Genomic DNA, 144,179 nt, shown 5'->3' on the forward strand with positions numbered 1-144,179 from the left:
GTGATATTCCCTTGGCACAGTGAAAGGGAGCAGATACAGAATTTCCAGTTCCCTCAAACCAAGATCACATAAGATAAATCTAGCATATCTTTAGAAAATATAAATCATACAAAATATGGCTGATTCGTCTCTTGCCATATAAGCAGATTGCAAAATGTGTCACCTGCTGTGGTGATTTTACCCTGCTGGGCAACTATACCACAACCTCTGTGATTCCACCTCTTCAAAGAAAAAGGGCAAGAAAATAAGAAGGAAAGAGCTCAAGGGTTGAGATAAGGACAGGGAGATCACTCAACAGTTATCATCACAGGCAAAACAGACTCAGCATAAGGGATATTAATGTAATTTATTGCCTATCACTAGCAGACTAGAGCAGTGAAGACTAAACACAAATGAAAAAACCTGCCCCCATCCACCCTCTTCTACCTCCCCCTAAGTGGTGCAGGGGAACAGGGAATGGAGGCTGTGGTCAGTCCCTAACACTTGATCTCCACCACTCCTTCACGGTCACTCCTTGCCCCTGCTCCCCATGGGGTCCCTCCCACAGGATGCCATCCTTCCCAAACTGATGCTGACGCGGGGGCTGCCCACATTCAGCAGCTCTTCAAGCACTGCTCCCACACAGCTCCGTACCACTGGGTCCATCCCCCAGGAGCAAACTGCTCCAGCACGGGTCCCCCACGGGTGGGCGGCAGCTCCCCCCAGAGCCCTGCTCCTGCGTGGGCTCCTCTCCATGGGCTGCAGCTCCGGCCTGGGGCCTGCTCCTGCTCTCCATGGGCCGCAGCCTCCTCCAGGCCACATCCACCTGCTCCACCGGGGGCTCCTCCACCCATGGGGGGGCTGCAGCGTGGAGATCTGCTCCATGTGGGACCCATGGGCTGCAGGGGGACAGCCTGCTCCACCAGGGGCCTCTCCCTGCACAGCTCGCAGGGGAACTGCTGCTGCCTGCCTGCAGCACCTCCTGCCCTCCTGCTGCACTCACCTGGGGGGCTGCAGGGCTGCTTCTCACCCCTGTTTTCCAGCTGCTGTCACACAGAAGTTTTTTCCCTTTCTTAAATCTGCCCTCACAGAGGCCCAACCACCGTTGCTCCCTGGCCAGCAAGAGGTCCCTTTTGGAGCTGTCTGGAGCTGTCTCTTATCTAACATGGGGCAGCTGCTGGACTCTGCTCACAGAGGCCACCCCTGAAGCCCCCTGTTACCAAGCCCTTGCCATGTAACCCAGTACACCTGTACAATACGAAATTGAACAAAATTCTGTTTGTTTGTTTTTGTTTGTTTGTTTGTTGTGTGTTGGCTTCTTTGTGGAGAAAACTTGTTTGTTTGTTTGTTTTTTAAACAAAATGATAAATTAAATACTTACACAATTTTTTTGCAATAGGAGTATTCCATGATGTGTCTGAAGACACTCACTGGTCACCATTCCTTAATGCAAGCATTCACTACATCAGAAGGAATTATCCTCAGCCTTGGGAAGAGGTAAGATTTTTTTTTTTTTTTTTAAACTTTTTAATTTGGTTTCTACTGATTCACTTGCCAGCACTTTTTGCTGCCTTCTTCACCTTCACTTGTTGCAGCTTCATTCTTGGGGAAATACAGAAAAAATACATAATATTTTTGAATTAAAATGTCTGCTGATACAGGAAGACTTGAAATCCTGTTTCCATCTTTACCAGACAAAAAAAAAAAAAAAAAGGTTACAGTTTCCATATATAATCTATTTATCTTCAATGTGTTCTGGTGCTTATGATATAATTCATAGGTCCAAATTTTCAAATGCAGTTGGTGGTTTTGGGTCCTTGCATTGTTGCCAGATCCAATTGAATGTTTGCCATTTGAAAACCAGGCCTGGTTTAGAATTCACGCTTATGAAATCTTGGAATTTGTCCTGATCTGCTCTTGTTTATGGTATATGAGCTACTTAGAAGGAGAGGAAGAACAGATTGTCAGAAGTGAGAATGATTTTAAAGGTCATATTGTTTTCTTTCCCTTATTGGAGAATTTGCCGTTCTCCCCGTGCACAGGAAAATCATACCGTTGGAGCAGCATTTGTGAGCATGCACTCCTTAAAATGTAATGAAGTCTGCCTGCCTTTTGATTGGCCCTTAGTGATACTAAAATGTAAACTATTAACCTTCGGGAAGTATAAATTCATCAAAAACTGTGATTCAATTACAGATTTTTAAAAGGTCTCTGGAACTGATAATGATTCAATGCAGATAAATCTTTTCTGAGGAAATGAATTTTCTGTTGCTTATAAGTTTATTCCAGATAACTTTTCAGTTTGTAGGAATAAAATGAGTATCTTCATATCTGGGCTTTAATCAGGTGCTTTTACAGTGAAAAGCACTTGCACAGGAATGTCTTTCTCTCCTACATGTGTCTTTGCTCTGTGCTCATGGCAGCAGAGGAGGTTCATTCCTTGAAAGTGTCAGAGTTTGTCTCCAATGCCAAAAAACACATTTAACTTGAGGTAGACAAGTTGTCCTGACATCAGCCATGTAATTCTATGTTCTTGGACTGTATATGTTGCATAAAGGTTGTCAAGTCACAAAAAAGTTCTCCAGTATCAAGAAATGAGTGCTCAATGCTTTGTTGTGATAATCTGTTGGACAGTAAGAGACTTCATTATATTTTTGTATAACACACTGACGTAAAATGCTCACCTAAAATGCTCATCTTCTTAAAGACAGGAGTAAAATTATTGATGTTATGACATGTATGTTGTTGTTGTATAGGCTACAGAGAAGCTGGTGGCTTTCCTGTTTGGAATTGCCTCACATATGGTGGCAGATGTTAGCTGGCATAGCCTGGGCATTGACCAAGGATTTCTAAAAGCCATGGGAGAGGTAAGCTTGCATTATTTTATTGATGCAACTGGAATTATTGGAGTTGATAGCCCAGCTTTGGAGTCTGGTGCGGAAAGGAGACAAAAGCTGGAACCCTGATTCAGGGAAATTTTCAGAGACATGTAATGAATGAAGTAGGTCAGGTTTGGGACCTGCACGCTTTAGAGTTGTTTGGACAATTTGATTCTGCTCTCATGTTTGTATGGAAGGATGAGTAAAATGAACAGAAAGTTCTTTTTTTTTCTTCCTCCAGATTGATTTTCATGGTTCATATTCAGAAGCTCACAGTGTTGGTGATTTTGGTAATGTTTCTGTTTGTTGATCATAGATCCTTCTGTTGGGATAACTAGTCCTCTTCAAAACCACAGTGGGTGATTCTGGCTCTTACCCTGTGCAATGGAGGAGCCAAGAATTAGTCATATGGACACTGGATTCTCACTCTGTCCCATAGTTTGTAAGACCCTCCTATCCCTGTCTGTGTGTTCCGTGTTTCAGGAGATGCAATAGGGCATATGTACACCTGTACTGAAAGCCAAAAACACAGGGTGAAGGATGCTAAAAGTTAAATGGAGTCACTTCTCTAATTTTAAATTTGACACCTTTTTTCTTATTCTCTGGAAGTACAAAATATATAGTACACTTTCAGGTGAACCATTCATGTATTCTAAATGACAAAGCATTATACAGCTGGATACCATATAACATAGATAGCATAGCCATAGATAGATCCATTCATACTGTCATCTATGTTAGATACTCTTGTGTTTGGTTTCTTGACTTTTTATTTTTATTCCTCCATCTGCAGGAGGAGATGTACTAAGTCAGTTTGAGCTGGACTTTGGTTATCTGGCATCAAATTGGTAAGAAAATAAGCTTCAGTAGATGTTAATTTCTTTAATGATTACTTCTGCTTATTCTATATTGTCACTATGCTTTAATAAAATGCTGTCCTTCTATATCTTTCATTCCAACCCCTTGCAACTGTTGGAATTTTCCTCAGTTTGGTATTCTTCATATACGTATTTGCTATTCCCTGACATAAAAAACTGGGAGGACAGAAGAAAAAATAGTTTTACATGTAGAAACACAGCAAGAGAGACTGATTTGTTTATTTCTGAAGGAAGTTATAGGTAATTATAGGTAAAATAATCAATGAAAAAAGTTTTCTGGAATGTCCTAGCAATTATTTAAATAACTCAGTGGTAATACCTCAATCAGATTTCCATTTTAATTTTTGGACATTGAGGATGTTTATGGCTACAGATGCTGAGGAATTCAGACAGATTATAAAAGCATAAAAAACAAGCAACAGTTTTAGATATAGATGGTGTTTTTCTTATAGTTTTTAACCAAAATAAAAAAATTATTATTTTTTTTTTTTTTCTGCTGACAAAGTAGGTCATTTCAGTCTTGTTTTGTCTAGGTAGGATGTAGCTCATCTATGTGCAGAAGGCGTAGACAGTTAACTCATCAACTTTATCAGCTCTGACACATTTCTGAGAAATGTTGAGATAGGAAGAATCAGCAATGTCTGTTTGGCTAGGATTAGATTTGGATGGGAATAGGTTTGGCAACAGAGGAGAGTTGGAGAACATCCACCAAGATTATGTGATCACCAAGCCAGGTGATCAGTGGAGGGAGTGTGGAAACTCACGAGCAATAGCCAGGTTTCTGACTGACCCAAATAGCAGGAGAGTGTTCCTGCAGAGTGCAATTCTATGTGCAATCCTGATCTTTCTGGCATTTGTAAATCTTGATCACCTTACGGAGTCTTCTGAAATACAGAATATTTTAAAACTGGCTGTTATTATAGAAGCTGAATTACCTTTTGCCAGATGATGTGAAAAAAAATCTGGTTACAATACCTCAGTCTTGTTTTTAGGTACGTGCCTGTCAAAGACCTAGCCTCTATCTATGAGGAATTTTATGGAAGAGAGATCATAACCGAAAGCACAATTACTGACTGTACTTACCTGCTGTTTCTTGAACTGTAAGTTGGATAGCTTTGTGTGGGTTTTCATAAGTGAAACTTATGTAGGAAAATTACGATAATCCTGTTTGAAACGCTAGCTTACAAATTTATACATTGAGGCCAGCAATACAGCCTTCCTCCTAGACCCCCAAAATCATAAGATACCTGATTTTTTCTAAAGGTTAGAATACAAATTTGGACTGCTTAAATTAATCATTACACCATAGCATCTGTGTCTTAGCTATTTAAAACGTTTATACGTTTAACATATTTAGGCCTGTTTATTTAAGAACAACTATGTCTTCAAGTATTCTTGCATTGTGGCATGTTAGCAATATAATTTTCATGTATTGAAGGAGTAGCATGCCTACCTAAATTGACATTTTTACTATACTTTATGTAGATCCTTTCAAATCCAAGAATAATACATGGAGATAAGAACTAACGTATTTTTTTAATATCTGTCGGTGTATGCTTTTGAAGATCCTAAACAGCCTAGTTCTATTCTTTATTTCAGTTAATAACTAATAGCCAAGCAGTATTTAAAAACACTGTGAATCCCTCCAAACTGAGAGCTGCATTAAAGATAAGATTATCACTTCTCATGTTGCAGCTTTTAAAAATGTATTGATAACCAACAAGAAGATGTAATGACTTGCATAGTATTTACTATACTTGGGAGTATAGAAGCCTCAAAAAGAACCTTTTAAATAATGAAATATCATTAAATGAAACTTGCTTGTTTCTGAAGAATTGTTATTTATTTTCTCAGACATGGAGAAAGGCTTGCTGTTGCAAAGGTTGGTTTTCTTTTCTTTTTTTCTTTTTTAATAAAAATGAACATACAACATGAAGACAGTGCAATCCATCTTACTTAGTATGTTGCTTGTCTTTTAGCTTTTTCCAAGATATGCTAGTAAGTCTCCATTTCTTGTGGAGAAGTTCCATGAGTATTTCCTTGGAGGAGTGGATGACATGGCATTCTGGACAAACAATATTTTTGAGCTCACAAGCCAAATGCTAGAGAATGGAACCAGGTATAATTGTGTTTCCTGCAATATGAAATGTAGTACTCAAGTTCAACACATTTAATTCTTCTGAAGGCAGGTACTTTCCTAGAATAGGTGATGAACTTTAAATCCTCATGTGGGCAAAGGGATTTCTTTCTCTCTTTTAACCAGGTGCATAGGAAGACATAGGCCTTGAGTTTGCACTTGTGACATGTACACATTCCTTTCCCCAGGCAAGGCTCTGGCATGCCAGCTGATACTAGACAGGGAAAATCTGGGACATTCTTTAAGACATACCCAGGGGCATGTTAAAATGCTGCATGGCAGCATAGTTTTTTTTCCTGGACTGGTGATCTGAGCTGTGCCTGCACCCTGTGACTGCACTCATCAGCCAGCAAAGATGGCCCATCCCAAGAGAGGTCAGATAATGCCTTCAGACACTGCAGGCAGATAGGATTAGAAGGAGTAAGAATACATGTTCCAGTGTTGGATGTTCAGGTTTGCACTCAGAATGTATTTTTTATAGGAGTTCTGGCCCTTTACTGCATTTGTACAAGTGTAACTTTACAGTAAATAACTTTATGAGAGCAGTAGTGGGAATTAATACATACGTTTATATGGATAATGTCACCACACATATTTTGGGAAATAATGTTTGAAATATGATATGGCATAATCTGTTGAGTTCTTTGTTCCAAAATGTCACTTTCTTTAAAAGATCATCAGAATTAATTAATTCTATTCTATAAATTCTATTAATAACATTAATAGAATTGTCAGGGCATGCTCAAGGAAGTTTCATTTAAGAATTATATAGAGACATGCAAGATTCATATAGAACCTAAGAAATTAATTAAGGTCACTTAGATAAATATCGGAGTTTCTAAGGATTATAATGTTGCACTGAATTTGATTACTCGGGGTTTTATGAGAGAGGTAGTGCCTTCTAAAAGAGGAATCAGTAAGGATAAAAGTTGAATTTTTAGTTCCACTTGTACTGCAAGAAGATCTTCAAAACACATTCTGAATATTTCTTTAGTGGCTGCTTCCTGCCTGAGAATCCTCTGTTTATAAACTGCACAAGGGAGCACAAGGACAGCTACATGTAAGTATAGCTCTGAAGGTTCAAAGACTTACTGCTGGTGAAAGGAGAGTTTTCCACTGATGGTGGATGGTGAGCTATTGAAAAGTAGAGATGTTCTGATTTATTTATTTTTCCTTTTTATGTATGAATTTGCGATTGTCTTAACATGGATAAACAGGCTTCATAACAGGAACTGTGTAGAACCTGGGATAGGCTTTTACCTTCCAGCCTAACAACAAGAATGCTTACCTAGTACCTGAAGCGCAAAATCTTCACATTTTATTTGGCAATATAGAAATCACCTGTTCAGAGCACAAGGAGTGTATGTATTCCTCTAGCAAACATCTTCCATGACTATGTTCTTCCCTTGAGAAAGCACCTCTTGTGCTGATACTGGTGAATTTAATTTTCATTGAACTACAACTGCAGAGTTCTGTGAGGTTGTATGGGGATGCTAGATTGTAATTTGTTTACAAGGATCACTTTCCTCCCCTTGAAGACTACAATTTAAGGAGCATGTTTGTTTGACAAGGTTTTTTTAGTGCATAATAATAAAACCATAGGACTAACATGAACTCTTCTGAATTTTATTTTGGTAACAGAAATCAGAATTTTCTTAGCTTTCCTGCGATAAGCATTAATGGCTCAATTTACAATTTCTATTTCAGTTGGATTGGGACAGTGGAATCAGTTAGTTAGATCCACAGGGAGAGAATGATAGGGAAGGAAATTAAGAACAAAAAGAAGAGATAAAAATCACATTGTCAGAGACAGCACTGTATGCTTGTAAATTGCCATGCTGAGAAAGAGAGGGCACGGGAGTGGAGAGATAACCATTAAAGTCTGTATTTTATTTTATGATAAATATTTTCACTCAAAAGAAATAAAAATAATGCCTAGACATAGGTGAAAAGAGCAGCAGTGACTGGAGCTCAATTAGTAAATGGGTTGTGAAATGTAATATTATGTGGAAGCCTCATGGGTTGAGAGCTTAATGACCTTCATTCTATTGTTTTCTTATTGTGAGAAATTAGTTTTTAGCTTCAAGTTTTTACTATAGCTGTGCAAAGAGTTCTTGCCCTCAGATACTGTCTTCAACTAACACTGTTATATATGAAAATATTTTGTACGAACAAAGTGAAGTCAATAGGACTGGAAGGACCATAAACTGGAGCAGAATTCTGGTCAGTGGACAGATGGTAATAGACTCATGTGTTGGGAAAGAATAATTCTAGGGAAATACAGGAAATAGTTGAAATGAGTGCAAATGACTGGTAGAATGTTAGTATACCAACAAATTAAATTTAATAATTTATGTGTGTGAAGTTAAGAAACAGCCACATAGCTTGAGTAATTTTGTATTCAGAAGGTTAAATTGTTTTTTCTTGCCCATTTTTCAGTGCCTCGAGAATATTACTGATAAGTGGAACGTTACAAATAAATGATGACAATGAAGTTAAAATATATAAATGTCTCAATACTTAGCCAGTATTAGCTACACATAAAACCCATGACTTTACTTGAGCTTAACTGCTATCTCTTGAGACCTCTCTATCAATGGGAGAAATGGCCATCCGATTTCATGCAATATGATTGCTTCTCCTACCTTTGTCATAACATATGCATGTCATTAATTCAGTTGCTTTGTTATTACTACCTTCTTTATTTTAACAGAAACAAGCAATCAAAAAATGAACATCGCAAGAACACAACCTCTTTGCTTCCAAATACCCTTGAAAAGAAAATAAAGTATACAGAGAGAGGAGTTCACTTCGATATACAATCTTGGGCAACAGTAAGTGAGAAGTGACACATGTCAGGTAAAATTCAGCTCTGTATAAAACTGTTTTAATTTCTGTCTGAGATGCTGTGTGATGGAGCAGGGTCTCTGAATGTAAACAGAAGCCTCTGACTTCACTTCATGGAAATTCCATCTGCCATTGTTAATCTGTATATAATGTATCTAATAAGTACATCATAAATACTATTTTTTTTACACTTTCCTCATTTTATAGCAAAGTTACGGTGCCAAAAATGACAAAATATATCTTTAATTTTTAGTTTTTATGGAATCATGGTAACTTTTGGGGGCTAAGAAATCCCAACAAAGAATAGCAGTGAGTAGTTAGGAATGTTCCAATTAGGGCATACAGATTTTTGTCTCTATCTAAAATACTGCTTATGACCCGAGTCAGAGTATACTTTGATCACTGTGATAATTTCCACTGATGGTGACATGGGTTTTGATGTGGTATGTACTGTTATGGAGTTTCAGCCTATGTTTTAAGAATTCTTGTGTCTCTTTATTATTTTTATTTCAGAATTCCCTTCAATACATAAACCGTGCTTTTGCAAAAAATGTCTGGAGAGTGTTAGCATCTACACATCAAGAATCCTCTAAGTACATCTCCAAGCCAGCAGCTTCATATTTTCTTACTTCACCATATGCTAGACTTGGATGGTTGGTACTTTTTTTCTTCCTCACATCCCACTCCTAATTTCTGAAAATGTTGAGTACTGACCAAAATACTGTTTTTTATTCTTTGGATGCTCTTTAAAGATGAAAATCCAAATCAGTTGGTGGCACAAATCTGTCAGAGTGGCTTATGTTGACTAGACAGAGCTACAAGTGAACAGACAGGGCCCTTTTTTCTTTCTAATGTTAGCATAAGCCTCTTTGTGTCAGTACTGAATAAAACTGTAAAGAGCAAAAGTTCCATTCAGATGTAAACTCTAGTCAAATAAGTTCTTTCTTTGAAAGGAGGGTTTTCTTGTCATTTTATTCAGAATGAAAAGAAGCAAAATTAGGACCATCATCAGCTCTAGTTCTGAACAGTATAGGAAGGTTGTTACCCTTTTTTGGTTATTGGTTGGTCATTACACCAAATTAGTCGTCTGTCCTGAATCGTGCCTAACTGAGTGTTTTGGAAACTCCAGAAGACTAATAACGAGTTCAACGGTGCCACAGAAAGAGGCATGTTCTCTCTTCTTTCCAGAGAGGTTCTATCTTTACATGCAGCAGAGAAGAGGAACTAAATAAATGTGTTTGTGCTGCTCATCTTGCTCTTTTTTTTCTGACTCAAACATTGAAGACTTTATTCTTGAGGTTACTTCAAACCATCCAAATGAATGGTAGTTACTTATTTTCTCTACGCTTTCCCTGTCTAACCTCCACCACATTACCGAGACCCATCTTCCATTTGCTTATCTACTGTAATGTCCACTGATTAAATCCAAGGTTCAGCTAAAATGGTAGTTCATTTCACCTTTTGTATTCTGTCGTATGCAAGCAGCCCTTTTTCATGCTTCTTGTTCTGATTGCTCTTAGGTGCCTTGTGTCAGTAAGTAAAAAAGCAGTCCATACAAATGTGAGGTGCGTTAACGGAAGATTAACCTCTGTTTTTATTTAGTTCAAGAAAACAAAAACAAACTACGCAACAGGAAAAATGCTATGTAGATTCTTACAAATATGTAAGACACATCTCAGTTTACCTGGAAGTAAAAATATTTATTTCCTGATAATTTTAGTGGTAGTCTGGCAGCTAATCTTATGATTTTGTTGACTCTCTTGGTGTACAGGGCAGTGATTTCAGCTGACCTAAACCAGGATGGATATGAAGATCTGGTGGCTGGAGCACCAGGGTACAGCACCCTGGGCCATATTCAGATAGGACGGGTGTATATAGTCTATGGCAATCACTCAGGTTTGCCACCAGAGGACATGGATCTAGATGGGAAAGCAGATGAAGTACTGGAGGGTCATCAGGTGAGGGGTCAAGTCAGATACTTGACACCTTTTTTTTGTTTTTGACTGAATGTGGTAAATTCTGGTAAAAGGATATATTATACATTTCAAGAAAAATGTAACTTCAGTCACAGGAACAATTAAAGCGATATTGATCTGTACTTTCAGTTATTTTACTCTGCCAGATAAATGCGTATGAGAACAAAATAGGCCATTGATTAAGAGTGAGATAGATTCTCTGTAAGACACCATATAGCTTGTTCAGTTTCCTGCATATAAGCAAGTAGTGTGAATTTCTTTTTTCATCTAAAACTATTAGTTTAATATGAGTCTCAATTCCTTTGAAGCTGCATTTTTTTGTGAATTGTTAACTTCTCACAAAACCACTATTTATCTTTAGTAAGACTATATGATACATAAGAAAACAGAGAAAACTACGATTTGGCAGGCTGGTGACTGACTTGTAACTGAGAAGCAGGATCAAAAGATCTTTTTGAGTAATAAAGTTGATCCTCTGTTGAAAATATAGTTATTTGAACAGAAGAGATTAGAGAGAGGTGAGATAAATTTCCTTGTAATCTGTTTCTGTGGTTATAAACTGTGGTGTAACAGCTGATGTCTTCTTACGGCATTGCAGTGGTTCACAGTTGTAATACTATTAGCAGCAAAGATTGCAAGCATAAAGTCAGTGGTGCACTAGGCTCAGAAGAGGAAATACCACAGCAGTCCCTCATTGTGTGAGTTAGCTTATATTCTAACACCCCCATAACCACAAAGAGAACAGCCCATTCCCAATTAATGTATTGGTATGGTGGTTATTATTTGAGAGAACAGTGATACTAAGAAAATCTTAAGAATTTTGGGGATGGGTTTTTATTATCTCTGTTTCCATTTTTTTCTTGCACTGTGATTGTAAATGTGCATTATACTTTGATGGTTTTGTCTTTAAAGCATGTTATTTTCATGAGAGCAATTCCTCTTCTTTTAGCCTTCAGGCAGATTTGGGTCTGCCTTGGCAGTCCTGGACTTTAATGAGGATGGAGTGCTAGATCTGGCAATTGGAGCACCTTCTGTGGGATCTCAGTTTCTCACTTACAAAGTAAGTCATGCACATGCTTTATAGTGAAATGACTGAAAGAATTTCTATTGTGTCTCAAGGTGTAATATAAAAACAAAGGTTTGTAGCCTTTGTGGTACTGTTGAGTAGATCAAGAAAAGTCTATCTCCCTTTCAGTGGTCTTTTGGCACAAATCAGATTGCAGTTTTGAAGCACTGATGTGCTGGAAACATAAGGAGCCATTCATGGCATCTGAGTGTACTATTTGCGTTCTAAGAACAAAGAGTCTGGAAGGGACCTCATGTCAGTGAGCCTTGTCATTCACTGTCACAGGTCAACAGTTGATATCTAACATATGATATGGACACAGACACATCCTAAAGTAACGAAATTAGAGAGTTTTAGTGACTTGCAGCCAAATTAGCCCATGTAATGGCTTGAGTGTTTTCAGCCCACCTGAATTGAGAGGCAAAATACATTACATTCATTACATTAAACCACTCCACTTCCATTAAGTTTAAAACTCTTCAGAATTTCAGATACTGACTTAGCTTCGTATTCCTAAGTAGGAATTTAAATGCTTGTATGTAGGCCCACTAGCATGGAAAATTACATACATCTGTTGTGGCTGGCAGTGCCTCTGATTACATTAACTAATTGTCAACAAAATTAGAGCCACATGAACATGCGTGTAATGAACATAGTATATACAGTATACTGACCTTGCTCCTAAATTACAGTATGATGAAAATGTACTTCTCTGTACTTAGTTTTTTGCCTGGTTATAGCAGTGTTAATTACAACATGAATATTTTTAGGTTTGGGGTGGAAAAGACAAATTTATGAGAAGGCTCTAATAGAAAAATGCAGTTGTATTAATAGTCCTTGCAGACTGTTTTGTTTTGTATTTCATACTTGGTGCTGCCTTACAATTCCTCTCATATTGTGTTTGCTTTTCCTGCTGTTTAGGGTGCTGTGTATGTCTATTTTGGAACTAAGGGAAGAGGCTTGCCATCTCAACCAAATGTTACCATAACTTGTCAGGTACATTAATCAGGCTAAAACAGGGCTACAAAAGCAGGAGGTGAGGTAAAGAGGAAAGGAGCCTGTGAGCTTAAAGAATGAATGTTAAAATCAAACTTCTAATTGCAAGGGAATATGGACATGTAATTGGGGATGGTGAAGCAGGTGTTTGCATAGGTTGGTTGTATGTGGGAAAGACATCTGTACTTCAGTGTAGGGGAGGGTGCTGGGTGAACAAAAGGATGCACAGCCCTCTGGGGAAAAAAAAAGTTAGTGGAGGGTAATTTGATCAGAAGCAGACAAAGTTACCCCTTTAGTAGTAAACCCCTCTGTTTTGTTACAGAATTGATGGTTTAAGTTCCATTTCTGTGTTAAACTAACTGTTTATTACAGTATTCCTACTGTAACCTTGGTTGGTCCCTCCTGGCAGCTGACGTTGATGGGGACGGAAATGCTGATCTGGTTGTTGGCTCTCCATATGCACCTGGTAGTGGGCAGCAGAGAGGATTTGTGGCGGCATTTCATTCTCATTTCAACAGGAGTGACCAAGGTAGTATTTACTGAGTAAATTAATCCTCTTATGTTATATGACTTCATTTTATCAAGTTGTGCATCACCCCTGGTTAGCTTATCCAGTGCCTATAATGAGAAGTTACTCCTGACACCTTCTAGAAATGATGTCTGTGTGCATCCTGCCATATTTTCAGCACATGTGAGGGAGGATCAAATCTTTCATAAGAACTGGAGTCTGCTGCAGAGAGAATTCTGTAGTGCTTTTTCAATTTCAGTTCTCTGTCTTGAAGAATTTAGCAGTTGTCTCACATTCTTGAGTGCTTCAGTAGTTCTTCTCATGGAGTTTATTTCAAGAAATTTCACTAAAAGGTTAGTCTTTAATTAAATGTCTGGTGATTCAAATGAAGAAAACATAAAATTAAACTTAACTGTTTCTGAGGAATTTAGTTTGATGCCTAACTGATAAAGGTAATCAAAAATGCTGAAGTTCTTTGTGTAGTAAGCATCCACTTTTTCCTATACTACTGTCAGTATCCTATAGTGCTCAGCATATGCTGATTGTCTGATCAGTGAAAATTTATGTATATGTACATCATAGGAAGGTGAATTCTTCCTTCTAGGAGTGCAGTCCTGGATTTTAGTATCTGAGGTGGATAGGCCTGCTAAAGTCATTAGTTTGGCACATGGATAAAACTACAAACTAGTGAGACAAGTGTAAATGAATGACTATGTGAAAGCAAAGAAGCAATGGATTCAATTGCATCTTGGTGATACCAAGGAGAACTTGAAAGATCTTCCTTAGAAATTTGCATATGTACCTTGAGAGATGAATTTTTACTATTGTGTGCTCCTTCATGTGGACAAAAGGGAATGCTACAGGTGAATGCAGTTAGTGAGTACAGGTGATGGAGATTGTTGTGAATGAGGAAGGCCACATAAAGAGGTAAATACAGTTAGCAGTGGTGAGGCAGGACATGCAGATATTGAAAGCTTCATCAGAATCACATAAATGAGTTTTCCAATAACTCCTACTAAATTTTTAGTGTATTTTACTTCATGTAAAATTAGAAACCATAACCATTTTGGTTACATTTCAATTTTACATTTCAAAACACCCCTGGCATTTTTTTAATAACTAAAACACAGAATGAATGACTTGAATTAAAGCCATAATTATTGATGCTCCCTCCCCACCCGGGAAGAATTACAAATTCTGATAAACAGTTTTAATTTTGCCCGATCCCTAAGAAGGACCCATCAGTTCATGGCAGACTTGACTGATAGCCTTTTTGTAGGCTATTGCAATGCTTTAGAAGCAGGCTATACTGAGTGAAGGCTTTCACCAGAGAGTACAATTGCAGACTGAGTGTTGCTGTGCAGTGAAGTTAGCAGTAACTGGTGCCATATCACAGGTGGTAGAACTACTTGTAGAAACTTCTCATTGTAGGGTGAAACACTGAATGATTGCTAATAGAATTTTGTATGCCAGGTTACACCAAGATTTCATTAATATTTTTCTGGTCTGTCAGGACTTCTGTCTGTAGAGGATGCTGACTGGATGGTGAAGGGGGAAGAAAACTATGCTTGGTTTGGATTTTCACTTGACAGCTGCCAACTGGAGAATGTAACATTACTGCTGATTGGTAGCCCTACATGGAAGAGCTGTGTTGGGTGTGTTGTAAATGATTGCTTTATTTCTCCTCTATCCCGCCCTACATTGGTAAAGATTTGTACTAGATTAGACTTCTTGCTTTTCAGGAACTTTCCTCTTTGTCCTTCTTAGACTACTTTTATTCGTATTTTTATGCCTTTACCCTTCCTTGTGTATTTACAGAGGGGGTCTTTGCTTTTAGAGACACTTAGGAACTTTTGGGGTTTTCTTGGCGGGAGGGGTCACAAAAACGCCAAGTAGGAATGCCTAAAATAATCCTACAAATAGCACTGATGTTTTTAAAAGCAAGCCAAATGCAAAAATGTATTGGATGTTAAGGAAGTGGATGGACAGACAAAGTCTGTGCCCAAAATGTCTGGTAACTCGTTAAAACAAGCATGGGATTACTAAAATAGATGTCTAGGATTTAGCTGACACTGTTATTCCAAAGTAAAAGGGGAAAATATTTTAAGATGAACGATCGTGGCTGAATCTACAGAAATCTGAATGTTACTATATACAAATATATTTTACATTCTAATTCAAGCTGCGATCTCTTCTCATCGGATGTCAGGCAGAGTGTTGGGAAGGTGTATGGATACAACCCACCAAGCACAAAGTATCGGTTTGCAGTAGCTGGAGACAAGGTAGGGCTCCCTATATAGTATAGTGCTTTATACACAATTTGAAATAAAGTGACATTCTGTGAAAATTACATAAGTGTTCTAAAAATCTAACAGGCAATGGGCAGAATGGGTTTGTCTCTGGCCAGTGGTGTGATGTCTGTGGCTGGAATCAACAGAAAAGTTTTGGTGGTGGGTGCACCTACTACAGGTATGTCTTTCTGAAAACTGGAAACTGTTTCTGCTTTGGGATATTCCTTTCTGTATGAGCGGAGAATAGAAACAAAGTTAAAACTTGGAAAAGAGACATTTTAGCTGCCGTAGAATTTTTAAATATTTAGAAAATTTAGAAATAATTAATGTAATCACCTACAGGTGACTTGCATTTTTTTTCAGAGACTTCTATACTGTGCCAAACTTTAATTTATTTCTTTTTCCTTTAAAAACAGCTTCTATTAAAAGCATCTGTTATCTTGCATTATTTATGTAGCAGTGATTTGCTAGTAGACTGCATATTTCTTGGAAGTAAAACATAGTATTTTGCACTTACTCTAGGAGTAGGCAGTAAGGAAATGCATGTCAAAATGTAGAACTCTAATATCTGTCCTTTCAAATGAATGCCTATTTTCCCTGCTCATATTGCTAAGAGATTGTTTCTGTGCAAACTGGCATTACTGTCCTGTAACATTTGATGCTTGGTTCTTAAATGATACTATTTGTCCATGTTGCATAATGCCAATATTACCTTCTTGCAAGGTATTTCAAGTACTAAGCCTGAGTTCTTATGTCTGATGGTCAACTTCTGTTACTTTTTTTTTTCTTTTTTTTCCCTAGACAGCGTGTCTAGGATTTCATTTCTATCTCCTGTGCTGCACCAAGCTGGACTAGCTCTGGTATATGATCTGACAGACGGCACCAAGCCTTCTTTGCTCAGCACATTCAGTGGGGACAGGAGGTTTTCTCGCTTTGGAGGAGATATATGCCTAAGTGACCTGGATAATGACGGACTGGGTAAAGTTAAATGAATCTAGATTACAGAGGTGAAATGTTTTATTCATTGCAACAGGAAGACCAGTCACCTGCGTATTTGTACAAGTGCTAAGCCCAGTCTTCTGCCTCAGTTAACTTGCACAAATATTCTACTCTATCTTCGGAGGAGGCATCTCTAAAACCCCAAACAATGTAGACAGAAATTGAAACATTTTAACTGGAATTTTTGCATTTAGAGATACGCAAATGTAAACTCTCATGTTTTGGCTTAGCATTATTTCACTTCTGATGTCCTGTATCATCCTTGTACTATTTGCAGATGAAATGATTGTGACATCCCCACTGCGAACTAATGATATCACCACGGTACTGTTTGGTGGGGCAGCTGGCCGTGTTTATATTTACAACGGAAAGCAGGCATCCTCAGGGAACGTAACAGACCACTGCAAATCATGGATATCTCCCTGTCCTGAGGACTGGGTAAGAAATGATAAAAGTGAAATCATGGCCTAATCATGAAATGTGAAATCATGTATTGACAGGTAAATTAATACCTCCCATGCAGATAACCAGCATGCTGTGCTTGGTTTCAGAAAACTGAAGGTTACTTGTGTTTCCGAACCTGTGTAATTTGGTTCCTCCTGTTTGTTGTCAAGTTTCTTTCCTGTTTAGGATCCAGGGTTATTGCACTGAGCTTTTACTCTCCTAGTGCGGTTCTCTCCACTCACTTTTTTTTTTCTTCTCTTCAGGCACAGTATGTGCTAATTTCTCCTGAGGTGAGTAAATGGAAAACAATTTGCTGCAAGAAATTAAAAAATTCCACTTTAAAAACAGCATTATAACAAGCAGCATTATCTTACAGGAACAGTCAAGATTTGGGAGTTCTGTCATCACTGTGAAATCTGAAAGAAAAGTAAGAAAAACAATTGCTGCTGTTGCTTCATTATGTCTATCTCATCTGCATATACTGGTCAGCACCTCACATCTTACTCATTTGCAGAAGTCCAAAGTGCTTTTACATCATGAGTTAAGTTCTCCTTTAAGTCACTCTCTGCTGATAATTAAAACCATTTTATAGGTGCACGAACTGCGGAGTTGTCAAAATTTTGGCACCTGAATTGAAAGGGTGCCAAATTTGAAATTACCTGAAATCTGGCTACTTGGGAGTTTCCTGAAAGGTTGCCCTAGCACAATGAGCACAAATGCTAGTTAGCTTTACTGTTCAAACGAACCTGTATGCAAAGTGGCTGCTGAGCTGTACTGTAAACAAGGCACCCGCTTTCTTAGTGCTTGTTCAGCTCAGGGGAGTCCAATGTTCTTCTTAGTCTGATGCAACCTGTGTAAGAACACCTCAGCAGCAGGCTGAGATGTGCAATTGGTCTTCAAGAAATGGTGTTTGACTTCTTCCTCTTAAATCATACACTGGAGAAACACCTAGAAACGCAAATGCATCTAAGCTAGGTTAGGGTGTGTAATCCAACACTCACAACACACATCGCTGCTGGTTGTTGTGTGAATGCATGTGAGGAAGTTTTCCAATCAATTGTGTTCCTTTGCTATGGCACCAATCCAGTCCACACTCCAGCTTTATCAGTATTGATCTTGCTCCTGAGAAAGTTTGTGCTGGCAAAACATTTGACTAGTTCTAGTTTTTTCCAGTTCTCCAGGTAGAAGAGGTCTGTTTGCCAAATTGTTTTGTTAACTGTTATTCTGATGAGGTGGTTTGCTCTCCCGTTTCTCCTCATCACATTTCTATACGACACTAACAATAAATAGACAAAATCCAGTTTCTATGAGGGAGGCTTAGAGCAATCATGAACCAGTATTTGCATTTTGCTAACTGTTCTCCCATATCCATTTCTACAGAAAGAAGTTGTAGTGGCAGCAGAGAGAAGTTCAGCGAAAGCTCGACTTGGTGGAAGGCTTTTTGTCTACTCACTCTGAACGGTCATGGTAATCTTTAAGACCAGGGCAAAAATGGTGTTTTAGTGAAGAATCTCTATAGTATCTGTGATACTTTCCCTTAACCCATACAAACCAACAAGACCACAACAGCAAACTTCAGTAGATACACAGCCTAGATAGCTAGGTAGGGTCCCAGATAGTATGGAGTGAGGGATGGTCACTGTTTTTAAGTGATGGTGAATCATTGAAGCTGAATTACTGAAATGAATTCTTGTTGTGAAGTTAAACAAAAGATCTATTAATCAATGTTTAGCAGCACTGAAGCGCTCTACTACTTAGTACACACCTAATAATTAAAGTAGCTTGATGTATATATTGAACGCATATAGAAATGTTGCTTACCTCACCATAAACATCAACTACCAGGCAAGTGATCTCTCCTAACCTCTGGGAGTAACTTTGAGAGGCATCCCTGCCGAAGGGGAGATCACTGCTGCAGCCCACTGCTATGCAGGAGAGCACAATGGGCTGTAGTGGCTGCAAATATTCACAGCGTAAAGTTGTTGACTTGTAGTCAAAATTCTTCCTTTTACTGTCACAGGCAGTTTTTTCTCTTTCATATTCGTAGTTTCTCAACTATACTGGCTCTGCATAGGAGTTCAGGTCTTTGACTGTACGATTTTACACTTGCATCCAATTAGGCCTGTTTACTAGCAATGCCTGAGCCAGAGTGCCACCAGCATGAGATGGAGGGAGTGCAACCATCACAGGGCTGTAACCGTCACAGTGGTTTGACTTACAAAACAACCAGAGCTAAGTCAGTCATGCAAGTGGATAAATTAACTCTGTTGTGAGTGGTAGCAACACTCAACCTAGTAAGCAAGCTGGTCTGAAGCCTTTTTGGAGACTTGAAATGAGCAGAAGGCTAGATTCTGGTGGCTATATTTGGCTCTATAAATTATATTGAGGGGCTGTGTCAGCTTCAGCTCTAATTATCATGTCACCTCCTTGACTGATCAGGTGTGAATATTTTCTTGACAAAATCAAGATGGAATCACACATAATTTACATTCCTAGTACACTGTGATACTGACCGGGGTTCTAAGACATTAAAAGTTGCTGTCAAAAGAGTAAGTATAGAGGAAGGGCAGCCACCCAGAACAGGTAGATGCCAATAAGGATCATCTCTGTCACTACCAAGTCTCAAGGCCCACATTGAGGACGTAGAACAGCTGGGGTCTCCCAGGGAGAAGAGCGCAAGCAAAAGTGATTAAGTTGTAGGAAATACTTTTGCTTTTCCACTCATGGCTGAGACTACTCTGATACCCTTTTTAAGTTTTTATGTGAAATTCCATGACCGTAGTAACTTAGAATTGTGCTTTTATTGCTAACAGTATTGGATTCAGCTAACTCACACTAATATTGTATGATACATGTTAACAGTGTGCATCAGTATCTATTAAAAAACTTGAGCAGCAAAATGTGATGCTCTTATTATCGACGCTAATACACAGACGTGTATGTATCTGCATTTCATCTTTCTTGCCTCTGTCACAAACATAAGGCATTACTTTTATTTTAAGTAACACAAGTCAGTGGAATAACACAGATTTCTAAATGCCATACTCCAAGGATAACACATCTCAACTTACCTTGTTAAGAACTCTCTCAGGAAGGTTGTCTTTAAAAAAAGATGACAAGGTAAACATTAGCTTGATGTGTTCTGCCATCTATTTTGGGGACCTAACTTGCTCAGATAATAGAAAAAATAACCACACAGCTGTTACTTAGAAAACTGAACTTTACGAAAGCAGTAACCAGATGGAACTGGGAGCACTGAGCACAGTACTTACCTTGCAAATCTATAAATAGTGGTATGAGGCAAAACAAGCAGTGCATTTATAAGGGCAGAAAAAAAATGTTTTTTTTTTTTTAAACTAAAATTGTTGATACCAGTATGTTCTGGAACAATTCTGTTCTTAACATATGGTCTCCACTGGCTTTATTTTTTCTATATATGATCTCTGGGTAATTTTGTTGCACATTAACTCATTTCGTTACTCGAATTGCATGAAAACCGTTAAAAGTTTGTATAGGTCTGTAAAATGAAAGGCAGTCTTGTAACAGAACTGTCTTTCTCTCAGTGCTTTTATTCTGCTTTAAGTCACTTATGTACAGGAAAAGGAGGCAATATGCTATGCAGAGGTCTCACTGTACAGAGGAAAGAGCTTGGAAAGCATACGTGAAAGACTCCCAAACAGCTGTATCAACACATTTGAGTTCTGGCCTAATGCAACTATTACTTGCTTGAAAACATCACATCCGTATCCCTTCTCTCACTGCACTTTCTTGGAGTTTATCAGCAATGGTATGAGAGCCACTGTTTTTTCCGCTACATTGCTCGGTTTAGGACCTGTGCTCTTTCTTTTTAAACAGATCTATCTGTTACAACTAAAGGCTGCAAAATGTTCACCTATAATCTTAAAAGCATTACAAAGCCCATTAATTTTTTCGCCTTTTCATGCCTTTTGTATCTGTAGTTGAAGTCTCATACAGAGCAAGAGCAACCATTTGAAAATAATTTAGTACAACAGATTTAAACCATACAAAGACCATGGGCCTGCATAATCCTGATTTTTGTACTCTTTATTTCTATTCTGGACTTGTTTTGAGTTCACAGCTATGGTTGTCTTTTCAATCCCTGCAAGTACAGTGATCTGTCTGGTGGCACCCAAGAAGCAACTCACTGTATGTTACTGAGGTTAAAAAATCCCAAACAAAAAACTAGACAGTGACCTGATTTGGAAGACTTTCACACTCCCTTTACGGACTGAGAGAAGCCAGTAGAGAACTATGCCCTGAGAGTTCAGAGGTAAAGTAATTGTTACAGAATACCCAAAATAAGTAGTCATGTTTCAAAGCTCACTAAAAGAAGAAGAAAAAGTATTATTTTTGGTTACTGTCAATTTTGAAGTAGTGCTTCACAAGGGATGCAGGTATACTTTTTGCTTAGGAAAATTAATTCTCTCCAATTAAGTAGGGCTTTAAAAAAAGAAAAAGAAAAAAAAAAAGGGCACTTTTGGGGTAGATTTTTTCTTAGATAATTGAAGGCAAGTTGCTAAACCTGCAGTTCAGAACGAGAATTACTGATTAATTAGCTGACTGCTGTCATCCTTTAAGCTTATGCTTAATGCTGCTCTTTAGAAAGACCATTACCTGAGTTTAGTGTTTGACAGAAACACTTAAAATGAGTATGTATATGTGATACTGAAATCTAATGGAACATACATGGAGTGGAGGTGAAACTATTGTGGAAAACATGTCGCTCTTTCCCTCTTTTTGTGTGTAAGTATTGAAATCTCACCATAGGTTTTTGGCACAAAATATATATTAAATTAAAGGTTTAGAAATTCTTAAGGTTTTCAGTAAGGAAGAACAAATATAAGTGTCCAAAGTCTGCCCCGTTAAAGTAAAAGTCTCTTTCTTCCTGCTGTTCTTATTGGTTTGTCAGCGTGCTTCTGCTCAACCCAAATGTTTCTGCTTTAAGGTCATTCTTTATCTCCACTCTTTGAGCTGCTGGCTGTGATTTTCTCAAAACTGCAGGAACCTAGGCAAGATACAAAATAGCCTTTAGTTACAGGAGAAGCTGCTCTATATATAGGAGAAGGAAATCAAGATTTAGAGAGGTCCGAATCCTGCTTTTTCTCTTATGTTCAAGGACAGTCTCTGGCTCCTCCCTCCTATCCCTTTCAGTACATTTCTCCAAGCCAGAGTCAGTATGTCTTAGTCTTGAGCAACACTTGAGAATAATCAGTCAATTGTAGCCATAGTCAACAATTAACAAACTACTTCCTTCTGCCTCTTAACAAGCAAGAGAGTGGAGGGAAAAAGGGGAGTTTATCTTGGTCTCTCTTTCTTTGGTCACTTGTAGGAACTTAACTTTTGAATCCACTGATACTTCTCTGTTATAATTATTCAGAACATAAGCAGACAATACACTCCTGTATGTTTTGGTAGCAAAAGGTAGTGAACATGGCAAATGACTCATACAAAATTTTGCTAATCTGAAGACTGCCTCCTTAGAAATTTTCATACAGCTTGGTGACATGGCTCTACAATGCCATCAGCATCAGTGGCAAAGATGGCTATTGCAAACTTCTGATTGGGAGTCAGGACATCACAACCATGGCACCATTCTTCAGAGAGATGTTGCAGCTAGTACCTGTCCTCATCTTCCTTTCATTTTCATCTTCTCTTTTATGAAAGGGACCACAGATACAGAGTTAGTATGCACATGGAAGGAGGAGGACAGCATCCCTTATGTCCCTCACCACAAAGGGACTTCTGCAGGAGCTCAGAGGACAAATTAGGGCTGCTTCTACCATTAGTCTCAGCTTCCCTTGGGCTGCTAGGTGAAAGTGAATATGACATCTCTCAGAGAGCCTGCAGCTTCACTTTAGCAACAGCACACAGTATCTTACTGCTCAAATACATCTTTGCCAGAGTTGGACTTCCTGCCTCCTTCAGTCCAGGTAGGGAGAACCTTCTCCTTTGTCAAGTCAAGAAACACTGACTTAGCTTAACTCCCTGCAAGCTCTATGACGCACCCCTCTACAACTGTTTATTTGCTGCTTTAGAGATGAATTGTACATACAGAGTATGAAGCAGAAATCCTAGCCAGCCATACGTACATGAGGAGGTAGTGAAGGTTCTAGGTGCCGCCCAAGGAAGGAAAGCAAGCGCCGCCATATCAGGCCACTTCCCAGAAACATAATCCCAGTCACCAGCCAAAATATTCTCGGGTCCTAAAAACAGAACATCCCCATTAGTTAGGCAACTCTCACTTCAGGGATTTATCCAAACATCATCTGTCACTCCCCACCAGTTTTCTTGTCCTTTATGGCAGGGAAGTGGTAAACCCTCCACTATCAACAGACAAACCCTACCAGGGAAAAGGACTGTTTTATAGCAAAACGTTTTATTTAGGAATCACCTTAATGTATTCTGTTACTGTCCCATGCAGTTTTCCATCCTTCACCAGGAGTTTGGAAATTCAAGCCTTCTATTTAAAGGACTTCTATTTAATAGACTTTAAAGGAAGAGGTCTTTCTGTGTTTTTATTTATTTAGTCATTTTAAGACAGCACGTCCAATTATGAATACTACCCTTGATATAGGAATAACCATGTCATCAACAGTAGAGTATCTCCTCTGGTGTGTAGGGAACACCCTCTGGCTGCTTGCCAGATAGCTTTATATTTGGAAGACAAAGCTTGTTTTTTCAGAAGCACTGATGATTATTAAAGAAACACGACCACTGTTGTACAGTTAGTCCTCTTTCAACTATACTGTTGTCTTCTCATTTCTTTCCCTTGGACATTACATAGACAAAAAAGCCTCTTATACTGTGCAATTAGCCGTGAAGTAATTTGCTCTCAAAAAGGTGACACATACATCCCCATGCTACATTATCTTGCTTCACACATTAATGCAAGTCTGGAATGGAGTTGTATTGAACGTAAAATGCACTATAAGAGTGCCCATGTTTTATGTCACTGATAAAAGCAGCACTCATTCCTTACCTCTTCAAGAGATGACTCCAAGTTCATACCAAATGCAACTCCTATGAGTCCAAAGAGAGAGAGAGAGAAAGTCCCCATAGTCAGCTGCAAGTTCAGTCTCATCATCACATTACGGTGGCTAAAGAAGGGAGAAACATCTGTAAGGGGAACCCAAAAATTGTTCTGCTGCATAAATTCTCAAATTCCATCCAGTATGCATTAAAACCAAACAATTAAATAGAGGAAGTCATGACAGAATTAGTAAGCACACGAAACAACAGTATAAAAGAGACTTGCTTTGAAATTGCTGCATGAGTGTACATTTAAGGCAGTAGGTTCTGCATAATCATCAGCTGACAGGAGTTACTCACTTTTTAGAGGTATATGCACATACTAAAAGTTAAATTCCACGGAAATTTCTCTCTCTCACTACTAATTTACTGAAAGTTATGTCAATAGTCACAGCCAACAAAAATTTACTGTTACCTTGCAAATGAATATACTTACAAAGCAAAGTCAGTAAAGACTGAAGACTATAAACTTAAGCCTGTTTTGTAGAATTCTATATTTCTGGGAAGAGCTGAATAATTTCTGTGGCTTCCTGATACAGCATTCACCAATTGCTTATACAGATAATTCCTCAGTAAAGAGCAGAAAGAATATTAAATATTCACCTCAAAGGCAAGGTGGCATGTGCTTGCAAATGCAAGCTACAATTACTTTTCAGTTAAAAAGACAACTTGTGGTGAAAACTGCAGCACACATAAATAAAATACTTGCTCCAAAATTCTTTGTTTTTGAATCATGGCATAGGGTGATAATGCAACTTGTACTGAACAGCTGAGAAGCCTAGCCAGACTCTTATTTAAATAAACACTTTTACTAAATTAAAATTATACTCAGAAAAGTTTGCTCTTATTTTGGCCCTAAATTTGCAGACATTTTCTTTAGTGAGTAGTTCCCCAAAAGGATCTCAGAGTGGCTTAGTTTCACCTGCTGGTGAAAACCATTACCTAGGCTACAGAGGTTTTTACATATTACTAATTAGGGTGTTTTGTTGCTTTGCTTTATCTGGTTCAGTGATAAAAAAGTGCAATGCAGCTTCTTCTGCTGTGACTGCAAGTCCATTCAAACCCTCATGAAAATGGAAATCCCCAGCCTTCCTTTATTGGCAGTGATTTGAGAAAGAACAGGCAGCATTACATTCTGCTCAGCTTTTGACACTACAACAGACAGCATAGCTTACCTGTCCAGGTTGATAAAGATTATGCTTTCCGAGTCATCAATCAATACCCTGAGTTCACGAGCTTCGTTTGCAAGATCTTCTGCTTGTCGGTAATAGTTCTCCAGCAGCAGTTCCATTTCTTCTGCATGGTCAATCCCAGATGTGCTCTCCTCACTGCGTGCAACAATTTGTATTTTTTTGGTTATATACGTGTTGTATTAACATGCATTGCTGATGCGTTAAAGACAAGGCACATAGAAGAGTTGCAGCTGACAGCCAATAGAGTACTGACACTAAATCTCAAAATCCAATCTTTTAAGTTACAAAGGAGTCCTCCATCAATACCGATGGCATAAAATAAAAGGCATATATTTTTAAATTAGCTGATCAGTACAGGCAGTCAGTTATTTTGAGTTAGCATTTGATGTGCTCAAGGCATGCATAGCAACACGAATTCTACTTTTTCAGCTATTAAAACATTATCAAGTAAGTGCTGACATTTGGGGAAAGATAAAACTTAATTTTTTGGTGCCCTCAAGTGGTGGAAGTTGATAATGGCGCAGTCAAAAACCACAAGAATAAAACAGAACCAAAAGTCAACACATATATAATCACATGGTTAGGGATGTGTCTTAGGCATATATTAAAAAAGTTTAGTTGTAAGGTGCTTCAGCTATACACAGTAATTACTGCAAAACTTTTTGGGAGCATGAAGCTGCTTAAGAGTGAGTGTCAAGTGGAAGATGCTGCTCTCCTAAGTAAAGTATGTCTGAGACTTCCATCTTACTGCATTGTCCAGAATGCTGGATCACCAGCCTTCTCTAGAACAGATAGGTAATTTTTTAGGGGTGTGCCGGATTCTTCATTATGTAGACAAAAGGTACCCAAGATCCAGGAGAACACTGAAACTAGCAGCAAAGCCAGGATGATTCTTCAACCATTTTACTTTTGTGGTATGATCTCAATTTCTCTAGACAGACTGAACTTTCTACAGAATCTCCTTGGGGCATTGCTGACTGTTAATGGAACCTCTCTGAAATGGTTTCTCATGGAAGTTAGTGCTGTATCTTAAGAATCAACCCACTTAAGGTCCCCAGGGACATTTAACAGTGATCCTAGTTTCTCTCTTACGGGGCTGAAACTGAGTTAGCCAGCCTGATTTCAAAGCCCTTCAAACCTAGAGGTTTTTACTTCATTCAGAGGAGCAGGGTTGGGGATTTGAAAACTTTGAACACTATCTATTGTATTACAGATTCAGCTCAAGATCCTATTTGATAAGTATCTTTATACTGGCTCTTCAGTAGGTACTAAAAGGGAAACAACAGGCATAAGAGCTTAAAAACACCTGCCATCTGATTTGTTTTCATTAATTGGCCTCCATCTGTCTCCTGAGTCTTTGATTCTCTGCTGTTCCTTCACACAAAGATAGAATGCTTGCCTCATCTTTTCTTTCTGGTCTCAGCTCACCATTCCTGCATCAATGTGCCTCCTATCTGGGTTCTTCCAGATAGGCTTCTTGAATTCATCACTTGTATCCTGGGGTCAAGAGAAATGCCCACACTGCCAGCCTGTCTGCAAACACGCTGCCATGGCTAGCATTTGCCAGTATGCCTCATGCATGGACTGCCTCGCAACATCCTGTTGTATGGCTCCAGCAGTCTTCACAACCTCCCATCACCTCTTGCACCTTTGTGCAATGGTGGCAGCTTGAAGAGGTGACTCCAGGCTTGTCCTGATGTGAGAATTCAAGAGCCCTCCCAATACTGCTCCAGTAGATGCACTAGAAATGCAAACTGCATCCCAATTACGGAGTACAGAGTTTATATCGTACATTTAGACTAAACTCTGCAGGGCAAGAAACTTATTTCCTGACTTCAAACACACTACTGCGTGAACAGTATTAATATACCCACACATAATGTGGCTAGGCATAAGTATTATGCCTCACAAAGGACCTAAAAGGTATTTTTTGTTCTCTGCTTAAAAAGAGAACACATTTTTATGCCCAAGATCTAAACACGGCTCATCCTAAAGCACTAGGATATGACATACATTATATTTTTGCTTTTTAGTTTTTGTTTAAAGTGACCAGCGCTTCTAATGATGTGTGTGATCCTTCATCAGGACTATTTCTTTGTGTATGTTTTTACTTAAATGCCACTCTTACAGGTGCACTTACATTGCCCCAAAGCTTCCTTCCTACGGCTTCTGCTGGTGAGCAAAAAGCTGGAAACAAGGCATTCAGATCACTTCTTACAAAAGGAAGTGTGTACACTTTTCTTACAAAAGGAAGTCTGACTCATTCAAGACAAATTTTAAAAACTGCTGCTTTGTTTTGTTGGTGAAACTGAAGAAAATTCTCCCAGGAAGCGTTAATTTGTACTGGAATTTACTGCATTTGCTTTTTTTCCTGCTGCCATCCTGCTCCCACCCCAATGCATACTAGATGAACTGGTCTACTACGCCAAGAACTATTTGTAACTGTATACATGACTAGTGCTACTGAACCTCCTCTCCAGAACGGTGGATACAACCATTTGTGAAGTGACTAACATTGGGGCTTTAAAAATTTTAAGTCTTTTTCATTCTGCCTTTTAGAGGGGAACATCCAGATTAGTGTTCAAGTTCTCCTTAAATAAAACACGCTTTTAAAAAAGTATATGGTTTCATAATATACATACAATACTTGTGGATCAGTCCATTTAGATAGACAGAGCTCTTCTATCAATTCTTCTTCATCTAGAATCTCCAGAATTGTTTCTTTGAAAACTTTAAGATCTGTTTCCAGTTCTGACAAGCTGAAGAAAGAACAGGCAAGAAGTCAAGTAATCCCACTGGCACCAATGCATAAAGGTAATCTTTAGATGATTTTGCCAGCACCCTTGCCAGACTGACTGCCAGGGAAGAGTTCTTTGAAGGGTTCTGAGAGGTGCTTTAAATAAAACTCTCTAGAGGCCACACATTCAGCAGTGGTGGTAATATATCCATGAACCAGCAAGCAATGCACAAACACTGAAAGGGATTCAGCTGTGTTTTCTGGATATATTTACAAGAAACTCAGAAAAAAAGTAAGCACTCATGCAGGGAGTGCATTTTTGCACTGTCCTTTGAGACAGGATAATACATGAAGTAAACTTAAAGGACAGAACCAATGGCTAACCTTTTTTGATATTATAAGGAACGTTTTGTTCTATCAGATCTTAATGTTATCTCTTTGATGTTATTTTGTTCTATTAAGTGCTATTTAAGAAACCTGATTGTATTTCTGACAAATCACGACAGATTTTCTGTTTTTTTCCCATATCACTAGGTATTTCACACACTGATTTTAACATTCATCAATAAGATACACAACCCAGCATGACAGTAATCTATGAAATCCATACCAGATACCATTTTTCTAACTTTTCATTGCGTATAATTTTCTATGGTCATCTTGTAGTCTCTTCACAGCTTACTCTTTATTTACCTCTTGCCATTTTGAAGGAGAATGTGTAGTTTACTCCTATCCACAGACAAAAGCTTGGGGTCCACTAGAGCTTCCAGTGTCTCAAGGATCTGAGGCTGCAAAGTGTTAAGTCTCCCCTGCAGTTTGCTGATCTAGATAACAACATGATCCTTCATAAGAATTAAAGCAATACCTTTAGAATGGCCAGGGCAACTGGTTCCTGTCTCCAAACACAGAATTCATAGTAACAGGCAGTTAACAGTTTCCTTTCAAGTACCCTGAAAATATGGTGCCACTTACAAACAGATAATGCCAGTGTGAAATACAGTATTTTATAATAGTGATTTGCACTGAACTGAAAATCATTCATAATCACACTAACAAAAGACAAAATATTATTTATCTAGAAATGTCATATCACCATTAGCTAGCACAGATTAGCTGTAACTCGCTATCTGACTCCTACCCAAGAGCCAAAAAAACCTCAGTGCTTCTGCATATCATTCTATTTCAGTCTTTAGAAAGGTAGGATAATTTGGTTTTGTATCTCCAAACAATGGTGAAGCCACCACATCCTTATGTAAGTTGTTGCAATAATGAATTTTCCAGTTAGCATTTTTTTGGGGAGGGGATGAAAACACAAACACACAAAAACTTTAAAAAATTAAACCAACAAAACCCCAAACCAATAAAGAGCTTCTATAATAAGCGTGGAATACATATAAAACATGTATGTATACATATTAACATAAGAATAAAATCATACTATATTTTCTATGAAGCAACAACTTTGAAAACAACGTAAAAGCCAGACAGCTCACCCGGTACTGCAGGATTGCTTCTATGGCTCGGAATTCAAAGGGCAGGGAATATGTAACTAGCTGACCTTCTCCGGCGAGCTGAGATGCTAGTTCGTTGAAGAGCCAGTGTTCCAGATTTAAATTACGATAATCTAGTATCAGAAGAAACTCTGGTGTTATGACAGCCTTCAAGAACTGAAAGAGACAGCATACATGTGGTAGTCTGAAATAAAACCTCTGAAGATTTCTCTCTGTTCCTGACTATGTAGTACATTAAGTAATTTAGGCATTGATAAAAGCCACTCTTCAAATGTCTTTTCAGGCACAAAAACTCTAGAGTATTCAGAGGTAGCCTTGTGATAATGGGGGTAAGGTCAAGAAGTGGCTCCTGGTCATTTTTTAGTCTTTACTTCTATGATCAAGTTCATACTGTTTCTCCTGTGCCCAACTAGCAAAATGCTCATTAATAAGTATTTCTCGTAAACCCATTCCTCTGATTGCTAGCCACAGCTTCAAAGACACATTTATTGTTAGGTTACATGTCATAGAAAGTTGCTCTTAAAGTTTATAGGGAAACCATTACCTCCATTCGCATGATGATCCTGTTGTTCCTAGTTGCAATGCTCATGAGGTGTTGAAATCTTAGATCTCGAGCTTGAAGACCCAATTCCTGGTACAATTCTGTTTTCTTTTTTTCTATCATAAAAATATTATTAGATGAAGACATCTAGGGGACAAGCATGTATGTCCTGAAATTACATTTTAGTCTTTTACTCAGTCTCACAAAACAAAAAAAGCTATACTGTCTTTAAAACTGTTAGTCTTTTACTCAGTCTCACAAAACAAAAAGAGCTATACTGTCTTTAAAACTGTTTTTCTCGCATTCATTCCTCAATTCATTCCTTATTTGTTATGAAGTTTAAAAGTTTGTATCTTGAGCAGAAAGAGAAAAATTCTAGATGGAAGTGAAGAAGTTGGCCATGGTAATTAATTTAATGTCAGAAGCCAAGTGGCTGATTTGAGCAAGTACACATAACTCTACAGGAGGGTAAATAGCAGGGTGGGAAAATGATATTAATTAAAATTATACAAATACCGTAATGATGAAGATGCTATGAAGGCCTACAGAAGGCAGCAAAACAGAGGAGACATTGCAACATGGCAAATTAATAAGCACAGTGAAGTAGACTTAAAACAATCTTCTACCCCATGTAGATACTCAACTGGGCTTTTCCGTATTGGACAAGAGAAAAAAAAAAAAAAAGGAAAATACAATGGAAACTCACCAAAAAAGGTAGTATTCCCCTCTTTGTCGAGCTTCATCTAGAAAAGTGAAAAAAATATATTTTTTTTCCCCCACATGATTACTATTAAATAAGCACAAACCATCTGAAATTGCTTGCACTTGCCCAGGGGTCAAATGGAAAATATATGATGAGGAAATAGTAATTTTTTATACCCTCTCTTCACTGTTCATCCGAACTATGAAAAAGTTTGCCCCAAACTGCCATATATTTCACTGTGTTTGTCCATACACCAACCCAAAACTAGTGTCATCTGCACGATGATGTTCCCATGTAAGCCTTGGAAAGGAGGTGATTTCCAGAGGATCAGATGTGTTTTGGCACAAAAGGGTACCCTACATTCTGGATTACCCATTTTGCCATTTCCTCTGGTGTTGTCAGAAAAAAATATATGTAAAATTTTAAAAGAGTAACACAAGTGGGGTAGTTAGGCCCTGTGTCCATGTCAAGTATTATTAGAACAGCATTCAGATGGTAACTGGCATCCTTCTTTTCTTAGCATTTGCCATCCTGATTAATTGTAATGCTTATCTCCTGGCAAAATTAATTCACTGGAAAAACTGCAAGGTCTGGTTTAATCAAAGTTTGCCCTTTTGCTTATGAACCATGCAGCTTAATTCTGTATCGCTGGCTTTAGAAATAACCTTCCATGAACAAAACATACCTCGGCATGCACTGCAGTGGAGCTGCAACACGAATTGCATGCCCACACACGCCCAGCTGCATGCATTGTGCTCGTCATTGCCAACAGGAGGCCTTGCATCCCCTTGTGGCATTGACACAGTCAAACAAGCAGCCTGCAAACAGCCTCCAGGCTCATTTGATAAGGGATATGTGGACAATCTGTCCCTAGGTCCTACATACATGTATGTTCAGGAGTTGCTGTTGCTGTGACCCAGGAATAACAACTGCGGGAGCCACTAGCAAGCCTGCAGCAAGAAAACTTCCGTCACATGCTTTAACTTAGAAAAACACCTTGATGAAACGCCTGCTCCACAGCCGGCCCTTAAGTCTTGAGGTGACAACTCAGAGCCAGAAACACCCCCCGGGGAGGTAGGGGGGGAACCGCAGGGAAGCCGCCCCTGACGGACCCGTCACCCCGCACAAGCCTGCGCGGCGCTTACCACGGCGAAGACGGGCGACACGCTGGCCAGGGTGGCTTGGGAAGCCTCGGCGGCGGGGTGCTGGTAGAACGTACCTGGGAGAGGAGGAGGAGGAAGAGGAGGAGGCCGGTCACCCACACGGGTGTCACCGACCCGGGTGTCGCCCTCCCCTGCCCCCTTCCCCTTCCCCCGCCCGCCCCGCCGCTCACCGGCCCCCCGCAGGCGGCGGTCGCAGGGCGGCAGCCGCAGGGCCGCGGGCCGGGCCAGCGCCGGGAGCAGCCCCCGGGGGTCCCGCGGGCGGGTCCCGCCGTCCGGCCAGCCCCGGGGGCCGCAGCTGCAGCTCCAGCCCCGCACGGCCCCGCGGCGGCGGCACAGCGCCACGGGCAGCAGCGCGCTGCGGAGCATGGGCACGGCGCGGCCCCGAGGAGCCCGGCCCGGAGCGCCCTCAGCGCCTCGCAGCGCGCAGCCGCGGCGGAGGAGGAGCGAGGCCGTCACCCGGTGTGTTTACACGGCGGCTTTCCCTGCAGAGGGGCAGTGCGGGCAGTAGGGGCATCTGCCGTGGTTGGGCCTGCTGAAGCATGGGGATGGGCGTGAATCTGAATCCTGGGTTCAAAGCCCTGCGTCGGTGTCGCGTGTCAAAATAAAGCGCTCGTCACTACTCAGCCTGGAAATAAAACTAGTGATTGTGCTGCTCGTGAAGGGATTCGTGCAGTGTGGCAGCCCCAGCTGGACTGCACGCATCCAAACGCTGTCCTGAACTCTGGTCTCGGTCTCAAAGACAGGCGTCGGGGCCAAATTGTCCCTCAGCTGCACTGTACGTTAAGGGAATTGGATGGAGGTGACCAGAGGACAAACACTGGTCCCTCATCTATCTATCTATCTATCTATCTATCTATCTATCTATCTATCTATCTATCTATCTATTTTCTGCAGGTCCTGATTTCACCAATGTGCATACATGAGTATGCACGTGTGGAGTCAGAAGGATGTCTTACACACGCTTTGCACAAAGACAGATGACTTAGTGAGGAAGTAATTAAATAAAAATGTTCCTTAGTAATCATATACAGTATACATGCACAGGCTCCAGCCAACATAGTTTTCCAGTTTTAAGGGTAAGCCTGGCTCAGTGCAAACGCTTGCCCCCTGTTTGCTTGCTAAAAAAATGAAATCCACTGAAATGAATAGTAGTGCTTCAGATGTGGTTAACCACAGCAGGTGGCAGTATGTACATGACTCATTTAATGCTCTTGGATATGATAGATACTTGAACAAAACAAAATCTGGAAATACCGGACAGCACAGAAAACACTGCAGGAGAGCAAGAAGCTAAGATGTATGATTGCTGGCAACTACTTGCAGCTTCTGTTGACTGTATGTTTAGAATGCAAAAGCTAGGGAAGCATCCGAAGGATATCTGCCAGAAATTTACATTTAATGAATTTGCAGCAAGTCTTACACAGCTGATGCTTCACTCTCCTCAGTAAAAAAGAGAAAAAAAGATACTGGTTTGATCTATTTGTTTTCCTTTGTCCATCTGTTATCCTGGCTGCTGACACAACACAAGTGTTAGAAATAAGATGACATAACTCCACATCAAATATATATTGGTGTGAAACCTGAAATGTATGCAGTAATAGGCCAACATACCACTAAGTACTGGTATTCTGTCTCATTATATCTGCATTATAGAGTCATCATTGTAATTGTCTGGAAGGGTAGACAATAGCTCTTATTTTTAGAAGTGAAGGTAACGCATTGGTGTGAACTAGCAGCCAGGGGTAAATTATGAAGCACAGATACAATGCCTAATAGCATACTGCTGCTGACAAAAGATAACTGGAGATTTAGAATCACCATCTATTTATTTCAGTTCTAAATAGCAATGAGCTGCTTGTTGCTTCTGTTGTAGTCACATTTCAGGTATCTGGTGTCTCCTGCTAACCTTTAGGAAGAATACCCTGTATTTCATCAGAAAAAATAATGGCTCATCTGCTGTTTGTTGGGAATTGAAGAAGCTCATTGACACAAATAGGCGTGATGGCTATTTTCAATTTATCTAAAGCGAGTGGATAGCTCCGGCACAGCTTTCTTTAGCCATAAAATTGCCATCCGAAACACTTGTCATTTATGAGGATGAATTCTGTGAGCAACTAGTTCCTCTGACAGCCTAATGTCAATGCAGACATGAGGGGTTGATCTGATTGCAGATGGGGTATGTGGAAGAGAAAGAGCAGAAACACCAAAGAAACACAGACACCAAAAACAAACAAACAAACAAACAAACAAACAAACAAAAAAAACATGGAGAAGAACATCAAGTATCATCAGAAAAGTCCTGAAAATTCTGTACTGAGAACTTTTGGGTAAAATTATGGTAGAAAAAGATATCTCCCATTGTTTTATTTGTTCCATGTTCAAGGAAGATGGGATTTGTACATGTAATCAATTTGGAGATTTAGATTTATTTACAAAGATGTGCCTGAACCTGTTACCTGTTTCTTCTCCTGAAAGAAATACTTAAAGGAGCCCCATTTTGTTCATGTTAAGATAAAAATAACAGATGAATCAAAAAATATAAATTCCTACCAGACAGTAGATTTGTGTCTGGTAGGTTATAAGCGTAGCTAAATCATAATATGATTACAGAGAGAGAAAAGAAGACCCCATGGAAAAATAAATACATAATAATCATATTTGAGTATTTTATTATTATTATTATTGTGTGTATGAAAGAATCAGGAGTATTCAGCTGATAATCTCAGGTGCCTGTACCAGAGTTAGCTACTAAGATACTGAGAGGTCTTTGCCTAGAAGGCATGACTTCACTTTCATTACTTTAAAAAAGACCTGATGAAAAATATTTTTCACCTTTTTCTCAACTTAAGATAGCCACCTGGAATTTGTTTCTCTATGGAGAAACTATTTCCTCATGGGTCTCTAAAGGTTTCCCAAAGCCTTTTCCCAGGGCAACCCCTTAACATCTGAGCTGTCTCAAGAATACTTTTTAAAGAGACTTGTATCATAAAAACGAGTTGCTTAAACTGTGATCTTTTAATCTTCTTTAGCAAAAATATTTGATCATAATATGCTAAACCTTTTTTGATCTAGCAATTGTATAATATAAGCAGGTAAAATTGCTCTGACACAGGTTTTAAAATTCACATCTGCATCAGTACTTTATTTCTTCCGGTCAGAGTGTATGCATGAAAGCTGAACCACGTGGTATTTAGGTATTTAAAACTGTAAGTGCAAACAGTCCAATTACTCTTGAGTTACAACTTGAAATGCAGTGGCTGCTGTTGCTTAGTCTGATTTTTAGATAAGCTGCACAAAGGTCTAGTTATTATATGTGATTCCCAGCTTGGTATGCAACAGAACAAGATAAATTTAATTCTCTGTGTTTAGAAACTTAATCCTTACCATTTCTGTACATTGTCAGTCCTTTCTTCTGGACTAGGACACTATGTTTTCAAGACACATAGTGTCTTGACATAATGTTTTCAAGACATAATGTCTTGAAAACATAGTGTCACTGAGCCTTGTTGTCAGGGTCATGCAACAAGCTGCAAATTCTTTCCTGGTCCAGGAATGGCAGAGATTTTGAGGTGTTTTGCTGCAGAAAAAGGGATGCTGCTTAATGCTGTGTCCCTGTGCTACAGCATTGGACTCATCATTTGCCCCAACGTGCACTGGTTACATGACTTCAGGTCCATCATATAATCCCAACACGCAGCCTGACTGACGTGGCCTCATGCATAGACCTCCAGTAAGATGAGATGTCTGACATGACTCAGTCAAAAAACAATTATGCATCTCTTCACATTTATCTTAATTGTGTAAGGGGGCTGAGCAGCTTGGCGTGTTGCTGTTGAGAATGTGATAGGAGACTGCTTAGAAACTGAAACAATAATGGGAATAAAAGGTCAGGCCCTGGAAAGGCTGGAAGGAGCTGATTCTCATGGATGAAGGGCCTGCTCTCAGAGGCAGTGTTTCAGCTTCTCCTAGCTTTCAGGCAGTGGTCATACATAGGCAAGATGGAAAACATGCTGACTTTATACTTAACGTATTGGAAACACTGTGTGTGTGTTCCTATTACTGCTATTAAACAAAATATTCAATTCTGAAAAATTGGTGTGAAATGGTGGACCCTGAAGACCATGATGAACTGGACAGTCATGATTGGTTTTCAGGGACTGAATTTCAAGGTAATAGTAAGAAAATATGGAGATTCCTATGCACTACAAGTAAACAAAAGAGGGCAGAAATGCAACTAGTTGCATTTGAAAGATGGAGTTTTCTGAGGCACACCTATTAGCTAGGTAAAGGTTAAAATATGAGCAAAATTCTGCACTGCAGTTCCTTGAAGGATTCAGAATCTACTCACAGGTTTGGACAAAGGTTTTGCCCACCAGTTTTAGCCTGCTTTAAGACTAGCAATGCTATTTCATTGCAATCTGCAAAAGTGGTTGTTACTAGCCTGGTCAGATGTAAAGAACAACAGTATTTTGATATAGCAGAAGTGTCAAAATGAGTTTAAGAGTAAAAATATTCAGTGGCTTAATCCTATGACAAGGCTGTTGTGTGAGTGCAAATTAGGTCCAAAATCGCTGAAAGTGGTAGAATCTGGCGAAAAATAGATAGTTGACATTGGCTACATGACTGCAGAACAGTGTGAAGGTCATCAGCATTTGGTTTTTACAGGTAAGTAAAGCATGTTTTTTAATATAAATTTTAATTTCAGGTTGCAATAGATCAATGTTCAACAGTATTAAAACAAGGCTGGTATATGCTTGTTTCTCTTTATTAACTATAAGAAAGCCAGCAGTGTCTACGGAACTTTAACTGTTAACCAATAACAGTAGCATATTTGACTTCACTCACCCTGAAATTGCTCTTTTTGTAATGGTTAACTGCCCTGTTGTAACTCACAGCAGGGGGGTAATTTTCCCATCAGAGGAGGTAAGATAAAAGGAAAGAAAAATTCCTGCCATCACATGTGTTGAAATCTATTTGGAAAAATCATCATTACAGTACACTAAAAAATTCCAGGCAGGAAGTCTAAAGCAGTTTTGGTCTTGCAACAATTAGTGGGGAAAAGGAGATGTTAAAGGAATTCAGATTGAATTTAAGACATTTTCTCTTTATTTACTGCCAGGTTTTACGTTTCCTTGTACCCAAGGTGTGGCAACAGTCTGGTAGAGTCTAAGTCTTTGTGTTTCATTATGCAGCTTCCTGGACAAAGCAAAACACACAGCATTAGAAAGCAGAGCTTAAAGTCATGTATGCCTAAAGTGTTTTCAGGAAAACAAAACTTATCTGTAGTCTGGATACATGAAAGACTCATCTATTAATTGAGTAAGCCCATGAGAAGCATGCTTGTTTAATTTATTATCATTTTTAATAATCCGAGGAGATAATCTATTATTCTGATAATGTAATATCTAAAATTACTTCCCAAACACTGGATAATATGGAGATCATATTTGGTTGAAGATAAGCAAAGAAAATACAGCTTCAAGTGGATCATTTGTTTATAAAGTGTTCTAAATAGCTTAAAGTCAAAATTATATCAGTTGAAATTATTTCATGACAATTTATCAGTGAAATCCAAGGGAATCTTTTTATTATATTAGAGGTTGGATCTGGTCCTTAATGTGTATATTAATACGATTATTATATCTGCTATGTCATGTTTACTACATAGAACTATGGAAAATGTCTGACTCAAAAGAATGAAAAATCAACCCACTTTGACTTTATATTACATTCTCTGAATCACAAATGAGTTATTTTACTGTTTTGTCTTTCTGTTTTATTCTGTTGGTTTATTTGTGTAAAAATAAATAAATAAATAAATAAAATTGTGCCCAAGGATATCTGTGTGGTCTTTGGCATTTGAGATTCATTTAGAGAGGTAAGTCACCCCTGTATCTGATTAACTGATGGCAGGTTTGGGCCAGCTCAGTAGAAGTGATATTAGCTCTTGCAATAGAGCCCTGATTCTGAAGAGAACAAATTGTATCTGACTTGGTCAACCAAAGAATGATAAAAGTATTGAAGAGCTTTTAAATGCTTCCAGAATGCAAATAGCTAAATAAATTTACACAACTACTAGGAGACTGCAGTTTAATTTTGTGTTATTTTCTTAATATAATAATATAATATAATAATAATAATATCTTATAATAATATAATTTTGTTATATTAGATGGGAGAAAAGCACCCAAATAGTATATGTAACATTTACATATTATCTCAAAGAGACATTCAGAGGGCATCATCTGAGTAGGTTCATTAAAACAAGAAAATCAACTGACTGTACATATTTGCAATTAATTTGTGAAGTGTGAAAGCCTAATTTCAGCCCTATTCGTAATTTTTTTTTTTTTTTTTTTTTCCCCACAAATATCAAGGAATACCAAAAAGAAGACACTTCCTTTTTTACCCTTTTATTGTGGCTTGCCTGTGTCTTTACACTGACCAACTGAATAACACTTTTGTGAATTTGATCTTGAAGGTCTAGTAAAAGTCTGTTTTATTCTTGAGAGGGAAAAAACTGACCACTTAACAAGTGATCCCAGGATGAATTGATGAGATGTGATCGAAGATGTGTTTTTCACCCAAACTTCTTGTGATGTCAAGATTATATCTTTTTTTAAAGACAGCAAAGATTTTTCCAGATTTTAATATTTTGAAATTCTGAGGAGCAACCACATGGCCACCAAGTTTAAAGCCCAGCCCAAGCTCCTGCCATCCCACCCCACAGTGCTGTGGGATAAGCGTCCAGGAGGCCTTCGCTTAGGGATACACCCAGACAATTGGCCATCGGTGTGTGACCGAGGTTCATCCAGTGGGTAAACACCTTGTGCCTCTCAAACATGTCTTCAACATTCATGGCGTTGAGACCAGTCCTCCATGCTGCCCCTCACAGTGGGCCAAGCACGGCGTTATGGTGGGGTGGGTGTTTGAACTGTGGTGGGGTCCAACTAATGCTGGGCCAAGCAGCCACCTCACCCATGTGCTCAACGGCACCCATGGGCAGGGCAGCGCCTCCAACGACTGGCCACAGGCAGCGGTCACCCGCCAGTACCGGCCACTTGCCCCACGCTGCCATTTCACAACAGCTCTGCCTTGCGTGGCTTGGCCTGGCCGCCCCCCTCCCTGCCCACTGCCCCGTGTGGCCAGGCACCCCCAGCTCACTGTGGAGTGCCCCTCCACAAGGGGGTGGCACAGCCACCGGGGTGGAGAAGCAGGGACTGCCCGCGACTGCCCTCCTTGGCTCTGCTTGGTCCTGTTCCTTCTGCTCCCGGTGCCTTGTGCCCTCCTGTCCCTCTGCCCGCCTCTGGGCACAACGTCTCTCCCTCCTTCCCCCAGCTACCGCCTGGTGAATAATTCAGCAGGGTTTTGTGCACGCTGTACGCTGTCCTGCTTGTGGCATGACCGCTGGTTCTGGGCTGAGTCTGCCAGCTGCCTGAGGAGCTCTCGCCTGGCTGGGCAGGGAGGAGGAAGAGCAGACATAGGATAAAGTATCCAGAGGGAACTGGCGTGATAGAGGCAAGTCACTTTCCGGGACAGCAAAGCCAGAGGATAAAGACCCTGGGGGGCTATGAGTCCACAGCTACCCCAGTCCATTATTTCCCTGCTGTTTGGGATCCGCTTCCGTGTGATGTTTTGTTGTGATGGGTGAGTGCAATCTGTGTGAACCTCCTGTGCACCCGGGAGTAGCAAGACCTGGTTGCCTAGGAGGAGCTGCACTTTGAGAGGCAGAGCAGAGCCGTGCTGGAAACCCAGGGGAGGCTGAGATCCCTCCCCACAGCTGCCGGCTCCCTCCTTTACCTCCTGGAGGTGGGCTCTCCTGCTGCGGCCCTGCTGTGGCAGTTCTCAGGGTGGAGCTGAGAGGGGTGCTCAGGCAGAAGCCCTCTCCCAAATAAACAGGTGCAGGCAGTGCTCCACGGTGGATTTGGCTACGCAGCAGGTCCCGGGCCACCAAGCATGACTAGTGCTGGCACAAAGGGGTCGTTCCTCTCGCAGCCGATGGTGAAGAGTGTGCTGGTGTATCGCAACGGGGATCCTTTCTTCCCGGGGCGCCGCATTGTCATCAATGAGAAGAAAGTGTCCAACTTCGAGGTCTTCCTGAAAGAAGTGACAGGTGGGGTGAAGGCACCCTTTGGAGCCGTGCGTAACATCTATACCCCCCGGGCTGGGCATCGTGTCCGGCAGCTGGAGGAGCTTCAGAGTGGAGAGCAGTATGTGGCTGGTGGCAGGGAAGCCTTCAAGAAACTGAAGTGAGTGGCTGAAAATTAACTTAAGATTTATATGGGACTTGAAAATCAGCATTTGGGATTTTGCACTGTGGCAATACTTGAGACCTCCCCCCATCCCCTGCACCCCTTTTATTAGACATTGCACAAAACAGACTAAAAGGCTGTTTTGCAAGCCAAAAGGAAAGTTAGGTATTTGTGACAGAAAATACTGCAAAAGAGCTTCAGAGGTGAGCCATAGAAAGCCTGCTATAATCATTAGTCTCAGAGTGCCATCCCCTTGACATGGTAATAGAATTGGAGAAGCAGTCCTTTACCCTGAAGGTCATGCTGTATTGGCATGTTGCTGTGATGGATGTGCTTCACGGAGGGATAAGTGTCAGTGTTTGTGCTCAGTGTTAATAGGGAGAAAGCTCTAGAAAGGTGGAGTGTTGACAGTTGTGGCAAAGCTGATGAGCCCAGGAATTTAATTCCCAATTTTTCCTTTCTTGCTTTTTTTTCAGAAGTCTAAAATACTCTACTAAACTATCCACATCTCCATCCATTTCTGTTCATTTGGCTTTCTTATGACCACAATAGCTGAGCTCCTCCTCTTCTCTAAAAGATGACTTTGCTTTGTGTTCCCTGTGAAGACACAAAGACACAAATTAAACTGATATTTTCTGTTTTTTAGTGACTGACTAGGAGAACATTGTAGAGTAGATCTGTGCTTTTATGTGTGGTTTCCTGAGTGGCTCTGAATATGATCAGTAATGATTCTTAATTCTGGCAGTGAATTTTGTTGTCTCAACTGCCTAATTACAAGTTTTGTTCAATATTTGTGTGTGTTTTTTGTACAGCTCCAAAATAATCTCAAAATTAGCAATCCTCTTCTGGGGGGTGGTTGGGAATTTGTATGATAAAGTACCAGCTCTATAGAACTGTGCTGTCTTGATCATGTAGCATTTTTCTGGAAAGCTTGGGACATTTCAGAATAAAGCTTTGTGTGTAATGAACAGGTTTTCTGTCGGCAGTCTTACCATTTTTGTCACTGTTTCTAAAAAGTTATTGAAGTGTCTTGGGCTTCAGTGGCAAAGTTAGAGAGAAGATGTATGACAGGTTAAATATAAGCTCCTTTCCCACTCTGCTCTCTTCCATGTCAAATGCAGTGCTCAACTCAAGAACCGCTGTATCTTTTGGTATTAAATTTTGTGGTCCTGTGAATGGGTTAAAGCTGTTAATTGTCAGCATGTTTCACCTCTCTAAATGTGTTTTATGTTCAAGAGACAGGCTAAAAGTAAGTAAGTGTTTGACATTAGCATGCACTGTGTAGAGAAGTGAGTGCCCTGGATTTATTTTTGGTGGGAAAAGGCATTTATTTCTGTCATTTCATATTTTATGATCAGAGTGTTGTGGTGAGAGCTTTTTGGACTTTTATGATTGCAACGTGCAACAGGATACTGAAGTATATAAGGTCACTGAAGAGAGTACCTTCAGAAAGGCTGTCCTAAAGCAGTCAGTAAAAGCAGGCTTTTAGATATATATCCCTTGATAGTATGTGATAGTCCTATGCTGTGGGTAGGATTAACTGGATGACTCAAGATCTTTTCTGTTCTTGTGTTCAGAGTTAGGGTTCTTCACTATTAGTATGTATTTACATGTAATTAGTACTGTAAAAGTAGGGAATGCTTTTACAAGCATTATTTAAGGCAGGCTGGATTGTTTAATGTTGAACTTGTTCTTAACTAGATTGTAGACAATGATAATTAGGGGTACTTCTTAGCTAGAGGAGAGGAGGGGTCAGTTGAAAGGATTGCTTTCTGGAAGAAATTGAAAGAATTAGAGAAATGAATGTATGTTTCTGTATGTGTCACGGGCAAAGATAAAGCAGTTGCATCTGTAGGAGACCAGAGCTTCTGTCATAAAGGATCTGACTCTGGCTTTACAGCAGCAAGAAGTTTGTAATTTTTTTATTTATTTTTTTTTCAGTGATGCTTGTCAGATTCATTTGTTGTTATGATAGACTAAGCAGGGCTGAACTTTGGATTGACAACTTGTGGCACCCATGCATGGGAGCATAACAGAAAGGAGAGAATACCCAAGGAAAAGCAAGAGCTGAAATTGCCATCGTTCCAATTCAAGTGGTGCATTTGTTTCTTCACAGATGCCTTATGCTGAGAACTGAATCTTATTTTTTCCCTGTCCTCAGTGAATTCTAAGCTTAACTGCTTTCGCTTGTAGCACATGAACCTCCATCAATTTTAACATCTTGAGATAGACAGGTAGATAGACACTTCTGAGGTGTCGCATTCTACAGCAGAGACAGCTATGAGAAGTAGAAACAGCTCGATGTGCCTGCAGGTTCTGCAGGCTGAATTCATGAGAAGACCAGCTCTCAAAGCTTTTAGAGTTCCAACAAGGGAACGGAGTTAGTGTGGTCTGGGTACCTGTCTGTTGGCCAGTTTCAGGGTTACTCATGCTTGAAGGTTTACTTAATTCCTTTTTCTTTGGACTGACAACATACTCCTAGTCCATCGCAGTGTGTTTTAATTGTCACTTTTGTGTTAATGCAGTGTTTTTGTGGGAATATGTACTCTAATGGAGTACAGTAATGTTCAAACAGATGCATTTTGTTTTCTTGTCCAGTCTTGTTTTTTGTTAATTCCTAATATAATTGTGAATATTCTATTATTTCATCACAACTGCAGTAAAACAGGATATATAGTTTTCAGGTGTGTCTAAGTCATGTTGAAACGCAAGTGGTACAGATCCTCTTAACCTAGCCAATGTCCTGGCTAAACTTGAGTCTGGAGAGAGGCTTTAAATATATCAGACTTAGGGTGAGCAACTAAGAGGCAAGATGATGACTTTGAAAATCCTGATAAATTGATATCATGCTGAGGTTTATTGATCCATCTCACAGTACTATGTGAGCTTCTTTCTGACAACTAGGTTACTGACAGTCTGTACTAATCACCAGTGATGTGAAGTCACATGGTTATCTCTCCCCATCTTTTGTAATGGCCCAGAGTTAAATGTTTTTCTTGTTACTGGTTGGGAATTTTCTTAGCATCTTCTGGGTTTTGTGCAGTGACTTATTTTTGTTGGACATGTTATAATGACAGGATGGATCCTCACCCAGCTCTGTATTTTTAATATCATCTTCGGGTTTTAGTTTACCAGCTTTTTATTCTTCTTATAACTGCTACCTTGTAGTTTTATATTAACACTCCTTTAAAATCTTGAATTAGTTACTATATGTGTTATAATGAGGCATGATAAATTCTAAGAGCTTTGGTGCCAAAAAAAAGTAAAAATATTTGTACTGTGTAAGTTAGATGCTTCTGTAAATAATCAATAATATTATCCTTCCACAGCTATTTGGACATAGGAGAAACAAAGAAAAAACCTGCTGAAGTCAACAATGAGGTAGGATATCTGAAATATTTAGGAAATAACCCTGAAGTTAGTATTAGTGACATGCCTGCATTTACACCTGCTTTTTAATATATATTTATTATGTTCATAAATATTTATCTAGCATTCTGGCTATAATATTTCAATGACTATTACTCTGATTGCTCTGAACATAATAAACTGATTGTCTTCCATTCAGCTTTCTGAATTGCCACATCCACTCATAAACTTTCAGCAAAGAAAAATTCATACTGTTGTCACTGGGTCACTGGTCATAAATGTTTTTTTTCTTTTTTTTTTTTTTTTCATTCATAAAAGCTTGTTGGAATTAGAACTTTGAGGGTTTTGGACCAGGAAATTTTATTCAAAATACAATATTTTCTCTGGAGAAGAGACATTTTTGACTGAAAAGTCACACTTAGTTGAAATGTTTCTTCCAGTCACTGCCAGTGTCAGTTGCAAATTTCTAACTAGTTCTAGTCCATGATCTTCCAAGCTCACCAGTTTTGTATAAATGGTATTACACAATGACTAATGACACAACTGCAGGTTTCAAAAAACTTGGTGAGTTTGGGTTTTTGAGACACAACTCTTCCTTATTTTTACTTTTATTATTATTATTATTTTTTATTCTATAGAAGAATAGCAATGGTTTCCAACAAACATTTGAATTTCAGCTTCTGCCTGACAAGAAGCATCAGTTCATAAATTTTTCCATTTCTTCTGTCTTGTGCTCCCATTAATAGTGTGCAGTGTGACTGATTCCAAATGCCCCTTGGTGAGAAGGTAGTTGTCTTCATGAAAGATCATTAACCGAGTTCTGATATTACCACTTACCAGGATAACCACAAGGCTTGCTACTTTAAGGCTAGTTTTAAATCTGTTTATTTTGCTGCAAATCATTAGCAGACTCAGAGGATTATTTTGTTATACATACATTATATGTATATACATATACAGAGATTCTGAATATAAAAGAAATTCTTTCCACTTAGAGAAGTGGTTTTAGAAGTTCTTTCCATTATTTACAGTTGCATGTTTAGTAAGAGAGGCTTCTGTTACTTCTGTATTCAGTGCTTCTTGTATTCTGAACACATTTGGCTATCTCAGGGCTTTGAAGTAAACCAGTATAAGCCATCCGTTATATCAGATTTATTTCCTCCTGTTTGAGTAATGTTTCCAATCTTCATGGTCTCTGTGAAGAGTTTAGCTCTCCACATTAAGTTTAACTTATGTAATTAATTTATTTGAAGAGTCCTAAAAATGAAATAAACATAGTACTGGTCTACAGATTTTTATCTGGGCCTAAGAATAACATTTTTTTTTCATGCCCTAATGATTTAATTCTAGGAATGAACATGCAGGGGGCTAGTAACAGAAGTTTTAAACACCTAAATATATTTATGTTAAAATGATTTGAGGATGCAAGTTCTCTTTTTACTTTTTTTTTTTCAAACATTCACTTTGAAATCAAAAAGCTATATGTGTTCTAGGACTAGGGTAGCAGTATTGCTGTATTTTTGTTCTTTGATTCTGCCAGATTTGCATCAGCAAACAAAAAATCATTATTTTCCACGGAGTCTTGTGGGAATCTTTGATTTTAGCCCACAAAGATTTTTTTGCTTTCATAAGGCATCATTTTAGATTGAATTTCAGAAATAAAACCCTCCCTGTTTGCTTCATTAGAAGAAAAAAAAAAAGAATGTATGTGTGAGTGACAAAAAAAAAAAACACAACACACACACACACAAAAAAAAATAATGGTTCAGTTCATCAAGCACAGCAACAGGTACCTTTAAAGAAGTTAATTATTTTAGTGAATTCAGTAAGAGGAGTTCTCTGAAATTATAAATGTACAGAAAAATTTGTGGCTCGGATCTAAGTCGTAGTGTTCTGGTGGGCTAAGAGGGTGGGGGCAGGCTTACTAATTCCTTAGTGTCCATTCCTGTAAGGTGATGAGATTTAACATTTAGGAATGGCTTCTGCCTCTGATGAGAGCAGTATTAGTTCTCTCTGTTATGCCATGCTTCATTTTTAGCTGGAGCTTCTCAAATACCATGGTTCTGCCTTTGCCTTACTTGACATGTTTGGTGGTAACAAGGATGTACAACTTGTAGCTAGTAAATAAGTGCCTTTTTTTTTTTTTTTTTTTTTAATATCCTTTACAAATGACAAGAGGAGCTTTGGGGAAGGTTTGGTCAAGAATTTTTTAATGTAGGTTTGTTGTTACAATACATCAATGAACAAATGATGTCACACAATAATTCATTAAGCATTATCAATCTATTTCATGCGAAAAGTGGAACATGCAAATAGATGTGATTGTCTGTAAGATAAGTCAGTGTTGAAATAGCTTGAGAAAGCACATTTTATTTTGTCTAAACAGATAGATTTATAGAGAGTCTATACCACAAAATGCCTCATTATGATATCACCATCAGACTTCACGGGCTGTCTTTGGTCAAAGAAAAATGAGGTGGAAAGAGTGTACTATGTATCCCTCACCAGTAGTGAGGCTCAATCATTGACTAGAGTTGTGTCTTCAAAAATATTTAGGAAGTCCTCATTCACTCTACTGATACAAATCAGGCTTCAGTGCAGTCTTCAATGAAATCGTGTCATTGTCTGATAATATTTATATCAATTATATGTTTATTTAATCCAGTGCCTTAAAATCTAATTCTTTAGCAGTCTAAAGCCAGCAAATGACTGAAGTATCTAAGTCAAATGTTCAGCTGATGGAAAAATAGTTATTTTTATTCACTAATCTATGCCAGCTGTGGACTTGCACTTATAGTCCTTTTCTGTCAAGTTTTGTGTATAGACCACTATCAGTACAAAATGAGGGAGGGCCATTCTGTCATCTTGCTGTAAATGGTGTACTTTCATAGGAGCAAAGCACATGAAAATGGTACTTAACTTTTATTACATTTCTAAGCAGCAAGAGCTTCAATAGATTCTCTTCATGGGAATGTCTAATTCAGTGATCATTGACTTCAGCAGACTTTTGAGCCATACCCAGGGCAGGAAGGGAGATGGCATGCTGGCATACTGTAGGTTTTGGAAAAAAAAAAGAAAAAGAAAAAAAAATATTTTGATTTACTTTATAAGTATATTGTTTAACAACTTGATTATTGATTAACATTTGATTGTGAGGATAGAAGCCTTGTTTCCATTTTTGCTGTTGAGGCTGTCATACTTAGTGCATGTGATGAAGAGAATAGTTCAAGAGAAAATGGATAACTGTGTAGAAGAAAGGTAGGAGTTTAGAACAGCAAAAACCTGCAACATCCTTTTAATTTCAGAACATCTATCTGCATGTTGTTTAGTTTCACATTAACATCTTCTCTCGGTTCCTGGATTTCTGAGATAAGCTTAGATTCAGTAACATTTGAGAAACTGTCAAGTATGTCTTCACAAGCTTATACCCTACTGCATGCTTCTAGAGCTGGTAGGATTTTAAAGTCACATCATTTGTTCTTTTAACTTCATCCACTGTCAGGTGTATCCACTGTTAGGTACTTCCTTGCCCATTTGTACTCTACTCCACTTAGCATTAGCAGCAGTGCTCAGATAAGGTAAAGCCCCTTAGTTCTCATGCTGCTGTAACACCAGAACCTGAGCGTGCCACTCAGCTCGTTTTCACAGTGCTGCACCTTCACTTGAATGGAAGTGTGTGTGACAGTCAGAAAGGTGAGCTGCAGGTAATGAAGAGGGAGAAAGAAAAGAACAAATCAGAAATAAGGCAATGAGCATCAGTGGTAAAGAGAGACAGGCTGTCTGTATGAGCAAATTTTTCTCAGGCTCAAACTTCTTACTGAGGTAGTGGTACTCTTTCCCTTCTGTTTTGATGTTTAGCCCATCAGACAGGTGACAACATATCTTTTGCACTATACCTTGTTATGGTAGTTGGTCTGCATGGAAGTCTGAAGCAAGCTTTCTACAAGAAGTCTGATTTTCAATTTCCTTTTGGTCGCTTCTGCAACAAGCTAATCCCTCAGAAGTGTCACATCCCATCTTAGTTTAGACTTTCGGAGGGTATTGTGGTGATAGTAAGTTTGGATTTCTCCCTTCTCCTGCTTTCAGAGACAACAGTAAGGATGAAAGAAGACATGTGGCCCATGAGCATGAGAAAATTTTGTGCAGAGGCATCCAGGCTCTTGGCCCCCGTCAGAACCGTAATGCTGTAATAATATGTCTCAAAACTTTGTATTGTTACAGTACTGATAGAGAAAGTAGTAAAAATATTTAATCTTAACCCATGCTTAAACTTTAATAAGAAACATTATTCAGATATATATCTGTCCTTCATGTTTTTTGGCAACTGGTCTTCATGTTTTGAAAGAGAGATTTGTTTTGCAGTGAAGGTGATCTGCAAGTGTAAATACATGTTAAATGATGTGCTTGAGGAATTTAACAAATCTCCTGAGGAAGTATGGACCAACACAGTTACCATTTGCTTATTATAAGCTTAATTGTTTGTAAAAGGTACAGAACATTATTTTCCAATTATAATGTATTAAGAAAGAGTGGACATTGATATTTCTTTAGGCACTCTCTCTAATCTAGATGGTTCCTCCTTGGGCACTCAAATAGATAAATTGTCCTTGGGGCTGGTTTGTGGGTAATCTGCTGAAGAGTAAAACTGGGTTTTTGGATTTGCAGATTCTGTGGGCAACTATTTGTTTTAAGTTCCGTGTTTGAGACAAATGTGTGTGCATCTGAAACCTCCTTTCTTTGTCTGACTTTTTATGACCAACAGTTTTTTGAACATACTGAAATAAACCATCTTTGCAATGAAAGTAAAGAGTTGAAGGCACCTAGGAAGAATTGATGTACTTTGATATCAAAGAACCAGTCTCTTTCAACAGGAAGAACAAATAAACATAATGAAACAGATTTGATTTACTAAATTTATAGTAGGCCTGTGTTAATCTGCATTACTGCATTGCTACTATAGATAGATTTGCCCTTGGTTGATAGCAGACAGATTTTCTTAGGTAGTAACAACACTGACTTTTTTAGTTTGTTTGTTTGCACTTTATTTTTTCTCCTGGGCTTATAGGACAAAGTGATTGTGTAGCAAACACTAACATAAATATCTTTTGTGCAGCTCAGGATTCATTGTTCACTTGGATCTCTCTTACCAATTCATATTCCAGATTTTTTTTTTAAATATTTAATAAAACTTTATGTATATTTCTTACTCTACATAAGCCATATCTAGATCTGGATCTATATTATAGAGAAACAAGGATGATGTAGACTCCTTTCCCCAAGTTCACCATTGTTTTTTATGATATTTAAGCAGTTGGGACAATGCTATGGAAACATCATGCTCCACACTTTATAACATGTTTGCCTATTGATAGTGTATTTATAACATTATCGCCCTCTGATTGGGAGCTGTAAGTATAGCCAGTGAGTATGAAAATTGGCACTTTAAGAGCTGTTTGGCAAGTGTTGGGCTAGTTGAGGAAGGATCTCATTAACTACCTTCTTTGAGTGGTGGGTTCACTCTGGAGCACCATTTTTTAGCATTACAAGTGACTGTGTATATGCATGGTCTTGGACTGCCAGATTCAGTGATGCATGTCAGGGGCCCAGTTGCGAGGGATGCACTAGGGTCTCTCTACCAACCACCCACCAGAAGTTATCCTACCTTTCACAGAAACACAGAATGGCTTGGGTTGGAAGGGTTCCTCCTCCACCAGTTCCTCCCCTCCCAGTGGATCTGTTCCATGATCTTCCCAGGCACAGAGGTGAAGCTCACCAATCTGTAGTTCCCCAGGTCTTCCTTTCAATCCTTTTTAAAAATGGGAGTGATGTTTCCCTTCTTCCAGTCACCAGGGACTTTGCTGGACTGGAAGGACTTTTCAAATATGACAGAGAAAGGCTTGGCCACTACATCAGCCAATTCCTTCAGGACCATGGGATGCATGGCATTCGGCCCCATATGGGGTTCAGGGAAACCCACCACCTTTCTACCTCTAGATTTCTTGCATGATCAGCCTGGGTATACTTCTGTAATTTTATTGCCTGAAACTTAGTAGTTGTTTCTTGATCACTTTTTTCCTGTGCTTCAATCCTTTTTTCACTGTCTTACATAAGCATGTTTTGCTCTTACATTATTCTATTTCATTTGCAGATTCTTCTTTTATAGGCTGGTTTAGATGTGGTCATATTTGGAGAAGTATTTGTAGAATACAACAATCAGTATTCTCACTAACGATTTTTCAGAAGATTAGTAAAGATTCCTCAAAACTTTCATGCATTTATGGCCTGAGTATTAGCATCTGTGTGCAACCCCAGAACATCCCTCTGTAGTGAAACAGCTTGATAATTACCAGGATGTGAATAAGTGCTTTAATATTTTGAAACTTTTTCATTTCCTTTTCTGATGCAGTGCCTGTCAGTCCCTCATGCTGATCACATGCTGGATAACACAGTCATGTACTAGAACATGCAGTGGAGTGCATGTTGCCTGCTAGGGGACTTCACAGAGTGTGTCTGGTCCTTTGATGAAATGTGGCTGCAGAACAAGATTGTGACTGGCAGAATGTGCCTTCTGCTGACAGTCTCAAGCTGTAGCACATCAGCTATGGGATCTTATGGGGTAGGCATAGTTTATCAGCAGATCACATTCTAGGTCATTTAGATGCTCCGTCCTTGGTAGGATCCTGGATCAGGAAGGACTCCCTAGCACTGTCCAGAGTCAGCTGAAGAGTCAGGCACCTTGACAGGGCAGGGTGAAATGGAAAATACCATGTTTGAGACTTGACAGATCAGAACTTGTCATTAGAATTTTCCTTAAAATACATCTGAGATGTTGCTATAAAAATATTTTGAAGAGTTGTCATTTCTGTTTCCCTCTGTTCTTCCACATTTTAAAATGTTGTTGTAGTATCATTTTGGTCAATTATTTCTTCTGTATCCATTAAGTTCATTTTTCTTGCTACAGTGGAGTCTCCAGTCATCTGTGGGCAATTATATAATTGCATGAATCTGTAAAAATTGAATTTTTAAAGTTTATAATGTCTTGACTCACAAATGATTTTGATATATTAATGCTGGATATACCTTGTCTCTAACACACTTGTATATTTTTCTAAGTACGCTCTCATGAAAAATCTCAGTACTTGCAATTATTGTTTATTTCAAACCTAATATTTATCATATCCGAGACTTCTAATCATGGGAAAAAGTGACTGTTTTTCAGTGAGTGGTCTCTTGATTCATTTTAATTTTTACCTGTCAATGAGAAATGCTTCATCCGTATTTTCTCTGTACAGGATATAATTTTCTGAGGGTAGAGTGCCTGGAAATCACAGAATGGTTAAGGTTAGAAAGGACCTCTGGAGGCCATCTGATCCAACCCCCTGCTCAAGCAGGGACACCTAGAGCAGGTTGCCCAGGAACACGTCCAAATGCCTTTTGAAGATCTCCAGGGAGGGAGACTCCACAGCCTCTCTGAGGAATCTATTCCAGTGCTCAGTCATCCGTACTGCAAAATGCTTCCCAATGTTTGATGGAACTTCCTGTTCTGCAGTTTGTGCCCACTGCCTGTAGCTCTGTCAGTAGGCACCACAGAAAAAAGCCTGGTTCCATCTTCCTCATCCCCTCCCCTCAGGTATTTATAGACATTGATAAGATCCCCCTGATAAGAGCCTTCTCTTCTCCAGGCTGAACTCCAGTCCCAGCTCTCTCAGCCTCTCCTTAAAGGAGAGGTGCTCTGGTCCCTTGAGCATTGTAGTGACTCTCCATTGGACTCTTTCTGGTACGTCCATGTGTCTCTCTTGTACTGGGGGGCCAAGAGCTGGACACAGTAATCCACATGTGGCCTCACCAATGATGGATGAGTAGAATGCTGTCTAATAAATACCTTAGAAATGATCCCAGTGTGTGAAAGCTACAACCGTTTGATGCCATACTCATGGAAATGAATTTTTTTTCCTAACAGAAAGAAACAAATAAATATTGTGATACTTTATTGTGGTACTTTAAATTACTGTATACAGAATATTCACGTCTGGAAAGAAACTGTGCATAAAGGTCCACTTTATAATTCTATGCCAGTATAAAAACCCTCTCGGAAGTTCACATCTAAACAGCTTGATTTCTTCTGCTGCTCGTAGGAGACTGAGTGACATACTTCTCATTTTTCTGATGCTGTATATAATTAGGACTTCTATAATTAGGAGTATGGGGAATAAGACTATCAAAATGCAAAGATTAAATAATTATGATATACATCTTTAATCTCCTGAGCAGCATCTTTAATAGTTAAACTTTATATTGCATTGTTTGCTATTTAGTATCCTGGTAACATAATTAGCAAAACAAGTCATACAAAACAGATACTCTTCCCGAGTGTTCATAATCTAATACCAGGAGGAATCAGAGAAGAAATGACCAGACATCCAGTTAAAACAGAGCTGTGTCCTTTTTTTCTAACTGGGCCTGCAGATTCATAAAATTACTGTTTGTATAGTTCTGTATACCTGAATTGTAAAATTCTGAGTATTTTAATTACCAGATTGCTTACAGATTGGCTTTAGTGGATTTTGGAGCAACAGAAAGATTTGCAGAGGCCTTGGTCCATGGCACTGGAGATTTAATGGTGTGTATTGCATCTAATATGGAACTTGAAAGTTCGTCACTTCCTCAGTTGGCACAGCTGCCTCATTCTGTAGGGTTACTGTGATGAAGGTGGAGGGAAGGGAAGAGATACAAGCACTGAAGCTTTTAATAAGGAATGTTGGTTTCATTAAAAACTTTTTGCTGCACGTTAAGTTTTCTTACTGGAAACATTAACAACTTCTACCTTTGAAAAATTTGATCTTTTTGGAGTTGCTTTTTATTCTTCAGCTGTCACTGTTTATAGGTTCAGGCCCTTTTAATTAACCAGGAAGGTGAAAGACTTAGCTTCAGTGTGTAAGGAATTCAGGGAAAATACTCAAATAATGAGAGGTAAAAATGGTGACAATTGACAATACTATGTCAGTGACAGAAATAAATGTCAGGATCTATTTTGCTTGGATAAAATATGCATTATTGATCCCATCATTGTCTGTGTTGTAACAGTGTAGGGTATAGTATCATACAACTAAGACGAAGAATGCGCTGTCATTGGAATCCAAAAGGAACTCAAATGTGATATATTTTGGAACACTACACAGGCTTAGTGCTTGGGTAGAGAAGGAAATGCAGTTGACTCATCTAGGACAACTGAAGATATGGCCCATCGTGCAATGCCCCAAAACTATGACAGATCCTGAATGAAACTTTTCTTTCCAGGGTTTAGCTAATTGGGCCAAAACTTGTCCCCCAGATGCACAGGGCATATAACCTCCAGCTCACCTACCATGGCTGAAAAGGAGGGTGCTTTACCTTGGAGGTAAACACAGGGATCCCAGCTATTTCTTTTGGAAGAGAGTGGCTTTAAACACTTTGGGAGTTCTGTTGGAGCCTTGTAATCTGGAAGTCTCGATGTAAGTGCCTTCTGGCATAGTTCATTTCCAGTTCACCTGTTCTTTGTGTGGGCTGAGAAGTCTGTGTACAGCTGTGATGTTGTGACCTATTTATGCAAACTTGGAAATCCTGGCAGGTAACAGCAGTTTGAGTGGTGCTTTGTATTCATTCAAGAAGAAAGGCTAGTAGTCTCTTGCTCAAGGCTGTTTTGTACTATCCAGTGTACCATCTAGCAATGCAAAGTGGCAAGAGAAAAGTAGATTACCCAGGTTTATTACTGTGTAAGATAACCAAAATGGTTTTGTACTGACAAAACTCCTCTGTGAATCTGACTCCTCATCTTTAGTTAAAGTGTATAAAAATGCCTGTTTATAAGAAGTCATGTTTCTGTGAAGTAGGTAAGATATTTCCTATGTTGTAATAGCTTTAGAAAAAGTAACTTTTATCTTTCTAATTAGCTTTTGATCACTGAACCTTGAACATTCCTTTCTTTCACATCACAGGATGGTGATGGTGTGTATAAATGGGGTTTTGGTTCTTTTGACCCCAGTTCTACCCTAAGGGAATGCAAATATTTGCTCTCAATTTTCCTGTGCACATTGATTAACAAACAGTCCATTGTAACAAGCTGGTAAAGCCATGGGTCATTGCATGAGCTGATAAATTTGGTATGTAACATTGTGTTGAAATATTTAAAACTTAGGTTAGTTATGAAGTGACGTGAGTCATGAGTGAGACGGTAGTAGCACCCAAGGCTATATTAATACAGTAGTAAGAAAGGCAAGCTCTTTAGACAGATTTATATCAAACCGGCACACAGTACCTAGATCAGTGAGGTTAGGTTTTTTGGCTGTTGTTTTGCTGCCGTCCAAAATGGCTTTATAAATACATGTAAACCTGTAAATCTTGCAGTTGCTCAGTTTGACCCCTCTGATAGGGCTCTCTTCTGGTAAGAAAAGGAAATTTATTTCCTATTTCCTGTCTAAGGAAATTTCCTGTCTATTTTCCTGTCTAAAGATAACTAGCCCATTTCTTCATGGCAGCCTGTAGAGTTGCCACCAGAATTCTGTATTTAGCTTGTCTCTAAGTTTTTGATGTACGCTGGAGGGAAAAGCCAAGCTAAGAATGTCACATTTCTACTTTAAACTATTCTCAAGTGCATTAAAATCACCTTGTTTTTAGAAATTAAATGTGTAGCATGGTAATATCAGAGGACAATTAAAATACTATTCAGTGAACTACATCATTTTCTGGTTTAGGATTGATTCTCCGAAGTGTCACACACCTTTTGCAAGTCCTGAGAACCCAGCTGAAATGTTGAATAGTTTGCTAGGTCTGTCCTACCTTCTGGTCTAGGTTTGAGTAGAATGTGTGAAAAGTACAGGGTAGCATTCACAGAAGCAAAAACTTTACACATAGGGATAAGCAAACAGCTTTACGCGAGACAAAATAAATATTTAACATTTTTACCAGTTATTGTATTTATGAAGAAGTGAAAACTCTTATTTTTAATCTGTGTATTTCAAACCAAAGCATGGGTTGCTCAGAGTCCTTACCTGAATAGCCATTCTCAATGATGATCTTCCTACAGTGCTACACTTCTAACCTTGTCTTCTCTGTAAAACATTTGAGTTAGAAGCACTGCACAGCAAAGCATTCTTGATCTTCAGTTGATGGCTGAACCCATCCATAAGGTTTGAAAAAAGAGTAAATTTTTAGCTGATCTTCAGTCTTTCACAGCTGAACATAAACATAATAGAAATTTTTGTATGAAAAGTGCATTAAGTTGATCTGTGTGTATGTATACATATATATACACACTATATAAATGTTTACATGGTAAATATAGGCATGATAATTCAAAATGATTTTCATAGAAAACCTGTTTTTCATATATGATAGTATACCTGAAGTAACAGTTTGGCTGCTGAGTATTTATTTATTTATTTTTTTTAATTTTTGCCAACAGTCAACAGTGGAAGATGTAAGTACCTAAAGTAGATTATGTGGTGTGTGGTATATGTTTGCTAAGTGTGTTGCATGTGTTAGTTAAATTTTGTGAATATTTAGCATATTTTATAAGGGAAAATGTTGTATAGAATGTTTTTATAAAGCAATTTGTTTAGCTGTCTCTGGCTTGCTTAAAGGTTGCTTAAAGTTTCCTCTAAGTTTCAACTAGTACGATGCTTTCTTCTTCCTGTTCTAAATGCTTTTTGTTACTGCTGTATGTTGTCATTTAGTACCTCAGATGAGTATCTCATCACAAATAATGAAATGCTGGCAACAAATTGTCAGTAGGATATGGAAGCTGCCCTTGGATGGGTCTTTTGAATCAAACTGAAAATGCACAAAATTTTAAGATAAAATCATAATGGGACCAAACCATTGATTAATGTAAATCATTGATTAATGTAAATCTACAAAAGCTGACGTAAATGTGAATGTGCTGATTTACATCAGTTGTGAATGTGGCTGGTAAAATTAAAAGAAAATAAAGGACTTAGGGGTCTAGTGATGCTGTTCTGTTAATGTAAGCACACACTTTCACCCAAGACCACTTCCTTGTTAATATGTAACTCTGTAGTGCCAGAGGGTCAGGCTATTCCAGACACTGCAATATTGTGGTACCTCCTACAAGAGAAATATCGGTCTAATGTATTCTTTAATTAAACCCTGGATCAGGTCTTCCACTGGGGTGGTTTTGCATAACTCTGTATACTTCAAAGGAATTATATTGTTTTATAGTAGCTGAGTACTTGGTATTTTATTAATGTCTACCTCTGTATATTTAAATTATTTGTCTTGATGTAGAAAATAAGTTCTTTTTCATACCCTTAAGTAGTTTAATATTGGTCACACAAGTTGTTCTAAACAATAAGAGATGGTAAAGTGAAGACTGTATAGGAAGAAAAAAAAAAAAAAGAAAAATAATAGGACAGCTTAATTAAAAGAATATTGTATAGGTTGTTTTTGTTTGTTTGTTTGTTTTTTACAGTGCAGTATAGATCTAGCCAAACCGATTTTTAATAAACGTGGGTAGAGTAGCTTGTGTTGTTTTTTTGCATTGTTGTACTTGGAGAGCTTGATAAGCTATGCTGTAAACAGAACATACATTGACCATCTGCAAGAATGATATCTTGAGCATTGTGGAAATGCTTGCTAGTTTAAAAAATGAAAATGTTGTGCATGCCTGTGTGCTTTAGCAGGGTTTACGTTCTTTTGTTTGTTTGTTTGTTTGTTTTGTTTTGTTTTTCTCCTATGATTTTTTTTTTTTTGTCCTCTCAGAGCAGGTGTGGACCCCATGGAAAGATGCAGTATTCTTGCCTTTACTGTTCATGCTGGGTGTGACAAAAGACTCTTCAGAGAGTTCTGTACCAATATGATCCAGTACCTGCTTAATTTACTTTGGGATACTTTGTTCCAAACTCCCAGAAACAAAGGTGTCATCTATGCACTGCGCCAAGCACATTATTGGGGTGTTTTAAGCACATTAATGTTGTCAGAGTCATCTTAGCATTTGCATACACTGATTTTTGTGGTCATACATTAGTGAATTAGCAAATGTTGCATTGACATATGCTTTTTGCTTTTTGATACAGAAAGGAAATTAGACTTAAACATCCTTAGGAAAATAACTCAAGTTTGTATTTTGTTCTGGTTTAGGCTATGTTTAGGTAGAAAAGAAAAGCGTTAAGTTTCTGCCCAAGCGGGTCCCATCTTACAGTTCCCTGCAGCTTTCTTGTTTAGGACCAGGGCTGTCTTTTCGGCCACAGAAGGCTGTCAGAAATATTAATGACTCTTTGAGAAAGTAACCTAAAAGACAGACTTGCTAGCTGATGCCACAGTATCTATTGTTGGCAGAAATACAATCCTTCAAATAATAAATGAGCCCTTAACATCTGTCAGGTTGCTTGTTTTCTCAGGGGCCCGGTGACTGGGCTGTGTGCAATAACATGATGGCCTTCTGAGAAACCTACATCAAAATTAATGGTTTCATCAGCTCACAGGAACAAGTAAATAATTGGACACACCTGGGACTATCCTGAAGGGCTTCTTTATATTTAGTGAATGCTTTCTAACTAGTTCCAGTAAAGATCATTGAAACCTGAGTGTTGCAGACTGGATCAAAGCACTTGACTTTATGGTCAGTTTTGAATGTGTGCGAGCTTGGGCATGGGTATCAGCTGCAGAAGTGAGAATCAGGAATGAATAAAGAATCAGCTTTTAGGAAAAGTGCTGTAAAGCATTTCTGATGGTGAAGTTGTGCATGAACAGCAAACCCCAAACTAATCACAGTAGGTTAGAATCACAGATCAGCCCATGTTGGAATGGACCTCAACAGCCCATCAGATCACAGAATGGCTGAGGTTGGAAGGGACCTCTGAAGACCATCTAGTCCATCCCCACTGCCGAGCAGGATCACCTAGAGCACATTGTGCAGGATGGCATCCGGGAGGGTTTTGAATAAAACCTCTCTGGGCAACCCATTCCAGTGCTCTGTCACCCTCACAATAAAGTGTTTTCTCCCAGTGTTTCATTTTGTGCCTGTTGCTTCTTGATCCAGCCTTTCATGGAAAAAGAGAGTGTAGCTGAGATTATCTAGTACACCATCCCTGCTGTCTGCTCCCTGATGGCTAAAGGAATACTGCTTAAACCATTAGGGCTTTCTTAAAAAAGTTGAGCAATGCCATGTCATCAGGTTGTAGCTTGTTACCTAAATAGTAATCAGAGGTAAAGTAGCACTGTAGTTTTGAAACAGTTAAGGCTTTATGTAGTGCCTCAGTCACTGGGATCAAAGTGTTAGTTCTTAAATATTACTAGTTCTTAAATATTACTTAGTTCTTAAATATTGCTATGACAAACATAACGTAAAGCAGGAGTTCAAAATTCATTTACAGTGTTGTGCATGAGAGGTGGGTTATTCTGAGAAAGTAAAGCAGATACCTAAAGAAGGACCAGGAAAGCAAGATGTGACAAGGACCTTTAAAAAGTATCCCTACTGTCCTTAAAGAATTATTAAGTGTACTCAGTATGGATTTCTTGTGCTGTTGTTTCTGGGTATCTTACATTGATCTTGCTGTGGAAGGCTGAAGAATTATTAGATGCTGGCAAGCAGAGGAAGAATTTCAATATGTGCATTGTATCACAGATGGGAAATACTTCTCTTGCTGGAAGTGAGAAGCCAGTTTAGAGGGACAGTGTTTGTGCCTGGGAGACAGTGTGGTGTTGAAGATTTGAGTGGGCTTTGGGAGACATAGCCCTAGTTCTTCCCATGGGTTTCTGTGTCATTATTCCAGTGTTTGTTTCTTTGTCATTAGAGAAATCAGTATCAAGTGCTTTGAGGTTTACTAATGAGAGTACTGCGTGAGCAGATTTTTGAAAGGGCTAACAGTCCATCTCCTCTCATTACTTCTCTGAGGTCTTCAAATGTAGCATTTTGGATTTAATGAGGAAAAAGTGTTCCAGAACTTTAAGTATTTTCCTTTTACTCTCTAATACCTATGGGTAATGCTGGTCAAGGACATCTGTAGTGACCTGATTGTTAGTTAGGTTTGGAGTTTCTACAAGCATAGGATCAGTCAGTCTTTTAGCCTTGTAATCTAGTTATGTATCAGATACTTTATAAGGGATAAGCCTGGCAACCTAGCAGATATAAGGGAGGTGTAGGGACAGCCTGAGTTAAGTCATTCCCATTTTGAATGCATCCTGTGTTTGGAGCATAAATATTAGGACCAGATGTAAATCAGTATTACCTCAGCCTTCAATAACATACTTTTTAGAAAGTTACCATATTTTTTCAAATTCTGAAGCTTTCTATTAGATTGCTTACAGTGTGCAAATAACCATTAATGTCTCAAGCAGCAATAGAAATGTTTTCAGATGTTACAGTTTAAAGTGTGGTTTCTTATTCTTCCTGTGACCTAGTAATTTTTCATCTAAAATTTTAGTGACCTAAATGACAACTTATGCCCTGAAAATGTGCTTTAAATGTTTCTTCAAGAATGGCTGAGTTCTTCCATTATTTGGCAATCTTCAAAAATAGCTTTGCCTCCCATAATTATGAGAAATATGGAATAGAATCATTAAGGTTGCAAAAATATCAGACAACTTTCTTACTCACTTCCAAGCCTGTAGTCATAGGTGTGAATCTTCCATCCGGTTCAGAGCACATTGGAATTAATGTCAAGTCTGGGAACCGAAATTACTTCAGGCAGTAAGGCATTGTTTATGTACAGACTAATGCAAATGACCTCGTACAGACTAATGCAAATGCCCTCGTTGTATAAGGGCAAGACAAACATGTATCTATTAAACAGATCTTAAGGTGTAAATATGCTTGATGAGGAAAAGGAGGTCGACAGCCATGCCAGGGGCTCATTTCCTGGACTGGTCCAGAAGCACTGCTATAACAATGCAGCTATATCTTTCTTTCTGTTTCTCCTCTTGAAGAAGAATCTGACTAAAACGTCCCTTTTACTGGTCTTCAGATCACCATGACCCTAACGCTGCTGATTGCTTCCATTTAGTTGCTTTGCTGTGTGAAGGCTAATTCTACCTTCCTCTGTCCACAACCAGTGCAGGCTTTCAAGCCCTCCAAGACTCTGAAAATGGCAGGTTGGGAGGGCTACATTGCTTACAAGAGACTCTAGGAAAGGCAAGATGCTAAAGTGAATTCAAGTGAATTTGATTATTTTAAAGATCATTTTTAGCCACTTTGGAATATCTACTAGACTGAGCACCTCTTTTATTGTTTTTGTGTTTGTTTGTTCTTCTTTTTCTTTCTCTTTTTACAGTCTATGCAAGAGAAATATGTGGAAAGCAGACCTGTAGCCCTAACTTAAGTTTTATGAAAACACATGCAAATATTTAAAGCACTGGAGCCCAGACCATTTTCCCTAAATTTAATGGGAAGTATTGGTTAAGTTAGCACAAAGTGTGATAAAGCTGCAACACATCACATCATTAGACTGTATTACACAATGATTGGGAATGTTGCCAATTTAAATAAATTTTATACATATATTTTAAAGAATGTCTCTATCTGATCATGCCAGCTATTTAATCCTTTAAGTTTTTATAGCTTTCTAAAGAAATGCTGCCAACTTCTTAATGTATTTGAGACTTTTGAATGTTTTTTTTGGGGGGGATTGACACTTTACTTTGATATTCTAATTATGAAGAATTAGGAAAATTTCCTAATGATTTTGGAGTTTGTTTTTATTTTTCCATTTTCTTCTTTTTAAATTTGAACGTATGTTTATTAATTCCAAAGGGAATTGTAGCTAGGCAGTATTGCATAACCTTCTGTTCAATATAATGGGATTTATGTTGAGCAACCTTCCTGATCTCAACACAGTATCAACAAAAGGGTACAGGGCATAATGCTGGAATGTTTGTATTTTATTCTGCAATTCACCTCATTTGAGTCAATTCTCTAAAATGAGGATAGTATTCAGCAACCTTTGTAAATCACTGATGAGATAAAGACCTATACATGAGTGAAAAAAAATACCTAACTACATAATAGAAGAAAGACCCAGAGATAGCAGTTATTGTTAAAAAGATAGAAGTTTAGTTGTCTGAGCTATGGTTACAAGCAGTGAAGACTAAGAAAATAAGAACAATGTTTGGAGGTATTTCCTCGTGTGCTTAGGAACATTGATGGACAAGTCACAAAAGATGCCCGTATTATTCTGTCATCTCACAGGACACTGTATATTGTGCCATGCGGTGGTTGTTATTCAGCAATTATGTGAACCTGCAATAGTAATTATATATGCTTTGTAAAAGGTGAAGCTGGAATGGAATAAAATACATGTTTTAAAAACAGGAGCTTCTTTCTCCAGATACCCTGCCCTTCTTGCTGGTGGTCAGCTCTATCTCAACGGGAAGACAGAGTAATTTCTAATTCTCTTTGTCCTTACAGGTCAAGCCAGTTACTCATAGTAGAATTACTGCATCAGCACGGTTTCGAAAGCCACTCCAGGAGCCCTACACTATTTTGTAAGCAGAATTTTATATTAGTAAAATATCTGTCTTTTTTTGGTTTGTTTTGTTTTATTTTTCTTTCTTAATTTCAGATGGGTTTTGCTTTAAATACTCTTCCAAACTATTTTACTTTGCTTTATTTCAGCCTGATTGCTAATGGAGATCTAATTAGCCCTGTAGTGCGACTCCTTATTCCCAGGAAAACACTGAATCACTGGGACCATATTCTCGAAATGGTTACAGCAAAAGTTACCCTCAGAAGTGGAGCTGTTCACAGGTATCAAGAAACTGAACATTTATGAGATACAGTTGATATGTTTAGATATGTTCTTAAAACTCCCTAAGCAGATATAATGGATCCTTCCAGCTTTATGGGAAATTTATAAGAAAATTCTCTTAAGAGCTCACTCCCAACTCAAACCATTCTATGATTCTATGAAAATGGAAATACGTTTACTTCAAGTCACTTTCATGTTTCATTGCAACTGCTATTTAAAATGAAAAAAGCCCCTCAATTTGTTTCAACTGTTATTTCTTGATTAAATATTTTATTAACAGATATGCAATAATGCAATGTATTCAACATTAATAATAAAGTTGCAAATCATTATAAAATCAATGACCTCTGTAAAGTCAGTAAAATGTTTGGAATATCCACTAATGGATGCAGTCCATTTTGACTGACTTTATGGAGGTCATTTATTTTACTCTGACATGTTTTCCTTTAATTTTGATAGTTCTTTAAGGTCATTGGGGCAAACAATTTCAAGAAAAATGTTTTAGATCCTTTTGTTTTTGAAGACCTGTGCTCAGTCAGTTCAGCCTCCTAGTAAGAACCAGGGCCAAAGCTGTAGTTGAGGGTTTTCCAGTTCCAATATTTTCTGTTGGTCTGAATTGTTGTGGTATCCCAGGAGTAGCAAATGACATCTTGGATACGTAACTTTAAATCACCTTAAGGCCTGAAAATAAGCTCTCTAAAATAAGATCTGACAGTTATTGCAAGTTTTAGAGCAAAATGATATGCAGTCTCCATGACAAACTTTGCAGAGTAAGCAGACTGCCAAGGTGTGTACTGGCAAATTACTGACATTCCAGCGTTGCCCCATGCAGAGCATATTACAGAAATCCATTCTTCAGACAGGAGAGGGCCTTTTGTTGGAATCATTCTTTATAGCTTACACAATGTCTGAGGCTAGTCTTGCAATCTATTTCTCAAATCAGTGAAGATAAAATCTTCATAATCTCTTTCAGTTCTTCTGATTACTTTCCCAGAGCTGATGCAGACCATAAAAGGTGAAGTTAATGCTGTCTGCTGAGTGTTAGCTCTCATCTGTTTTTTCTTCTCAGTCAGGCATTTCCTTGCTTGTGTTATCAGGCTACTTAGCACTTTTACTTCCCTTAAACTAAACCTAAACACGTTTTGCAGTTTTCTGGATCTGATTCTCAGCTATCATAATTCTGAGGTGAACAGAGTAACAGCTGTTCACAACATCATTTTTTTCCTGCTTCTAGGTTGTTTAGGGATTTAACAACCTTTTGCATTTTATTCTCTTTACTTGGTATCACTCCTTGGTAAACCTGAATAATGTATATGAAAGCATATATAATTATATACATTTTAAGAATTGATTTTAAGAAGTTCCCTTCTGTATTGTTTTAATTATTTAAAAATAAGATAATGTACATTCATTTTTGAATTATTTAACATTTTCCTTTTTCTGGTTTTCTTTTAATGCAGTTTTCATTTTCTTTCCTTAAAATGCTAGGAATGCATATTAAATACGTTAGTAAAGTGATTGTTGTTCTTTAATAAGTTATACATTAATTTCTGGGGTTTACTGAAACTATGTCAGTGTTAGGGGAGGTCTTGTTGGACCACTGATTCTGGGAAGATATAATTTCTCATTAAAGAAGGGTAAGTGGAATTACGAGAACCTGCATTAGGTATATGGCAATGTTTCTTTTCTGAGTAATTAAATGACATACAAAGCTGCCAAGTCCTACGTAGTTTCACATATGGCTTTACAAGAAAAGGAAAAAAAAAAAAAAAGGAAAAAAAAAGATCATCCCCATCAGAATAGGGACATAAGTAATATGAGAGAGAAGACAATGAGAAAGTAGCCTTTCTCTTTGCAAAATTTTGCTTGGGGATGGGGTACAGTAACCTGGTTGGCAGGTATCTGGTGTGTGGACAGGCAGGTATTTGGGGATACTAGTTCCACAAGCTGTATCTTTGTTGTCTGCTTCATTAGTCTGTATGCTTGCTTTGTTTTGGCTGCCACTTTTTTGGCTTGGACTCGGGAGGGAAAATGGAAGTCTACTGATAGTCCACAGGATAAACCTTTGATCATCCCCCAGTGACCAGAAGACATGACACCAAGGACATCTTCTGCATAATACTAACCAGGGAAATATTAGGATGTGTTTGAATGGTTCAAACCAGGTGGGTGGGTAAAAAGCTTCAGAAGCAAGAGTCGCAAGAATTGTGTGATATTTGTTAAGTCAATAGTTACTTATATATTTATCTGAAGTTCCTTTTTTTCTTTGAAAAAATACATTTTTAATTCCCTTGTCATATTCAGTGACTGATTATGTTTCATTCAGTTATTATGGCTATTATTTTTAGGATGAAATATACAACTAGAGACTGCTAGATATTTGTCCATAAAAAAATAAGAAAAAAGGGAGTTACATTAAGCAAACAACTTTTGTACTTTAATATTAAAACATAATCAAAGTGAAAGATCAGGTACAAAAACCCACAGTCATGTTTGTAAGTACATTACATGCTGTGTAAGTACTGTAAGTACTGCTGTGTATATGCAACACCATACAAATATATAAAACAGTACTACAGTACACCAATTTGCCTTTTTTCATGCAAGTTCCACAAAGCGAAATGTAATCTAGCAAAATACAGTCAGAATAATTCAGAAATGAGCTTCTGCTTATGTCTAGATTTCTTTTTAAAATTATCATTGTTTGTGTGTAACTGATGTGATCTGAATGGTAATGAAGCATAAATTTTTCTTCAAATTGTTGGGATGTCTGTGAAATGTTTGCATTAGTTAAGTAAATGCAAAATATAAGTAGTACATACAGAATGCTTCAGAGTTAGTATACTTTTTTTTTTTTTTTTTTCTTTGAGGCATTTGCTCTTTGCTCTTAGAAAACCAAAGTACTTCTAGGTGCAGTACTTTTCTAGGTGCATCCTGCACCTAGAAAATCAAAGTGCTTTCTTGTGGAGAGCATAAGAAAGGCATGGAGATACTGGAGCAAGTGTAGCAAAGGGCCATGAAGATGAAGGCCTTGAAGGTGCATGTTATGTGAAAAAGGGCGGAGAGAGCTGGCATTGGTTAGCCTGGAGAAGGCCTAGGGAGGATCTTACCAATACATCTAAATATTTGTTGGAGATGAGTGAAGAAGTCAGAGACAGGCTTTTAGTGGTGTCCAGTGACAGAACAAGAGACAATGAGAGCAAACTAAAATACAGAAAATTCAACCTAAATGAAAGAGAGAAAAAAAAATACTGTGTCATCAAATACTGGAATAGGTTGCCCAGAAAGTTTCTGGAGTCTCCATCCTTGTAGTTTTTCAAAACGACTGGACATAGCCCTAAGCAACCTGCTGTAATTGCTCTTGCTTCTTTACAGGACACTTGGACTACACAGTCTCCAACAGTCCTGTCCAAACTCAGCTATTCTGTGGTTCTCTAAGTGGTTCTACACATTGCATTTTTTTTTCTGTATTTATTCAAGATCATGCCACTATGTGTATGAACTTAAAAGGCAGCTTTTTCTCTGTTCAACTGATGTTTTTTGGATTTTATAAGTCACGGATGTTCTCAAGGCAGGCTATTTTTATTATTCATAAAAGGTTCTTTATGTACATGCATGTATCTTATTATATCTCCTAATCTTATTATTTGTCCTTGCACTATTAAAATTTATGAATAACATATAAAGTAGCTCCTGTAGTAGGCTTAGAGAAAACAATTTAAGATGGCCATTCAACATTCCTGCATTTAAAAGACTTAGAATCATAGAATCATAGAATGGTTTGGGTTGGAAGGGACCTTAAAGATCATCTAAGTCCAACCTCCCTGCTATGTGCAGGGACACCAGGGATACCAGGTTGCTCAAAGCCCTATCCAGCCTGGCCTTGAACCCTGGGGCATCCACAACTTTTCTGGGCATATTGTTCTATTGCCTCACCACCCTCAAAGTGAATAATTTCTTCCTTATATCTAATCCAAACCTACTCTGTTTCAGTTTAAAACCATTACTCCTTACCCTATCCCTACCTGACAAAGATTCCCTCTCCAGCTTTCCTCTGGTCCCACTTTAGGCACTGGAAGGCTGCTATGAGGTCTCCCTGTAGTCTTCTCTTCTCTTGGCGTCTCTTCTCCAAGTCCGTCAGCTTGTCTTCATAGGAGAGGTGCTCCAGCTCTTGGTCATCCTTGTGATCCTCTTCTAGACTGGATCTAATAGGTCCACATCCTTCTTGTGCTGAGGGACTCAGTATTTTAATGCAAAAGTGATAATGTTGGCTTTTTAATTTAAACTTAAATATTGTCAAATTTTGGAATGTGCTTCATAGGAAAGAGATTAATTCATTATAGAATGTTTCCTCCTTTCCTTATTGCATTGATTATCCATAAATAAAATTACAAATTTGACAGTGATCCCAATGAAGTGATTGGCATAGCTTGGAAATAATGTGTTGTCATGCATACTCCCCTCACCCCTAAGTCCTTAATGTTTCTTCCTTCTCAGTAAAGTGTGTGAACAGAAATGATTATGGTGAAAATCTATCTGGTGTTAAAGACCTAACTACAAAGTCATTTATTCTCCATACTTAAGTAGAAATTGTGAGAATATTTTATCTGTCATAGTGCTTCGTATTTTATTAGTTCTAACTATGATTAGTTTAACTGTGATTTAGGTCATTTTGCTATGTCTTTTCTTGTCATTTTTTATATAGCAATTTATCATTGTATCCACTGTACTTTATTGGTTTTCAAATCTGAAAATATACATGATTAGATCAGCATAGCTTTCAGTACTTTTAGTAAACATGATGGAATGATAAGGTTTATTATTTTAAACCTCTCTGTGTTTTTCAGACTTTACACTTTAGATGGAAAACTTGTACAGGATGGGTCAGATTTGGAGAATGGGCAGTTTTATGTTGCAGTGGGTAGAGAAAGGCTTAAGAGGTTGCCATATGGTGATCTGCTGTTTAGCAAATCTACAATAAGAAGGCCACAGGGGTAAGTTCCATATGTGTGTGATATGATTTTTATGCTTGTGTGCGTATGTATCAATTTATTAACATAGTACCACCACTAAAGTCAAAATCACAATGTCAGAAATGTTTGTAAGGAATGGATGGATGGGTTTATATGGATGCAAATTTTTACTGAGCACTTTTAAGAAAGTTGAGATATAAATCTCTAATAAATGAAAAATATAAATTCAAAGTATTATTTCACATCGTAAACATTGTAAACATACCATTGATCACGTTTCACACAATTTTTGCCAGATAAAGGTTTATTTTGGCTTTTTTTTTTTTTTTTTTTTTTTTTTTTCCCACTGGTACACAAATGAGGTTATGAATTATGATCTGAATGAGATTATGTGTAACTACACCTGTTGACATCTACTCTTATTTGGTTAGGTTTTAAGGTATATGTACTCCTTTAAGAATGCTTTAGGTTTGTGTCTTTTTTTAATTTGACAGCGTTACTGCACAATGGAGCCCTAAACAGGGTTTTAAACAGGGTAAGGAAAAAGGTGGGCTTTTAATATCTTTGGAAAATACAAAGCTAAATAGGGAGCCATTTCAATGAAATAAATGGAAAAAGATGAATGGAAATTCATCACACAGATTGCAATAATTTATGGGATTTGTGCAACAGTCTGCACATAAACTGGGGTGCAATTTATTTATTTATTATTTATTTATTTACCTTAGCAAGCAACTATAGACAATATGAATAACAAAGTATTTTGAGAAACAACGTTTACAATAAATGAATTTAAAGATAGGGGGAAATGTTGCTGAAGATGTGTTGATTAAAAGAATTTTATTGAAATTGCTGGAACTTTTCATGAGATTAGTTTTAAGTATCTTACACAGTAATTCACTGAATACTGCTCTGTGGATTTTCAGTACATAAATTGTGCATTTTGGGGAAATGTAATGTACTTGTTTGAATAAGTTCATTATTATGCATTTAAATGTTGTGTAGTGAACAGAAATTACAGATTCTTAGTAAAGCTGTGCAATGGACAAAACAACTCTGTTGGCACAGCTGGCTTGGTGTTATCTGAGTAGGTTATAGAAGGATATTGTCTATGATAGTGACAGTATACAGAATAATAAGATATGACTTATTCCTACAGTTCCAAAGCATCTGTACTACCTCCAATTGTGGGATCTCGAAAATCTAAAGGCAGTGTAAGTATCAAATGCCATAATAAAGTTTGTTTCTGATTTTGCTTAATTCCAGCAGATGGAAAGTCCTTGTTCTTTGGGTTTTAATTAAATATGAAGGGAAAAAATCCTCAGCCACCGGGTGTAATGCTTAATACTTGATGTATCTGTAGATATTTGCAGTGTCAGCTATACAAAATAAATCTAAGAAAATAGATTTTTTAGATTCTAATTTTTTAGAAAACCTTCCATAGCAAAGATTACTGTTGCCTTGAGGTCTTTCCTATAATCCTTTTCAACTTTTCAACTATATTTATGTACTGATTCTTTTTTTGTTTTGTTTTGTTTTTCAAATTATACACCAAAAAGCAAAACACAGGACCTTTTACAAAATTTACTAAAGAAAATGGTGTTTCTGTATGCTGATTCTGATTAAGTCCCTAAAACTGTTTCCTGGCTGATCATTGTTTTATCACTAGCTAACAATTACTACACAGAGCTTGAGTATGCACTGTTTTGTGTCCCGTACAGCTACTTATATGTGTCCAAAATGAGTCCACTGTAGATTTCAGGAAGTGCCAGATCAGAATAGAAGTATCTGTTTGCACCAGTTGCATACAAGTGTAGTTTACTGTACCAGTACAAGACAGCACAGCATCAGACTCTCAGTCTGATTTTTACTATTTTTACATTTTTACTATGGCAGTTGGTCATATCCAACCACTATTAACAAACTAAAAAAAAACCCACACCCACCCTAAAGCCTCTAAACAAAATAAAGTGTACAAGTCTCTGTTCCATATTGCTGTAATGCAGAAAATAAAACCTCAATAAAGAATATGGTTTCATTTTAAATGTGAGTTTAAATGTGAGGTGAAAAGAATTGTCCATGACCCTTGCACAATGAAAGGCCTTTCTGGTGTGCAGTTTCTAAAATGGCATAAACTGTTCATGCAGCTACACTAAGCAAAAAAATAAAGCAGAGTATACCTGTCTTCCATGATTTAGCTAAGTCTGAGATAAGGTGAATGGTTCCAGATGCTAGTAAGATTTTCTGTCCTCTACTCTAGTGCTTCGTTGTTATATTGAACATTTTGACACAACTGGATTAGTAAGACACTACACATGCCATTGGACTGGCAAAATTAGGAGGCTGACAGCAGCTAATGAGAGGCAACAATGAGGGTATTCAGTTGGTAAACTCTTAACCCAGCCTAGTATGATATAAACAGCACCCTATAGGGCTACTATGTACAATTAAGCTTTTTATATTTCTTGTGAACAGATTTAGACTCAGGAAAATTTATAAATTAATAAAATCTCTAGCTATTAGAATTATTGATAAACTCAGGATCATACATACATCAAAGCTGAAGAAAATCAGGACCAGGTTTCTGTTCCTGTTTCTAGATACACAACAGAACAAGCAGAGGAATGGGCTGATTTCCTTGGAGGTAATTCAGAGGTGACATGCTGACAGACCCATTTCTAAGCATGATCCTGCTACACAAAGACTGTCATCCTCTTCCAGCCGTTTTTGATGCTTAACATATTAATACCCGTATTTCATTTACACGGGCAAAGAATTATTCACAAGTTATATATTGTATATCTATTGACTTTCTATACATATGCATAGATGAGATACAGCTGTATATTATATGTATGCATGTGTAGATTTGCCTAGCCATTTCTTTCATCAGACGAAACAATATTTCCTTTTAGTAAATGCGTGTTTTCTTCTGAGAATTGTTGGGGAGCATTTAATCAGTCAGATCATATAGCAAGTTGATAACACAGTTACGTTTTTTCAGATTGCATTAGATATCTTTTAACTGTACTGATTTTAAATTAATGTGATTCTGTAACACCTGATACCAACCTATAGATGTTAAAAAGTTTGAATAAAGTTAAGATATAAATAATAATAATAATAATTGAATTCATCAGTGATAATTATGAACACTTTTCCAGGGAAATGATCGGCAGTCTAAATCTACCGTTGGATCCAGTGATGCTGGAGAAAACAGTTACTCACCTCAGCCTCCAAAAGGGAAGGACAAGAAATGCCACAATCCAGAGGATTCTGTGTCTAGAGGACACTTTTCTAACAAATCTACAAAAGGAAAACAAACAGGAGTAGCAGCCTCCGCAGGAGTCCTTCAAGATAATGGTCAGTACCGAGATAAACTCAGTCATAGTGGCGTCCCCCAGGGCTTGGTGCTGGGGCCGGTCCTCTTTAATATCTTCATCGATGATCTGGACGAGGGCATTGAGTGCACCCTCAGTAAGTTTGCAGATGACACCAAGCTATGCGCATGTGTCGATCTGCTTGAGGGTAGGAAAGCTCTGCAGGAGGATCTGGATAGGCTGCACCGATGGGCTGAGGTCAACTGCATGAAGTTTAACAAGGCCAAGTGCCGGGTCCTGCACCTGGGGCGCAATAACCCCAAGCAGAGCTACAGGCTGGGAGAGGAATGGTTGGAGAGCTGCCAGGCAGAGAAGGACCTGGGAGTGATGGTGGATAGTCGGCTGAATATGAGCCAGCAGTGTGCTCAGGTGGCCAAGAAGGCCAACGGCATCCTGGCTTGTATCAGGAACAGTGTGACCAGCAGGGCTAGGGAGGTGATCGTCCCCCTGTACTCGGCTCTGGTGAGGCCGCACCTCGAGTACTGTGTTCAGTTTTGGGCCCCTCGCTACAAGAAGGACATCGAGGTGCTGGAGCGAGTCCAGAGAAGGGCGACGAAGCTGGTGAGGGGCCTGGAGAACAAGTCCTACGAGGAGCGGCTGAGGGAGCTGGGCTTGTTCAGCCTGGAGAAAAGGAGGCTCAGGGGCGACCTTATCGCTCTCTATAGGTACCTCAAGGGAGGCTGTAGCGAGGTGGGGGTTGGTCTGTTCTCCCACGTGCCTGGTGACAGGACGAGGCGGAATGGGCTTAAGTTGAGCCAGGGGAGTTTTAGGTTAGATGTTAGGAAGAACTTCTTCACTGAAAGGGTTGTGAGGCATTGGAACGGGCTGCCCAGGGAAGTGGTGGAGTCACCATCCCTGGAAGTCTTTAAAAGATGTTTAGATGTAGAGCTTAGGGATATGGTTTAGTGGGGACTGTTAGCGTTAGGTCAGAGGTTGGACTCGATGATCTTGAGGTCTCTTCCAACCTAGAAATTCTGTGATTCTGTGAATCTGTGATAGCATAGCATTTTATCTTCTGTTAAACCGGTGAAACACATGGTTAGTATAGTTCTTGAATTGTCAGCTTACTCTGGCTGATTTACCTTACAGAAGTTCTTTTTGCTAGGAAATGTACCTATGCAAGATATTACAATTCAACAGGAGGCTGCGTACAATATTTAGAATATATTGCAAGTGAAATAAACTAATATGGCCATATCATTTTTCTTTTGATATAAGCGTAATAGAAAATATGTTTTGACCACTGTCTTCCACTGTTCTGCACTGCAAAAAAAAAAAAGTGAAGACAAGAAGCTGGCCTACTCAAAGAACTCTTCACTTTCTGCGAGGATCCTTGGTTAGCACTCTGGTTCTGTATAACAAAAAGACTAGGGAAGGACTATATCAGGGAGTGTAGTGAAAAGACAAGGAGTAATTGCTTTAAACTAAAAGAGGGTATATTTACATTAGCTATAAGGAAGAAATTCTTTACTTGGAGGGTGGTGAGGCACTGGAACAGGTTGCCCAGAGAAGTTGTGGATGCCCTCCTCCGTGGAAGTGTTCAAGACCAGGTTGGATGGGGCTTTGGGCAACCTGGTCTGGTGGGAATTGCCTCACCCATGGCAGGGGGCTTGGATCTGAATCATCTTTCCATCCCAAAACATTCTAGGGTTCTATGAAATGTAGTCATCAACATCCTCTTTCATAAACTGTTTTTCTTGTTTTGTGCTTTTTACTTACTACCACCACCTGTGTTTTTTTATTTAATGGCTAGAAGACTGTCCCCTCACTACAGATTCTGCTGACATACTGGGATGGCTATTTTTCAGCATTGGTAATAGTTTTAAAAGTAATTAATAATGGTCAATTAATATTTGTCAGTAGAAATAAATTATACTTTTCATAACATTTGACACCACTTCATACTGCTGTGTTCATAATTAAATGTGCAATAGTTAATCATGGTTTAAAACTTCAGTATACATCATCTAACAACACAGTTCTGTTCATCTGCATTTGTCTAGAATCATGAATTGTAAATTTACTTCCAGAGTCAGGAGCATTCTGTAAATCTGAGTTTTAAAAGAACAGTGAAATACAATCTTTTTGCAATGTAACAGTCTTTTTTTTTTTTCAGAGTAAGATTGTTGAATTTCTAGTTCATTTCAGTCTCGAATTAAATACCATTTTTATCCTGTTGTTGATAAGTGGATATAATTTTAGCCTATACTTTTTTTGATAGATTTTTTTTCTTGCTGAAGAATGGTGATTATATTAAAATTGAAGTGAGTGGAAATGTTCATCCCTTATAACTCAGGAAATGACTGAATAGTTCCTTCTGCTTGAAATTATCACGGTGTGTCCCTACTTTTTATGGAGTTAGTGGTTAATGCTAAAAACATTTCAGAAAGCAAGTAGCAGAGCTGACCTCTCAGAGGAGAACTTGCATGTTTGGCTTACCCATTTTAAAAGCTCAGTGAAAAGCTTTTATATTTAATGGTTATCCACTCTGGATACCTCATTTCATTGATAAGTTTTCAATTAAAAAAAAAAAAGAAAGATGCATTATTTTGGGAAGTAATGGTATAGAATTCTTTACACAGAGCTCAAAATCCATATGTTGTGGTCTAGCATCCTCTTCAGAGTACTGAACTGCTCTTAGTAGAGACTTACCACAAAATCACAGCATGGTTAAGGTTGGAAGGGACCTCTGGAGGTTGTCTGGTTATAGCCCCCTGCTCAAGCAGGGACACCTAGAGCAAAATGTCCAGGACTGTGCCCAAGAGTCAAAGCCATCTAGGCTGTAATTAGGTAGATCTCAGTCAGATCTCTTACATTAAGAACAGACAAAGCAGGTAACTTTTCCTGATAGTTATAGTGACATTATATTGATTTTCTATATACATATATATATATAATTTTATTTTTTTTTGCCTGCACATTTTGTAGGTAAAATTTCTGGAGATGTCTTCTAGAAGTAAGCAGACCACGCTTGCCAAGGCAAGAAAGATGTGCTCTATGCCTTGTGGACCTTGCATTAGTTTAACAGGTTTCTGATTGCTTCCTTTCTGTTCCCAATGGTGAAAAGATTACTAGAAGCAGTAATAGGTTTTCCTGTCCTTTCAGCAGACAGTGACTAAGAGTCAAATCTTACTTTGGAAATATAGTGAGACCTTTCTCCATATTTTGCATTATTGCTTCACCACCTGCTGACAGAAATGTTTGGAAATCCACTGAGTTTATTGAAGAAGTGATTGCTTGCTATTTTCACTTCACTTTTTCCACGCTTTATGAGCCTTGTGTATCTAGGAGAAGTTGTTCATGGCCAATCCTCTGGTTTGAGCTAAAGTATACATTGGGAGAAGCTCTCAGTTATCTCTGTCCACCTTTATTTATCCTCCATGCATGAAGACTTGCTGGTTGATGTGGGAATGGGCAGTTTGATGTCTGTGCTGTTCTGCATATCTAGACCTAGCTGGTAATGCAGGCAGCTGCTGAAGGAGATAATGTCTCTGGATTGAATTCAAACAACAGTATGGGATGAGAAATCGATAGCTGTGTAATGAGTTTCTGATGGTGTGCAATCCCTGGTCTCAGTTGATGAGAAAGTGTATTGTTGATGAGTACAGCTTTCTTTTACAAGCACAAAACCAAAACCATTTCATCCTCCTGTAAGTCTTCAGGCCAACCACCGTTAGGATTGCAGGCTTAATAACATTTACAGACTTTATCTTTCCCTAATTCAGTTCCCCTGTATTTGTTCACTTGGATCAAATGGAAAACATCCCAGGAAGCAGCTGCCTTAATATTCATATTATAAGGCCACTAGTTCAAAATGATTTTAAGCCCTGCTTGTATTTTAATAAATACATCCTCATTATTTAATTCCTCTAGTTCAGCTTAAATGTATTGCTTTGCCAAATGATTCAAACTAAATTTCATGATGTGTTACTTTTTTTCCCCCCTCCCTTTCTGGCTCTATTTTTTTTTTTTCTGTTTCTCTGGAGTAAGTTGGACTTTATTAATATTATTATTAATAATAACAATAATAACAACAATAATCATAAATTATTAGTGTGATAGGAGTTTTACAGCTGGATTTATTCTTGAGCATATTTATTCTTGAGCAACCTACTAATGGTAGGTTTTATGTTACTCAGATAATAAGTTTTCTACTCCTTATGAATGCAGAAATATTATTTCTTTTTCTATTGAAACCTAGGAATGTAAAAGAGGAGTTAACACAGTATGCTCTGCTTGGTAACCAATATTTATCACATTGTTTTGCTTTTCACTGTTCTTTCCCATGAAAATGAATAACAGGCCTTTCTCTGTACAGTCAAAAATACTAGGAAATAAACATCTCCTTGTGTGATACAAAGGATTCTTAAACTGCTTTTGAATGTTTTTGCCCATATTTGTCTGCTTGTGAGAGACTCCAGCATTTGCAGACAAAATATGAGGAAGGAGCACAACCCTTGAAAAAACAGAGCAAGGGTCTTTTCACTTAAGTCTGACCCTGAGTGAGGGCTCCACTGCTGTTAGAACACAGGTAGCTTGTAATGACAGTTTAAAGAACATGTACTATACATGGCCCCAAAGAGTCATCATCTATGAAGGTGTTGTGTCCTGATTGTTTTTTCTAGTCACACCTAAGATGGAGTGACCTGAAGTGCAGGCCAGCAAGGCTGCGGGAGCTGAGAGCTATTAGTGTAGAGTGCTACAACTTCAGTATCCTCTGGCCCAGATAAACCCTCTGTGTCAAAGATTTCCCTTGTGTCAGTGTCCCAGCATTCTCTCAGCTTAATGTTGGACCATGAAAATACAGAATTGCAGAGGTCAGCATTACAGCATATTTCTGTCTTTTATTATTTGGAGTGACTGAACTGCTGTGTGATTTGTGATGATGTTAAACTTAAAGGCATAGTGTTATGTGACCTCATGCCCTGGTTTATATCAAGCTTGCTTCTTTATTTCTCACTAGCTGAATATTTTGCACCCATGTTTAACACGAGTTAAACATAGTACAGAAGCTTGATTAACTATTTCCACCAAATCATCTGTCTTGTAGATGCGATGTGAAAGTTCTTAGTTTGTCGATTTAATGTACATTTTGGATCAGAGATAGACAGTGAAATAGTCCCCTTCAAAAGCTTTCCCTAGAGAGACTCTTCAGCCAAATGATCATTGTGAGCCTACTGACTGAACTTGTGGATCTGAGAAATGAGTAGATGTATCAAAGTAAGCAAAATCTGAATCATTCTGTCCCCATCAGCATTGGTGTTGCTTTATATAGTGCATCATATGAGAGTCACCTGGCTCCATTTTGACCTGTGCAATCCTTTCTTTTTACCAAAAAGAAGCTCCCAGTGATGAATTCTTACTACATGTTTTTTTTGCTACCAAAGGAAGCAAAACAGCTTGCCTCCTTTAAGTAGGCTGTGGCTGGCTTCTCTGCCTGCTTCTTTTGACACACTAAATTAGTATACCAGTGAAACAGGACAGAGAGATGTCAAAAATATTCAAACATTGAAAATATTTTCATATCCAGATGATCTAATGTGTCTGTCATACAGTCTGTTTTCATGGCTCGGTAGGCTGCTTGGGTTCAACCTGCTGGACCATCCATTTTTTCACAGGGACATCTGAATGTACTTACCACCTTCTTGAAAAAAAAGAAAAAAAAAAAAAAGAGGATTGTCACTTGCAGTGTTCTTCAGAATACGTGTTTTTCTACATCATTTGAGGGACCACACTCACAAGGTTGCACATCTGATGGTATCACAGAATCAGAGAATGGTTGAGGTTGGAAGGGACCTCTGGAAATCATCTGGTCCAACCAACCCGCTCAGGCAGGGACACCTAGAGCAAGTCCTCCAGAACCATGTACAGACCACTTCTGAAGATCTCCAAGGAGGGAGACTCCACAACTTCTCTGGACAACCTGTTCCAGTGCTCACTCACACACACAATAAAGTAGTGTTTCTCGATGTTTAGATGGAACCTCTTGTGTTCCAGTTTGCGCCCATTTCCTCTTGTTCTGTCACTGGGCACCACTGAAAAGAGCCTGTCTTTTCCGTCTTTGCACCCTCCCTTCAGGCACCAACCTTATAGACATAGTCTGTAGACTGTCTACATATAGTCTACATTGGTCTGTAGACTATGTCTATACTTTCCCACCAGGACTGCTAGATTCTTTTTTGCTGATCTGCTTTCCAGCTGGGTGACCCCCAACATGTACTTGTGCCTGGGGTTGTTCCTTCAAAGGTTGTTCCTTCCCCTAGTCTTTCAACTAGTCTTTCATCCTAGTTGTTGGGACCTGGAATTCCACAAGGCTGGTTTTGCTGGTTAAAACTAAGGCAAAGAAGGCATTCGGTACTTTGGCCCCTTCATTATGACCAGGCCCCCTGTTTCATTTAGTAGAGGGCCTACATTCTCCCAAGACTTACTTTTGTTACTGATGTACTTGTAGAAGTCTTTCTTGTCACCCTTGACATTCCTGGCCATATCTAATTTTACATGGACTTTAGCTTTCCTAACTCCATCCCTGGATGCTCAGACAGTGCTTCCGTATTCCTCCTAGATTGCTTATCCTTGTTTTCAACCTCTTCAGGCTTCCTTTCTGTATTTAAGTTTGGCCAGCAGTTCCTTACTGATCCACTCAGGCCTCCTGACATTTTTGATTGACTTCTTTTTTGTTCAGATGCATTACTCTTGAGCTTGAATATTAAGTAGCTTTCTTGTGCCTGTCATCCCTTTAGGTCCTTATCCCTTGTGACTCTTTATGGTCTTTATGGTATGATCTTTAAAGTCCATTCAACCCAAACCATTCTATGATTCCCTGGTTCTTGCAGGAAAAGATGTAGGATTCTGCAGGAGATGGCATGGAGTACAAAGTCAAGATGAACCACTATCGGAATATGTTTGTGTCTATTTCTTTAGCCATGTGGCGCTAATATGCACACTTCCATTTTTAAGCACGCAGCTTTAGTTCCATTTGTGTCACTGAAACTCTGACACTTTCTTGTTCAAAAGTAAAATAGTGTGTTCTTGAAGAGACAGTCTATCGGTCACATACTTACTTACTATGTCTTTGTTAGACTTGCACATGTGCTTAAATTTAAGCATGGGCATTTGGATTAAGAAGATTAGGACTTGCTCTTTGAAGAAAAAGCTATTATCCTAAGCCTAACATATATATTATCCTCCTATATTAAATCCTATATTTTCCAGATCATGTGTGCTAAGCCTAATATATATATGCACACATGATCTGGAAAACATAGGAGTTCATTTAGTCTTATTATTTAATATTTAATGTCAGTTTTTCTCACACATTCTATCCTCTGTATCATCATTTAACAGTGTGGATAAAACAATATTTCATATGAAAATTTATAATCTTTGTTACAAGAACAGAGCTAAAAGCTTATGATAAAACATCAAGAAAGCATATCGTTCCTATATGAATTACTAGTGTCTGGTATATATTTCACAGAGACATATTCCATGCCACAGAAATTATTCAGCACATATGTGGTCATATGAGTATATCTGCATCACAATATTAATTGAAAGAATCTATTAATGTCAGTGATATTGATATATATTATTTTAAAAATCTTTTATAAGGCCTGTCTTATAAAACCCTCTTACCTATACAGTGATCCAGTGTAAACATATGCCCATTTTACCTCTGTGTTTTATTCTCTTTTTTTTTTTTTTTATTTGGTGAGTAACAATGTTGTTAAGGATGCTTCTGTCTCTTGTAAATTGTACAATTTAAAATATAAAATGTACACCTAAATTTTTATGAAATGGCTGTGGAAATATGTGAAAATCCTTTTAGTAGGGTGGAGTGCATGTTCCATTAGGGCAGTATTAGGCTTTTTGTATTTATTTATTGTTCCTTTTGACAGAAGTATTTTTAAAAGGACTTACACATACTTTATCAGGAGTGTAATGATAGGACAAGGAGTAACAGCTTTAACCTGAAAGAGGGTAGATTTAGATTAGATATAAGGAAGAAATTCTTTACTATGAGGATAGTGAGGCACTGGAACAGGTTGCCCAGAGAAGCTGCGGATACCCCATCCCTGGAGGTGTTCAGGGCCAGGTTGGATGGGGCTTTGAGCAACCTGGTCTAGTGGGAGGTGTTCCTAGTAAGGGATCTTTAAGGTCCCTTCCAAACCAAATCATTCTATGTTTCTAAAACATTGGCATTTTTGTAGTTCCTAGCTAACATTTGAAGATGCTTGACCTGCATTAGACTTATTTAATGGAGATAACTGGATTTGTCCAGAGCCAGGATCCTGCTTTTTTATGGAAAGAGGAAAAACATAAAATGTCCACTAGTATGTATCAGAATTTTGGAGTGTTTTTAGCTCCAAATCATTATGAGAGTGTAAAAGATAACTTTTTTCTGACTAATACAAAGTTATTCTTTTAAACATGTCCGTTAAATGTTTGTCCCGATGCTCTTAAAAAAGTTCTTGTCTGTACTTTTCATGGTTGATTTATGCATGATGTGTTTTTAAAACAAAAGTAATTTTCTGTACAGGTAGTTTATATTTCTATATAATAGTAAATTAGGAAATATAAAAAAAAATATAAAAAATAGGAAATGTGGCAAGAACTCACAAGAACAAATAATATTGTTTGTTTGTTTGTTTTGTTTTGTTTTTCATTTTTATGTATTCAGTAGATGTTAATGTGAATGCAGCACTACAGCTATGGAACAAGAATAAAATCAAACAGAATAGTCAGAAAGGACATAAAAAGATCATTGAGACCAGCTGTCAGACTACTTCAGGGCTGACCCAAAGTTAAAGCAATACCATTAAAAGCATTATCCAAATACCTCATAAACAAGGACAGGCAGGCATGGGGCATCAATAACCTCTATAGGAAGCCTGTTTCAGTGTCTGACTGCTCATTGCATAAAGAAGTTTTTCCTAATGTCTAGTCTGAACCTCCTCTTGAGCAGGCATTCCTACACATCCTATCACTAGATACCAAGGAGAAAAGATGAGCACCTCCCTCTGAATTCTCCCTCTTTAACTCAGTTAAAAGGGGAAGGTGGGAAATCAACAGGCAAACCCTGAGCACATTTTGCTTAGAAAATGATGAACTGTTGTTTAATTTTAAATTAAAAAAAAAAAAAAAAAAAGCTAACTACTTCATTGAAGTTAATTGAAAGAGTACAAATGAGTAATCATGACTTAAACTGGCACTCAGACATGCAGCAGTGTTCTTTTATTTCATGGCTGCCGTGCCTGAATCTGTACTTAACCTGTGCATGTGTGCTTTATTTGCATGCGTGCTGAAGACCCATTGCACTCCCCTTGGGTGTGAAGGGAACTTACACTGCTGAGGTGGCATGATAGCAGCCAGAGGGCGGTTGAAGGGTACATGCCTTTTTCTAAGGTTGTTGTTTTTCACAGAATCACAGAATCACAGAATTTCTAGGTTGGAAGAGACCTCAAGATCATCAAGTCCAACCTCTGACCTAACACTAACAGTCCCCACTAAGCCATATCCCTAAGCTCTACATCTAAACGTTCTTCACTTGTTTTCAGTACTTCTTCAGTTACTGAAGACCTGAGTTAACATCCACCCCGAAGTGAAAGAGCAGAATATAGGCAGTTTCTGTGTGTGTTAGTGAAAGCTCTTCCCCTTCTCCTAACCCTAATGCTTTTAGTGCTCTGAAAAGTCTCTCTGTCAATAACCATCTTTCCCACACTCCGTCCTGCTTTGCTAACTTGCCTCTGAGTTTGATGGACTCCTGTGACTGTTATGTGAGACTGAAGTGGATGATGAAGTGCCTTGAAAGATGATAATGGGGATGGGTTTTTTGGTATTAAGGCCCTTGTATTGTCCCTGAAAGTGACTGCTTGAGATACAGCTCTTATGCAGACAACCAGTACCATACATTTAAATAGTTGTACTACTTTGGCTAGGTTCAGTTAGCAGACAGGAACACTTCAGCTTTCTTCCTAGTTCCCCAGTGCTTTTTGAAGCCTGCTTCAAACGTATGTTTGAGGACCAGAAATTGAGATGGAAAGGAGCAAGGCTGTCTTGCATTCTCTTCCTACCTTTGCCCACAGATGCAAGGCTGTAAGAACTGCACGTATGGAGTTAAGAGCAAAAATAAGAGCAAACACAAGAACACCAGACTTAGCACATCCATTTTCCATCTGCATTATTGGCTGTTAGCCAAAGTGCTACTTGGGCTAATTGCATTTTAACTCCACATAGCAAGACTAAAATAGGATTATTTGCAAAGACTCCAGCTGTAGTGTACTTGGCCTCACCTTTGTGCTGTTCATTCAGAAGGCATGTACAGAAGTTTTGAAAAAGCTTTTTATTTGGAGAGGCTATTTGGTCTTATATTTTTCCCTGTGACAACAAGAAAAGAAGGATGCAGTAAGTCCTAAAGGCTTCTTGACCTTGGTAAAGTTTCAGACCTCAGCTGCTCCTGGAAACTTGTTGAGGGCAAGACACATCTTGCCTACCTCCCGTTTTATGAGGATCAGGGGATTAATTCAAGCTTGGATTCTAGGCTTCAGCCATCCAGGAGAGACAAATGTGACAGGAGATGCCCATTCTCTCAGCTGACAAGGAAATTTGAAATCTAGTTTACAATAGGTGCTGGAGTATTGGATGTGATTCCTGCCTTAAATTATGACATTATCAATTTCACTTTAGAGAGAGGAATTTTATTCTGAAACAGACGGATTTTTGATGGAGACCTAGAAGACTGCTCCCAGTCTTCAGTGATGGTGATTGCTCCCAAGTACTGTTTTGATCAGTATATTTCTGCTCCAAAGGCTTGTTGCAGTTACTCAGTTGGCTTTGCAGGGTTATTCCAAAAAACTCGTTCAAATTCAGAGACTTTGGGCAGAGTAGGGGAAGCATTTATCAACAGTTTACAAGTTTTTTTTTTCCCCTGATGGACAGTGGAAAAGCCTCTTTGCATTTTATTCAGCTGCATTTGTCTGTCACTGATGTGGGATTAATTTTAATCTGCAACTAATAAACTACAGTGAGTTTACACATGTACATTTCAGAATGTACTAAAACAGACAAAAAGAAAATATTCACAATAGAAGATGTGTCCCATATTCTTTGCTGTTCTCCCTGCCAATTTAGCAGTTACATGAAATCTTCTCTCTCCTGAGTGCCAGATTGTTTGAAAGTGATTGTTTCCTGAGACTTGACATCTGAAGAATTATACTCATACTGTATTTAAAAGCTTAACCTAATCTTCCAAGAGTTTAGTTGGGCTAGTCATGTATTCACTTGGAATGTTGTTTCTTTTTAATACATTGAGAATTTCACCAGTCTGCCATTCATATTACAACTGATCCATGTCATAATCCTCTCAAATCAAGATGATTAAAGAATTATTCAATTTTGAAAGCTCTTTGTGCAAATTTTAAAGACACCACTTCTTAGAACAAATTCAGTAGTCTGCAAGCTGGTGCTTCAGTTTTTGTAAACTTTAAGGCTTTAAAGAGCATTGAATATATTATACGCAACAGTAATTGCAACTGGAAATACGAGGTTTAGATCTTTGATTAGTGCAGCTGTTTCAGTAGAATTTAGGCTTGTAAAAGTGATACCAAAGACATATTTAGTTATCATTATCTTGATTTAAGATTGAAACAACAACAACAATACCCTACTCCTTTTTTTTTTTTTTTTTTTTTTTAAATATTTTATTTATTTATTTATTTGGTTTGCAGCACTCTGTAAATGCTGCTTTAAGAAATTGAACAGGAAAGTAGTGAATTTAGAAGCATAATAGAAAATCCTTGTAAGGGAGCACCCTCAATTTTATGGCCTATTCTGTTCAAATGCAGTGGGTTAATTATGATCACACTGCTTGCAAAGTAACTCCCCATCCAAACTACCAAACAAGTTATAGATGTAATAGAATGTGAAGTTTTACTTCTGGCTATAATTTGGAAGAGTATTATACTGGAGATGGGATAAGTCACTTCACAGTTTTTCACATCTACTTTCGGGTATTATAAGGCCTTAGAAATTAGCAATTATTTCAATTTCTTGGTGTTACAGTTGGCTAAAAAAGGGAAGAAAGAGGCCAACCATTAAGTAAAGGGAAAGCTGCACAGAACATCAGGTATGGCAGCTGCTCCTGCTATCATGCTCTGAATTTCTTTCAATAAAATTGTGAACCTGTGAAAGAATATACTTGTGGACTACTGGATGTCTGCTGTGCATTGTGAGCTAGAGCTGCTGTTGTCCATGTTGTCCTGCTGGCAACTTTTCTGACTGAAAAACTGTACTTGAAACAGAGATGTATAGACCGGATCATTGTTGCTTTGTTGCCAGTGCAGATAATAACTATGCTGAAAAAGAGAGGTCATCTTTTTTTTTTTTTTTTTTTTCCCAGAGATTTTACAGGGCCTGGAGGTTTATTCCATGCATAATAGGAGATAGAATTGCAGTCTAATAAGAACTGAGAACCCTTGCTGCTGTTAGTTTGTATCATTATTACAGAATCACAGTAGCCAGAATATGCTGATGCCAGTGGGGAACTGAGGTGATGGTAACCCTTGTGGCCTTCATCTCCAAGCACATCATTCTTCTTTAGGTTTGCTTTTGCTAAGATGAGTACATTGAAAAAGTGAGCAAACAGTACTGGGCAACAGGTAAGCCATGGTGCTTAATTCACAGCAGGATAGAGTGTAGGTGTACTGACTCAGTTTGGAGTGACAAGAACAGAACAGACTATTCAGGGCTTTGCTTTGTGACAATTAAGACCTTAGGACCAAGCTGTACCCAAGCAAACACTGGCTTATGGAATGAACATGGAAGTCAAAAAGCTAATGCTAAATAGGATTTGCTTTATTAATTGCAAAATGCAAATTATCTTAATGATATGTCATTTAAAAAAATGAATAAAGTAGATGTTTAGAAACAAAGAATAAATGAAGTGAACAATTAAAGTAGGGGGAAGGAAGAAAAAAACTCATGACATGCAGTCCTTTATTTTTGTAGCTGTTTATATACAAAGATGAATGAGCTGTTGCAGCTGTCGAAGGCAGCTTTTCCTTTGCACTAACACTACCACATTTCTTATCAACAAAGGGAACTGCTTTGTACAAGGTTAAACTCTAGAAGCACCTTTGGCAGTTTCTGTAGTGATGCTGAGAAGTCAGCAATCTGTAGTAGCATGAAATGTTAGAATTTGAATATTTTCTGCATAGAGAAAATAGCTGCTTAGCAGCTTGAGGTTGCAATAGTATCAGGTGAAAAAAAATACATATTTTTTTAATATTCCCACCAGTTTCATATGTATTTTCCTACCGGTTTCTTTTTAATTCTGCTACTTTTTGATGACAGAGGTCACAGGCACACATACACATCTGTCACCAGGGTGGTGGCTTTTTGTTGGAAATGGGCCTTGATACTTCGAAAGTATAAATAAATAAATAACAGAAAATTATGTTGTAGACAAGCATAAATGCACCTCCTCCCTATTCCTCATAGCAATCTATTCAATTTAATGAGCCACAGATTTTTTACATTTTGTTTTTAATTCGACTTAACATTTTTATGAGACAGCCTCTGTGGTAAGTCACATTAATTTTTTTTTATAGTCACATTAACTTTCTTGCTTACATACAGAGCTTGCAGTTAGTAAATGCCTCTGATTTCCATAAAATATTCAGGGCAGGCTATTATTATGATGATTTTTTATCCCTACTGCTAAACTTCAATCAGTTTCAAATTTGAAATGCATTAATGACTGTATAATGTTGTAATTTGTGCTGCAATAAATCTTTTATAGTTAATGCTGTGTAGGAAACAAGCTTATACAAGAGCCATTAATTGCTCTGTTTAATTATTTAAAATATATATATTTCTTATGAGTTAGCTCAATGTATAACTCAATTACTGTTTAATAAAGTCATATTACTTTCTTGTTTATCAAATACAAGAGGATTCCAGCTGAAATACTGAATGGCATCAGACACAAGATGTTTGTGTTGTAGCCAAGTTTTGCTCAAGTTATATTTGCACCAATTCATTGCTTCTTTCTCTACATATTAAACTGAATGATTGCATGATACAGTGAACATCTGTTTATGTAGTCAGTTGACAACATGTATCATGTAAAATGTTGTTAGTCAAAATGTTCTGGGCATTTTAGTTTTACCATTGCTGATTAATGTACTCTGTACTTACTGGGGGATTAGCCAGAAATAAAAATATCCAGAAAACTTCCCTGATCAGCCAGTGGCAGACTTCCTTTTCACAAAGTTGAATTCTCAGGTGCTACAAAGTCAGTATAGCTGGCATGGGTCAGTCAACAGGACAGAGTAGGAAACTGAATATGAAGATCTTGTATTGTATTGGTTTTATTTTCTTGTTTACAACTAAGTAATGGAGGTGGAAAAGTAATGTCAGTAATACAGTGCCACCTGTTCCTAGCTTTGCTGAAATTAATAGAGGACCAAGGCACTAAGTGTATGATACAGACCTTAGCCATACAGTAGGTGCCAGTGTTTCAACAGCCGTATCAACTGACTTTGCTTAGGGCAGCTTGAGTTGGTTCACCACTATTTTGAAATATGTGCCACCTTTTTCAGTAGAGCTGTGATCAGGCTCCAGGTGTTCCCTTTCCCATTAGCCCTCACAAGGCTTTGGGGAATTCAGAGCTTAAAGCAGTCTGGATTCCCTTGAGATTTCATAGGTCTTTCTCTCTGTGTGATCATGAAGCTGGAGAAGAGGTAAGGCAGAGCACAACTCTTGAAGAAGCTCCATAGGAATGCACTCACAGTTAAAGTTTTCATTTACTCCTCCATCTTGAATTAAAAAAAAAAAAAAAAAAAGTTCTAAGAATTTTTACCCAGAGTTTCACTAAATGTTTCTTATAGGAATAAACAATAATTATGAGAAGAAATCAAGAAAAATACTTGCCTGAGAAAAGTGAGCATTTTTTTCATTGCTGCTGTTTGCAGCACATCTGTCACAAACGGGTATATATGGGAGCATCTGAACATACAAATTCAATTGCAGATAGGTACTAGGAAAATGACATTCCTGTTCTTAGGTTTTTCAGAAGGAAGATTCCTTTAAGACGTTGAAATTGGCATGGGTACCTGCTGTTTTATTCTTTCCCCTCCTCTAATTCTTTCAAGCTTCTGCTCTTCCACTGCACATAACCTGTTTTTTGTTGTTGTTGTTGTTTGTTTTTTAATCCCATTTCTTCCCTTAACTTATACCAGTGCTTCCTCATCTTCCTGTTTGCTCTTGCATAGTTCCTCATTCCGCATGTTCCTTTTCAGGTTATTCTGCATTCATCTTATCTTTTCTCTCTGGGTTCATAACATCTGGCCTCTGTATATCCTCTCTATCAAGTTGACTGCTCCTCCTGAATTCCTTTTTCCTCTTATGATCCACTCTCTGCCCTTCTGTGGATTCTTCTTTCTCCATCTTGCCTGAATTAATGAACATGACCCTGCTTGAAAATAATCAGAAATAATGGGAGATGACATTGGTATTTGTTTAGGTTGCCTCACTTTTCTCTGTATAGGATACAGAGATATATGAAATGGGGGATTCTGAATTAAGGCAGTGTGTTTTCAGGTAGTGACTGGCAAAATCTTTAAAATTCCAGTATCTTCTGTTTGCGTGGACGCAGAATCACAGAATGGTTGAGGTTGGAAGTCATCTGAAGGTAATCTGGTCCAACTCCTCTGCTCAAGCAGGGACACGTAGAGCAGGTTGCCCAGGACCATGTCCAGGCAATGTTTGAAGGTCTCCAAGGAGAGAGACTCCACAGCTTCCCTGAGCAGCCTGTTTTATTGCCATGGAAAGCACCACGGAAAAAATATCCTCGTAGAAGATCTGGAGCCTCTCAATAATATTTTGCTTGGCCTGTTGTCTGAAGCAGCACTTAGTTTGGCATAGAGAATGGAGAACTGAGAACCTAAATGGAAATAAATCCTCTAATTTATACTTGACAGCAGGCAAAGCAGTAGGGAGATATTTGGGTCTTAAAGTGACCTTTAATTCCTTGCTGCTATCATCTTCTACTCAACTTGGAGCAAATTGGTAAAGTATGCCACAGCTTGACTGTAAGGCTTGGACCTATTTTCTTTTCTTACCCCCTTTTAGAGCAGTGTTGCCAGGACCCTGACTCACCTCCATCTTTGAAATTTCCAATTAGTTTGAGGCACAGGAAGTCAGAACTAGCTCTTGCGTGAGCATCGTGTTTAACCTACAAGATTTCATTAACCATTTGGGGGTAGACATAAATGTTCCATCTAACGAAAGTGCTGGGAATTCTCTTTTCAGTGAGATACACTACTTATTTCTAATGTTAACAGAAGTTCAAATATAAACTTAGAACAGAATGATGATTTACAGAAATGTTATTTCATGTGATTTATAGTGGTTTCTAAAATGCCTTGTTTTTTTCCTCCCTTAGAGAAGTGTGTAGAAACTGACTAATGATTTGGAGACAGAGATGTGAAATATTGCATCAATAAGATATATATTTTTTTTAAACCAAAAAGCATTTCTGAAATATTGCCTATAAAATAGGATGCAAAAATATCCAACATATATACATAACATAATTGCTTGTGAGGAGCTGAGTAACTCATGGAACTGGTAGTAGTGATTAATATGGTCTGCAAACACCTGCAGACAAGATCTTGACACAGAACACATAAACAAGGAATACATTGGCCTTTCAACCGTCCTCCTCCAGATATTTTTAGATTCACATGCAAAAAGAGTAAATTCTTCTGTCTGAAACAGAGTAGCAACATTACTAATGTTTACTTCTTTGAGCTATTTTCTTAACATTCCCTTTAATGAATCTAAATATTTTTTACATTATTTTACAGTTTTTGTATTTCTTTTCACTTCTGAAAAGAAAGGTACGTGTCCCAATGTAAGCCTAATCTCATTCCTTGCCATTTTCTTTTGAATTTTTAATTTGTTCCACTGTTACAACTTTCCCAGTTTTCAGTTAATGCCATTTTTTAGTTCACGCATTTTGGCACATCTCAGAGTTGTGTTGTTTTTTTTTTTTCCTTCCATGACTATTAATGGTACATTTGTTTTGGACATTTGTCTTCCATACTCTTAATGTTTGCACAGAGACAAATAATTCATTTTTCTTTGGTTGCTGATTTTCAAACTTGCTTATATATTTTGTCTTTTCTGAAACCAACTAATGTTATCTTCTGTTGTATGCATTTGAAATATGCTATCCTTTTAACTACTTGTTTTCTTTAGAGAACACAGCTGTTCTGAAAATAGTATAATTTCCCACTTTGCCTGAAAACACCATTCTTGAAGTTTTTCAGTGATTTTTGTGACACTTTCTCATTTTTTAGCATCTACCACAAGCAACTCTATGGAAGAGCAGGAATGATATTTCACTTTAGCATGCTTTCTATGCAAGACAGTAATAGTGGTGTCCTTGAGAGCTGCTAGAAGATTGTGCAGGGCTCTTTTCAACTAATGTCTTCTAATTTATCACCAGCTTTCTAAGCAGACACCTGTTAGAAAATCCTCAGTGGAAATCACATTAAGTTTTCAGTTTTTGCTTGTTGAATCCCCCCTGTTACAAGCTTCTTGTGAACACTTGTCTGAATGTGAAAGTCTGTTGCATGAGCCAGGTAGAAAATGATTGTCTTCTCTTCTCTTACAGCTTGTCTGTTGTGTGGATGTTAGTTGCTGGGTTATTCAGCATAGCCCTGAGGCTCATCTGCTTCTCAAAGGAGAGGTGCTCTAAAACTAAAAACCCTCAACTCTTGAGATGAGTTTTGTAGATTTGGCCTGCGTGGCCAACACATGTTCATCTCCCTTGTACCTCTTCTCTTGCCTTGCCAGAGAAGAGCCTCAGCACTAAAGTCCTTTTATCTGTAGAGGACAGATCCCAATTTTTGGTTAAAATAACTGGGGAACTTGAAGATAAAAGAGTGTGAAGTGGATTATGATGATATTAAATGCAGTTCTCAGATGCTGATTTTACTTCTTACAGTTCAGTGAGCCAAGGAATCTAGAGCAAGCCACTATGGTTATTTTCTCAAGATACTTAAGAGGCCTTGAGTTAGAAGGGTCATCAATGATGGCTTTTAAGAAACATGTTACATTTTCCTCTCAGAATATGGTTGTGTTGTATATCTCAGTCTAATGTCTGTGATGAGAGACAATAATAGCAACGTAGAATAGAATAGCTTCAGTCAGAAGAGACCAACAAAGATCATTATCATTGAGTCCAACTGTCAGACTATTTCAGGGCCGACCCCAAATTCAAACATATAATTTAGAGTTATTCAGATGACTTTTAAGCAAGGATAGGAAGGCACAGGGCATCAACCTCCTCTCTAGGAATCCTGTGTCTGAGTACTCTCTCAGTAAAGAAGTTTTCCATGATGTCTGGTCTGAAACTCTCCTGGCACAACTTTGAGCCATTCTCACACGTCCTGTTAACTAGACACCAGGGAGAAAAGATGAGTACCTTCCTCTCCTTTTCTCTTCCTCAGATAAGATCACCTCTCAACCTCCTTTTGTCTATACTTAACAAGATTAGTTGTTCGAGATACTCAGTGTATCCTCATACTATATGCCTTCCAGACCTTTTATCAGCTTTGTTGCTATCCTCTGGATCCTTTTGGGTATCTTAAGAACCTTTTTATGTTGTGGAGTCCACAACTGCACACAATATTCACAGTGAGGCTGAACCAGTACTAAACACAGTGGGAGAATTACCTCTTTTGACTGGCTAGCTATGTTAGGTTCAGTGTACCCCAGAATAAGGTTTGCCCCCTTGGCTGCCGGAGCACACTGTTGACAAATTTTGAGCCTATTATTGACCAGTATCCCCAGTGCTGCACCCAGTCTGTACCTGTGTCCAGCATTACTTACCACATCCTGGTTTGGCAACAGACATATAGGGCATAAGTTGACACTTTTCCCTGCAGTTATCCATTTTCAGTGGTATAGTATCTCCAAATTAGATAGATGGAGAGAGAGGGAGGTGATTTAGACTAATCCCCGTGTTTTTTATTTCTATGCTTTTCATGCTTTGGAGGGAGGGAAGAGAGAAATGTGCGTAACTTGGAAATTGGGTGGAAATTTCTGTATGTACTTGTCTTACTTTGCTAGTTAGCTGATAGCAAAAGACCCACGTTAGAAACCTCCTAGACCCCCTACTCATTACTTAGACTTGGAAAAACAAACAGACAAACAACCACCACCACCACCAAAACAAACAAACAAACAAACAACAACAACAAAAAAAAACCAGAAAAACAAACACCCCTAAATGGTGCACAATATTTGCAGAATTGAATATCATTGTAACCATTAACCTTTTTAGCCAGGTGTATGAGCTTCTTAAAAGCAGATGTGGAGTTTTAGCTACAACTCTTCTTGTACAGGCTCCAGGGATGGGGGCAGCAAGAATCCCAACTGTCTTTGTTTATCTTTTGCTCCTGGTTCACTGTGTTTGTTGTTGATTCAGAGCCTGAGATTTTTGTTAGATGTGTGTTTTATGCTAATTTCAAGAGGGTGCTATCACTGGCTATAGAACTAGAACTAATCTGTTATTACTGTAATGTATTAAGTTCAGCTCTACTCCCAACCTCTCCTAAAATGGAAGGAACTTGAGATCCAGGTTTTGCTTAATCTCTCTGTTTCCTTTCCCTTCCCCAAATGATGTAGCATGTAATTACTTTTTTTATTAAAAAGGAAAGAAAAACAATTTTAGAGTAATGGGGCATTAAAATCATTAAATATATATATATATGGAGAATGGTGGGTCAGCTCAGAAACCTGCTTTAAACAAAACCGAGTGCAGTTCAGTAGTTGTGCCACACAGTGTCATAGTTGGACTTTACTTCCTTCCACTCTGCATCTTTTCCCATTGTAGGTGACGGGATTTACAAAGTTAGAGAAGAGCAGTCTGAAATGTGGGGGGCAGCTGAAGTGCAGGAAGATGAAGACACTCATGTAGAAGTTCCTCTGGACCAGGTATTGATCAAACTTTAAATAAATGTTTTGTGTTTGTTTGTTTCAGAGGTTGCGCGTGTTGTTTATTCTTTCCCCAGTTTCTTTCAGGAGCACAGCAGGATTTTATGAGGGGTGATTATAACTGCTCAACAATACAGCTTCACGTATGGGAACTTTAGCAAATATAACTTTGTTAATGTCAAACATCAGTTACCTTTTCATCATACATCTGTTTCAAAACTGATCTGAGAGCCTTTAGAGGGCCTCAGGATTATTTACCAAACAGATGAACCCTTTATACCAGTGGAACAGCATAAAGGGACTATGGCATAGAATCATGGTCAGAATTCCCTCAGTCCTGAGCCAAAAACAGGCATGGATTTATCAGATTTTTATTCAAGCTGCCAGCACTGTCTTCTGTTGAAACAACCCAGTACTTAATTGGCCAGCTTAATTGGCCATCAAGACTGTTCTGGTTCTTGACATAAAGAATGCTTCAGCTGTGTGTGTCTTTTCCCAGTGAATACCTGCCCTGGCCTCAGAGAGTTGGGTGCTAAGCACCATTGGGATCATCAGCCCTGTTAATTGCAGTTGTCCTTAAGAGGTGTTGTGATAATTAGGGTGTGTTGGATTGTACTGGTAGTACTGAAACTGGGGAAGAACATATTGCCTATCCGCTTAATCTTTGTTCCTTATGACATCATGAAGCACATTGTGCCCTGGACTTAATGTGCAATAATTGAACTGAGAAATGATTAGCCTGTTTATTGGCCTCTGAAGGTGTGTACAGAATTCCTTGGGGTAGTGTAAAGCATTTGATAGTAAAAATTGGGTCCTCAGGTCTTAGATTTTAGGTTGAATGTGATTCTTGTGAAATCCAGGGACCCTTGAAAACACATCTGTACTCCTCCACAGAGATGCTACAGCATAGTCAAGAGCTTTGCCTGACAGTCTTGCCAGTTTACCTCAGTTACAGGATGGTGGCAGTCACTGGAGAGGGGAGAACAGTTAACTGTCTGCTGCCTCTTCTGTACTTGGCAATGGGAGCTGTGGTTGTTGATACATTTGCTAGTGAGCATCCCTTGTGCTGATAAACTTGCAATGCTAGGCACTTGCTTGATACCTCTAAGCTCATGTGCTGAAACCAATGCGTAGTCCACAGATGGAAATACTTTTAAGTTGCTACCAATTGATTTTGATACCTGGACAAGGAACTGTCATCTCTGGAAGCAAGTGTGTGTGTGTTGGGAGGGGGGGGAGAGGGGAAGGCATGCACACTATTAATAATCTGATTTTTATGTTTTCAGAAAAGCAAAACAAAGCACCAAAATTTATTGAGAACTCAAGTTATGATTTATTTCGCATTTTAAAATTGCATGTTTCCTAGGTAATCTGGCAAGAAGCCAGGTCCTTCTGAGTAGCACTGAGTACTCTTTATTCCCAGATAACTGAGGTTACTCAGCTCTTGGAAACATATAGCATTTTAAATGTTCAGATTCTTATTAATGAACATTTTAAGTTGTTTTTAATTCTGTGGTATAAACCTTTAGATCTTTTTCTTATCTGAAGTGCACTTTCTGTTATGTGCTAGAAGTATGGAAAAGGACAGGCAGACAGGTCTTGACTATCTTGCATAATGCATAAATATTTACATGCCAGCTTTCACTAAAATGCTGACACTTCTGATATGCTATCATTTTTCCATCAGCCACATAAACGACGTGATGAAGATAGAGCTTAGTGGTTTTTTTTTTTTTTTTTAATTATTATTATTATTGTTATTTTTATGCACCTTCTCTGTCTTGCCATTTGAAGTACACAGTTGAACAAATGCCAGATAAGCCATTAACTAAACTTCGTGTAATACTGGCTAGACACACGCTTATGTCCTGTTCTGTAAAATGCAGTCTGCCAGCTGAGAACACATTGAAAGAACAGGATTTGCTTTATTCCAGACTAGCTGACAGTTGTAATTGAACATCAAGGAGGAAAAATCAGTGTTTTGCCTAAAACCAAACCATAGCCTTCTGTTCTGTATTCTGTACCAAGACTTCAGCTTCCAAATACAAAATGGATAGTTTCATCTTTTGACATGCAGACTTACTCCAGGTTGGTTATTTACATCACTGTGTCAACATCTATGGGAACTGATGACAGACTATGAAATCAGATGTGCAAATAGCAAGGGAACAATGTGGTCCTATTGTAGTTCTTGCTAAGAAGGGAGCAAAACAATACAAGTTTCATATTTGAAATGCTAATTAAATATATTACTTTGAGTTTGCTGTTCCTAATATAGATATATTTAAAGTAGCTTTTTCTGAGAGATAAAATATTCCAACTAATGAAGTTTTGGAATAGACTACTACTTTTTATGTAAATTGTGAAATACAAAAGCAGCATTTGATACTAATACTACTGAAATAACACTGGAAATTTCCATTGATTTATCCATTTCCGTAAGTCTGGTTGTTGTTCTCCTGCACTGAGCCCTTGGGAAGTGGGGTAAGCACGAGAGTTACAAGATATGAAATTGTCCACTGCATGATCCCTACAAGGAATTCAGGCATGTTGCTGTGCCAGCCTTCTTTGCCTTGGGGGATATGATACCGACTATTAAGATCTATGTGATGCATAATGATTCTGAACTCTGTTTTTTTCCCCCTCCAGATTCATCATCCCCATCTCCCTCTCTATGTCTGTGTTTATTTATAAAAATCACTGAATGTTAAATTTGTTTAATGGGCATTGATTTGGGGGTCTGTTGTTGATGTTCATGCTTCTGGTTCTTTCACTAGCCATTTGCTTTCCATTATTCCAGATGTGTCCACTGATTAATGCAGTCCTTGATGCCACTCATTATTTTCCATTTCCTGGGCTGTGAAGTGATGTGAAATTGTGATGCTCTCTTAGGTGCTCTCTCTAGGTGGAACATATCATCAGTAGCAGAAAATTTGCACCTTTCATTGGCAGTTTTCATTACGGAGTATATGTTTTGCTTTAGAGACCCAAGATTCACCTCAGTGTACAGAACACGATGTCTATCTTCCATATTGCTTAAGGCAAAAGTTTGCATTGATTAAACATTAAAATAGGCTGACTGCTTACAGAGACATTCCTTGATTAAAAGGCTAGAACTTTTCATGAGGAAACATTTTGTATTACATTCATAAGGATTTCAAAATGGCATTTGGAAAAAAACCTTGTTATGCTGAAGTTTTGCTACAATTGATGCCACTGCAATTTAAACTTTCTGGATTTTGAGTGCTGACAAACCAGCAGATAAGAAAAACCCTGCCTGTTTTTCTTCCAGCTCCACTAATTTACACTTTTTTTTTTTCTTTAATTGTCTGTGCATGAAATATGGAAACCTGTTCCAGTTGGTTCCTTGCAGCGCAGAGTGAGAACAGAGATCTTCCCTAGTTTTCTGCATTAGATAATTGTGATTTCTGAAGCTGTAACAGCAAGGCCTGATCTTTTCTTTATAGACCTGTGCAGCCAACTGTTGAAGGGCCTAGATTCCTCAGAGTGAAGACTGCAAATACAGTTCTATTATAAAATTAGTGTTGATAGCACTTTGAAAGAAGTTCTCTCTCTCTGTGTGCACTTCTCTGGAAAAAAAATAAAATCTATGAGTCTTAGAGCAGACAGTTTTTCAAATTGCTTAACTTTCAGGGTGGTTTTCATTCACTGTAGAACAGTCTGTTTATGGGAAAAAAAATATATCTGCAACCTTTGTAGGGCTTCTTTTGAAATGCTTTTAATTTTCTCATTGTCTATAGGAGTGAATGTATGAAGTTTAGGCAGGTTTTAATGTACCCTTGGAAAATGTTATAGAAAAACTAAACATGACTATCAATGCAATAGATGGAGAAAAATACTCTTGGCTTAGGTACATCTTAGAAAATTAAGGATTTGTTCAGATGTTTTCTCTCTTCCATGGCCTTCTACTGATTAGGGAGCTGTGCACACTTCCAGTTACCACACAATGAAACTGAGGAATGGATTTTGAAAACCTGTTTTCAGTATGCTTCAAGTTACATAGCTTCCATTCATTCATGTTAGCCTTCTGGGCACTATGACCTTACAAAATTAGACTCTATGGACTCAGGTGTTGAATTTGTTGCAAAAAAACACATCCGACCCATAAAAAGGTTGGAGTTTAAAGTTGTTTGTTGTGGTGATAAAGACATTTTTTTTGCCTCCAGGAACAACAGCGCATTTACTATGTGGGAAGTGTAAGACTGATGAACCTTAACTATTCATTTGCTTGTTTTTAAGTGCTTGGGTTTTGTAAATGATGTGGAAGAGAAGAGGGCTGCTGTCACTTAGCAACCCTGCCTCATTCAGGAACAAAATGTTTTGCTGCTGGAATCTGTGCAGTGCAGCTACAAAGCATTCCTGGCTGGGTGGGAGCAGGGGTAGCTCTGTTCTGGAGACAATTGCTGCAATCAAAGTTAAGTGTTCCTGATACTTCATTTGTGCGATGTATTCATGCTGATATATTTGTGACCATTAAGATTTTTGTTGTCTATCTCATTGTTTGTCTGTTGTGACCATTAGCCAAGTAAACATTTACAAATTGTCTCAATAAAGGAAAATCATATTTTACATTGATGGTATAAAATAATTTCTACCTTAAATGATTTGTGATACTGCACTTTTCAGTATTCTAGTATCAGTCATGTACAAACCTACTGAGAGATTACATTAGCATCCCTCGAGGAAAAGAAGCCAAATGCTTCAATGTCTAAAGATTTCCTGACTTACTGCTTTTGAATGATGATGGCATTTGGTAATGTAGCTCTTAATGAATGATAGCATGATGAGTGTAATTAGAATACATCTTTCTTTTTTAAACACTGTGTTTTTGTTGACATTAAAAAATACCATCAAGCAATCATACTTCTTGAATGCAAAATGAAATTCACTCTGTTCCTCATCAACCTGCTAGTAAGTCAGCAGGTTTCCAGAATGCGAGCTGGGGCCATGTTTTCAGCATGAAGTTGAGATTGATTTCACTTGTTTCTAGTGCCTTTGGTTGACTATACCTTTGAATATATGCAATTCTTTTGTCAGCGATTCTTTTTAGTGGTAGTCTATGACAAGCAAAGAATTGTGCTTACAGTCATTGAGATATGGTTTGAAAAATAGTTAACTAGTGTAAAACCAGCCAACCAAAAAAAAAAAAAGCACAAACAAAACACTCTAATGTGAAATAAATAAATTAAACAAAAACTAGTGTTATATTAAAAAACAAAAACAACAAAACTGGGTGACTGCAAAAGCATTGTCTTCACTTAAAGAATGCAGTCAGCTGCAAAAGGAAGAATGTTACTTCATATTTTCCTGCAACCATACAGAAGGCAAAATATAACCCTTATTATGAATAGCAGGAAGAATGAATATAGTCCATCGCAGTCACTGAAAAGGTTTCCTGTCCTAGAAGACACTTAGTCCTCTATGATTATTACCCCAAGGAATAAGAGTGTAATCACCTCATGCTTCTCCAGTCCTAGGTTTATTGCTGTTGGGTTCAAGTTGTCCTGTGTCCACATCACAAAGAACAGCAGCATTACAGTAACACAGGAATACTTCTTGTCAACTTCGTTACACTATACCTGTTTACTTACCTTTGGCTAGATCTGGCTGCGTGCTTCCAACATAAATTTTAGAAGTGCCATTTGCTTTCTATTGTTATCAAGGAATCTCATGTTAACATTAATATTTGTTATTCATGTTTCTTTAGTTGAGGTAGTAGACCTCAGTCACTCAAGGCTGGAGATATAGCTCTGGAAATAGCAATATAGCTGGAAATAATATCTTAGATCACTGCAAGAGCTGACTGAGAAAGCCTGGGTTTATTTTTATTCTTTTCTAATGCCGTCTTTTCGTTTGATGATTGTAATGTAGCAAGCAGTTGTCATTACGCAAAAAAAAAGTAAAAAAAAAAAAAAAAAAGGTGTACTTTTAGCTGGAAGTGCCAAAGCGTTCAATTTGTCCAGTCCTCCCCTGATATGGTCAGAATCCAAAGTTGCTAAATTCCACAGCAGATTGAAAATAAATTAGTAGGTCACGTGTGGTATAGTAGGTGGACTAGATCTACAGATTCTCAGATTCTTTGCTGTCTTTATGTGCTGGTAGTTACAAGAGTTTGCTCAAGTTTGCTTTGTATGGTAGCTTCTTTGAAGGTGTCTATAAATACTTGGCTTGTTGAATTTTTATTTTAGTAGTAACAAGACCTGTTTGATGTTACCAAGTGAAAGTAAGTTAGGAAAAAAAAAATAGTTAAGTTAAATAAAAATCAGACAGAGACCACTGTACTTCAAAAAGTACTTTTGGAGCCATTATTTATCTGATCAGGTGACCATGTAATATTCCTAGTAATTTGTCATTCCATGGATCATCGCACTGGAATAACTTGTCCTGTTTGGTGCTGTGTCAATGGGGTATTTTGTACTGCCATAGTACAGGTGCCTTACATTGCTACTTAAATGCCAAAGCAAAAGCAGGGTGGTTCATCAAGATGCTCCAGTCAATTGGTGGTATTGTTGAACTGGCTCTTACTAATATGCTGAAGAGAATGAGAGATTTCTTTTGAAATGTTGCTATTAGTGAGGTAAAGAGGTTTTTAGGACAGAACTTACAGATTGTAGGAGATTCCTGCCTCCTTAAAGGATCTGCTAATGATAGTAAACTTCCAAACATTTTTGATTAAGTGAGAAGCTATCTTTTGCTCTCAGCTTGTTTGCTTTAGATTTAGAATCTGATGAGGCTATGTGAGAGGCAGACACACTTTCTGTCCTGTGGGATTTTTACTCTTTGATTCAAACATGAGCACAAGTACATAAGTCAACTTGGCAGTAGGGGCAATGGTTCACTGGTCAGGTGAATCTTGAAAGCTGAAACTAGAAGACAAATGACAAAAACTAGATAGCATGCACATCAGTCTTGCAGATTGTCATGAAATAATGCTACTAGCAGCATTATCTGCAGTGAGTTTCTGCTTAGTCTTCTTCAATATGGGACAAGATCCTGTTCCTCCCATCTGATGGTCTGCTAATGTAGGAAAGATGAATTGCTAAATGTCAAACAAATCCTAACTATGCAAACCTACACAGGTGTTTTGTGAAAAGGAATGATGTTATGTAAGTGACCAGTAGGTCTACCTCATCTCTCTTGCTACTTTTCTGTGGATGCAAAGATGACAGGTTGCAACCAGAGTGACTGGTATGGCACAGTCTGGTCCATATGTAAAACTGGGGAACAGTTTGTGGAAAATAACAATGAGTTTATTTTTTAACAATATTTTATTGTGCTAGGAGTTTATAGAAAAGTATGTACCAGATGCCAGAATGTTGGAAAACCTGTAATAGCTGGAAGAAAATATCTGCTTCTGGAATAATGAAGTCACAGAATCAGAGAATGGTTGGAGTTGGAAGGGACCTCTGAAGATCATCTAGTCCAATCTCCCTGCTGAGCAGGATCACCTAGAGCACATTGTGCAGGATGGCATCCAGGCGGGTTTTGGATATCTCCAGAGAAGGAGACTCCACAGCCTCTCTGGGCAGCCTGTTCAGTGCTCTGTCACCCTCACAGTAAAGACATGTTTTCTCATGTTCAGCCAGATCTTCCCGTGCTTCAGTTTGTGCCCATTGCCTCTTGTCCTACTACTGGGCACTACTGAAAAGAGGCTGGCCCCACACTCTTCACACCCTCCCTTCAGATATTCATACACACTGTTAAGATCCCCTCCCAATCTTCTCCTCCCCAAGCTAAAAAGGCCTAGCTCTCTCAGCCTCTCCTTGCATGACACATTCTCCTGTCCCCTAATCATCTTAGTAGCCCTCTGCCAGACTCACTCAGAAATGTCTGTCATGTTTCTGAATTGCTTGGTGTATTCTGTTCAAAAATGGCTGATAACGTTGCTGTGTTTCCTTTCATCAGAGGCCAGCAGAAACTGTAGATGAAGAGGAAAATGCAGAAGAGGAAGATGACAGGGAAGAGGAGGAGGCATATAAACTAAAGGAAGAATATCCAGAAATGAATGGAAAGGAAAGCAGGGAAATTGTTAAAAAAAGAAATAAAGTGGAAGAAAATGAGAAGAAATTAAATGGGAATTATAAACACAACACGGAAGAAACAGAGAATGTTGACCAATCAGAGGAAGAGGAACTCACCCATTTAAATTCCAAGATAAATGAGGAAAATGGTGAGGGAACTGAGCAGTTGAACAGCCAAGGTAATTTTCAGTCTAAAGAGGACATAAAAGAAAAGGAGTATTTTGACAGTCAGAACCAGGTAACTGTTTTTTTTTTTTTTCCCAGTTTGTTTTTCTTAAGTTACTATTCCTCATTTGCATCAGCTTTAGGCTTCTTCTCAGCTTGTCTCTAAGTATCTCACTACTGATAAGTCTCTGGGTGTCCCTAATAGAACTGAAATATGTGGGAAAAGCTATTTCCCATCTATATAGATTTGTTATATCAGTAATTACATTATACGCCCTCCAACTGAGAAGGCAGATGTTTCTCACTGTTCAATGAAGCTGCATGTCCTGCTTCCTGAGTATGCTAGACTCTGAAAAAAAGAAAAATCTTGCAATTTCCAGGAAAGCGTAATCATTATATATTTTCCACACTTTATTGTCCTTTAGGACAGAGGATAAAGATGTGTTCATGAAAACACAGTGCCTTATTATTTTGATGAGTTGACTTTCACAGAAGTCGTATTTCTTGAAAGGTTCTTGCCATTGCTTTGTGGAAGTTTAATTTCTTTTTCTCAGAAGTCTGAAGAGACAATGGAGATGATCAATGTCTTGAAAGCAAAGAGCTTTAGTCAGCTTAAGAGCAAATATCCTGTTAATTTAGGATTTCTGGTAACATGCTGTTGGCTTAGATGGAGTTATGCAGCCCAGAAAAATCAAGTGGACTAACTTGAACGTAAGAATGTGGGAAACAAAGTGCTTGATAGGAAGAATCCAGCTTTTCCTAGAGCTGGATCAAGTGTTAGAAGCAGAACAACTTGCTGCATATACCCTGCATATAGACTGCTGAAAAAACAGACTCTGCCTCTTGGGATACTGGGTATGGTTTCTCGTTTCCTTGCTACTGGGCTTTCTTCTGTTTCTGTATTTCACACAGGAACATTTTTTGAAGAAGTTATCTAGAAATCTTTGTTACCTGATGAAGTTAACAATACCTCTTTTTTTTTTTTTTTTAAGGTTGATTCCCGTATCGAAAAAACATCCACAAATCCAAGGGTGACAATCACCAGCCCACAGGAAAATGGAAAAAAAGGACCAGAACAATGACTATGCTGCAGTTGTATAGATATAAAAAAGTAATGAGTAGAAAATGAAATATTACAATACTTTAAAACATTTTTTGTGATTGATAACTTAAAATGGGAAGATAGGTTGAGTACCCATGTGTTGCACCTTGAGATGATAATGCCATTTGGAATGATAGAGAAAATAAATGTTAGTAGGTATTAAAGGAGCATTGAATTATTTTTACAAGATATGACTTTCTGATGGAATTTGAGAGGGAAAATGTAAAACTGTTCTATATTTATATTAGAAATAAGTGGACTATTCTGTGATATAAAATGGTTAGCAGTAGCAGAGTCAAACATATATATGGTATTTTTGTTACAGAAAAAGGATAAACAAACAAGTTAAATGTCAGAACATCTTTGCAGACTTGTTTAAAAAAATAAAAATAATTTGTGACTTTTAATGAGGACATATGTAGTGCTTCCTTTAAAATTCCACAATATACATGATTCTCAGGCATAACAGTAAGATATAAATAGAATACATTCCTCAGTTAAAGGACACAAAACACGGTGTAGTATAATGAGAAGCCAGTCCTAATATTACCGAATAGTGGATTTTCAGTATATTAATTTGATCGTTAGGTTTTGAATTCTTAAACAGCACTTATTTGGCATTGTGAAGATGTGTTGACAGCCCACAATACTGCAGTTTCTTCCCACTTGCAGCAACAAGTTATGTTGATCGTCCTGCACTGATTTACTAAAGAGTGAGTTGTAGTGAAAAAGGAATAAGGGAAGGGTATGTAGCAGATTAGTTCATTTGTAATTCAGTCCTTGTGAAATGTAATTTATTAATGAAAAAAATGAAGAGGCCCAGATTCAGACTGAAATTGGTGTGAAATCCTTGCTATCAACTGAACCATTTTAACATTAGGATAACCCACCAGTTTTCTGTAAAACTCAGAAGCTATTGTTGCATTTATGAATCCTTTACATACTCTTAATGCATGAAAGTATAATACCATATTTTTGAGTAAGATGGTTTCTGATAGGCTGTGGCTTAATTTGCATTAGTAAATAAGGCATTGATCCACAGTATTACTTCTCTTAATGACACCAATCCCATTTCTGTTATTGTTTCTCTGTTAGCAATAATTTGTAGTTCATGAGATACAGCTCTGAGCATTATTTCATTAATTATACAAAAGAAATAATGAGTTTCCTTATCATTAATTCTTGTAAATTATTACTATGAGAAATTAAATGTCACTTTTGTTGATTTCATGCCATTAAAACAAAAATTACATTCATGAACAAATTTAACTTGAAACACCGTTTGAAGAATGTATAGAACCACTTGTCATGACTGAAACTCATACAGATATCTGTGCTTTTCTGCTGACTAGAAATGGAGTAGTTTTTCCAATGGAGTAGAAACATGCAGAGTATTGACAATGGAAGTGTAAAAAAAATAAAATAAAATAAAAAAATGTAACCCTAAAACTAAAAACCATAGGAACAGGGTTAGAGTGGTTTGCCCGGTTTGCCCTATGGTAACTCTGAAATGTCTATGATTTGTGTGTCCTTTGTTGAACTGTCTGTCAAAGATCTAAGGGAATATTACAAATATTACATCCATGGTTCAAAATCAGATGCTAATCTAGGCAAGCTCTTAAGCAAATATATATTCTTCTTTTATTTGATGTAGAAATTAAGCCTATGTTCAGATGTCTTTGATTTCATTGGGATTTAAGAAGACACATAAAAATAAGCAGAAGTAAACCCAACCAAACAACAAAGTAAACCGCCAAACAGTACGAATAAAATAACTCCAAGTGCTAATGAAGGAAATGACACATAGCAATCCTCTAGGTACCTTTGTAGTTAATCCTGCAGTTGACCAATGTACACAGTAGCATAGAAAGCCATCAAACAATGCTAAACCAGCCATATCAGGCAGCTCTGTTTCAGCGTACCTGCCAAACTTTCTGTGCAAAGACCACCAGGGAAAATGGCTAACACTACATCTTTGCTTACTGAATAGCTCATGTGCTTAACAGTGAGCATGGTCTTAAATATGCTGCTGAATCAAGACAAATAACAGTGAGCTTGTATTTACTTTACCATGAATTAGCCCTTTGCTATAAGTTAATGGTGTACCCAAATACAGGACTCTACTTGCTGCCATTGTATCACATGTTAAGACTTGAACAACCTCGGAGATGTTCTTCATCCTCAGAAGTTTGAAATTAAATTGACATCCAAAAATATCTAGTGGAGACACTTAATTAGGAGAATATTTAATTCAAAATGTTGTACTTAAAAACAATATTGAGAAGAAACAGGGATTTGTATGGTGACTCTCTCATTGCTTTCTATTTGTAGCTTCTGTCTGCCAATGGTTTTTATCATTACTTCGTTTTTCCCCAAAAGTTCAGTGTCTTCTGTACTTAAAGACGTACAAACATCAGTAAGAATTATTTAAATGCTTAAACTAAATTCTAGTGAACTGTGATATGGTAACTGTCTTTCATGGGAACATGAAAGTCCCGATGAGTGCTATTCTGCCTTTAAAATGTTCCCTCTCTGTTGTTTATCTCCTGAGAGACAGAATATTTTTCTTCAGAATAGCAAACTGGACTTTCTGAAAATGGAGATAGAATCATTTTATCATTCCTTCTTACAGTACTGAAAACATGTATTTTTTTGTCGGATTCTCTTATACAGAAAAAAATAACTTATGCATAACAATTCTGATGTCAATATAATAATTAAACAATTAAACAATCTGAAAGAATTCAGATTGTCTTGCTAATGTTTTGTGTGTGTGTATGAATTTGCTGTGTGATAGCTTACATCAGCTTTACATGAAAAATATGTTATTTTGTTAAGCTTATATAATGTTATTTTATTAAGCTTCTAACATTTCTGAGTTTTTTTTTTTTTTTTAAAGAATAGTTTTCTCATTTTGATGTTATTTTTAAAAATAATTTGCTATTAAAAAGAACTAGCATACAGACACTCCTGTTTTTGTTTCATATCGAGGCCAGTTTGCCATTAAGTCTATGTGTTGATGAGGGATATTATCACCAAGACCTGGTGATATTTTTAGCTGTTAGGATACTTCCATACCTAGAACTTCAATAAATAAATAAATAAATAAAATTTGTTAGTTATGGTATTGCAACTGTGAAAGAAAATATGCTGACGATTTGGGTATTATATAGTCTACAAATCTAAGAACTAATTCCTAATTTTCAGCAAAGCACTAAAGCATACACTTAAATCCCATAAGGCTGCAGTTTTCATTACATTTTATTTAATGCTTCAGTGCTCTAACATGTCAGAGCCAAAATAAAGTTAATTTCTGGAAAGAAATGGGTGAAAATGAGGAAAATGTGTTCCTCCCTCAGCCTCATCTAAAGTAAAGCTAAATAAATCTGCACAACAAAGAAAAAAAATAATAAATGCAACTATTTGGGTTATTTGAAAATCCTGAAAAAATGAGCGTTTCTTGGGTATTTTGATGGATTATCTCAAAGGTACATTAAAGTAAGTATTAGATAATAAATGTAAGTACAAAATGAAGTATATTGAAGAAGAATATTTAAATGGTAACAATCAAAATGATTTAACGAGATGCAACTCAAGGACATTGTTTTGGGTGGCTGATAGTCTTCAATCTAAATTTTAATTAAACAAATTGCTTTAGACATGGCAATAGACATTGAAGCCATCCAATGTATTTGGATTATTCTGTATGCACATATTTGCATTCATTAACTTAAAGGAGTGTGTATGAACATGGTAACTGAGTGCATTTTTGTGTGCTTGCGTATACTGCAGACACAAACAATTTGCATATACAATAACCTAGCAGTGGGGAAAAATACTATTGATTGTAGCTGAAATTTCCTATACTTATACAAGAAAGATATCAGTAGATCTAGCAACCTTTATTAAAGGGTGATATTTTTTAACATTATGTGTGTACATTGGTTCTTTGCTGAGACAGGTTTCAGAATACTTGACACCCTGAAGTAAAATGGAAATAGCAGCCTAAAACTCCCTGGGAGCTAGGCGAGTCATGAGGAATTGGAAAGGAGCTGGAAAATTCAAGGAAGAAAATAGAAATCTTTACTACAGAATGCAACACAAAGACATTCAAAATTCTTTAGTACTAGGCTACTGCATAGATAACTTCTGTTTTAAGCAATGGGATACTTTTGAACAGTAGGCAGACATCCAGCAACCTGTGCAGTTACTATGAATGCTTTCAAAATGTTCATGTTTTCTTTGCAGTCACCTACAGATATTTTCCAGGCTCCAAAAACAAAACATAAATATAAGAAAGTAATTAAAAAAGGCTAAATTCCCCTCCTGAACACCCAATTCCTGGCACAAGTGATTTCCATGAGAGTGGCTCTGCTCTGTTCCAGATTTCCAAGTGTGCAGAAAGCACCAGCCAGATAATAAACCCACCTAAACACAGTCATCCTCTGGTTATACTAGTACACTAGCTCAGTTTCTCTAGGCTGTCCAGTTTGTGACTGGAGAAAAATTGCCCTCCAGAGGATAGTATGAAATACCTGAGATCCCAGTTGAGTCACCTGTAATGGACTGTCTGGTTCAGCAAGCAGCTTAAGAATTAGCCTAAAATTTGATGATGTTGAAGAACAAAGTCCAGGTGAGATCCACTTAAAAATGTGGCCCCTTTGCCATAAAGTCAGATTTTTTTTTTTTTTTTTCAAATTTGAACAAGCATGAAATAAAGTATAGCTTGCAAAGGTTGTGTGTAAATTAAAACCTGTGCTGTAAAATTGAAGAATGCACTTATTAACAGAAAGCACATAACTATAAAGAGTTGTGTTTTTCTTTGTAGTGATACTTTTGGTTTGGGGTTTTCTCCTTCAGCCTGGGTACATGAGATCTACTGAAAAAAGAAGTGTGAAAAGAAAACTAGAAACTGACTTCTGGATACTTGATTGTGGCAGCTAGGGAAGGTGTCAAATATAGAGGTGGAGCCTAGCACCATGAACCTGAATGTTTCTGAAGTCAGTGGAGTGACCTCCAGGTGTCACAGCTGTGGAGAATGTACCTGAGTGAGGAGTGTCATCAGGGAGGCTGTGTGCATAAAGAGATAAAGAATTAACGCAGGTATCACAGATCAAATCAGTGCTCTCACATAAGGATCCCCCTCATCAGCCCCTCACCTGAATTGTGGCCCTAAATCAAAAGCACATCAAGCTTCACCATTCAGAGTACAATAACATTCTCCCAATAGTGGGAGAGTGTGTTGAGGCTTTGAACAAAAGGTTTTGTAAGAAAATTAAAAGGGAAGCTATATTTCTTAAGACTCACTGCATTGCTTTCAAATCTTGCAACCTTGGGGCCACTTCTCTCTTCTTTCTCATCCTGTCTATATCAAAAACTAGAAAAAACAGTTCAGCTTTCAAATATGAAAACATCTGAGTTTCTCTGTCCTTCAAAAACTGTTTAACTCTGCAGAATGAAAAAGCATTGCTCTGACTCCAAATCCAATGCATTATCTAGTAGGATAGATCCTGTCAAGATGTCGGGGGGAAAAAAAAAAGGCATAATTTTAAAGGATTTTATTTAAGAGGTTATTCTTACAGAAATTAGTCATTAAGACCTCATGACTGTTCCCAACCTTCCCCTTTCTCCTGTAGCTGAGCAAGACTCACCCACACTGTGACTATGCCTGGTGCATACTGGTAGCTGGCCCAGCTGCTTACCAGATAAAATTTTGATGAGACAAACGTGGCTATCAGGAGTATGGGGGCAAGTTTGACGTTGGCAGCTCAGCCATGACCACTCGCTTTGTCACAGCGAGTCACAGTCAGCCTTATTTCTCTCCCTTCCAGGGATGAAGCAGTAGCTGTATATGTTGTGGAGTAGTAGTGGCCATCTGAGCCCTCATCCTCATCTTGGTTCACCTTCCCATCCCAGGTGAATTGATCAGAGGGACTGAGATTCCCTCTTGCACAGTTGCAGCTGAGCTGGCTGGAGGGGAGCTGCTGCTGCTCAGCCAGAGATAATCCTGGCGGGACTCTCTGGGACACCTAGGAGATGGGTCCCATCTCTTCTACGCTTTCACGTGCTGTTGCTTTTTTCTCCTGCTCTTGAGGAAAGAAAATATACTCAGTCCTCAGCACTCACTGATATGCAGATTTTTCTGCCTGTCTCAGCTGGGAAGGACTGCTGATTTCACTTGAGGTCTGATTTAAATTTCCTCTGCCCCAGTGATGAAATGTTGGTGTTAGAGATGAGCAGTTGTAATGTGCTCCAGATACCCAGGCTGGTATCCTTGTGAAGAAGTTAGCTTTGTTTCCTCTCCTGCCATGGGTCATCGTTTCATTACCATACACCATCCCTCTGTTTCTCTGCTGCATTTGTTTCTTCCACTTTGGCTGTGAGAAATCATCTTTCTAAAAATAGTGCCTGTGCTCTACATTATTTGCGGGTTAGAGATTGTTGGTGCAAAGTGAGTGTCCTAGGAAAAAAATGAGCTTTGCACTTTCCTCTGCCATTCTCATGTTGCTCCCTTAGAGTTAGCAAGAAACAGGAATTAACTTGGTTAGCCGAGGTCTAGGATTTGTGCCCATTGGATAGAAGTAGTCCCTATCCATAGAAGGGGAAATGAGTGAAGGCTATTTCTCTTTTCATGAAACATAAGGCCTTGTTCAAGGTGACCAAAGGGTTCATTGTTAAAAGTCTGCTGACCATGTGGCTTATCCCAGGACAAGGAAGTAAGTTTAGCGAAACCTCTTAAGTGCTTTTGGCTGGGGATTTCATCCTCAAGGACAGCTCTTCCACAGCCCTGCCACTGTGGCTGTAAATAGATGCAGGGCTTAGGAAATAAATGTCAGGGCATGAGGCTGCTGAAGAAGGCAAGGAGAGAAAGGACAGCAGGTGCTGAAGTCGTTATGAAAGCAGGCATAGAGAAATAATGATGCTCCAGAAAGGGTTCGCTCCATCTAATCCTCATAACCTTAGACTGGAGGCTGTCTTTAGCTAGACATCAGCCTAAAGTTGCAAGTTATTACTGGAGCAGCATATCTGGTGTACCATTAAATTGACTGGCTTATTAGGAGTGTTTAAAAATGATCTTCCATCTTTATTTGCAAAAACCCATAAATGGTAAATAATGGAAAAAGTAGGCCTTCGAAGACCAGCTGCAAATGATTAGACAAAACAATAAAGCCAGTTGCTTGCTTGCTGTTTTTTTCTGTTTGCATGGCCATGAGAAATGTTTGCCTGACTTATTGTTAATATGCAGAGATTATTTTCATAACAGTCCCTCTGTAAATAATCTGAGAGCAAAACTGAGCTTTGTCCTGCTTAATGTACATCAAGTGAACTAATACAGGAAACACATGCTGTGTGGTCTGCCTTGTGTCCAGATAAGAGCTGAGGAAAATGAGGGTGTGGGCGGATTGTTTGCCCAGGCATCAGAAGGCTCCATAAGGAGCACAAAGAGTCTCTAAATACTGAAAACAGGAGGATCCTACATGGGTCTCCTCATATGTGGTGATGCTCCCTGGGGGCATACTATGCTGTGGGGATGACCTGGCAAAACCCAAACATCACTTCTATAATGATGTGTGGACATTAACCCCAACCAGCTGGAGCAGTTTAATGCTCCCTAAAAACGCCACTAAAAACACCACTAAGAGAGCAGTGAGAGTGGTGGGATGAGGAGGGGGCAAGGCTGTGCCTCCAGAGGCCATTCAAGGAGCATCGTGTTGTCTTGCTAACCCTGTTGGGCAGTGTGTGAGCTTAGAGAGCAGCCTGCCATGCAATGGCAGGATCGCCAGTCGGTGCTGATTGAGCTCAAGTGCTAATTCCTTTATTTTAGCCCTTTGATAGAAGGCTACGGGCAAAGTGCATCCAACTTTGGCTCTTGCAGTCTTTTGCTGTCTCCGAGGGCTTTCAGATCCCTGGGGGGCTGAGCAGCCTTCCCCAGAGTGAAGGCTCTGTGTGCTGCTCGCTCCCTGTCAAGCCTCATTCTCCTCTGGCTGCTGGTCAGGATGCTGCTGCTGCTGCTGCTCTCATGAAGAGCTGTTTGCTTGCACTTGTGCATAATTGCAAACCTCATACTTGGAAATGGCAGGCAGAGGCTGTAGCAGAAACTGGAGAATTAAATGTGCTTATAGGCAGCTCAGGAGGAGAGAACACTTCTGCTTCTCTGCCTTAACTTGTGATTCACTGTGCATTGGGAACAAATGGAAAACAGAGGGGTCAAGGCAGCCCGGAGCGGGGAGGAAAGAACAGATGTGAAGAGGAGCTTTTGCACAGTGTGGTAGAGGATGCAGACCTAATGATCAGGAGAGCATGTATTAATCAAGTCACTGATTACCAGTCAGACTGAAAAATGCAATTTATTTTTTTTGCCACAATTGCAAAGAAAATGGTGTTGGGCTAAAAGGGGTTTCATTATAATTTTAAGCCAAATAAGGCTAGAAGGGCAAGAAATAAGCATGAAGAAACTGACAGAAACCTGTTTATCAGGAGGTCAGTAGGTGGGGAAAAAAAGGTCTCCGCTGTTCAAGACATGATTTATTTGCACTAGTTAATCCAGTAATATGTCCTTTGGAAAGGTGATGGCAACCAATGTCAGGAGGTGAAGTCCTAGGCAGTCCTGGAGTGGAGTGATGATTCAGTGGACATGGGAAAAGGGAAAATATATATGGCAGGGAAAAGATATGAGCAAGGACAGACTGTCCTTAGCCTCACTGGGAAGTTCCCAGAGAGCTGGGCTGCCCTTCATTGCTCCCCACCTGGAGGAAGTATCACCAGCATTTTCTGTGGTAACAGCAGAAAGCACATCACCACTGCTCTTTTGCCGACATTTCAGTTCCTGCACCAAAGGCTGAAGGTGCTAAAACATTACAAGGAATCAAATCTCAAAAACGTTTCTAATGTGCCTTAAACTTTCTGGTGTATGACTTATTAATATAAACAAAATAATTTTATGCTCAGCATTTCCAGAAAAACCCTGTGTGGATCAGAAACTCTGTTGTGAAGGATTTCAGCCTTCAGAGGTGTCAAAAAATCTGCTGGAAAATCTCTAATCAACTGAAACAAGGGTTTAACAAGATGAAGTGTGTGCGGCACCATTAGCTGTTACAGTGTCAGCAGCTTTGCTGCTGCTAAATCCCTGACACATTTCCTATCCCAGCAAGCTTCGGTAAGATCCTTGAGGCTTTTTCTTTTCCTTAACACCTGAGTAATGCCGTGCATGACTCATCCTTTCTCACAATGTCAAAGATGTTCAGTTCTGCAGAAGTGATGCACTGTGGGACCAAATGCCTGTTGGCTGTTTCAGCTCCATGCACTGTCAGGTCATCTGTCCTATGTACAAAAAATTAACAACACTTGTATGATATTTATGCATGGAGTCTGTTTAAAGGAGAACCGTATTCCCATATAGGTACTTTGGGTAAACAAGCCCAACCTGGGCTTTCTTTTCCAAATGGATTTTCAGTACAACTTTCAGTACAGCATTAACAAAATGTGCATGGAAAGATGCACTCAGTAATAGCTACGGGAGCTATCATTCCAATCTCCTTCAGTGAACTTCACTGTGAAACTTAAAATGTCACATCTCCTCCATGCACAATTTTTAATTAAAAACTGCATTGAAAAGGTCAGGACAGCTTGACTCTCTGCTGCCCACATACTGATAACCCAACAGCAGTGAAAGTAAGTAGTAGTAAACAAAATCCTTCCCAGCTTGAAAAGAAACTGATAAGGACTCTCTCCACCTGAAGTAACTAACAAACAGCAGTGGCAATGGCTCTTTTCCATATACGACTCGTAAGTAATCACTACTGCTCATTCCTGATAATGAAATTCTTGCTGGCTTTCCTTTAAAATAATACACAGCTCCTCGTCTTATCACTCTCTTCCTCTTTAGCACTATTTTCATCTGCTTCTACCCTGAGATTACAATCTTATATTTAAGCATTGGGTCCAATGTGCTTTTGCACTTGTAATATATGGGTGTAAGCAGCGCCAAAACCAACTTCATTTCATTCTATGTAGTTAGGTGCTTGTGACAAGCTCTTAGTTGGACATCTCTTTAGTGTTAACACTTGGAGACTGCACTTGCATTCCTTAGATAGGCAGTTTTCACTTCTTTCAGAAGAAAAAATTACTTCTGATGCCATTGTCAGCCATCGTAATTACTACAGATTCAGCTGAAACTTCCCTACACATGTATTCAGGTTTATTTATGTCATGGAAGTCTGAACTGAGTAATGGAACATGACATGTTTTATCATCAAGGACGGGAGCATAGCTGTTACAACATACCTGGCACTACCACGCCGGAAATTTTTGATCCAGCACCAAAGTGATTTCCTCATGTAAGAAAGCTGAAATGCAGACTGCATTTGAGTTTTGACCACCAATTTCTCCTTTCCACGTGAAATATTAGATTCATAGAGAAACCTGTCTGACTAGAAAGAGATTTTTCACAAATGTCATGATTGGCTCACGCCTAGAATTTTATTCAATCCATTCAAAAAATAGACAGAACTATAAGGTGGCACATATTGTCAGAGAATACAAATGTCACATCCTCCTTTAAACAGTTTAATTTAAATCCATAGATTAAGACAGTGAAATAATTGCCCCAGGTGAGAAAATAATCAAGGGTCTTCAATGAAAGTATTAGTCTTCAGGAAAGCATTTACACAAATGTATCTGGTAAGCATAACTTTTTCTATCATCTATAAAAATATAAACAGCATTTCAAAATGTCTTTAGATAAGTATGTTAAAGTCATCTAACATGGCATTAACGTACTGACAGAAAATGGGGCCTGGGCATGTCAAACCGCACCTAGTAATCCATACCCAGCCAAAACTGAAACGATCTGTATGTGTTTCAAACATAACACAACATAACAGTAGAAACAATTTCAAACCAAAGATAGACAAGTATGATGTTCCTCCTTTCATATGAATTCCTTATCTTTTTTTTTTAATATTTTTTTTTTATTACTATGACAATGATTAAGTGGCAGTTCTGCACAGCTAGCTGTAACTCTGGAACAAGTATAATTTGCCTTTCCCAGAAAGTAACCTTACTGGGAAGCGAAGTGTGCCAAGATCAAATTAAGGACATTCCACTGTCATGGATGTTTTACTTGTGCATTATTACTTCGATGAGGACCATAGCATGTGATAGGAGGACAAGTGCACATTACAAGGGCAGAACCTTGGCTCCCTGGACAGCAGAACCAGGCAGAGTAAAGAGTATTTTAAAGACAGAAAAAACAAAACACCAACTCATCTAAACTTTAAACAGTGCAATGTAAGGTATTCCTGGTACAGCTGTCATAAATGCACCTTGTATTTTCTAGGGATGCAATCTGGTAAGCTAGACACCTAATCATTGTTGCAAGGACTTACTGGTTCAACACAGATTAAAATGTTTGAATACACTGCATATATTGGTCACAGGTCTAATCACATAATTTCACTTCTCCGAATCCTAAATTTGCACTGGAACAGCTTCCCAATCAGCTGTGAATTTGTATAGCAGAGCACTTGATGTTGTAATTGACTAGCACGTATGCCAACAACAGCTGATATTTTCCATTAAAGTGATCTACAAGTGAGAAACAAAACCAAAGGGTCAGGTTTCAGGTAAAGGTTGGACATTTTGAACTTTGGACAAAGTGACAGGTATCTTTGATTCTCCTGGTGCTGGCGCTTTTGTGACTGGGGTTGCATGGGCTTTTACATCTGCTATTCTCTCTTTAAATCTTTGCTGGAGGTACTTTTCTTCTTTGGAGTAACTTTTAGCAAAAGCAGACATCAACAGACATGCTGACATGGCGGTCCCTCCAATGCAAAACAAGATTGCTCCCGCCAGCTTGCATATATCAAGGGACCCATTAAACTGAATGGCACGAGTATCCACCACAACAAAATCATCTTTCCCAAGAGCTTCAATTTTCGGTGGCACGAGAAAACCCACTACAAGAACCGTTAAACCTATCAGCATAAAAGCCGTCCCGGAGATGAGTCCGACCTGGAAGACAAAGAAAATTAAACAATGAATATGGCCTTCTAGTTTACTGTTAGTAAGCAGTTCTAGAGAACATTTATCTTTTACAGTGCCTTGCAGATGCATTTTTTGTTGTAACCAACGGCCAATGTTTTCCTTTTGGGTGGCTCTACTGGAACTAGAATATAGAGAAGAACTACCTTTTAACAACTCATATAATTCAATATTGACATTTCTGGAAACACCAGAATATATATCTATACTTCTACATAGCACCTCATGTCCAAAGGGCCTGTCACAGAAAGGATCACAGTTTAACCCCAGTACTGTGTGACCGATTATTTTTTTAGCTTTAGGTGGTGCTTAGCACCAACTCTTCAGTCCCCAATGGTGGTCTGTGTCATATCCACAACTTGCCATGAAGAATTCACAGAATATTCCTAGCACAATTCCCATTAGTGCAAAGTTTGATTCACACAGGATGGGCTACCATCAGAGCAGAAGGTTTGGATTAGATGACCTCCACAGCCCCCTTCCAACCTCTGGTATTCTCAGACTCTCTGAAGTTCCCTGATCTTAATGGAGATCTTACTGTTGCTCTTAATCTCCAGCTCACATGGTTCCACTGTTAACCTGCCATTGCCATTTGTAATTATCTTACAGGACTATTAAGCTCTTGAATTTGGAAAACCCTGCCCATAACAAGACTTTGAGGTTTCAGTGATGTGGCTCCCTGTGACAGAGAAGCTAGAGGATTCAAAAACCCCAGAAGTCCCCTGGAAGCTGATGTATCTTGGTTTAAAAAAAATAAAAACTAACAAACAAAACCCATACACTTTTGTGTTAAGACAGATGGTTACTCAGCCATCTCAGTGAAACCTGAACAACTGAATCCCTAAGATCGTTAGTTACACATGAGTATCTCAACATAGGAGTTTCTCTCTCCAGCACCCAGCAATGGGTAGTACCTTCCAGAACGTAGAGCTCCACCTGCTAGGCGATCTCTGGATCTGAAAATCATCCTCATACTCCCATATTGAAGCTGTGCAGTCCTCATAAAACTGATGCAGGTAGGACCGAACTCCATAGCGTTGGTAACCTCCTTCAGTGCTGCCCTGCGTGTGCTTGGTCCCGCAGATGTCAGCATAGGAGCTCATCCTTCCTACCTGCAACGAGAGGTTTCATGCAAAGTAGATCTAATTATTAACGTGGCAGGAGATGAAAGCTAGCTACACACGCTCCAGGTGACACGAAGAAAAACAGCCTTGGTAATGAGCCTGGTAATGTGTGCAATGACTCAGCTGAAGCAAACCCAGGGCACTGAGCATTTTGGTGCAGCACAGCCTAAAGATGCTGCATGAACACTCCCTCCCATATGTAGGGTGCCTGGTCCCCATCCTTCACACTAGTGTGCTACTGGGTTTCCGTGGAGATTGAAAAAAGCAGAAGATGACAGGTAACAAAAGCCATCATCCCTCTAGGGCTCAAATTGCTTCTGAGGCTGACTCTAGTTCTATCAGTTCACTAGCATTTGCAACCTTACAAACTTCCAAATTGCTGGATGAGTTGGTTGTTTTTCTGTTTTTTTTTTTTTTTTTTTTTTTTTAAAATCCATTTTTACCTGACCTTTTGAACTTTAAGGCTGTGTGCTGATGTAACATTCCTAGCCATAAGAAATGCAGGCAAAGTAAGTCCTAACCAGATTGAAACTCTCTGTATCCTGCACTTAAATACAGATAGTTAAAAATGAAAAAGATGGAATGGTACAACAGCATTGATGTGCTCACCTAAGAATGAAATGCAAATACTGAATTTGTTGCAAATTACTGCTCCCTTGGAGAATTCAATACCCAAGCTCCCGCTGACTTTAATGAAATAAGAATTTTGCCTGCTATGGAAACAGCTAACAATTTTTTTTTTTTCCACTTCACTGAAGTTATCCTAACTTAGAAAATTAGTATTTAACTATGCAGGTCTGAACTTGCACAGGTATGATGCTAGTGAATTCATTAAAGTAATACTAGCCCCTCAAAAACTTGAGCAATAGGTCAGTATTATTTAAGCTGAATGGCTTCTTTTTAAGGAGTTCAAAAAGTCTTAGTCCAAAGGGAACTGTTAATTCCTACCCAAATCTGAATGTCACAACTTAATTTATCAACTTCAAACAGCTTCAGCTGGTTCACCTGATTGCCACAGCCACTGCAATTTTACTTGGAGGGAGGGAAGGAAGGAAGGTTTGATGTGTTCATCACAACTAGGACCTCTGTTTTACAGCTTTGCAGTCCCTTTGCCCTTCAGTAATGTTTGATCTTGCTGGATATTAAATATCTGTTTATGCAAGGAAAAAAAATAGATACTGCTGCATTTAATTTCAGCAGAAGCCAGAATGTGCCAACAGGTAATGGCAGCCAGCTGGAGCTCTTGGCTGGTTTGGAAATCAGCACTGGTATGATGACGACCTAAATTTTTAGAATTTGGTTGCATTCTTGGCCCAGTGAGAGAGGGCTTCACTGTCTCCTCTTAATTGCTAATCATCTTGGCTTTCATTTACTTTGTATATTTAATATGCATTTAGTTTAGGATTGCATGATCTCAACATCTTATGGTTGCAAGTTTCTCTACTGTGATTCATGGCAAGGTTTCAAGGCTCTCAGAGAAGTTATGGCAAAGATGACATTGATAAAAGAGCTTGAAAAAAACATCTTTTTCAATGCTCTGAAGTTTTGATCCATAGTTCTTTTTGATACAGCAACAAGATAATAGTGACAAGGCTATGCATGACATTGTCACATGCATATAATCTGCACCCTTATGGAGAAACTCTGGAAATTATTCTGGTTTTCAAGTCTGCTTGTTCTTTTACAACGGTGGTCTTTTTGCTTGCCTTGGAAGTTTCTCCTTCTATTTATTCCTTGACCAAAAAGAAATGAAAGAGTCCTCTTGTTTCACTGCCACCATTTCTTCAATAGCTACCTAGCTGCCAATTTCCACATGACAAACAATGAAGAGAGCTCTGTCTACCCACTACAAATAAAAAAGACAATACCTCAGGGTAAAAGAAGAACATGGCAAGATCATCTATATGTAGATTTCTCCAAGATGACAAGAGACAGTAAAGTACATTTTGAGTGTTTCCATGAGAAATCATAGAAAATTTCACCATTCAAAGGAAAAGTAGCAAATGATATTCAATAAAAGCGAGAAGTGGCTTAACCTAGAAGAATAGTGTTCTGAACTCCTAGTTAACTCCTAAATACTTCATAGACAGTAAAAAGTCACTTAGTTGTCATGTACCCATTATCCATGCCCATTCAAAGAATGAGGGGAGTTAGGTATGCCATTCGTCAAAAATCATCCCAAACTGGTGCTGAACTTAGAACCAAACTGAGAAAGCACTGTACCTAATCTCAGTGTAGGATTGCACATCACAACAAAGCCACAGTGTATTTTACCACAACCACCTCAACTGTCACACACAGCCTATATTTTGATATCACTTAGGAGCAGTCCCATATACCCGAACCTGCCTTTGGTTATCGGTAAGCAGGTACTGCATCTCCCATATCACAAAGAGAAGAAAATAAAGAGGTCAACTAAACTCCACAGAGAATCAGGCTTTCAGGCCCTTACTCTGCTTTTTATTCTCATACTAGAGCTACCTCCTTAAATTACATGCAACTGGTTGCCAATTTAGTGTACTCAGGTGAGCATATTTAGTGTCACACAATGAGCAGAATGGGAGGCACTTTTCCTGGATGTAATTGACTTGACAAGGTCAAAGTAGGGAAGTACCGGACCCAGCATCAGCAGGAAACAATTTTAGAACATTTTTTTTGTTCCAGAATTCTGGAAAGAAGGTGGAAAACATTGATGAATTTGGATTTTCTTAAATTAATGTAACTGTAGTAAACTAAAGTTGCTGATTCAATGCAATGTGACAGAAACCTATACAAATAGATTTTTCTTGAATTCACTGCACTGTCTGTATGTTTATCTGTTGAGAAAGATGTAGGGAGGATTGGTGTTTCTAATGATGAATTACCTCCAAGAACCCCATACCCTGTAATCACTTATCTTACACAGATTCTTTTTCTGTAGCAATCTAAAATGCTAATAGGTGGTTTTGGTCAGGCATATGAGCAAAATGATAAACAAGAGCTTGGGAGGTTGAATACTAGACAAAAGAAAATGATATTTTGTCTGAAAGAGCTGTGACAACATCAAGTACTATGACCTTTTAAAATGGAAAAAAAAAAACTTGATCTAGTCGGCATCATTAGTCCTTTTCAAGCGCTGCATAATATGAGTGCTACTGCACATTCTCTTTACTTATTATAAATGGAAGAGTCTGAACATAATCCCCTACCTTTTGGAAAAATCTCATCCCTTAGAGAGGAAAAAAGAGAAGGCTTCCCAGCCCTATATGACTCACTGAAGCAGTCTGGTAATTTGGCCTAAGATGGTCTCTTTTCTCAGCTGCAGTGTAAACATTATGTTCTTGCTATGTACTGATGAGGCAGAGGAACTGAAACACTCAGAGCATGGTGGGAAAAAGCAGCTTTACATAAATGTTAGTGCCTGCATCGATTTACACTGGGTGAATAAATGCTGCAGTAGATATGTCCTCTTGCGTGTTGATGTCTATTTGCATGTCTCACCTTCATGGCTGAGAAACTAAACGCTGAGATGTTGGGAAACTTGCTGGAAAGAAAGACTGACTGTTACTCAAATCTGCATTAAGCACGAGCCTAGAACACGCACCCAGGCCGCAGGAAGTCATTTATCTTTACAAGATTTTCAGTGTCTAAACCCAAGATGTCTAGGAACATGCGGGATAGATGACCGCGGCTTCAGCGCACGCCACTGCGTAGCAGCAACCCATCCCCTAGCAACTTTTGTTTCCATGGCAAAAGCTGTCCTGTTTACGTTAAGCTTTACTATTCCCCACCGATCCACAGAGATGTAACCGGACTGGCAAGCAGGCAGGTAAAAAAGATAAGCACGACCCATGAAAAATTACCCGATAACGTTTTCCAGCTCCTTCGGATTACTTCCCACTGAAGGGTTGGTTGCATTTTAAAAGCCGTAAGGGACGAGGAGGGCAGAGCAAATTCGGGGATGCCACTTCTGCACCCCACGCAACTGCCGCGGCGACGGGCAGGAGCAGACCCCGGCTCCGGGGGGGGGGGGGGGGGGGTCCTGAGAGAACACCCCTCTCTCCTCTCTCCTGTCCTCTCCGCAGTCGCACCCTACGGCCCCGCGGATGCCCTTCCCTGCTCAATTTCACCGCGCTGATGGGGAGGCAGAGCCCTGCGGGGAGCGAGCATCGCAACGCGCACCCGGTGGCACCAGGCACGGTCCCCCCCCCACGACAGCCCCGGCCCTCGGGGCCGCTCGCTGAGGGACCCCGGCCGGCCGCGGGCTCGGAGGAAAGGCTCGGCGGGGCTCTCGGTGCCCCCCGCGGCCAGCCCCGCTCCGCGCCCCCCGCCCGGTGGAGCCCCACGTCCCCGCTGGGTTTACCTGTCCTCCCGCCGCGGCGGCGCTAGCTGCGGCTCGCCCGGCCCGGCCCCGTCCCCATCCCGCTCGGCGCCGCCCCGCACGGCCCCAGCGCGCAGCGCCCGCCGCGCCCTGCCTCGGCGCTGCAACGCCGCCCACGGCCGGGACGGACCCGGCTGGGCTGGGCCCGCAGGGACAAGGGACCGAAGGCGGCCGCCCACTGAGCACGGAGCCCCTTGGGGCCCTGCGCGCCTTCGGCTGGGTGGCGGTGGGCAAGACGTGGATGTCCTGGGTCTGCCCCGATAACGAGAGGTTGTGGGGTCAGCAGGAGGGGCTGCAAGGCAGGGAGTTTGGGGGAATAGGGAACAGAGCGAGGGAAGAGTTGGAAGGCACGGCGAGACGCTAAGGTGTATCCCGCAGAGGCAACGTGCGATTCCCCTGGAAAATAAATACAATAAAAATAAATACGTGGAAAGAACGCTAAAGAGTCATTTTAATATCCCACACTGAAATACATACAAAAAAAAAAAAAATAGAGTGTCACTGCATGCAGGAAATACAGAAGTGCATTAAAGCAAAATGAGGTAGTAATAATGGAAGGAAAAATAATTGTTTTACTATTATTATTTTTAATGTTTGAATCACTATGGTGTCTGAAGAAAATAAAATTAATGGTAGTTTAATTAATAACAATGTCCAAGCTCCTTTAAAACAAACTGCTTTTGATGACAAAAACAAACAAAAAAACAATGTTGAACAATTGCAAACTAGGAATCTTAAGAATGGCTATGAAAAGTGGAAGTAAGGGAGTACATTCAGAGGAAAAAATGCTCATTTATGTGGGTTCCATCCTCTTCTTCCAAAGCTGACGTGCCCTTTTCAGTTCATGAGCAATGACAAACGTGGTTTTCCTAACCTGAGCACAGCTACTTCCAGAGCAGTATCGTAATCAGTGAGTAGTATTAGCATGCCCTAGCCCAAGGCAATTAACAAGGCAATAAACTAACAATTATTTGTGAAAAAAATCCAGAAAATACAGTGAAGCCATAAATGAACAAGTAACAGGACAGAATAGCAGAACAGATTTTCTGTTTATTTGTACTGTAAGGACAGCTAACACCTGTTTTTACAGGTAGTATCACTGTTAGGATTGAATGCTGCTTTAAGCCAAATCAAGGGGATGTATTCTATAGAAAATGTAATTAATCGACACGAGCTGTCCTCTACTTACAAACATAGCTTTTGATTATTTACATAGTGACAAGGGAGATAATTACAAGATGAAATACATGTGTTAACTGGTACATTTTTGTTTTCTTACACAGAAGGAATATGCTCAGCAAACTATGACAAATTAGCATTGTAGCAATAAGAACATTTGCAGTAAAGCTAAAAATGAGCCGTTAACTCCAAACTAACAACCTTTAAGATTCACCATTGTTAATCTCAGAAGTTGCTTGTAGTGCACATCTGGATGCAGCCACATTTGGCTGGGAGGGGAAGGTGGCTTTTAGGCATACAACCGTGGCTGTGTTGTGTCAATAAAGGACAATATTATTTGCTATTGATGGACTTTGAGTTCCCTCCTGCCTGTGCTTAGCACCAGCAGTGAATAGCTAGTGGCAGCTGTTGAAGTTGCTAGGTTCACTGCTCCCATTACTGTTCTCAAGGACAAAGCACACACAGCTGAGCTGGAAGATGGCTGTGTTATAGCTGGACACCACCTGAAAGCTAATAAATGAAGGAGGGAAAGGGGAGAAGGTATGTCTGCAGAACGGTTTGGAGGAAGATGTTCGTTAGGAAGGGCATAAACTCAATCTGAGATTGGAACTGAGGTTTAAGTATAAATTAACATGGTTACGAGAGATGTTGAACAGAGTGGTATAAACGTCCCATTTAACCAAGAAATTAGTAACATTAACGTAAAGATTTTTTTTTTTTTAGAATACTAGCACATGTAAGTCATACCTATGACTCATAATGCGAGCTGCTGTTATAGGAAAGAATTTCCAAATCTAAATTTTTCCTCAATTTGCAGCTTTCACAAAACTTAGGCTATGTTTATACTGAAGGTTTTAGCTGGGAGTGACGTGGAGAGCGAGCTTAATGTCTCTGTCTCTCAAATTGTAGAACTTATTAACTTGATTTCTTTCACTTTTGGAGAAGGAAGCTTTCTGTAGCTTCCAGTGGTTGTGCTAAAGGTACGTGATGGACAATAGTGAACATTCAGAGGAAAGAGTCCTGTACTGTCAAGAGCTTCTGGAGGTGTTGGTTGCCATAGAATTTACAGGCTTCTCCCTTGCTAAGAGGTGAAGTGATCATGACAGCCAGCTTGCTGAACACAGCTTAGTTAACTTCTGGGAGCCTGTGCTGAATAGGAGGAATTACAGCTTCTGGGAAACATGCGTTTCTCTTGTAGCAAAATACTGCAATTGGTATGAGGGTCATGTTCACTGAGTAGCAGATGTCTGTCCATATTTGCTTAGCAGCCTTGGCAGCCTTCCAGAGACTGTTCTTCAGTTTCATGTGCTGCAGAAAACCTTGGCCTGAATAATTTTGCAATAGTGACATTATTGGCACATTTGCCTTTCTTTTCCTAGTGTCTGGCTCACTTTCACCTGGAGAACAAGGTCCTGTAATGCTTCCACTTTCTGGAAAAACTTCAGTTGACCTGGGAAGTTTAAAATAAATTTTTGTTTTGTTTGCTTGTTTCTTTTATTTGTCTCTGTTTGTGCAAAATGATGTGATGTTACTTAAAAAATAAAAAAACAGAGATCCAGAATAGAGGCCAAATTCCACATAGCTGTTTAGGGAAGGATACCTCCAGGTGCTTATGGGGAATCCAGAGTTTCAAGTCCTGGCCATATCCACCCTCAATTGGTCTCCATGTTTGGCTGCAACATGAGTCTATGTGTGTGGAATTGCTTGACACCTCTCTTCCTCTCAGATGGCATTCAGTAATAGATCGTGGTAGCTTTATGAGACTTGTCCATGCAGAGCCACAAAGAGGAGCTCAGGTATCTAAAGATGATCCCACCCTTCTTCTCTGTAAAGAAACAGCAGGAGAGAGGTGGGAGAGCTTTTGCCACTGCAGAAGTTGCTGATGGGGGCCATGTGGATCAAGAGCTAATAGCTGTTGTTCTGCCCTTCTGGCTTTGCATCTCTGCAAGGGGCTGTTGCTGCTGTTTAGACGGTACCGCTAAGTGGACAGAAATACTGGGGAAGAACGTGGCAAAAAAGGTAGAGGTCATTTCAGGTCTGTAATGCTCCTTTCTGCAGCCTCTCTAGCAGTTCAAAATAACGAGAAAAGGGTATGAGGAGAAAGGTGCCAATTTTGCATCCCTTTCTCTCCCATGTGAAATTAAGAGCAGATGTTGCTCTTATGATGTCCTGCATCCACATTATTTTCCGATAGCAAAAGGACAAACCTGGAGGACAAATTTGCACAAGTACAAACTGAACGTGCAGAGCTACCTTAGGAGACATGAATACCTGTATGAACACGTTGTGTTCTTGCCTGCCTTTCTCCTGCCTGAAAAGGGATTGGTGTCCTCTTCCAACTACTTTTGGACCAATGTCTGGTGAGACAGGCTAGTTCTGTGGGGGGTAGCCATTGCCATTCACCCTGCATACTGACTTGAATCCAGGACCCAGAGCAGCTGTCATGTTCTTTCTGTTTGGTAGTAATATGAAACTACCATTCTGATGGCCTGTGTTGATATCTGGAAGGGCTCTTCAGAGGGTTTCCATAGGCCTGCACTACGTTCAACTCCAGCAAGTGATATCTTCTTGTTGTTCCTTTTAAATATTTTTAAAACTTATGATGTGGAAGGTAATTTACAAATTGAAGGCATTTTTTTTCCCCCAGATTCTAGACATATTAGTGCCAGCTGCTCCATTCCTGTTTTATCTGAGGTAATTTGGCTATTGATATTGCATAAAAATCTGTGCTTAATTTCTTGCCCTTCAAATATTGCTGTATTTTCCAGAGCTTTCTTGAAAATGCTCTATCTGGCAAAAATATTCTGCCATTATCTTTTTATATGAGTTTGTCCTTGTTCCCTGAGCCGGTAACAGAAGGGGCTTTCTTGAGAATCCACACCATTTGCCGAGGTGATCGGCTCCGGGGCAGACGCGTTCTGCAGCGGAGCAGGGGATCGAACAGTCAGGGCTCATTTTTCCAGCACCGAGCCCACTCGAGGGAGCCGCCAGGGCCCGGCAGCCCTCGTGAGGGAGGCGAACGAGGCGAGAACGAGGCGGAGGCAGAGCCAGCAGCGCCCCCTCCCCGGCTGGTCAAAAGCTGCCCCTAGGGAGCAGACAGGGCGAGCAGGCAGGGCAGAGCACTCCCCCCCGCCCATATGAACACCTCCTCTAACGGCGGTCTGCCGCTAGCTCAGCTGCAATGTTGCACACCAGGCACAGTGCTCTCTGTAGGAAGTTTGTACACAGCCAGACCGACTGCCCACTCCAAACTGCGGCAGTTCAGGTCTCCGGGTGCAGGGAGTGCCTGAGCCTGTTGCTACCACCTGCGAGGGGCAGAGAGACTGTGTGTGTGAGGTGCGAGCAGGTGGACGACCTGGTCCGCCTGGTGGCAGAACTCGAGGAGGCGGTCGAGAGGTTGAGGGATATCAGGGAGTGTTTTTTGACCATGGGGCGCTTTACTTGTCACCTGGCCTTATGGCCACAGATGGGTCCCTATCTCTAAGGGGAAAATGGATCCTGGGCCAGGAGCTGTTGAGGCTCATTGAGAGGGCTCTAAACTAGGTGAGAAGGGGGACGGAGCTGAAACAAGGCTTGTTGGAGGTGTGCCAGGGGTAACAATGGCAAGGCTGGGAGAGAAAGCAATGGCCCAACTGAAGTGCATCTACACTAATGCACGCAGCATGGCTAACAAACAGGAGGAGCTGGAAGACATCGTGCAGCAGGCAGGCTATGACTTGGTTGCCATCATGGAAACGTGGTGGGACCACTCTAATGACTGGAGTGCTGCAATGTCTGGCGATAGGTTCTTCAGAAGGGACAGGCAGCACAGAAGGGGTGGTGGTGTGGCTCTTTATATCAGAAAGAGTTCTGATGTCATGGAACTTGAGGCTGGGAATGATAAGGTTGAGTCCCTATGGGTTAGGTTAAGTGGGAAGGCAAACAAGGGAAGCATCCTGGTGGGGGTCTGTTATAGACTGCTGAACCAGGATGAGGAGACTGATGAGGAGTTCTACAGGCAGCTACAAAAGTTGTGAAATTGTCAGTGCTTGTTCTTGTGGGGGACTTCAACTTCCCAGATATATCCTGGAATCACAACATAGCCCAGAGAAAGCAGTCTAGGAGGTTTCTGGAGAGCGTGGAAGATAGCTTCCTGATGCAGCTGGTTAGTGAGCCTACCAGGGGAGGTGCCCCACTACACCTTCTCTTCACAAGCAGAGAAGGACTGGTGGGAGATGTAGTGGTTGGAAACTGTCTTGGGCAGAGTGACCATGAAATGCTAGAGTTCTCCATTCTTGGAGAAGCCAGGAAGGGGACCAGTAAAACCGCTGTCTTGGACTTCCAGGGGGGCGACTTTGAACTGTTAAGGACACTGGTTGATAGAGTCCCTTGGGAGGTGATTCTGAAGGGCAGAGGAGTCCAGGAAGGCTGGGTGCTCTTCAAGAAGGAAATCTTAATGGCGCAGGAGCAGTCCGACCCCATGTGCCCAAAAACGAGCCGGCGTGGAAGAAGACTGGCCTGGCTGAACAGAGAATAGTGGCTTGAGCTTAGGAGAAAAATGAGGGTTTACAATCTTTGGAAAAGAGGGTGGACCACTTGGGAGCACTATGCAGATGTTGCGAGGCAGTGCAGGGACAAAATTAGAAAGGCCAAAGCTCATCTGGAGCTCAGTCTGGCTACTGCTGTTAAAGACAACCAAAAATGTTTTTACAAATACATCAACACAAAACGGAGGACTAAGGAGAATCTCCATCCTTTACTGGATGCGGGGGGGAACTTAGTTACAAAAGATGAGGAAAAGGCGGAGGTGCTTAATGCCTTCTTTGCCTCAGTCTTTAGCAGCAAAACCAGTTTTTCTCTGGATACTCAGTACCCTGAACTGGTGGAAGGGGATGGGGAGCAGAATGTGGCCCTCACTATCCATGAGGAAATACTTGGTGACCTGCTATGGCACTTGGATGTACGCAAGTTGATGGAGTCAGATGGGATCCACCTGAGGATACTGAGAGAACTGGTGGAGGAGTAGCCAAGCCACTTACCATCATTTATCAGCAGTCCTGGCCATTGGAGGAGGTCCCAGTCAACTGGCGGCTAGCAAACGTTACACCCATCTACAAGAAGGGCTGGAGGGTAGACCTGGGGAACTATAGGCCTGTCAATTTGACCTCAGTGCCAGGGAAACTCATGGAACAGATTATCTTGAGTGTCATCACGTGGCACTTACAGGGCAACCAGGTGATCAGACCCAGTCAGCATGGGTTTATGAAAGGCAGGTCCTGCTTGACGAACCTGATCTCCTTCTATGACAGAGTGACGCGCTGGGTGGATGAGGGAAAGGCTGTGGATGTGGTCTACCTTGACTTCAGCAAGGCTTTTGACACCATTTCCCACAGCATTCTCCTCAAGAAACTGTCTGCTCATGTCTTGGACTGGTGTATGCTTTGTTGGGTTAGAAACTGGCTGGATAGCCGGGCCCAAAGAGTCGTGGCGAATGGAGTCAAATCCAGCTGGAGGCCAGTCACTAGTGGCGTTCCCCAGGGCTCGGTACTGGGGCCAGTCGTCTTATTATCGATGATCTGGATGAGGGGATCGAGTGCACCCTCAGTAAGTTTGCAGATGACACCAAGTTAGGTGTGTGTGTTGATCTGCTCGAGGCTCTGCAGGAGGATCTGCATAGGCTGGACCGATGGGCTGAGGCCAACTGTATGAAGTTCAACAAGGCCAAGTGCCATGTCCTGCACGTGGGGCACAATAACCCCAAGCAGAGCTACAGGCTGGGAGATGAGTGGTTGGAGAGCTGCCTGGCGGAGAAGGACCTGGGAGTATCGGTGAATAGTTGGCTGAATATGAGCTAGCAGTGTGCTCAGGTGGCCAAGAAGGCCAACAGCATCCTGGCTTGCATAAGAAGCAGTGTGGCCTAGGGAAGTGATTGTCCCCCTGTACTTGGCTCTGGTGAGGCCGCACCTCGAATACTGTGTTCAGTTTTGGGCCCCTCGCTACAAGAAGGACATCTAGGTACTCAGAAGAGTCCAGAAAAGGGCGACAAAGCTGGTGAGGGGTCTGGAGAACAAGTCTTACGAGAAATGGCTGGGGGAGCTGGGTTTGTTCAGCCTGGAGAAAATGAGGCTTGGGGCAACCTTATCACTCTTTATAAGTACATTAAAGGAGGCTGTAGCAAGGTGGGGGTTGGTCTATTCTCCCACGTGCCTGGTGACAGAACGAAGGGGAACGGGCTAAAGTTGCGCCAGGGGTGTTTTAGGTTGGATATTAGGAAGAACTTCTTTACTGAGAGGGTTGTGAGGCATTGGAATGGGCTGCCCAGGGAAGTGATGGAGTCACCATCCCTGGAAGTCTTTAAAAGACATTTAGATGTTGAACTTAGCGATATGGTTTAGTGGAGGACTTGTTAGTGTTAGGTTAGAGGTTGGACTCAATGATCTTGAGGTCTCTTCCAACCTAGACAATTATGTGATTCTGTGATTTATCTAGGTGCTTTTTTTTTTTTTTTTTTTTTTTTTTTTTTTTTTTTTTTTTTTTCTTCTCCTGTCTCTCTATTTTACCCTGAAAATATATGGAATAGAAATTGTTAGTTCTCTTTCATTCTTGTTGTTCCTGGTGATTTTGAATATATTGATACCAGGCAATAGTTTGGAGCTGACTAATCCAAAATATGAGTAGACAAGTGATTAAAGACTTGAAAATAACAGAGTTTGTATGATGGAGTGAACATTTGCCTGTGAGGGCAAAGAGGGATAACAGGACTTAGGAGTATCTCAGTGACCAACTTTACTCAAAAACTTCTTCCATTCATGATGTTTGTGTTTTTCAGCAGTTCAGCATGAAATCTACTTGCTCTTTGACCTGGTTGTTTCCAAATAATCTTTGCAGATGCAGTGTGTTGAGGGGGTTTAGAGGCAAAAAGCCTCTAAATTTAGTTCCAAGCAAATGTCAAAAGTGCCATTTTCCAGAAGTGTCAAGTGTTTGACAGCAAAAGTATGCAGCAGTGAGCATTTTATTTGCAGCAGCTAGTACTACCACCAGTAGTTACAAGAGTAACTCTTGCATGTCTGTCCTTTCTGTTTGCATATGTGAGGTTTCTAATGATGCTCAGCATGTCATACTCTGCATTCTTTTGTGTTTTGGTGCCCACATGGAAATGGCAGTGTCTGAAAACTTTACCTCTACTACAAGTGTTGAGAGTCATGAGGGTAACGTTACTAACCACTGTCAAAATGTCTTGGAGTCTTAGTATTGTATCTGTCTGATTGCTATTCCAGAAGTCATTATGCTGTTTCCTATCAGCCTTTGATAAAAAGAATGACATTTATAATGCAGTCATTATAAGTTGATAATGTAATTACTCTTTGGTTGGTCTCTCATATAACTTTATGCATAATCTGAATGTTAATGCAGCAGAGTGAAGGCAATACACAGTCAATGTTAGTGGAGTTTTAAAAGGCATATTGTTATTATAAGGCCAAAGATGGGACGGATAGCACTGCAATATTGTTATTGTCCTTGTATACTGACAGTCACTGTGAGTAACTGTTAATCAGATGGGATTTGCACTGTGTGAAAGATGCACACGCTGCCGTGCAAAGGTACCTTATCATTCAAGTAACTGTTTATTGTCTAAACCAGTGTAATCACCATAGCTGTAATACCACCACATCAAGTAGTCACTGTATTAAGTGCCAATTATTAGTCTGTCATTGTCTATTAGTCTATATATCTTCAGAAGACACCGATAGATTTTAACAATGAAGGTCTCTCTCCAAACTGTTGTTTCTCTGAAAGAGTGAGGAGGAACAGATTAACAGTCTCAACTCTTGTAACCAGCTATATTATTACTTGAAAGAGAACACATCAAATTGCAGCCCAAAGGCAGTGCCTATGCTGTTACAAGACTCTCTGGAACTTTTGACCTCTATTTATAAGAAAAAGCCCCAAACCATTGGCTGAGGAGAGCACGCACTGATTATTTGCATGATTTATAGACATTTTGACAAAATAAACATGTCAAATGTGTCCAAGGTGTTTGAACAAAGACACGAGGGAAATGTTATTTTCTTTTTAGTCAGCTCAGTAAGAATTTTGTTTTGCCTTTGACTCCGGTGAATTTTGGAGAGCATGGCACCAGTGGGATTACAGGCAGGCACCATCAGGAGAGCAGAATGCAAGCTGTTATTTCTGGGCTAAAAAATAACTGACATTCGGTTGTGGCATTTTCTACCTTAATTAACTGATGATGCTCAAAAGCAAACAGGCAACAATCGCAAACAGCCAAGTTCCACTCTTGTAACCCGGGAGTGGAAGGAATAATGTGTGTTCTTTGATTTATAAAATAGCAAGGGTACAGTTTGAATATCGTCCTTTTGACATTACCTCCCAGTTGCCCACAGGACACTTAAGACACTGCTGCCTTTGCAAAGATGTCCCAAAGACAAATTGTATAATGTAAATCTTCTCCTTGTGCCTATAGAGTTTTAAAATCCTTTTGATTCTAAAACCATATTTTACAGGGATTGTGGTGTTCTGCAATTGGTAGAGGTAACTGAATGTAGACCCTTTTCTAAAGTTGCTTTTTGCATTGCCACACATGCACAAAGTTTTTTGTTGCTCCCCAAAGATGAATTACGTGCACCTAATTAATAGTCTTTTCACTTAGCATAACAATCACAGATTCACAGAAAGGTTGAGGTTGGAAGGGACCTTTGGAGGTCATCTTGTTCAAGTCTTCTGCTCAAGCAGGGACACCTAAAGCAGGTTGCCCAGGACCATGTCCAGATGGCTTTTAAAGATCTTCAAGGAGGAAGACTCCACAGCCATTCTGGACAACCTGTGACGGTGCTCAGTTATTCTCACAGCAAAGATGTGTTTACTGATGTTCACATAGAACATTCTGTGTTCCAGTTTGTGTCCATTGCTTCTTGTCCTGGCACTAAGCACCACTGAAAACAGCAAGGCTCTCATCTTTGCACCTGCCCTTTAGGTTTTTGTACATTGATGAGAACCCCCCAGTTCTCCTCTTTAGGCTGAACAGCTCCAACTCTCTTAGCCTTTCCTTAAATGAGAGGTGGTCTGGTCCATCGTCTGGGTGGCCCTTATTACTTGTATATTTAAACGTGGTAGGAAAACTGTTGTGTGAAGACTTCATGAGAAAGCAGCATATGTGTTCCCTAACAAAATCTGTTTCACATTCTCCTCCCTGCTGTTCACTTGCTTGCTATTCATAGAATGGTTGGGGTTGAAAGACACCCTGAAGGATAATCTAGTTCCAACCCCCCTGCCATGGACAGAGACACCTCCCACTAGACCAGGTTGCTTAAAGCCCCATCCAACCTGGCCTTAAATACTTCCAGGGATGGGGCATCCACAAGTTCTCTGAGCAAGCTGCTCCAGTATCTCACCACCCTCATAGTAATGATTTTCTTCCTTATAACTAATTTAAATCTACCCTCTTTTAGTTAAAAGCCATTACCCTGTTACCAAAATATCTCAGGTAAAACCCTTAATATCAATGTAATGGTAAGAAGCAGACATTCTTTTTTACAGTGTCGGATGCATGTGGGATCGTTCCACCAATCACGCATGTCAGTTGAGTGGTGCAGGTAGGTTATATTAATGTTACTTGATACATATTCATTGTTTATTCTTGGAATTATTACACATATTCATTACTTTCCCCAAAAGTATTTACATAGGCTCCCCATCGTTGTGAATGTGCCACAATGGGCAAGGGTCTCCAAGGGTCTTTAAAAATCCCTGGGGGTCACAGTCAAGTGTTTGCTGCTCCTCCTTGTCCCATTGAGGCGTGCACAATCTCATATTTCTTCTCAAGATTCTCCATTATGCTGTTTCAGCGGATAAGAATAAAGAGGCAGTCTGTTTCATGCAGGCAGTTCCATATATTCCCACTGCAAAGTTTCTGTTATCTTATGCGTAGGCAGGTGCTTTAAAGTTAAGCAAGCATCGCACAATTGTTCAGCTTTGAGCTCAAATATTTACAGTTATGATGAAGAGTCCGTTAGTGGTAACAACCCCTTATCCTATCCCTACACTCCCTGACAAAGTCTCTCTCCACCTTTCCTGTAGGCCCCCTTTAGACACTGGAAGGTGGCAATAAGGTCTCCCCAGAGCCTTCTCTTCTCCAGGCTGAACAACCCCAACTCCCTTGGCCTGTATTCACAGGACAGGAGCTCCAGCCCATTGATCATATTCATAGCCCACCTCTGGACTTGCTCCAACAGGTCTGTGTCCTTCTTAGGCTGCAGGCCCCAGGGCTGAATGCAGCACTCCAGATGGTCTCACAAGAGCAAAGCAGAGGGGGAGAGTCACCTCCCTTGACCTGCTGGCCACACTTCTTTTGATACAGCCCAGGATATGTTTGGCTTTCTGGGCTGCAAGTGCACATTGACAGCTCATGTTGAGTTTCTCATCTACCAACATCCCCAGGTCCTTTTCTTCAGGGCTGCTCTCAATCCATTCTCCACCCAGTCTGTATTTGTGCTTGGGATTGCCCCAACCCAAGTGCAAGACCTTGGTCTTGGCCTTGTTGAACCTGATGAGGTTTGCACAGGCCTACCTGCCAAGCCTGTCCAGGTCCCTCTTGATGGCATCCCTTCTCTCCAGCGTGTTGCCCTCAACACACAACTTGGTGTCATCAGCAAACTTGCTGAGGGTGCATTAAATCTCACTGTCCATGTCACCAACAAAGCTGTGAAATAATGCCAGTCCCAATACTGACCCCTGAAGAACACCACTCGTTACTGATCTTTACTGATCTCCACATGGACATTGAGCTGTTGACCACAATTCTTTGAGTGTGACCATCCAGCAAATTCCTTACCCACCAAGTTGTCCAACTGTCAAATCCATGTATCTCCAATTTGGAGCTACTGAATGCCATTATATTCCAGCAACCCACAGGACTGAAAGAAGAGTAATTCCTCTGAAGTCAGAGATCAGTTAAGAGTACTGGGCAGCCCCGTGGCCCTGTATCCACGTGTTTCTGATGGTGGCCAAGAGCAACCAAAAGAAAAAAAAAAAAAGAATACTCCCCAAATGAAACAAAACCTCTCATCCAGTGCCAGTTCAAAATAAATGTTTATGATTTGTCAACCAAACCAATCATCACTTTGTTTCTCCAGGTCTAGCAGTGGTAATTACTTTCTTGGTTCCTTATTCTAATGGTTAAATGGCTTTTCTTTTGTAGTGGTACATCTTGGTCATTATCTGTTTAATGACATTGAACTAGACTATGGCTTTTGTAGGGTAGGATTTTTAGTTGATTTGTAACAGCTTCACTGCTATAATCAACACTGGATATTGTAGTATAGGCAATCTCTGATAGCTAATGACTGTAATCAAAGAGAAAATAAGGTGTTGTGATAAAGGAGTTCAAAGCTAATGCAAGTGCTAATGCAGACTGAAATAAGGAACATTATTCTAACTGTAAGGTTAAGTAATTGTTTTAACAATGAGGCTAGGATTATACTAGATTCTTCTTCATTCTAATTCTTTACCAAGATTGGCTATCTTTTTGGAAGGTACCTCAATCCAGGAAATAATAGGATTAAGACTATAACAGAAATTTTATAGCTTGAGTTATGCAGAAGATATCAGGAGACTTGTGTGCTTTTCAGGATTGTCTTAAAAGAGAGTAATATGTCTGTCTTATTATTGATTCGGCAATGGGATAGCCCTTTTGAAGTTCATGAGAAAATTGTCTATGATTTCAATAGAGTTCATATTTTACCACTGGCTCAGCAGTAGGTATCGCCTCAGTTTAAGTGTATTTGTGGAATATAATCTGAGTTTCTTTCAGTCTCAAACTTAATTGCATGAGTGGGGTTGATCAAAGTGCTTTGCTAAGATATTTGACTTCCTTCATGGCTGTGGCAATAATGGCATTCAAGTGGAATAAATCTTGTAGCACTCTGGAGTCTCAGATTTCTTCAGGCCTGATGCCAGGGGCAGCACTTTCAAATGCCTCTAGTACCTGCTAAGTACCTGAGTCAGGTTACCATGTCTAGAATTACTACACACAGATGAAGTACTGCAAGGAGTTCTTCTAGGCTTTCTTTGGCAAAGAGGTTAGCTACTTTCTTCAGACATTTTATGTTATTCAGAGGTTTTTTTTTATATATATTATTATTTAATTAAGCTCATGCTAAATAATGAATTAGCATTTCAAAATAAGGCTATTCAATTTCTTCATGATAAATCACAAAGGAGGAATTGGCTCAACAGAGAAGCCAATTAAAACCTGCTGCTGCTGCATTGGCTTAAGGGCCTCCTGAATGCACAATTAACACTGTTGTGACCTTTGACTTCCAATTAATAGGTATTTAATCTATTACCCTAATTAAACACATTTTCAGGAGTACATTATGAGGTTCAGACCTGGTACCTGAACTATAAAGGGAAGAAAAACTTCTGTTCTGGTAAGGTCAGTATAAAGGTTGTAGAGCTGCAGAGTGATGAGTGTGAAATAATGCTAATAGTAAATCTTTCCATTCTTCTGCCCTACTCTATCCCCCTCCTCCTTTGGAGTGCGTTATAGTTAGTAAGCCTCAGCTTAAATTACATACTGCAAAATATAAGTACAGTTAGTTTTAAAAATAAGCTTTGTCCCTGGGAGAGCCACCTGATCTAGTTTGCATTGGAAGGAAGAAAGTTCATTCACTAGTTGTGCGTCAGCTATAATTTCATGTGCTTTTATATTAGGTGCATGCACTTGACAATGGTATCCCTTGAGAGATAATGCTTGCATTGTAAGCTGACGATTATATACATATGCTCGTAGCTATGAATAAAAAATGCTTCGGAAGTGCCAGAGGAGAGAACCAGGTCTTGCCAGCATCTTTAATGATTACTGCTGTCTCCGTCTGCTGCTGCTCAGTTTTCCCCTCTTGAGAGTCAGTTTGTTTTGACTCTTGTTCCCCTTGTATATTAACTAAATTCATGCTGTCCTCATCTTGATATAAATATAAATAGGCCAGCAAGGAACTCACTGTTATGTGTGTCAGTTTGCTTTAGTAATGCATAAGCGTTCTTCTATTATGCTTTTTTTTTTTTTTTTTTTTCTTTGCGATCTTGATCTTAGAAGTTATAAAGTAAATTAGGAAAATCTCTACTGGGATCTATTAGTACCAAGACTTGTTTTTGCTATCAGATGTTTAATTGGACCAGATATTTTATAAGCTCCAGATGTCTTCATTCTCTAGAACATACTATCCTTTGGTTTGCATCTGTTTACCTGACAAGGCTTAAATGAAGTGGGTGCTGATGACTGAAAAAAGAGCACGTTGTTCTTGAATTTTGGTCTGATGATTGTTTTGATTGCTTTGTTTATGAAGGTCATTTTTTTGAGGTAGTGGTTCCTTGTACCCACTGTTGTTTCTTCTTGGAATATCCAGAGCCCTAGGAGGCACTGAGGTAACCTAATGTAGTTTCCAAGAAGGAACAGACCTTACCAACAACATATTCATATCTCACAGTAGACAATTAGCTCAATGAGTAACTCTGGATAACGTACTCAGAGCACTTAGGAGTACAAAATGGAGAAAAAAAAATGCAGTCAAGTGGTCTTGTTTTTTGCCTGTTAGGTATCTTGGCACATGTTTTCCAAAAACCCATTCCATCCTTCTGCATTGCAATCATTTGGCATGTAAGTATGTTCAACGTCTGATATATTTTGAGTGAGTGGCTGGAAATGAATAGAGAGGTGATGATGGCTAAAGTGGGCTTGACATTTGTTGAAGAATTCCAGACCCATGTATTTAGAGACCTGAATCAACCTATAATTTGCTAAATTATCTGGTTGTTTGCCTTTTAATACTGTAGTGATTTCTCATTGCGTATTAGCAACTGTACATTTTTATGGAAAGTTACAAACTATATCCTTAAGGAATAAGAAACAATAACTGATATTGAAGGCTCAAGTACTTTAGAAACAGACAAAAATTTCCATAGATTTTCCATACAATGAGTTTTAAGGAATGGAATATATCTGACAGCTTCATCAAGATTATCTGAGGTGGTGGTTATTGTAGATGGCATGATTTATGCTCAACATTATATAGGCTTACTCTGTTCCTAAAATCATGTACTCTTCTGCTTAGTACATGAATATTACAAAAAAAAAAAAAAAAAAGTAAACTACACTTCTATTCAAACCTGTTGCTGTATTCTAGTGAGGCACAGTAGTTTAGAAAGTATTTAGAGTGCTCTTGGAAATGAGTTTCATCTTATGACTTATACAATTTTTCTGGTACTGATGTTCAAAAAGCATTTCTACAATCATTGCTTTAGGGTCTGGAAGTTATGAGAGAAAAAGGAATCTTGATCCCAGAATCTTTGTTGTTAGCTCTTATAATGATCATAATATTTTATTTTTTTTTTTAATGGACATTTTATCAGGAAGGACTCCAAAAGTACTTATTTACATCCTGTTCCTCCATGGACTAAATTGATACAGCTCTGCTTGAAGTTGATAGAACTGTGATGAATTTTCTCTTCTTGAACTATGTCCATAAAACCAGAAATTCTCTGACAAGTAATTTGTACTGCAATACTTTTCATCTTACATAGAGGCTGGTGTTTTAAGGTGACTGGATTTTATGAATACTGCTGAAGCATAAGGTGGCAACCTAGGGACAAGCTGTTTGACTGTTATGGGACTGTTATGTTTCACAACACTGAAATATAACCAACAATTAGAATAGGCCTGTAGTATAATAAATTTTTCTGCACTCGTTGATACTGAGCAGCGTATGTAATATTAAGTATTGCATGTCTGCAGTGCCTTTCCAAGACATCTTTGCTAGGGAAAGCTCAAAATGATCCAGAGGAGATGCTTTTAGTAGAGACCCATCTAAATCTGGTTAGAGTCTAACAATATAATAAGGCAGATAGCTGCCTATTTGGTCACTGTTTGTCCATGTTCCAACCGGGCACTGCACGTCAACCATGTCAGAAAGTTGGCCGAATAACTGTTGGGAGGTCATCTCCTCAAGTGGTTAATTGGTACCACCAGGTACTTTCCTGGATGGTGCTGATTCCAAGAAAAATACTCTGACACCACCAGGTACTATATTGTCACTTACCATTTTGGCAGTGAGCTGGTGGTGAAAGTGGAAAGCCGTTTGCCATCACTAAGTGTGTACTCTCCAACTGATCTAGGTGGAGAGCTAGGACTTCCCATTTGGACTTCAGTCCCACATACTACAGGATTTCCAGTCCTGGAAGAGCCCTTCCCCTCACCATCTTATCATGGTGGTTGTGTCCTGTAACCTCCTTTTTATTCTCCACAGTATTATGCCTCTCTTCTGATGCAAAGAACCCTCTTCCTCCTACTCTTTGTGGAAAGAAAAATGCCTTTGCCAGGTACTGTGGAGCTGGACTGTAGCCCTGTGGAGCTGGACTGAAGCCTGTTTCTTCAGCCTTCTGTGGGAATGTAGAGGAGTTGTAGTACTGGTATACTGCCCAATGCTAACAGATGCTCAGTTGAAAATTTCTCAAATATTTTGTATCAGGCAAAATACTGTTTTCTCTTGCTCATTGCTGGAATAGTTCAGGGATCTTTAAAGAATGGCTGATAATAGGCAGTGCTGTCTGGCTGACTGGGCTCATCACAAGCAATATATTGCTGTGATCTGCATGACGGAAAATTCCTGATCATATTTTCTTCTTGCTGTGTTCTCTTGCATAAGGAGCTATATTTGGAATCTGCCTTTCTTATCTGCTGACTCATCTGTGTCAAAAATAAAACGAATGTTTTTTTTTTTTTTTTTTTTTTTAAATCAAGGAGGAAACAGTTATCATTCTTACACTATGTGGAATTTATTGAAAATTGAATCAATTGTCTCTGTAACTCAGTACTTCTGTAAAGTACATGTATATCAGTAAATAAAACAGGCCAGGTCCTTCACTGTAGTCTTGGGGGTGATTTGGCTATGATGACTTCATTCATAGGGCTGCATGACTGTTTGTTCCCAGTTCCTCCACCATCCATGCTGCATATAAGAAACATGCTTTGTCCTGTGTACTTGCCTGTAACTGTGTCCTGACATTGTCTGGCACAGTGCTAGGTGGCATGGACCAAAACCGCGTCAGGCAGTATGCCAACAAGCAGTGTCATGAGATAGCCACAATGCAGATATGAGCACTAGTTTGCTAGTGTAGACATGGTGGCAAGGGACAGTAACAAAATTCCGTCATCCCTGGAGGTATTATAAAGATGTGCTTAGAGATATGGTTTAGTGGTAGACTTAGCAATGCTAAATTAATGGTTGGACATGATGATCTTAAAGGTCTTTTCTAACCTAAATGATTCTATGATTCTGAAGATTCTGCCTGAATCCTGGAAGTATTGAGGCTCTAAATTATCTGGCCCAGGATGCTGTGAAGTTATAATTACATTAAAAGCTAACTGGATTACTACAGAGAGTTCTTGTATTAGACATTAACAGATTTTGTTCTCAGGTGGTAAGGTTACACCTCAGCATTTCTCACTGCTTTCCTCTGTCTTTGGTCTCTTTTCTTGGATTCAGCCCTCTTGAATTTTCAGTGCTGTGGACAAATACATTTATAAGCAATACTCATTTATAAATCTTAATGACATAGTGAATTTTGGATTCTTTTGAAAATATGTATGCTCTTAACTTTTTCTGCCCTGGACACACAAGGATAGTATGTATGTGTTCTGGACTCTCCTATTCATGTTTTGCTGTGTTTGGACATGACTGCAGATCTCACCTAGGCTGACATGGGAGGTCTTTTTTTCAATTGGTTCAATAGATATCTGGTAGCTAAGTTTTGTGGTGCTCATATATCAGGAGAAATGTGTAGTCATGGTCACATAGAATCTAGTTTCAGAGCTGTGTAGCAGATGCCTATGAACCTCAGTAAAAATACAATGGCTGAAACTGAGCTTAATCACTTAATCAGGATTAAGACTGACTTCAGTACATCTGTGTGAATTGCATTCACATCTTGGGACTGCACTGGGGCATCTGCCCTTGAATAACTCTTTAATGTTTTTACAATAGTATAATGCTAGATGGTGTTTTTATTATTTATTTATTTATTTAGTTAGTTTTTTAAAGGCAGGGCTAAGGCAAATTACTTCAAATTGGTATGTGTTCATTCTAGGATGTTTAAAGAGTGCGCCAAGCAGGTCTGGTACCATTAGTAGCTACTTCTTAAGGGCTGTTACAGGATGGGTGTCACCTCAGAACAGGGAAAGGATAAATGTGAGGCATGATTTTTAAAGTTACTGAAGAAAACTGGAGGGAAAGTAGAAATAGAGGACCTGGAAGAGAGCTAAAGGTGACTACAGACTCAACAAATCATCAATATGATACTTTTGCAGATACTATTCTGGTTTCTAAACAGGACAGATGTATATAAGATAATGTTCCTCCTGCAACAGTGGGGAATTGCTGAATTCTTGTATTTAGTTTTGAAACTTCCCAGAAAGGGTGTCAGAACTAGTAAAACTAAGCTTTGAGAAATATGCCCTTTAAAGGAAGTATGAAGGAGGAATTGTGTTCTGTTTCTTTTTTGTTTGTTTGCTTGTTTTTAAAGTAGCGACTGAAGTCAGTACATAAGATTTCAAGAGTGCTATGGAAATGGGATTACCAGATGCCCACTAATGCTGCATAGAACAAGACATACTGTGCAGCAAGAAGAGTTTATTCTTGATAACAAAGACTCTTTCCTCATTGTGAAGTCAGCTGTACAGTTAAATATAGGTGTTCTTAAAATTACCATTCCAAAGAAGCTCCTTAAGATAAACCACCTCTGTCAGGTTTTATTCTATAATTAGTCCTGTCCTATATTTCATACGACTAACTCCCACAGGAGCCAATGGGAGAAAAGTGTGCTTGAAAATCCCCTACGTTACACATCGAGGTGCTGATCTGTGAAAGCCCCTACATGATAGTGGGATTTAAATCCTTAAAATACCCTTGAGAAATGTGAGTATGAGTCCTTCCAAGGTTTTAAAATGATGACTGAAGAGATGTGAATTTGAGCATAAATTGTTCCTATATTTTCTAAAAATGGGATTCATATGGTGTTGAATCTCTCTCTCAAGGTGCTGTAGCCCCTTGAGGTGTGTCTCCTCAGACACTCTCCTTCCTGTGATATGGTTGACTGAACATGTCTGATATGTCAGCTTATGCTAGTATGTTGGACTGAAAACTGCAGATAAGCTATGGCATGTATAATAGTGGACATCCATTGATTCTTGCACTTACAAAGTGCCTTCTGGAAGTGTTTTCTCATGTGCTTTTTGGAGTGGATGTTAGCAGATCTGGCAAGGGCACTGCAACTGATGATCAAACTGTTGTTTTTGGAAATTCCCAAAAGAACAGTTCAGTTGGAAGGGACCTACAAAGAGTGAGTCCAAATGTCCAACCACTTCAGGGCTAACCAAAAGTTAAGGCATATTATTCAGGACATTGTTCAAATACTTCTTGAACACCATATGGCATAGGGCATCAACCACCTTGCTAGGAAAAGCCTGTTCCAGGGTTTGACTACCTGCACAGTAAATACATTTTTCCTAATGTCCAGTCTGAACCTCCTCTGGCACAGCTTTGTGCCATTCCCATGCATTCTGTAACTGGTTACCAGGGAGAAGAGTCCAGCACCTCCCTCTCCACTTCCCCTCCTCAGGAAGGTGTAGAGAGCAGTGATGCCGCATCTCAGCCTCCTTTTCTCCAGAGTACCCAAGTGTCCTCAGCCTCTCCTCATAGGACATGCCTTCCAGTCCTGTCACCAGCTTTGTTACCTTCCTCTGGATGCTTTCCAGTACCTTAACAACCTCTTTTGTTTTTTAGAGCCCAGAGCTGCACAAAGTATTCAAAGTGAGGCTGCAGCAGTGCTAAATATAGTGGAAGAATCATCTCTTTTGACCATCTGGATGTACTGTGTTTAATTAACCCAAAATATAATTTGCTCTCTTCACTGCCAGGGAGCACTGCTGGCTGATGTTGAGCCTACTGTTGATGAGCACCCCTGATCCCTTTCTGCTGAGCTGCTCTGTAGCCATTCGCCTCCCAGTCTGTACCTGTGTCTGGCATTTTGACCCAGGTGCAGACTCTGGCATTTTTTCTTGTTAAACTTTATGCCATTGCTGATGCCCAGTGTTCCAATCAATCTGTCTGCCTCCGTAAGGCCACCTATTCCTCAAGAGAGTCAACAGCACCTCCCAGTTTAGTATCATCAGAAACATTCTAAGGATGCATTCCCCTCCTGCATCCAGATAAACCACATGCAGTTTGCTAGGATGTCAGCCTGTTCTGATGGTTAGTAAGCTTTTAGAAACATTGTTCCTGCAGTGATGTCTTTTCCCGTCTCAGTTCTCTTGAGTAGATTGATACTCAAGCATGTTAATACTTAAAATTTTGATATAGTGACTTTTGCTTCTTTTTTCCCCCCCTTCCATTGCCTCATTAACAACTATACTCAACATCATGATTGTCCTCCTAGTACCACATACTCTGCATTTCAGTACATGTCTTGTGATTTTGTTAGGGCAAAGAGTAGCTGTGTTTGCTTAACACCCTATCCTAATGCAGCGTTTTTATCTCTGTTGCTCTCATCAAGTTCAGTGAGTGCTGCTCAGTTCCTTTTTGTTAAAGGTAATAACGGGCTTTCTTTATTCTGGATGCAACTTGCTCAGCAGTTCTATATAGCAGTTTGTCAACCATTCCTGCCACTCTGCATCAGAATATTATGTATTTCCAGTACAGAATGAATAGTTTCCAGTTCTGCAAACAGCTTGATGAGAGGAAAGGACTTGGGAGGAATCTTAAGTTAGCAAGGAGGCTCCTCTCCCTTCTCTGCCCTCTCTTCTTCACACACATGATAAAGTTTGAACTCAATTCCTTCCTTGTACTGATTTCTTACAAGTAAATATTCAGTTTGGGAGTAGGATTGATTTGAAGCTCAGAAGCCTCTAGTGTAAGAAATGAAGTTGCACGGAGCTTCACTGTGTAACAAGTCAGGTGTTTGGTGCCCACTGGACCTGGAGAATGCTGGATGATGACCTGATACCACTCCATGACATTTTGCACGCTGAGTGCAAAAAAAAAAGTTGTGCCTCATTTTGGTCCTTACCTGTGAGACATCTAGAACAATGTAAGTGAAATTTGGAATCAGGCCTTGAGCAAATCCACTGGCAGAAGGCTGTCTTTCAATGGTCCCTTCCAAAGCTATGCTTGCTTAACTGCTTTATATGCAATAAGCAACTGGATTTCCATTTTTCCAGTAGGTGACAGAGGAATGACAGGAATTAAAATCCATAGAAGTGGATATAAAACTATGCCTTTATTTAAATCTAAAGATTGGTAGCAGAATCTGGCAGTGCTTTGCTCTGACTGCTGTGATGACAACTTTAAGAGATTAACTTTAAAAGAGAAGTGGGAACCTAGTTTTCCTCAGCAAAGGAAGTGAAAGGCACTGCCTTTGTGGGTGTTCTACAACTAAACTGCATTTGGAATAAGAGAGACCAAAAATAAAGTGATGGATGTTGTGATGATAGTAAATGCTACAAATACTTCAGGTCAGAATGCTGTTCCAAAGGCCATGGAAATAGTAGACAGAACTTAGTCCGAACTGCTTTGTGTCTAGGTGTAAGCTTTCTCTCTCATACAATGATGCTGCCACTCTGTAGCATAAGCCATGGTATCTTCTTCCCTGGCAGTTTGCAACACTGTTCAACTCAATTGTAAGAAGTGTGCATGCCATCCATCAAAGTCATTCATGCTGGTGGTTTCTTTCACGATTCATCTGTCTTACATGTACCTGAGTCAGGCTCAGCCCCTGACTGTTTCTATCAAAGGTGCTTTTAATGGCAGAAAAAGGAAAGGAGTTAACTTGGAATTTTGTATTTCAAAAGTCAAATAGGCAGGTGCTCCTGCTGCATTCACTGGAATGAAAATTAAGAGGGTAACCATAATTAATTATTCATGTGATAGCTGCTCCCTAATTTCAATGTTAAGTAGGCAGATTTCTAAAGTTAGTAAACAAACATGCAACCTAAAGTTGTGGAAAGGGCTGCAAACTCTTGCAGGCTACGCACACATATAACTTGAAATTTACTTTGTTTGCATAAACTAATGCTTAGCATTTTTTACTATCTGGACTTTGATTCTGTGTAGGTTCTGTGTTTGTCTTTATATTTATTTGTTTTAGGAGTTGTGTTCTCAGCTGCTTTTGAGAGGGAATATCAGGAAGGAATCTCCCATAATCACAGTCTCATTCCAAGCATGCCTGTGGTGGTTTCACCCTGATGGGCAGCTGAACTCCACCAAAACTGTTCTCTCACTCTCCCCTCCTCAAAGGAAGAGGGTGAGAAAATACAATAAAAAAGGGCTCAAGGGTAGGGATAAAGGCAGGTAGATTGCTCACCAGTTACCGTCATGGGCAAACCAGACTCAGCATAAGGGAGATTAATAAAATTCATTGCCTGTTACTAACAGACTAGAGCAGTGAGAAACTAAAAGCAAACTAAAAACACCTTCCCCCCACATCCACCTGTCCACCTGTTCCTGTGGGGGCTTTCCTTGGCTACAGTGTGGAGATCTGGTATACACCATGGCCTGCAGGGGGACAGCCTGCTCCACCAGGGGCCTCTCCACAGGCCGCAGGGGAACTTCTGCTGTGTGCCTGGAGCACCTCCTGCTCTCCTTCACTGACCTTGGTGTTTGTGGGATTGTTTCTCATTACATTTTCTCATTCTTCTCTCCCAGCTGCTGTTGCACAGCAGTATTTTCCTTTCTATCTCACAGAAATGCAACCAGCATCACTCACAAAAGGAGTCCACCCCTGCAACCCCCACACTATTGAAACCTTGCCACACAAATCCAATACAGTACTGTTTTTAGAGAAACCCAAAGAGACAGGTACTTTTTATATACATATTTTGGGAATATTTAAATCATTAGGCTAACTTTAAATTCCATTGCTAGTTTTGAGAAATATAATAATGAAGCCTTCTCCCTCAAGTACTACAATGGCAGTCTCAATTTCCCTTTATTGGTAGTTTCTGTTCTTGGGAATGGTAACATACAGAATTAATTTCTGTCTTGATGTTCTTGCTTTGTTACTTAGTGAAAATCTTTCTCATCTGCCTGGATAGGTTTTGTTCCTCAAAATCCTAAGAGATAAGTTTCTTAGAAAAGCATGAAAGTGAGATTTTAATTATATCCTTTAAATTGTACTTGGGTATTAACCCCCTTTTAACTCCAAAAAAATAAATAAATAATAAAATTCTTTGAGTCTTTAGGCTACATCAGGAAAATTGCTGCAGTAACATCAAGCTTTGTGAAAAGGTTCAGATTCATTACACAGATCATAATTATTGAAGTGCTAGAAGCTACAGATATACTACTTTTTGCAGTTCACTCGATGTTACTGGTTCTCCAACTATTTCTGGGATGATGAGTTAGTAAATTATTGGAACTGCTAAGAACAACTGGGAGCTGATTTTGGTAAAAGTAGTAAAACACCATGCTATATTTATAAAACTGCTCAAGCCATTTTTTTTCCAGTCTCTTTATTGATTAATGTGAATAGTGACAGGATAATAGAGACGCTGTATAAAAGTATTTGCTGTCTTGTTTCAGTAATATAAATGCAATCTAAGGGTCAAAGAAAAAGAGATAAAATTTATTCCAAGGCAAAACATCTCTGCCACTCTTTTGAAATGAAGAATCCACTTAGCAAGCAGCTTAGATTTGTATATCATGCTGTCCATTGGACTATCATTAGTAAAATTCATATACCTGATATAAAAAAACAAACAAACAACAACAACAAAAATTCTTGGTTAAGCATGGAGGGCAGTACAACCCTGTATAAGGATGCTCTGAAGGGAAGGTGTTGGCTTAGGAGTGTGTGAGCATGTGTGTGGATGTTATACTGCTGTGGTAAGAAGTTTAAATTCATATCTTGGGTTATACAGAAGACATTCCATTTTAATGACATAAAAATACGTTTTGGAAGCCAAAGATAAAGCATCATAACTATCAGTGGTGTTATCAGTTATGATAATCAACTTCTTGTTTCGTTAAGCAATTCCGTATACAGAAATAAGAAAATACTGCCATTAGCAAATCTCCATTGTAGAAAGTTTTGTTCAAGGTTTGGCGCATCCACAGGCTTATAGCTTGGAAATTGACAGGAATTTGAAAAGGAGAGAATGTACACAGGTGATCAAGCATTCCAATAGTGGAAAACATTTTGATTAAAAATATCATCTGAAGGCAAGGGTTATTAAGCGATGATCTACGATGAATCTGTTTGTTAAATAGGGGCTGTGAATCTTTGTGCTCTGGGGCACGTAAGCTATGTTATGTTGATTGAAGGGGAGAAAAAATGTAAGTAGTTGAATATCACATGACAGCCAGGTATGGATTTTTTTGCACCTTTCTCTAGAGTGCATATAGGACTTGATTTCCACATGGGTCTAGATGGACTACTTATGTGCTGCACACTGAGATTTTCTCTGTACTTTTGTGGAACCACTTAACAGCATGAATATTTGTCTTGTACATCTTCCATTCTAAATGTAGTTTGGCTGATTTCCAAATAAGCCTGGATCTGCTACTCATTCTGATTCATCACTGTAGATTTAATCATTTGACATTCTCAGTAAAGAGACTCTTCGGGAGGCAATCATTGCTTATCTTAAAAGAAGTCACTACAGGATTCCAGGCAATTATAATTAATTTTGGGGGACTTGATTTTGCCACTCCCCATTAAAATCTTACAATAAAATTTATTAAAAAAAAAACAAACAACAAAATACACAACACCACACAAACCAACCCAATCATTCCCCACCAAACCCAAAATCCATCCCCCCAAATGCTGAGAAATATTTTAAATATGGGATGCCATCAAGAGGGACCTGGACAGGCTTGGCAGGTAGGCCTGTGCAAACCTCATCAGGTTCAACAAGGCCAAGACCAAGGTCTTGCACTTGGGTTGGGGCAATCCCAAGCACAAATACAGGCTGGGTGGAGAATGGATTGAGAGCAGCCCTGAAGAAAAGGACCTGGGGATGTTGGTAGATGAGAAACTCAACATGAGCTGTCAATGTGCACTTGCAGCCCAGAAAGCCAAACATATCCTGGGCTGTATCAAAAGAAGTGTGGCCAGCAGGTCAAGGGAGGTGACTCTCCCCCTCTGCTTTGCTCTTGTGAGACACCATCTGGAGTGCTGCATTCAGCCCTGGGGCCTGCAGCCTAAGAAGGACACAGACCTGTTGGAGCAAGTCCAGAGGTGGGCTATGAATATGATCAATGGGCTGGAGCTCCCGTCCTGTGAAGACAGGCTGAGGGAGTTGGGGTTGTTCAGCCTGGAGAAGAGAAGGCTCTGGGGAGACCTTATTGCCACCTTCCAGTGTCTAAAGGGGGCCTACAGGAAAGAGGGTAGATTTCAATTAGATATAAGGAAGAAATCTTTACTCAAAGGGTGGTGAGGCACTGGAACAGGTTCCCCAGGGAATTTGTGGATGCCGCCTCCCTGGAGGTGTTCAAGGCCAGGCTGGATGGGGCTTTGAGCAAATAAGGTGTCTCTGCACATGATAGGAGGGTTGGAATTAGGTGATCTTTAAGGTCTCTTCTAACTCAAAGTGTTCTGTGATTCTATGCTTTACCACAAGTGCATCTTTGACAGCATGGTGACAGAGTATATTATTTGATGGCTAATGTGAAGCTGTCTTTTTAGTTGACTTTATGTTCCTAGTAGCTGTGAACACGTCAATAAGGTGCATCCATACACTGTAGATGCATGTTATGTAAAAAGGCCAAACAGGAGGTTTACCATTTGCACAAATTGCTCTGGCTACCACAATGTGTCAAGCATGTGCAAAAGAATAAGTGTCGTTATGCTTTTTGCTTCTGTGTCATATCTTATTATATTTGTGATAAATGTTGGCAGGTTTCCATGGTTAGGGAGCTGTTCATGGCCACTGTCTAGCCAGCTGCTATTTCTATGGATGTTACCATGGGCACTGATGGACAAAAATTCATATTGAACAGAAAACAGTCATGGAAAAAATGCAGGAGGCAGAAAAGGAGAGACCGAGGTAATTGTGTTAGGGTTCAGGATGGTCTTGTAACTGAGGAATAGTTATGGAGCTGTATCATCATATGATACAGAAATATTCAGCATATATACTGCAACTATGAATGGTGGTAGGCTCCCATCCTAAGAGCAATCCTACGGCTGTCGTCTTATTAATTTAGGAGCTGTGACTCTTAAGCTCAGTAAAATAAATGTCATTTTCCCTAGACCATACAGTGTGTGTGTGTGTCTAATTTGCTCCTTTAGGAAGCATTTTTTTTACATACATAATCATATTTGTGTGCAGTATGGAACATGTCATCTCAGAAACACTACAACACCTAGGCAACTTTACTGATCTGACCAGTTTTCTTCACTGAGAAGAGGACAGCACACTTGAATAATTATAAAAAGGTAGCATCAAACTGTTTTTTTGTTCTTTTGATCCAGGTTCTGATGTGCAATGTCGATTCCCTGCTACAACTTAGATACCACGTATTTGGGGTATATAAGGTGTAGAAACCTTATGGCCATGGATCTTGGCCACTCCATTATGCAAAGGTGATCATCTGCTGGCTGAACATTTTGAGAAGATCCAGGCCACTGACTAGTATTTCTGATGTGCTCATTTTCAAGGGTAGAAGCTCATGGTAGTTCTCATTCTAAATCACCCCTGTGTTTTTGTAGCCAGCATCTTGTCTTTCATTCTGCCTTTGGTTTTTCCACTTTTACATTCCTGTCTTCACCATTTCCTGACTTAAAAGCTGACTGCTTTTTCATGACATGCCAAACCTACTGTTAATTTCCTTCCTGAACATCTTTGTTTTGAGCTGAGTTCTTGCGAAGAGTACAAGCTATTCAGAAGAGAACATTGGAAGCACCTCCTAAAGTGAAGCTCTCACTTGAATATAAGGAAAAGCTAAGAAGAGAAGTACAGGAACTGCCTACTGGGGGGATTTTTAAAAGTACATGTGTGCGGGAGAGAGGTGGCAGATGACAATTCTTCATCCTCATGCATTTTAATTCTTCAACCACCTTCCTTCTTTTTGCTACTGAGCAACCTAAATGGTGTCCTGACTTGTCTTCCTTCTGGGCAGCTTACACGTGTGTGAGAAAAGATACCTTTATAGGCTACTGTTGTCTGTTACGCCTACTAGAGCCATTGTCTCATGTCTTTCAATGAGTGGCAGTTGGCCTACTGCAAAATGCTTGATAAAAAAAGTTTGCGGAAAAATGATTCCCAGTTGTCTAAAATGTAATCCCTTAAGTTCCAGAGTTTTTCAAGCTTTTTCTGTATATGTCAAAAGTATTTCCCTAGATTATCAGTGTTTCTCCTTCTCTAGAAAAGGAAACAGAAATGTGACAGTAACAAAACTAATTGTAGGTCTCTTTGAATCTCAAGAAAAAAAGTATATTTTTACATTTATTCAGTATTTCCCATCTTTAAACTAAATCTTTATCGTGCCACACAAACTCCTTC

General features: G+C 39.2%; 4 protein-coding genes across 9 annotated transcripts in view; 2 read left to right on the top strand and 2 right to left on the bottom strand.

Moving 5' to 3' along the window:
• GPLD1 (glycosylphosphatidylinositol specific phospholipase D1) overlaps positions 1 to 27,876 on the top strand; it is a 34,685-nt gene extending 6,809 nt beyond the window's left edge. Inside the window, exons 4-26 of one of the 4 annotated variants that reach the window (XM_084508826.1) lie at positions 1,379 to 1,476; positions 2,736 to 2,846; positions 3,100 to 3,148; positions 3,652 to 3,706; positions 4,729 to 4,836; positions 5,591 to 5,618; positions 5,716 to 5,855; positions 6,868 to 6,933; positions 8,587 to 8,707; positions 9,234 to 9,373; positions 10,492 to 10,678; positions 11,646 to 11,756; positions 12,684 to 12,758; positions 13,131 to 13,287; positions 14,780 to 14,921; positions 15,449 to 15,548; positions 15,642 to 15,735; positions 16,359 to 16,535; positions 16,834 to 16,994; positions 17,264 to 17,290; positions 17,377 to 17,427; positions 18,381 to 18,467; positions 27,374 to 27,876. In XM_084508826.1, the coding sequence (XP_084364952.1) occupies positions 1,379 to 1,476; positions 2,736 to 2,846; positions 3,100 to 3,148; positions 3,652 to 3,706; positions 4,729 to 4,836; positions 5,591 to 5,618; positions 5,716 to 5,855; positions 6,868 to 6,933; positions 8,587 to 8,707; positions 9,234 to 9,373; positions 10,492 to 10,678; positions 11,646 to 11,756; positions 12,684 to 12,758; positions 13,131 to 13,287; positions 14,780 to 14,921; positions 15,449 to 15,548; positions 15,642 to 15,735; positions 16,359 to 16,535; positions 16,834 to 16,994; positions 17,264 to 17,290; positions 17,377 to 17,427; positions 18,381 to 18,458 (2,276 nt within the window). In that variant the 3' untranslated portion in view covers positions 18,459 to 18,467; positions 27,374 to 27,876. Of the gene's footprint in view, positions 1 to 1,378; positions 1,477 to 2,735; positions 2,847 to 3,099; positions 3,149 to 3,651; positions 3,707 to 4,728; positions 4,837 to 5,590; positions 5,619 to 5,715; positions 5,856 to 6,867; positions 6,934 to 8,586; positions 8,708 to 9,233; positions 9,374 to 10,491; positions 10,679 to 11,645; positions 11,757 to 12,683; positions 12,759 to 13,130; positions 13,288 to 14,779; positions 14,922 to 15,448; positions 15,549 to 15,641; positions 15,736 to 16,358; positions 16,536 to 16,833; positions 16,995 to 17,263; positions 17,291 to 17,376; positions 17,428 to 18,380; positions 18,804 to 27,373 lie in introns of those variants that run through there. The other 3 variants (XM_084508827.1, XM_084508825.1, XM_084508828.1) reach the window with 3 other exon arrangements.
• MRS2 (magnesium transporter MRS2) lies at positions 21,790 to 32,291 on the bottom strand. The gene is made up of 11 exons (XM_084508830.1): positions 32,069 to 32,291; positions 31,881 to 31,954; positions 30,739 to 30,775; positions 30,036 to 30,148; positions 29,474 to 29,647; positions 28,674 to 28,804; positions 27,886 to 28,002; positions 25,226 to 25,378; positions 24,001 to 24,118; positions 23,111 to 23,224; positions 21,790 to 22,026 (listed from the first exon to the last, which is right to left on the bottom strand). Exons 1-11 carry the CDS (start codon positions 32,262 to 32,264, stop codon positions 21,916 to 21,918), a joined length of 1,338 nt encoding a protein of 445 aa, XP_084364956.1. The 5' UTR covers positions 32,265 to 32,291; the 3' UTR covers positions 21,790 to 21,915.
• A 7,120-nt stretch (positions 32,292 to 39,411) lies between these two features.
• DCDC2 (doublecortin domain containing 2) lies at positions 39,412 to 101,799 on the top strand. Its single transcript, XM_084509401.1, is given in 11 exon segments — positions 39,412 to 40,147; positions 43,480 to 43,531; positions 60,918 to 60,994; positions 61,125 to 61,256; positions 66,105 to 66,251; positions 67,390 to 67,444; positions 69,395 to 69,593; positions 89,517 to 89,617; positions 97,544 to 97,897; positions 98,817 to 98,882; positions 98,884 to 101,799. Coding segments are annotated over 11 exon segments (1,518 nt in total). The 5' UTR covers positions 39,412 to 39,854; the 3' UTR covers positions 98,926 to 101,799.
• A 7,581-nt stretch (positions 101,800 to 109,380) lies between these two features.
• On the bottom strand, positions 109,381 to 116,576 carry NRSN1 (neurensin 1). Of its 3 annotated transcripts, none has more exons than XM_084510770.1 (3): positions 116,435 to 116,576; positions 111,883 to 112,080; positions 109,381 to 110,938 (listed from the first exon to the last, which is right to left on the bottom strand). In XM_084510770.1, exons 2-3 carry the CDS (start codon positions 112,069 to 112,071, stop codon positions 110,540 to 110,542), a joined length of 588 nt encoding a protein of 195 aa, XP_084366896.1. In that variant the 5' UTR covers positions 112,072 to 112,080; positions 116,435 to 116,576; the 3' UTR covers positions 109,381 to 110,539. The 3 variants fall into 3 exon arrangements, with proteins under 3 accessions (XP_084366896.1, XP_084366894.1, XP_084366895.1); XM_084510768.1 differs by lacking the exon at positions 116,435 to 116,576 and adding an exon at positions 114,438 to 114,560 and having other exon boundaries at positions 111,883 to 112,076; XM_084510769.1 differs by lacking the exon at positions 116,435 to 116,576 and adding an exon at positions 114,316 to 114,549.
• Positions 116,577 to 144,179: the final 27,603 nt, after the last annotated feature.

Source organism: Aythya ferina, assembly GCF_964211825.1.
Source record: "Aythya ferina genome assembly, chromosome: 2".
Classification (NCBI taxonomy): Eukaryota; Metazoa; Chordata; class Aves; order Anseriformes; family Anatidae; genus Aythya; species Aythya ferina.

Excerpts from the sequence above, each read along its gene's own strand:
- NRSN1 (XM_084510770.1), bottom strand. The coding sequence starts at position 112,071 with ATGAGCTCCTATGCTGACATCTGCGGGACCAAGCACACGCAGGGCAGC. Across the intron at positions 110,939-111,882 it reads GGAGCTCTACGTTCTGGAAG|GTCGGACTCATCTCCGGGAC; the intron begins GTACTACCCATT and ends TTTGTCTTCCAG.
- MRS2 (XM_084508830.1), bottom strand. The coding sequence starts at position 32,264 with ATGCTCCGCAGCGCGCTGCTGCCCGTGGCGCTGTGCCGCCGCCGCGGG. Across the intron at positions 28,003-28,673 it reads CTCCTTCAAAATGGCAAGAG|CTTGTCAGAACTGGAAACAG; the intron begins GTAAATAAAGAG and ends TTCTTTCTTCAG. Across the intron at positions 22,027-23,110 it reads AACCTTCACTACCTCCTCAT|GTTCCTGCAGTTTTGAGAAA; the intron begins GTACGTATGGCT and ends TATCTTGCCTAG.